Here is a 143838-nt window from a genome sequence, read left to right as displayed (position 1 = left end):
GTAAAACTATCAAGAGGATAACATGGAAAAATTTCTTTAAAGACACAAACTATCAAATCTCATGGAAGAAGAAACAGTTAACCTATTGAATAGCCCTAAATAATAAAATAATGGGAAGAAGGACTACTATGGAATAAAAGTGAGTTAAGATTTATAAAAATCAAATGCAATGTGTGGAACTTGCTTCAATCCTGATTTGGATAAATGAGCTGCCAAAGATCCTAGTATTTTTGAAGAATTGGGGAATCTGTGATTATAAACTGGCTGTCATATTAGACAATATTAAGAAATTATTATTAATTTCACTTGGTGTGTCAGTGTCAGTGCTTATGCTCATCAAATCCCCGAGTTTAGAGCTGCAAATCAGGGTCACACAGGGTCATTACATCACATGATGGGTGTTTTGGATTTGCTTTAAGAACCTAGCAGAGAGACAGAACTTAGAAGACAGAACCAAGAGACACAGAAACTAGACACAGAACCTACACAGAACCTAGAGACAGAAGAACCTCGCTAGAGACAGAACATGGCAAAAGATCCTGGACAGAAACTGGCCACAGAACCTGGAGACAGAACCTAGCGAGAGAACCTGGCTGAAGAACCTAGAGACAGAACCTGGCTACAGAACCTGGATAGAACATGGCAAGAGAACCTGACTAGAACCTGGTGACTGAACCTGGCTGGAGAACCTGGACAGAACCTGGCTGGAGAACCTAGCAAGGGAACATGGACACAGAACCTGGCTGGAGATCCTAACCAGAACTTTGCTGGAGATCCTGACCAGAACTTGGCTAGAGATCCTGGCTAGGCTGCTGATCAACTGAACGCTGTCTCCGTGTCATTCCTTCTTCGCCGACTCCGTCCACACCTTTGGGGACCCCTGGACCTGCTGGGGTTTGACCCCAGCATCTGGCACCCGAACAGGGACCCCTAGGTAAGCGCCCCGCACTCGGGACGGATAGGACTCCACCGTAGGAAGAGGGTGGATAGTCTTCGCCGACTCCGTCCACACCTTTGGCAATCCCTGGAACAGGATTCCCCTAGGTAAGCCCCCCCCAATTGAGAGCCCCACACTCGGGACGGATAGGACTCCACCAGGGTACTGCAGACCCCCCTATAGAGGATAAGTAGGGTAAGAAGGTGGATAGTACAGAACTTAGATTGAGAAGATGGGCCATACTGAGTCCAAAGAAAGAACACTCTGTATTGATCTTTAGATTAAGAAGATGTGCCATACTGAGTCTAAAGAAAAAAGACTCTGTATTGATCTTTTAACACATATGCTTGCTAGCAGAGGAATTAAGGTTACTCCCAGTCGGACAGAACGTTTTATACAAGAAGTATGTCCATGCTTTTCTGAGGAAGAAAAGGTGCCGGAAAGGTAAATGTAAAGGCATGGGAGGAGGTAGGCCCAAGGAGCCTTATCCTTAACCCCACTGCAGCCTTTCTACCCCGGGAAAGTGCAGGATTGGCAAGCTCTCCCTGGGGTGATAGATCAGGACTCAGGTAATAGCGGAAAGCGCCAATCCTACTCTTAAAATGGATACAAGAGAGCATTTGGGGTTTTTCTTTTTAATGCCTGCTTTTAAAAAATAAAAAAGGGGGATTTTTTTTTAATCCTTCCCCCCCCCCCCAAAAAAAGAGAACCTAGCAGAGTGGAAGGAAGATAAAGGAAGATGGGCTGATAGGCTTGGAGTCAGGAGACGAGTTCATGGCGGTTCATGTACATCCGGTCTATTCTTCATACGTTTATGGCTTTGAAAATTTCCTAAGGAAAAAAAGGGACAGTCCCACCTGGTCTGTTGCCATCCCTGTCCCCATGTGGCCCCGCCATCTGAACTGGCAGAGGCTGCAGGAGGGAGGGACGGGGCTTCCTCGGTGTGCGTGGGAATGCTCTGATCGTTTTATTCCATGTGTGTGCGTCTGTCGACACCTCTGCTCACGGCTGCAGCGCAATAACCTGGCTTCTTCCTCCCGACACTTGTTTGCAAAACAGAAAGGCATTTTCCCTGGCAAACACTCAGAGCTGCAACACGCAGACACTTAACGTCTGTTTCATCACACAAAGTGCTAACACAGTTCGGCTGTGTTCATGCAGAAACATCTGTCAAACTGCAGGCCCTGCCACCCCCCGCCCAGAGCAGCTGTCACGCGCTCTGCCATCGCAGCCTCTTTAACCCTCCACGGCCCCCGGCACAGCCACTGCGTGGGCCGTGTTTTACTCAGGGGCTCGGCAGACCAGCGGGTATCAGGTCGCTGAGCTGGGGAAAGCCCCGGGTGCCCTCAGGACCCGAATGCCTCCGATGGCTGATGGGCACCGCCCGCATGTAGAAACACGGAACAGGGGAGTCCAACCATTTCCAGGGGAATGTGTGACGAGTGGGTCACATCTCCCACCTGGGGTTCTGAAGCAGGGTTACCTTCTCCCAGGACCAGTCAGCCGCTCCCCCAGCCACCTGCCCGGGGGGGTCTGGCTGTCTGAGTGCAAGGAGGCCCGCTTCCACCCGCAGAGCTGCCTCCCTTCTCCTGGCCCCTCTGACTGCCTCTCTTGTGCTCCGGGTCTGCTGAGGGCTGACGGGGGAAACCGGAAAATGGCTGGCTAAGGAGGACCAGAGCCCTCCTGTGCGTCGCAGACCAGACTCCCAGCCTGCATGCAGGATGGTGGCGACAGAGTGCCCGGGTGCCTGTCCTTGAGCTGCTCACAGTGGAGGCACTGAGGACTGGCACTGAGCTGCCAGGATCTCTCGTGCCGGGGGACTGGACCTTGCTCCCCCTCCCCTCCTTCCCATCCATCCACATTTGCCTGACTCCTGTTTGACCATCCCATCCAGAGTGGCTGGGCATGGCTTTCTCCTCAGAGCTTCCCTTGACTACCTGACTCCAGCCCTCCTCAGCCCGGCGTGAGCTCAGGACGCGCTGGGCCTCCCACTAGGGCCTCTGCAGAGATGTGCTCGGGTGACCACGTGGTTTGATTAACTTAGTGGTCTCCACAGTGGGAAGTGTGTCCCCAGAGTACAGACCAATAGGAGGAGAATGGGAAGAAGCTATGGGAGCCCCTTTTAGCAGTCATTGAAAGGGATTTTGTTAGATAATATTTGCAACATAAAAAGATGACCTGTCACACGTATGTAAGTCATAATGCATGACAACAATCTAGACTGTGGGGGACCTCCACCCACCAGACAGTGCAGCGTCACCAGTTCCTCCGATTCCACCTGTGCCATCCTCCCTACTCACCCCACTCCCATCATTCCCACTACCTGGAATTTTAAAAATATTTTATCTCTTAGATTCTACGCTGCCTGATATGAAACTTCTAGAGGCCCAGTGCACTGATTTGTGCATCGGTGGGGTCCCTCAGCCTGGTCTGCTGAGATCAGGCCAGAACTGGCTCTCTGACATTCCCTGAGGGGTCCCAGATTGCGAGAGGGTGCAGGCCAGGCTGAGGGACCCCACCAGTGCACAATCGGGGCTGGGGAGGGGTGTGTCCGGCCCCCAGTCTCCAGCCAGATCCAAGCAGCAAGCTAACCTACCAGTTGGAGGGTCTGCCCCCTGATGGTCAGTGTGTGTCATTGCAACCGGTTGAATGGTTGGAGGGACAATTAGCATATTAGGCTTTTATATATATAGATATACAAGGCCATAGTAATCAAAACAGCACGGTACTGCATAAGAACAGACACATAGTTCAGTGGAGCAGAATAGAGAGCCCAGAAGTAAACCCATTCCTAGAGAGTCAATTAATATTTGACAAAGGGGGCAAGAACATACAGTGAGGTAAACACAGTCTATTCAATAAATAGTGTTGAGAATGTTGGCTAAATATATGCAAAAAAATGAAACTAGACAATTTTCATATATATAAATAAACTCAAAATGGATTGAAGACTTAAATATAAGATTTGAAACCATAAAACTCCTAGTAGAAAACATATGTAGCAAAATCTCTGACATTCTTCTATGTCTTTATTAATTTTAGAGAGAGAGGAAGGGGGAGAGAGAGATAAATGTTGTTGTGAGAGAGAAACATCAATTGATTGCCTCCTGTACACACACTGACCAGGGATCGAACCTGTGACTTACTATGTGCCCTGCCTGGGAATTGAACCCACAACCTTTTGGTGTATGGGATGATGTCCCAATCAACTGAGCCACCCAGCTAGAGCTCTGTTAGCAATATTTTTTCCTGATATGTCTCCTCCATAAAAGGAAATAAAATTAAAAATAAATGAGACTACATCAAACTGAAAAGTTCTTGCACAGCAAAGGAAACCATCAACAAACAAAAAGACAACCTACTGAATGGGAGAAGATACTCACCAATGATACATCTGGTAAGGCGTTAATATCCAACACTTACAAAGAACTCATATAACGCAACATAAAAAATACAAACAATCCAACTAAAAAATGGTCAGAGGACCTGAATAGACATTTCTCCAAAGGGGACATACCGATGGCCAATAGACGTATGAAAAGAGGCTCAACATCACCAGTCATCAGAGAGATGCAAATGAAAACCACAATGAGGTATCACCTCACACCTGTCAGAATGGCTACCATCAGTAAGTCAACAGACAACAAGTGCTGGCGAGGATGTGGAGACAAGGGAACCCTGGTGCCCTGCTGGTGGGAATGCAGACTGGAGCAGCCACTGTGGAAAACAGTATGGAGGTTCCTCTAAATGTTAAAAATTGAACTGCCTTATGACCCAGCAATTCTACTTCTGGGTATATATCCAAAGAAGCCCAAACACTAACTCAAAAGAATATATGCTCCCCTATGTTCAGTGAAGTGTTGTTTACAGTAGCCAAGGCATGGAAGCCAAGCAAGTGCACACCAACAGGCAGCAGTTTAAGAGGCTGCGGCACATACATACAACGGAATATTACTTGGCCAAAAAAAGAATGAAATCTTAGCATTTTGACAACATGGCAGACCTAGAGGGTATTGTGCTGAGTGAAATAAGTTAGTCAGAGAAAGACAATAACATATGATGTCACTTATATGTAGAATCTAAAGAGCAAAATAGATGAACAAACAAAATTAAAACAGACTCATAAATACAGAGGACTGATGGTGGCCAGAGAGGAGGGGAGTTGGGGGATTGCGTGAAAAAGGAGAAGGGATTAGAAGTATACATTGGATGCCCTGGCCAGCGTGGCTCAGTGATAGAGTGTCAGCCCATGCACTGAAAGGTCTTGGGCTCTATTCCTGGTCAAGGGCATATACCTAGGTTACAGGTTCAACTCCCAGACCCAGTCGGGGTGTGTGGGGGAGGCAATCAATTGATGTGCCTCTCTCACATCAGTTTTTCTCTCTCTCTCTCCACCTCCCTCCCTTCCACTCTTTCTAAAAAGAACCAGTGGAAGAAAATATTATTGGGTGAGAATCAACAACAAAAGAAGTACAAATTGTACAGTTACAAAGTAGTCTTGGAGATGTAAAGTATAGCATAGGGAATATAGTCAATAATATTGTAATAACTATGTCTGGTGCCAGCTGGGTATGGAAATACTGGGGGGCGCTTTGTAAAGTACATGATTATCTAATGACTATGCTGTACACCTGAAACCAATCTTCTATAATAATAAAAGGTAATATGCTAATTAGACCAGACGTCTTCTGGGCCTCATTCCAGACATCCTTCCTGATGAAGCTGGGGCTGGAGGGAAGCCATCCCAGTTCCTGAGTGCCTGTGGGCAGCCCGAGGGAAGCCATCCTGGGTCCCGGGTGCGGAGGGAAGCCGGTGCTGGAAGCCGGGGAAAGGAAGGCCTACTCTTGCATGAATTTTTGTGCATGGGGCCTCTAATACTAAATAATGTTGAACATATACTATAATTGAAAAGTATATGCATGCACTACACAAAATAAAGTTGCAAATAAGTGAAGAGTTACATGTTCTTTTAAAAGTTAAAATGCTACATGATCATTAAAAAAATAGGTAATTATATATGTATCCTTGGAATAGATGTTTAACCAGGGAAAATACTCATGTGACATACGGTAGACTATGTTTATGAAGCAAGTGAATGAAAAATTTTATATTTATGTTAAATTAAAATTCATATTAATTTTTAATTTTAAGTTCACTTAATGTTTATATATAAAATTTTAGTACTAAAAATATTTTATTGCAGCCCTAACCGGTTTGGCTCAGTGGATAGAGTTTTGGCCTGCAGACTGAAGGGTCCCAGGTTCGATTCCGGTCAAGGGCATGTACCTTGGTTGCGGGCACATCCCCAGTAGGGGGTGTGCAGGAGGCAGCTGATCGATGTTTCTCTCTCATCGATGTTTTTAACTCTCTATTCCTCTCCCTTCCTCTCTGTAAAAAATCAATAAAATATATTTTAAAATTTTTCTAAAAAAAATTTTATTGCAAAAATATGTATCTCTAAACAATACACTGTATAATTAGCTTGCTTTTAAGTTTTATAATCATGTTGTCGCCTAAATGAGGCATGTGGCCCGCCAGCTGTGAGTTTGACATGCTTGCCTGTGACTTGATTTTGCTCACCTAACATGTTTCTAAGAGTCTGCTGTCAGATGGTCCATCATGTGAGTGTCCCACAACTTCTTTTCCAGCCTCCGCCAATGGAACTAGGGCTGGTTCTAGTTGTTGCCACCAAGCGCAGGGTTCCAGGAGTGCGCGCGCACACACACACACACACACACAGTTCAGCAGGGACGTCGGGGACATAACTGCTCCATCGCAGGGGACGCAACAAGTATTAGACTAGACAAGATCATTCTCAGTTGTTTTGCTAATGGTCCGGTCGTGACCCATTATGGCATCCTGGCTAATTTGCATATTACCTCTTTTATAGATAGATAGATAGATAGATAGATAGATAGATAGATAGATACATAGATAGATAGATGGATAGATGGATGGATAGATAGATAGATAGATAGATAGATAGATAGATAGATCCCATCCTAAAGTCAGTGTCCATCCTTCTTCAGGGGGGAAGTACTAAGGCCTTTTTACTAAGGTCAGGAACAAGGTAAGACTGCCCATTATATTCAGTATTTACTATTGAATTAGAGGTATTTAGCCAATTTAATTAGATTAGAGAAATCAAGTAGATGCAGCAAAATCAGTAAAGAAGAAGTAAAACTGTTTCAAATTGCAGATGACAGAATAACTGAACTATAATGATAAAACTTAGTGAGATGGCTAAATATAATGACATACATACAAACAATGACCAGTTGCAAGATATAGTGGAAGCAAAAACAAATTTATATTATTAACAAATAAAGTAAAATACTCCTGAATAAGCTTAACAAGAAATGTGAGGAAAACTTCAAAATGCTCCTGAAAGTAGTCTTGAACACACAGAAGGACACTCCTTGTTTTTGGATAAGATGATTCAACTTCATACCGATGTCAATTACCCTGAACTCATCAATAAATTGAATATGATCCTAACAGGACACTGGCAAGATGCGGGAATCGCCGGAAACCCCTGAAACGAAGAGCAGGGGGAGGAGGATGCGTCCTACTGGTTATTCAAACACGGTGAAGCGAGTTGAGTTCAATCTGCCCTATTGCAATAGTTGTGGATAGTCTTCCTCGCCGTCCCTGTGCTCACAGCGATGTTCCCACAATTCCCACACGTGAAAAGACAGAGCTGCGAGACACACTCGAAAACCCAGCCACAGGTCTAATGGTGTTTGGATGTTTAGTGGATGATACAGGTGCGTTTATTTCCGTCACTGAAGAAGAGATGGCCTCTCCAATCAATGGTGATAGAGGGCTAGACATTTGGAAAAAGATTAAATTGGTTCCATAAATTAAGTACAAAACCAAACAAGTATTGGAAAACATGGTACATTCATTAAGGAAGCCCTTCTAACTAGGATTCAAAATCTAGATGTGATAAAAGAAAAGCATGATTAAACCAACTACATAAAAATAGAAAGCTTTCAATGGCAGAACCTACCATACATAAAGTTAAAAAAAAACTGGGAGAAATATTTGCAATGTAACAAAGATAAAATACTAATAAGATCGCTAATATGTAATTTAAGTAAACTTAAATGCAAGGGTAAAAAATACCCCAAACTCACCCTAGCCGGTTTGGCTCAGTGGATAGAGCATCGGCCTGCTGACCAAAGGGTCCCACGTTTTATTCTGGTCAAGGGTACAAGCCTGGGTTGCGGGCTCGATCCATCATGCAGGAGGCAGCCAATCAATGATTCCCTCTCATCACTAATGTTTCTATCTCTCTCTTTCTCTCCATTCTTCTCTGCAATAAATAAAAAAAATATTTTAAAAAAAACCCAAACTCCAATAGGAAATGGACAAAACATACGGACAGGAAACTCACAGAAAAAGATAACCAAATGACTCATAAACATCTTTAAAATGTGCAATTTCACTCATAATAATAGAAATTTAAATTAAAACGCACTGAAATACTCCTTCGTGGCTCTCAGATCAGCAAAGCTGTGAGGGAAACAGTCACACATTACTGGTGAGAGGGCCGAATTTGGGGAGAGGGGAGTTTGGGAATAGCTAAGAAAATAAATACATTTTTACTGGGGATTAAAGATACGCCTCCACAAATGTAAGCAACCTATGCACAAGGTTATCCATTACTTTATTATGTTTTAATAGCAAAGGCCTGGGAGAATCCAGATGTCCAACAGTTAAACAAGTCGGACACAGTTAAACAAGCATGCCAGCCCTCATGCTGTCCGAGGGAATGAGAAGAGGCTGTGGGCTGGTCAGAGATAGACTGACTTGAGGAAAGCAAGGCGCAAAGGAGATGTAGATGCTAACTGCTGTGACATCCAAACGTTAGCCCTATCGCAGGGTTTTCGAGTCTGTCTCGCAGCTGTCTTTTCACTGGTGTGGCTTGTTTTGCAAAGAAACCCAGGAAGGATAAACCAGATTTCAAACGGGAACAAGGAGGAAGACACAGAGCTGTTTATCCAACAAATAAAATTATCTTAAAAACTAAAAGGGGAAAAAATAAATTGTATGCAAACAGAAACAGACGAAGCTAACGGTATATGAAATCGATAACATACTCGACTAGTGCCGACTACCCAAAGAAATCCTGACCTTGACCTAGTATGCTTTGGTTGGCTGTGGTTTGGATGCAGTGATTCAGAAATTACTTGGGGTGCATGCTAGGATTAAGCAAATGATTAAATATATTGATGTTTTGGGGACCCAGGTTCTTACTGTTGGAGAAAGGAGATGGATATATTAAATTTTAGTTAGAAAAGATTTCTGGCCCCGTTCACTGAGAAGGCCCGAAGGCCATGGCGCCAAGGTAACAACAAGCCCATCTGAGGCCCAGATCCTGGCTGCCAATCCCACCCCCGCCTGAAAGGTGCCCAGGCCTCTTGGAGGGATGGCTGACTGTAGGCTTGGGTCAAAGCCCTGTGAGGGCTGGGACAAAGACTCATGGGAACAGAGACCAGCCGGAACAGCCGTCCCAAACACCCAGCATCCCATCTTTGCAAACTCTACAAAGGCACCTCTCCCCTGCTGGGCACAGGGAGGGCGGGGAGCCCTGTAATGCAGGGAGAGAGCAGGGCGGGAGCCCAAACCTGGCTCCCCTGTCCATCACAGCTGACCACGGGACCAGAAGACCCTGTCCTCCTTGCCCGCCAGGCCCTGCAGGCAGAGGAGGCCTCTGGATGGCCGTGGGCCCAGGGGGCGGACACACGCAGGGGCAGCCTGTGGATTCCTCCTTGAAAATCCCTGGCGGATGCCAGCAGCCTCTCCCCTGTTCTCCCCGCTCCCTCCTTTGCACCCAACTCGGGTATGTCAAAGCGAAAACATACTCAGGGGGTTCCTTTCAATTCTCAATGTGCCACCCTCTGTCGGCGCCCCCCTGCACCAGAGGAAACCCAACCCCACAGCTCCTCTGCTAGCTCTTCCCACCCCGCCACGGCCTCAGGGGCTCTGCGCTTCCACTGTCTCACAGCCGGGGCCACCCACTGCTCAGGGCCACTCTCTCTAATTAGGCAAAGGTGCTGCCCCCACCCGTCTCTCTCCACCCCAATTATCCTGTTTTATTGTCTCCCCAGCACTTACCCTCAGCCACACCTGCTGTGAGCACTCAGGGGCCCGAGCAGACGCCTCTGGGAGCTCAGTGCCTGCTGTGGGCAAGCGCAGGGACAGCTGCAGCCTGGCCTGTCGCTGGCACTGTGGCAGGCGTGTGGCTTTCGGAGCCCGTCCTGCCACGGCTGAAACCCCAGCTGTGCCCCTTCCTGGTCCTGAGACCTCCAACAAGTCCTGTCACCTCTCAGCCTCAGTTACTCCAACTGTGAGATGGGGACACCTCTTCCCAGGGCACGTCTGGCCCCTGGAGCCCAGCAGCACATCTGCCCTCCGCGCCCAGGAGGAGGAAGGGGGACGGTGGGCCCCTCCAGCGCCCAAACTGCCCGCCACACTGAGCAGGGCGCAGGTCGGGCGCCGCCCCCACCGCCTCCCCTCCAGGCCCCCTGCCCCCTGACCACAGGATGAGGGGACTGGGTCCCCTGGCCCTGCCCGCTCTCACCGGGGGACACCCCGAGCCCCGCTGACCCCCGCCCCACGGACAGGCCCTTCCCTTCCTCACCAGCACCGGCAGGGTCAGCCCGGCTCGTCCCATTTCAGAGACCGGGACACTGAGGCCCAGCGGGGCCGCGGGTGCAGGCTGGCTTTTCCGGCCGCCGGCCAGCGCGCCTCAAGAAGGGCCGGGCTCTCCGGGCCAGCGGTTCTCAACCTTCCTAATCCCGCGACCCTTTAACACAGCTCCTCATGCTGTGGTGACCCCCAGTTTCATTGTTACAAATTGAACATCATTAAAGCATAGTGATTCATCACAAAAACAATATGTCATTATATATGTGTTTTCTGATGGTCTTAGGCGACCAATCCCTGTGAAAGGGTCGTTCGACCCCCAAAGGGGTCGCGACCCACAGGTTGAGAACCGCTGCTCTGGGCGGCAGCGGGGGTCCACCGCCTCCTGCCCGCAGCCCCTCCCGCCGCCGCCACCCCGGCCCGCCCGCCGGCCGACCACAGGCGCACCTGTCAGGCCGCGCCTCCCCGCCCCGCACCTCCCCGGCCCGCAGCGCCCCCACTCCCCGGCTCCCGGCGCGCCCGGACCCGGGACCCAGCACTTGGCCTGCGCCCGCTGGCAACGACCCTGAGCCTCCCGGTGCCCGGCTCCCCGCCGCTCTATGGAGGGGCTGCGCGCAGTGCCCCCTGGCGACCGCACGGGGAGCGCGGGGCGCGCGGATCTGGCGGGGCTGCGGCGCCCTTCCCATGCCATCCGCCCGTCCAGTCCGTCCTGCCCGGGGCCTCTCAACCGGAGGCCCTGCCCGCCCATTTCTCCCCGGCTCCAGGCCTCAGGGTCAAGGGTGAGCGTCCGGTGTTTAGGGCCCTGGGCTGTGGCATTCTCCCACCCCCGTGCCCTGGCCATGGCTCCTTCCTGACTTTGCACCCGAATTAATCCCCGATGGACTCTCTTTCCTGGCAAACCCCTGGCACCCTGTTACCCGGTTCACCCCTTTCCTCAAGGCTGTGCCCTGGCTGCCCCTCTGGGCTCTCCTGACATGGGTACTGCACTGTGATTGCTCTGTTGTCTCTGAGTCTTGTGGGCACAAGGTGGGCATCTAGGGGGCAGGGTATACTCCACTCCACGCCCCCAGCCCAGCACCGTTGTTGGGGGGGGGGGGCGGGGGGGCAGGGCAGGCTCAGGAATTGGCCTTGACCTGGGCTCATTTACAAGACAGTTGCCCAAGACTCTGCCGAGACCTCAGACTCGGGGCTCTGGGTGGGTCCGGGAATCCGCCTCTGGCAGCCATGGTAACATTACAGGTCCCCGGGTTCACCCACCTTTGACTGCAGAAAAGGCATGGGGTGTGGCTTAGACACCCAGGTGTCTAAATGTGATGCCCGCCACCTTGGTAATGTAAAGTGAAGGTAGGTGGGAGCAGCGTGGTGTGGGGACTCAAGGAGGCAGACAGGTGCTCACAGCTGCGTCCTAGGAGGCCTATTCAGGTCGGGTGAAGGCTGGGCAGTAGCTGGACAAGAGCGGCAGCCAGGACACCCTTCGGCCATGGCACCACTGTCCCCGGGCAGGAGGACTGTTTGCAGGCAGGTGATGATGGCCGAGGGAGGAGGGACGGAGCTGAGTTACCTCTGGGGGATGAAGTCTGCAGGATTAGACCCTCCTTCACCCAGGCAACTTCCGGTCCTTAGTTGTCAACACAGCTGGACTAGTACTTAAACCTGCAACCATGGAGGGAGGTCTCCAGAGACAGGCACACGTGTCTCATTTATGACACAGGAGCATTCAGGGGCAGCTGAAAATGGGTGAAGAAATGGCATGCAGCTGGGTGAGGGCAAGAGGGAACCGAGGGGTCCTGACAGTGCGGGGGAGCATCACAGCCCAGCTGCGGGGGCTGCACAGGGCCCTCCTGGAAGGATGCGTGTGGATTTGTGCAGAGGTGGCAGCTGGCTGTTTCTAGAATGACTGGCAGGCCAACGGGACGCACACACTGAGCCTCATCTTAGCTGCCCGGCCCCACTCAGCAGGGCGCAGCCTCCACCCAGACCTCAGCGGATGAGCCCCTGTCCTCTCCTTGCATGAAGCCAACAACAAAAAGAGGTTATCTATGGAAATAGTTGTGCTGAGTCACCCTTGCATTTTGGAATAAACCATACAATGTTGGGTTCAGTTAGCATCCATCTCCACCTGTATTTGCTCAATTTTGGAATAAAAATGGTAGTAGCCTCCTAAACTGGGTTGGGTGGTTCGAAAACCTTGGGTAATATCAGGTTTGTCCATTTCTTACAAGTTGAGTGAAAACTGACCTGTAAGATGAATGTGCCCTGGGGAGTGTCTGGGGCGCCCTTCCTCTGATAGTCACGCTCCATTCAGGTTTGCTGGAGGCCATCGAGAACTTAGCAGCCAAGAGCTGGGACTGAGCACCAGCCTGAGGCCTCAGGCCTTGCCTCACACACATGGCCGTGGGAGCTCGTCTTCTCTTCCTGCCTCATCTCCCAGCGTCTCCATAAAGATGCTGCCGACCTCAAAGGAGCTGCTGAGAGGAGTAAAGTTCATATGCAGGCTGTGCTGAGTGTCACCATTGTTTCTGAGATCATTTCAGTGCTTGGTACAGACATCTATCTGCTTCTTGCAGATTGCCACATTAGAATTCTGTAAATTTTCTGTTTACAGTTCTTTGCTTTTCCACTTTGCATGTTACATGCATACTTTTTTTCCTTGATCAGTATTGCTAGAGGTTTATTGACCTTGTTAAGCCTTTGGTTTTGCTAATTTTTTCTCTCATTGTTATTTTCTATTTCCTTGTCCCTGCACTTTTCTCCCCCCCCGCCCCCCACTTTATGAACTTATTGAGGTGACACAGATTAACAGAATTATCCAGGTTTCAGGTGCACAATTCCACAGCACAGCATCTGTGCACTGTACTGTGTTCACCATCCCAAGTCAAGTCTCCATCTATCACCATTAGCCTCCCTTACCCTCTTCTACCTACCTCCACCACTTCCCCCAGCAATCTCCAAATTTTTGCCCCTATAATTGGTTTTCCTCTTTTTTCTCTTTGCCCAATTCCCCCCCCCCCCAGCCCCACCAAGCCCCCAACCCCTGTTTTTTGACATCTGTAAGCTTGCAGACTATCTGTGGGTCTGTCTCTGTTTTGCCTGTTAGTTCATTTTGTTCATTAGATTCCACATATGAGTGAAATCATATGGTACTTATCTTTCTCTGACTGGCTTATTTCATTTAACATAATGCTCTCCAGGTTCATCCATGTCGCAAAGGGTAAGAGTTCCTTCTTTTTTACTGCTGAGTAGTATTCCATGGTGTAAATGTACCACAGCTTTTTTATCCACTCATCTACTGATGGGCACTTGGGCTGCTTCCAGATCTTGGCTATCTACACTAATAAAAGAGAAAAATGGTAATTGGTGTACGACGATACCCTTTTCATTGGCTAATCAGGGCTATATGCAAATTAACTGCCAACAAGATGGCGGTTAATTTGCATATGTAGGCACAATGCAGGGAGGCATAAGGGAAAGCAGGAAGAAGCCCCCTGCCACTGACAGTGATCAGAAACCCAGGGGGGAGCTAAGAACTGGGGGGCAGGGCAAAGGCGGCCCTGGGGCCGCCTTTGCCCTGCCCCCCAGCCATGATCGGAGAATCAGGTGCCTTTTCCACCCTGGCCAGTGATAGCAGGAAGTAGGGGTGGAGCCAGCGATGGGAGCTGGGCACAGTCGAAGCTGGCAGTCCCAGGAGCTAGGGGCCCCTTGCCTGGGCCTAAAGCAGAGCCCACGATCGCGGGGCCGCTGCAGCTGCGGGTCCCCGCTGCCCAGGCAGAACGCCTCAGCCAGAGGCATCCTGCAGGGGCAGGGGCGGAGCCCGCGTGATCGCGGCGCCCCCCACTGCCACTGCAGGTCCCCGCTGCCCGGGCCAGACGCCTAGGCCAGAGGCATCAGGCCTGGGCTGGGGGCAGAACCAGTGATGGGGGGAAATGAGGGTCCCCTGCCCAGGCCTGACGCCGATCCTGCGATTGGAGGGTGATGGGGGTCAACACCTGAGGGCTCCCAGTATGTGAGAGGGGGCAGGCTGGGCTGAGGGACACTCCCCCTGCCCCACACCCAGTGCACGAATTTCGTGCACCGGGCCCTAGTTGTAAATAATGCTGCAATGAACATAGGAACTAGTGTTTCATGTTTGTTATCCTCACCTGAGGACATGTATATTGATTTGAGAGATAGAGGAAGAGAAGAAGGGAGGGGGGAGGAAGGGAAGGGAAGAGAGAGAGAGAGAGGGAGAGAGAGAGAGAGAGAGAGAGAGGACGCGCACCTGGACTGGGGATCGAAGCTGCAACCTTTCTGGTGTATGGGACGATGCCTCAACCAACTGAGCCACCCAGCCAGGGCAGTGTTACCGTTTTTTGTTTTTTGAAATAAGGCAGTTTCATTTTTAATTTTTTGAGGAAGCTCCATACTGCTTTCCACAGTGGCTGCACCAGTCTGCATTCCCACCAGCAGTGTGCTAGGGTTCCCTTTCTCCACATCCTCACCAACACTTGTTTGTTGATTTATTGATGACAGAGGCCCAATGCATGAAATTCGTGCAAGGGGCTCAGCCCTCACAGTTCTGCCTGCCTCAGCCAACCCTTGCAGCCCCGGCTTAGTCTGGAAGGTCGTCCAGAAGGATGTCCAGAAGGTTGTTCGGCTGTTCAGTCTAATTAGCATATTATGCTTTTATTATTATAGATAGCCATTCTGACAGGTGTGAGGTGATATCACACTGTGGATTTAATTTGCATTTCTCTGATGATTAGTGATGTTGAGCATCTTTCTATATGTCTACTAGAGGCCTGGTGCACAAATGCATGCACAGGTGGGGTCCCTCGGCCTGGCCGGGGTGTGTGTGTGGGGGGGGGGGGGGAGGAAGGACTGCGAGAAGTGGGCCGGCCATGGGAGGTTGGCCGTAGGAGTGCACTGACCACCAGGGGGCAGCTACTGCATTGAATATCTGCCCCCTGGTGGTCAGTGCATATCATAGTGACCGGTTGTTTGGTCATTTGGTCGCTTAGGCTTTTATATATATAGACTAGAGGCTTGGTGCATGAAATTTGTGCTCGGGGGGCGGTGTCCCTCAGCCCACAGGGATCGGGCCTAAACTGGCAGTTGGACATCCCTCTCACAATCTGGGACTGCTGGCTACTAACCGCTCACCTGCCTGCCTGCCTGACTGACCCTAACTGATTCTGCCTGCCAGCCTGATCGCCCCCTAACCGTTCCCCTGACGGCCTAATTGATGCCTAACTGCTCTCCCCTGCTGGCCCAATTTCCCCCAACTGCCCTTCCCTGCTGGCCTGGTGGCACCCAACTTCCCTCCCCTGCAGTCCTGGTTGCCCCCAACTGCCTCCCCACCCCCGCCAGCCTGGTCACCCCCAACTGCCCCCCTGCTGGCCTGGTCACCCCACGCAGCCTGGTCGTCTCTCACTAACACCCTGCCAGCCTGGTCGCCCCAAGCCGCCAGCTGTTTGGTCATTACTGTGACAGTGTCCCGGACAATTTGGACATTCCTCTATTATTAGTATAGATTAGCCACCTGTATGTCCTCTTTGGAGAAGTGTCTATTCAGATCCTTTGCCTGTTTTTTAATTGGACTGTTTGTTTGTTTGTTTGTTTGGTGTTGAGATTTTTAAAAAAATATTTTATTGATTTTTTACAGAGAGGAAGGGAGAGGGATAGAGAGTTAGAAACATCGATGAGAGAGAAACATCGATCAGCTGCCTCCTGCACACCTCCTACTGGGTATGTGCCCGCAACCAAGGTACATGCCCTTGACCGGAATCGAGCCTGTGACCCCTTAGTCTGCAGGCCGACGCTCTATCCGCTGAGCCAAACCGGTTAGGGCTGGTGTTGAGATTTTTAAAGTTCTTTATAAATTTTGGATATTAACATTTATCAGATGTATTAGCGAATATGTTCTCCCATTCAGTGGGTTGTCTTTTCATTATGTTGATGGTTTCCTTTGCTGTGCAAAACTTTTTAGTTTGATGTAGACCCATTTATTTACTTTTTCTTTTGTTTCCCTTGTCTGAGATCAGAAAAAATATTGCTCTGAGAAATGCCCAAAATTTCACTGCCTATGTTTTCTTCCAGGGTTTTTATGGTTTCGAGTCTAACATTTAGATCTTTAACCCATTTTGAGTTTATTCTTGTGTGTGGAGTAAGAAGATGGTCTAGTTTTATTTTTCTGCATTTATCTGTCCATTTTTCCCAACACCCTCAAATGAATAGACTATCTACTCCATTATATTTTTTTTCTCCTTTGCTTAATATTAATTGACTATGAAGGTGTGGGCTTATTTCTGGGCTCTCTATTCTGTTCCAATGATCTATAAGTCTGTTTTTATGCCAGGACCATGCTGTTTTGATTACTATGGCATTGTAGTATACTTTGATATCAGGTAGTGTGATTCCTTCAACTTTGTTCTTCCTTCTCAAAATTGCTGTGGCTATTCAGGTTCTTTGCGGTTCCATATAAATTTTTGGAATATATGGTCTAGTTCTGTGAAAAACACAGTTGGTATCTTGATAGGAAGTGCATTGAATCTGTAGATAGCTTTGGGTAGTATGGACATTTTAATGATGTCAATTCTTCCTATTTGTGAACATGGTATAATGCTTCCACTTATTTGTATCTTCTTCAAGTTCTTTATTCAGTGTCTTATAATGTTCTGATGTATTAGCAACATCAGAACATTATGAGTACAAGTCTTTTACAACTTTGGTTAAATTTATTCCTAGTCATTTTATTCTTTTTGAAGCATTTGTGAGTGGGATTGTTTTCTTAGTTTCCTTTTCTGGTAATCCATTATTGGTGTATAAAAATGCTATCAATTTCTAGATATTTATTTTGTATCCTGCTACTTTACTGAATTTATTTATCAGTTCTAGTAGTTTTTTGTGGGTTGTTTGTTTTTTGTGGATTCCTTAGGGTTCTCTGTATACAGTATTATGTTATCTGCAAAAAAATGACAATTTTACTTCTTCCTTTCCAATTTGGATGCCTTTTATTTCTTCTTGTCTGATTGCTGTGGCTAGGACTTCCAGTACTGTGTTGAATAAGAGTGGTGAAAGCGGACACCCCTGTCTTGTTCCCAGTCAGAAGGGAAACGCTTGTAGTTTTTTCCCATTGAGTATGATGTTAGCTGTGGGTTTGTCATATATGGCCTTTATTACATTGAGGTATGTTTCCTCTATTTCTACATTGCTGAGTTGTGTTGTGTGTGTTTTTTTATCACAAATGTGTGCTGGATTTTCTCAAATGCTTTTCTGCATCTATTGATATGATCATGTGAATTTTTTTTATCTTTCACTTTATGTGGTGTAGCACAATTACTGATTTGTGAATATTGTACCATATTGCTGGATGCGTTTGCTAATATTTTTGTTGAGGATTTTAGCATCTATGTTCATCAGGGATATTGGCCTATAATTTTCTTTTTTTGTGGTGTTTTTATCTTATTTTGGAATTAGGACAATGCTGGCCTCATAAAATGTGCTTGGGAGTGGTAAAATGGCCTTTTCCACTATACCATCAGCCTTCAATTTGACTTGAATTTATTGGAATAATTTGAGAAGGATAGGTGTTAGTTCTTTGAATGTTTGGTAAAATTCACCTGTGAAGTCATCTGGTCCAGGACCTTTGTTTGTTGGGAGAGATATATATATTTTTTTATTGCAGCTTCAATTTCACTAGTTGTAATCCGTCTAAATTGCTTACCTCCATCTCCTTTAGGTCTTTTTCTGGAGTCCTCCTTTTCTTCCTTTGGGGGTTGTTTTTTCTCTCTCCATTTAAGTCGTCTCTCTGTGTTGTGTATGTGTTACAGATATGCCTGCTATGATCCCAGTCTCTGCGGGGAGGCCTTTTGTAGGAAATGTCCCGTGGGCCCGAGTGGTGCAGTCTTCTTGAACTCCTGAGCTGGATGCTCTAGGAGTAATCCTTTTGTAGATGTTTGGGCTCTCCTGTTGTACTTTGGTCTTGACTATTATCCTGTTCATGTGTGGGATCTCCTCTCAGGCTGGCTGGCTGTGAGGCTCAGCCCGAACCATGTTGTGTGAGCTGTTGTACAGGTGCGAGTGACGCTCACCTTGGCAGATTGTGATGCCTGACAGGGTTTCCCTTTGCATCCTACTGTCACGTTGTCTGAGGCTGTTTTGTATGCTTATTTTGGGCCTCCCAGGAGGTACTGTTGTGCCAGCCAATGCCAGAAGCTGTCCAAGTTTGGCTCTCGACATCCTGTTTGAAGCTTTAAGCGACCCACAGCTGCGGCCGCTTTTACTGGGCTTGTCTGCCCATGGGAAGGGCCAAGCTGAGCTCCTGGGTCAGTGGTTCTCCACCTTGGCTGCACATTAGAATCACCTGGGAATCTTTTGAAAATCCTGATTTCTGGGCCTCATCCTCCGGAAGTTCTGTTTCTTTGTTATGGGGTGGGGCCACAACATTAGTAACAAAGAAACAGAATTTCCAGAGGATGAGGCCCAGAAATCAGGATTTTAAAAAGATTCCCAGGTGATTCTAATGTGCAGCCAAGGTGAACCACTGTCCTAGGTTGGCTTTTTAGCAGCACAGGGCCCTAAGTCAGGTGGAGGGTGTGTACCTGTACTATTTCCCTGTCCTCAGCCAGGTGGAGACCCTGGTTGGCAGGCTGTTTGGGTCTGCTGGAAGTCAGGAGTTTATATCAGCTCTCCTGTGTGAGGGAAGTGCCAGCCAGGCTCCCAGGCATGTGGAAGGACGATCTCTAACTCACAGCCAGCCAATGACTGGCTGCTCCGAGGCTGCTGCCTCTTCAGCTGGGTTAGTGGTACCAGGTGGGGCCAGCTGGATTCCAGAGTGTGGGATGAGCGGGATTCCTTAGGGTGGGATGAACGGTATTCCTGAGTGGGATTCCTTAGGGTGGGATGAACGGTATTCCTGAGTGGGATTCCTTAGGGTGGGATGAACGGTATTCCTGAGTGGGATTCCTTAGGGTGGGATGAACGGTATTCCTGAGTGGGATTCCTTAGGGTGGGATGAACGGTATTCCTGAGTGGGATTCCTTAGGGTGGGATGAACGGTATTCCTGAGTGGGATTCCTTAGGGTGGGATGAACGGTATTCCTGAGTGGGATTCCTTAGGGTGGGATGAACGGTATTCCTGAGTGGGATTCCTTAGGGTGGGATGAACGGTATTCCTGAGTGGGATTCCTTAGGGTGGGATGAACGGTATTCCTGAGTGGGATTCCTTAGGGTGGGATGAGCGGTATTCCTGAGTGGGATTCCTTAGGGTGGGATGAACGGTATTCCTGAGTGGGATTCCTTAGGGTGGGATGAACGGTATTCCTGAGTGGGATTCCTTAGGGTGGGATGAACGGTATTCCTGAGTGGGATTCCTTAGGGTGGGATGAACGGTATTCCTGAGTGGGATTCCTTAGGGTGGGATGAACGGTATTCCTGAGTGGGATTCCTTAGGGTGGGATGAACGGTATTCCTGAGTGGGATTCCTTAGGGTGGGATGAACGGTATTCCTGAGTGGGATTCCTTAGGGTGGGATGAACGGTATTCCTGAGTGGGATTCCTTAGGGTGGGATGAACGGTATTCCTGAGTGGGATTCCTTAGGGTGGGATGAACGGTATTCCTGAGTGGGATTCCTTAGGGTGGGATGAACGGTATTCCTGAGTGGGATTCCTTAGGGTGGGATGAACGGTATTCCTGAGTGGGATTCCTTAGGGTGGGATGAACGGTATTCCTGAGTGGGATTCCTTAGGGTGGGATGAACGGTATTCCTGAGTGGGATTCCTTAGGGTGGGATGAACGGTATTCCTGAGTGGGATTCCTTAGGGTGGGATGAACGGTATTCCTGAGTGGGATTCCTTAGGGTGGGATGAACGGTATTCCTGAGTGGGATTCCTTAGGGTGGGATGAGCGGTATTCCTGAGTGGGATTCCTTAGGGTGGGATGAACGGTATTCCTGAGTGGGATTCCTTAGGGTGGGATGAACGGTATTCCTGAGTGGGATTCCTTAGGGTGGGATGAACGGTATTCCTGAGTGGGATTCCTTAGGGTGGGATGAACGGTATTCCTGAGTGGGATTCCTTAGGGTGGGATGAACGGTATTCCTGAGTGGGATTCCTTAGGGTGGGATGAACGGTATTCCTGAGTGGGATTCCTTAGGGTGGGATGAACGGTATTCCTGAGTGGGATTCCTTAGGGTGGGATGAACGGTATTCCTGAGTGGGATTCCTTAGGGTGGGATGAACGGTATTCCTGAGTGGGATTCCTTAGGGTGGGATGAACGGTATTCCTGAGTGGGATTCCTTAGGGTGGGATGAACGGTATTCCTGAGTGGGATTCCTTAGGGTGGGATGAGCGGTATTCCTGAGTGGGATTCCTTAGGGTGGGATGAACGGTATTCCTGAGTGGGATTCCTTAGGGTGGGATGAACGGTATTCCTGAGTGGGATTCCTTAGGGTGGGATGAACGGTATTCCTGAGTGGGATTCCTTAGGGTGGGATGAACGGTATTCCTGAGTGGGATTCCTTAGGGTGGGATGAACGGTATTCCTGAGTGGGATTCCTTAGGGTGGGATGAACTCCATCCCGGGGGCGGGGCATTTGCCGGTCCCCAGGCTTCACCTGTTGGGAGGGCTTATGTCTCAGGAGAAATGGCCACGGGGATAGTGGGAGGATGACTCAGCACAGGTATCCTGGCAGCCATCCTCCCAGCACTCTCCCCAACTCCCTCCACCCCCGTCTCTCAGGCAATTCCAGTCCCCATGGCCCTTCCTCTGCAGAAACCGGGGTGACTGGGAACAAAAATTCTGTGCACCTGCCCTCAAAAATAGTGGCTTTGCCTCTGGGAAGCTCAGTTTTCTGGCTGTCCAGGTTGGGGTGCCCTGCCTGGGGGTCCCAGAGGCCCCTCTCAATCTAGGGGACCCTCCTCACCCTTGGTCTGTCGCTCCTGAGAGCTCGGCCAGCGCCTCTCACAACACTGCCCTTCCTACCAGTCTTGAGGTGGTTTCTGCCCTTCCTTGTTTAAACATCTCTTCAGCCAGTCCCCAGCTGGCATTTTGGAGTGAATATTCCCCAATTTAGTTCTAATTCTAGTTAGATTCGGGGGGGGGGGGGGGTGGCGGGGATCCACTTACTCCACTACCATCTTCCTCCTGGCCTACATTGTACCATGCCTTTTTTACCCACTTGGCTATTGATGGGCAACCCTAATGTCTTTTGACTGAAGTATTTAACCCATTTACATTTAAAGTAATTATTGATAGGTAGGTAGTTATTACCATTTTATGATTCATATTTTTATCTCTTCTTCCTCCTCCTCCTCCCCCTTCCTATCCTTCTTCTTCCTCTTCTTCTTTTTCACTAAGTTCCTTTAACATTTCCTGTAATGCTGTTTTGGTGGTAATGGAGTCCTTGAACTTTTTCTTGTCTAGGCACTAGACACGTTTTTTTAGATTACACAGAAGTGGACTCTAGGGCAGTGTTTCTCAACCTTCTGGCCCTTTAATACAGTTCCTCATGTTGTGACCCAACCATAAAATTATTTTCGTTGCTACTTCATAACTGTAATGTTGCTACTGTTATGAATCGTCATGTAAATATCTGATATGCAGGATGGTCTTAGGCGACCCCTGTGAAAGAACGTTCGACCGCCAAAGGGGTTGCGACCCACAGGTTGAGAACCACTGCTCTAGGGCTTTTTCATGAGAGGTTTGGAAGAACTCTGAGTTTAATCTAGAGACCAGAAGACTTGGAGCTTATCTTCCCAACTACCGTCTTAAAGCCTGTCTCACAAGATGGGTCCAATTCACTCTATTTCATACAAAGGAACTGTCTAGGACCCATGCGTGAAAGTTGTGGGAGCCAGATTTCAGTTCAATTTAAGAAAGAAATTTCTAACAGTCAAAACTACAGAAAACTCAGTAGGAAGGGCATTCCTGATTAAAATAATCTAAGCAGATGCTAGGTGAGCCCTCCAGATCGATTCCTGCTCTGAATGGAGGTGTGAACCAGAGGACTTCTCTACCTTTTCTCTCTCTCTATGACATCTAAGTATGTAAAAAAATTACTTTAAAGCACACTTATAAAAATTCTAAGAAAGTACAGTGAAGTTGTAGGAGGAGGAAATAAAATATTATTGGAGAATCAACTATTAAATTATGGACTTAAGTCAAGAGTTTTTCATAACTTGTACATAACGACTTCTATGTTTCCATGAATCTGTATCACAAGCCTCCAGCTCTCCTTTCATCAGGCACTGTGTTCATGTCACCGCAGCGAAGCCCCTATGCTCTCTTTTTGGCACTTAATAAGAATACTGACTGGTGCTGGGGATCAGAGTGAGGGTGTCCCGATATACACCCAAGATCTCTGTGCAAAAGCGTCAGAGGTAGGAAGAGCAGAAGAGCCCCCGAACCCTCCTGCAGGCTCTGCTTCCCGTTAAGAACGCAAAGCATCCAGCAGCTGCTTCTAGAAAGGAGCTCTTGCCACGGCATCCACCAGGATTCTCAGAAAACTTGGCAAAATCTGTGTGAGGAGAGAGTCCAAGTTCTCATCAACGTCTCAGAGGCGTTTGTGACTAAGCGTGAGGTCTATATTCAGGGCAGACCTGCACCCCTCCTCGGGGCTGCAGCCTGCTCACTGTTGTGCGGGGGAGGGGTTGGGAGTTAGAAAGCTGATTCTGAATGGTCTCCACGGCAGAGAAACCGTGGTTGCAAACGCCCTTGCTCACAGGCTCCTGGGCCCCAAAGCCTTGATCTTTCAAACTATGAAGGCGTGTGTGGCCTGGGCCTTGAGGGTACAGCGAATGACAAGTTCCCAATGGCTTGACAGGTGCATCCCTCTTAATCATGGCCATGTGAAGACTCAAGGGGACCTGACTGGCCACTCTGTCACTGTTATTACTAATTTAGTTACCAACTTTCCTGATTAAAAAGAAAACATAAAAACACTGCCTTAGTCAAAGATAACCTCATGTTCAAAGTCACACAAGGAGGCACAGAATGAATCTTCATGACGATATCGTTATTTTGAAATATTACCCCTTCCCTTACCCAAATCCCGCCCCCCCCCAACCATGTACCATTTGTCAATTAATAAAAAGAATTCCAGTACTGTCTACATTGAAAATGGGGAGGTGGTAAGATAGAGAAATGGAACCCAGACCAATATCAAGAGAAATGTCTTCCTTCTCCAGAGGCCGTTAAAAGTAAGACTCATCTATCTGAAATGGCTCTAGTCCTTTTAAGCAGAGAAAAGAAAGTGAGCCTGTGAGGGCCCTTCTACTCCTGTGGTCTTAAGTTGTGAACATCTAAAGTGACTCAAAACCCAAGTGCTCATCTCGTGCACAGACCACAAGCACATGGGTGCCCTAGGGACACGATGTGATACAAGGGCAGACCAATCGGTGGGGTCTCCTGGCCACACCTTGTGAGCAGACAATTACACCACGGCTCTGAATAATTTTGTCCTACATCGTTTTGAAAACAGATTCAGGAATTTGCAGAATATTTTCAGTAAGTGATCTAACAGAAATGTTTTCTCTTTCAATTTAAAAACATTTGCTAGTATTGATTGAAATGACGACACTTCAACATCCACCTGTGTTTCCGTTAAATCTGTAATCAGTGATGCTGATGTAGAAATATACAGTCAATTGTCACTTCAAAACACACAAAAATTGGACATGCTATACACTTCTCTTTTAAAATGTATCTGTATTATTTTCACCAATCAAAACACACATAATATATTTTATTACAAAACATTAGGCAATATTACTTTTGAGATATGCGATCTGAGAGGTCACACCTGTATTTACCGCCAGCATGAAACATCAGAGGCGTTACATTAGCGATCAAGCAGAAGACCTCGTAATCACCACCACGACTGACACAGCATCAAATCCGGATGAAACCAGCATCCCATTCAACCTTTCGACGAGGGGCTCTGGCTGCCGGCAAGGCCCTGCTGAAGGTTTCCTTTCAGCACCGTGGCTCTGAGTTTGCATCCCAAAGGTAAGAACAGAGCCACACTAGCATCTCCAGACCACAGCTGGTCAGCACTGAGCAGCATGTGCTTCTAGAATGCTCTCCTACTTGGACAGACTCTGCTCTCTGGAACCTGCACTTGAAATCAAGACCTGACAAAGGGGAGGCAGCCATTTCGGTTTTGAGTGAAAACAAACAAAACGAACCTAGATCAAATTCCAGGCTAATAACAAATGACCTGGTTTATAAAAATATGTGTCCAAAATAGTTACTTCCAGGGTTGTGTACAATATAAATTACAAAAATAAAATAGAGAAGATGAAAAATTGAGCACATTTTCAGTTCTTATCAGCATTCATCCACAGCGACCAGTGTGAAACCCTGCGCACTGCACCAGGACCTGCACACCCCCCTCGGGGGGGGCCCTGCAGGGGGGAGGTATTCCTGTGGAGCTCTGCTGTCTACAGCCTGTGGCCTGTCCTACGTGCACTCCCCGCCACCTGGTGGAAGGTGGGCGTGGCACGACGTGGGCTCCATCGTGAACACAAGCGAAGGAGCGAGCAGGGGCCCATCTGTGGGGTGCCCGGCTAGGCGGGACTGCCCTGCACCCTCAGCACCTGGTGCTGCATTTACATAAGGCCAGGGCAGAGAATACATTTTTAAAACTTTTCTCTTTCTTTGTTTTAATTTTAAAAGATAGATTCAGTAAAGCTTTTAAAAGAATGTAGATTAGAGAAAAGGCCATTTTAAGATGCTTTTACATGTATAGTGATAATGGTCTTCACTATACCATCAGCCTCCAAACACAAAAATCATCCCAAGCCCCACAAAAGGTGTTTTTGCCTCAGTCCAAGTTAGTATTTCCATCTTGTACTCGAGTGTGTCTAAATCTCACAATATAAAACTGATTTCAGTATTAAATTTGCTCATCAAAGGTTCTACTTTCCAGTAATAATACCAACCAATAAGATACAACTGGTGCAGAGAGAATAAAATATTGTAGCTAATATTTATAATAAACTGTCTTATCAAAGTTCCTCCTCAGAACAATTCTAGAGAATGTTGACCCAACAGCTTCCAAAATAATTAAACGTGAGACAGGAATCCGTACAGAATAAGCTCTAGGAAAAGCATTATGCGCACAGGTAGCTAAAATGTGACCATCGGTAGCTCCATTTCTGCAGTGACACTGCAATACCCAGCATCTCAGTGAATTCTGAATGATTTCCACATGCAAAAGTCTGAAAGCATCCATTTCAGGTGAGCAGTTTAAATCAGGCAAGATGCAATAGTGAACCACGACTCTCAGGGTCTCCTCCACGCCCTCTGAAGAGCTTTCCCGAACACGCACCAGGTCCCTGAGGAGAAGGTGCCAACACCACGTGGGAAGCCACGGGGGCGCGGGTCAGCCGGCTCCTCGCACAGACCACGGAGACGCCTGTGCTTCTCTCGGGAAAGCCAGCCCGGAGCCTGCTGCGTGGGAAAGGGGACCCGCCCTGCGCAGTCACGTTCACCCTAACGATGACGGAAGCAGGGACCCACTCGCTGTGGGCAGAGCGAGCCCTCAGGAAGTGCCTGTGACGGCCTTTAGTGGTCATTTTGCAAAACCCTACTCTAAAGGCAATAATGGATTCAAGGAGCTATGTGCCATCATATCACTGAGATGGATTGTTAGGGGGCTAATAAAGATGGTGAATTTTTAGGTAGCATTTTAAACTAATAGTAAGTTCATAAGACCAAGAAAAAAAGAGTTAGGGTCGACAAGATTTTAAAAGTATATATGTCTAAGCAGCACAAAACACAACTTGGAACTTTGTCATGCAGTGAAGCTGAATGTGCAGCCACCAGACTAAAGTGCATGTAAGTGTCTTGGTTTTAGCAGAGATAATTCTCAGCCCCAAACATGACAAATTTTTAAAAAGTTCTATTTTTTATTTATTAAATAGATGTAATTATATTCCTTCTGAAATACAAAAGATAGAATAAATCATACCATAAAAGAAGGTGAGATATGATAATATGATGGTGGCCAATTAATACACATAAATCTATTTTTTCTGGACAGACACCAAAGTACTTAAGATTAAGAGGTAATTCTAGAAACAGCACTACCTGGAAGACTATTTGGCATTTAAATATTGATTTCCAAAGTTCTAGATGGCAAGTTGGAGCAAGCACTGTGGTCACATGCATATAAGTCCCAACAATCATTGAGGATGAGAAATTGTCACTACCATTACCGTACAAGTAAAGAAACAAATTCATTCATTCTAATTGCTCACCTGAAATGACCTTGAACAAAATCTCTAAAAGTGTGGCTTGCACTTTGTTCTTCAGACATAACCTGCTTCACTATAATCTAGGCAGGCAATGCTATCAGGACTGAGCAGGGGCAAGGCATCATGTTTCTTACATGCAGAACATGGACTTTTTCTATTTGGTTCCATCAACTCCTGGGCATTTCAGGCCCATGGAAGCGAGAGTTCCTCACTGACAACAAGCTTGCTATTTCGAACTCATCATCGACAACCTTCAAGGGGTCCCGTGGAGGCATCGAGGCTGCTGTCTGTGTCTGAGGCCAGCGTCTGCTCGGTGGACATGGATGAAATGTCATTGATAGATGATGACTGAGAAGGAGTGGCGTTGCTACTTACTGCTGCATCTGTGCTAAGAAAACCAAGCATAATAAAACCTGAGGCACGACACTGCTGCACACCCGGCAGGGAGCCTCAGGGCGCTCCTCGCTTGTCCTCTGTGGTTTCCCGTCCTAACTATTAGTATGAATGAGAAGTTAGTTGACTGTATGTTTTGAGCTTTTCCTAGAGTCCTCTTTAGGCCCAGAATCCCAAATATTCCTGTCTTTCCCTGAAACATTCTCCTTTTCTTCCTAGTGGCTAAGCATCATATATGTATTCCTGTATAATCATGTTAACTACTTAAAAATGCCTGCTGGGTTAAAAAGGATATAAAGAAAATTGCTGAATGTATCCTAAAATTATCAGTATCTCAAAAGGCTTAAGCCCAAATAGGATTCAAATGCCACCAGACATTTCAGTTATAATCGCAAACACTCGATCCAAGGACAAAAGCATCAGCTTTGAAGAATGCTTTTGCAATAAAAATACCTACTAAAATAAGGGCTGTATACAAACAAACCAGCAAGAAAGGGGGGAAAATGTGGTGTCCTCCTGTTCATTTTATTTTTGTTTCAGAAATCTCCAAAATTGACATATTAAGGCAAATGAAATTATCCTACTTGCTACTATCCATATTTTGGTCTGGTCTGAGCAAAAATGAAACATTCAGGCTCTCAGAGGTTAGTGTCTGCAGTCTTAAATGTGGGCTTAATTAACAAAAAGCACCTAATCTCATGCTGAAGTTACACAACCTCTAGATGACTGACCCATTTGTCTTGCTGAATATGAAATTCCATAATAAGAAGCAGTGCACACAGGCCGTAGAAGCTGGGTGAGAAAATCTCTATAATGAAGAATTTCCGTGAGAAGAACAGGCAGCCTCCCACAGGCTTGGGAACAGACATGCTATGTCTCTAGTGATCACACAGTTGCCTCGCTGTCAGGCTTCTCCCATTAGGTGGGTCGAGGAGAAAACGGTGTAACTGTATGAATAATTTTCTCACAAGAAAACCAAACTCATCTTAATTAGATTCACATTCGTTTTCTTTTTAACTGGGTGTGGGCCAGGACAAAGTGGGTCAGGCACATCGAAAAGGCTTTACATTCCCTTTCCTCATCCAGAAATGGAGCTGACAGCAGCTGCCGCAAGCCTGGGACAGGAATGTTTACAATGAGGCTCGTTCACTGCTTGGCACCTCAGTGTAACGTCAGCGGCCACCCCCAGGACAAACCCAGACGGGAGACTAAGCACACATGGATTTTCAAACCCAGTGCTGGTCACGCTGGCACTCAACACACCACTGCCAGCTGAGAAAGCTGGCCAGGGAAAGAAGAATGCGATCACTATTAAAGCGACGACTAACCTGAAGGCTGATCTTTGACAACACCGTTCTTACTTCTTTCTTCCCAGTCCGTGACTTCTTTGTAAATTAGCTCTGCAAACAGAAGCGCAAGTGAAAAGGCTTCCTCAGTTTCTTGGCATCTCTCACCCTCTTCCAAGTCAACAGAACTACTCCAAGGGCCTGGGATGTGTTATTTTTAATTGTGATACACAGTTAATTCAGAAACACAGTCGACCTAGACCAAACTATCCATGTTTTGATAGATCACATCTTCTCCAGACTGCCCAGAAATTAATCCAAATACCTAACTTTTTTCTTGGCTTCAATTCAGTTTTCCTTGGTAAGAAAAACAATTAACTATTAAACAATTTATTAGGGGGTTCTAAAATTTTAGGATTCTTGAAATAAAATAAGCCTGCCTTTTGCCACAAAGTGTGGCTGTGTATAAGGCCCTGCTGTGTGTGTGTGTACGCAGATCACTGGCACTCCGGGCACCCTGGGAAGGGGCCCAGGTCACCTATTTTGACTTGTGCTGACCATGGTTCTCAATTACTAGTGACTCTAACTTTTAATGAAAAATCATTAGTTCAGTCTCTTTATTGCTGGTTTAGTTTGTTGTGAGTTGTTTGGTTAATCTCATAGTGGAATAAAAAATTTTTGCATATTTGTGATCTGCTATTTTGCCCAAATTCTATTTTAAACCACATATACAACCACATGATTTATGAATACAGCATACATTAAATGACCCGCTGAAGTCCCCAAGGTCTGCTTTACGGGTTTGTAAATTGGGGCGACCCAACATTTTGCAACATGTCATCAAGGTGTGATATAATTAGTACACTTAGTTGACAAACCAGGATTTGATAATGTAAGGTCATGTGAAAAAGCCCTTATTTTTCTCTTTTAAAGCCAATAATATACAATTCATACATGTCCCTTTTGAACTCTGTTACCTTTGAGTTCTTTTTCTCCTGGGAAGGGGGAGAGGGAGGGTAATGGCCTGCAGGGTTTCTTGTTCCTGCCCCCAAAGGCTATTAATGACAAGTGAGAAACTGCCCCTTCAAGGACTTCAAGAAATGTCGTAAGTATGGATCAAAATCAGCTCCCCGTTACCTTTCCATTCTTCAATCGCATGTTCTCTTTCTTCCAACTGGGCATCGTAAATTTGAGGTGGTGGCTAAAAATTAAGTTACACGTAAAGTCAATTAATTTACAAAATAATGAGGCATTAAGAAAAGGGTAGAATCACTTGGAGGACTTCTAATATATTTATGATATGGATGTAATTTCTTTCAAACATGGCTTATGAAAGATTTCTTCAAAAGTGTGATATTATATCAGTTTTAGAATCAAAATAATTAAGAAAAGATTAACCAATAAAATAGAGCTCTTATTGTCATCTTTATAATCACATGACCTCAAAACACTTTAAAGCTATCTGCTCAAATCTCTATATAAAAAAGCCTAATATGCAAGTATCCCCTTGGGAGTTCGATCACGTGCTATGACATGTGCTGACCACCAGGGGGCAGCGCAGAACGAAGGAAGGCCCTGGCCTGCAGCTGGAAGGCCCTGATTAGCCCTGATCACTGACGAGGCCTAGGGACCCTACCTGTGCACAAATTTTGTGCACTGGGCCTCCAGTGTAATTACAAAATGAGTCATCGCAGGCTGCTTCCTAGAGACCCTCCCTGGACAGGGCACTGTGCTAGCATACAGAAGGGGGAGAATGCAGTCCAGATTGACAGTTCTTCTCGTCAGAACTCCCAAACCCATCCACCTCCACCCATCAGTGCACTGATCCAAAAACTTGCTTAAAAATCACATGCTTATATATCAGATTCTTTTCATATAAAACAATATTTAAAATGGAGGTTTTAAAAAGAATAATAAAAAAATAAAAATAGGGGGATGAGGACACATTTGTAATACCTTAACTAATAATAAAAAAAATAAAAAATAAAAATAAAAATAAAATGGTGGTTAAATCCAGAGGCCAAGATGTAAAAATGAGTTCCACTGCTGGCACACAATCAGCATCCACTATGTGCTTCCTTCACTCACAGCTGAGGATCGCCCCCAGTGTGCTGTGGAAACATGCACATGAGCACCAGCTCAGAGTGGAGCGCCCCTAGCAGGTGTCCCTGGGAAGGATCAACAAACGTGATTTTCAGCAGGTTTCTTAGCCTGACTGGGTGCCTAAACAAGATGATGTAACCAAAGTCCAACACACAACACCAGGTACACATGGAGCTTACAAGTGGCGCTATGGTGACCACCCGCCAGCATCCGCATCCAAGACGAGTCTATGGCCGCAGCATAAGCACGTTCGCTTCCTAAGTACTGAGCTAGAGCCCCAGGAACAAGTGCTCCAAAAGGGGCTGTGACCCATCACATGGCCTCTTTGTGATCCTCTTCATGTAGGACTTGCTCCCCTCATGTAGACATTCTAGACCAGACAGAAGACCCTAGGAAATGTAAGTCCCTGAACATGTGTCTTTTCACAAGAGCTGCTTACCGCTTCTGCTTCAGCAGGGTCATACCACACAGTAATGTAAGGGTGACGCAAAGCCTCGTCCACAGAGATTCGCTTGTCAGGGTCTATCACTAACATTTTTGATAACAGATCTCTGGCTTGACTTGCTAGAGTAAAAACAAATATTAGATTAGTAACTAATGCTGTTTATCTGAAAACTGCACTATGAAGAACGAACTGTGACAGCACAAATAGAACAAAAATGGGTCTGGCTGGTGTGGCTCAGTTGGTTGAGTGCTGTCCCATGTACCTGGGGGAGGGCGGGGTGTGGGAGGCAGCCGATCGATGCTCATTCATGTTCCTACCTCTCTGTTCTTCTCCCTCTAACGTCAATAAAAAGATTTTTTGAAATATATGAACTTTGAAAATTGTTTGATAGGTTCAAGATCAAGAGCTTTTTTCTTTAAGACTATCAGCCTCTTTCACTAGAAATCGGGCTTTTGGATGTGGTTTCAGCCTCCAGGTCCGGAAGAGGAAGACAGAGTCCCAGGGAGCACCTCTGCCAGGGAGGGTGCAGAGCTGAGCGGGGACACTGCCGTCTGTGCAGACACGAAGCATGGGTGAGCATTTATTTCTGATGTCGTTCCAAAGTGCAACTAGAACAGACCTTATAAGCCACACAATCATCTCACACTGGCACAGGATGGGCACGTCCCAGGTGCCTCTGCTTTGCCTACCTGTATACAATGTTGTCAACATACACTTTAAAAAAATCTAGAGATTAGTAGTAGCTAAAAAAAAACCAACACCTCAGTAACTTAGTTAAATGCAAGGCTCACTGAGGTTTTGACAATTAAAGTTGACATATACAGGCAAAGGAGAGATGGGGCTTTTCTGATTGAGGGGCAATTTACCTTGATGCGGAGAGAAACAAATCTCTTTTCCCTTAAATCACATTTTAGTGATGGACACAGGAAAAGGGAGGAGCAGCTTCTTTTGAACTGAACTATCATTTGGTTTCTGACTTTTCAACGGGGCTAGATCCCTACACAAGCATCCTGTGAACCTGGAAACGTTGAAAACGTCAGCTGCTGGAACTAACGCAGGAGTCTTTCTGACTGGTGGGAATAGTTTTATTTGGCCAATTTCGTTAAGTCATTTTATTGAGGACAAAACTTCTAGGTCTTGAAGCTTTCTCTCCACAATGCCTTCAGTTTAGCCTGGAAATGGCTTTACTTGACGGTTTCAACTAGTTTGTTTCCCAATGTTCACAGGTTTTAGAACACAAACATGAAAAATGAACGTTTCACCCAGATTATGGAAACAAGGAAAGAGGCTAGCTTACTTTTAATTTTGTCTCGTTCCGATTCTGATGGGAATATCCAGTCTGGAAAGAGTTCTTCAAATTTGATTCCAGGATACTTTGGTCTGTTTTCTACATAATTCCTCACAGTTGGCTGAAGTTTCTTCATGAAATCTGCAGACGGTGTTCCTAGCTGCTCAATAACTTTATTCCACTGATCAATATCTAAGGAATCTCTTGAGGAAAATACAACTGAAATGCCTTATATTCCTATTACATGAAGTGGTATCATTCAAAGAAAAACGAATTATATTTATACCTGTCAACAAGTAATTAACTAGGCCACTCTACAGGGCCAGCAGAAGCATTTTGAAATAATATTCAAATAAGGTTTGAGTTTCCAAGTTTAGATCATTAAAAAACAAACAAACAAAAAAACTCTTATACTCTTTATAAACTATGATCACAGTTTATTAAATCAATACAATGAGTTCTATGTGCCTTCCCATTCTAGATCAAAATAAAGGTATCTTATAACTGAAGAATACCTATGACAGAAATGCTTATCTATGAAATTAGACAGTAATTACAAGGCAATCTGAAACCAGGTTTCACACTAGTGCTATGTTAGATCTAAAGCTCCCTAAACTGGAAGACCTATGGGGCTTCTCAGTTCACAGCTGAGGAACCAGAGCCCTGTGAGGCAGGGCCCACATCTGGCATTTGCCAACATTTTCACTTGAGAAAAAAATTGTCAATACTTGTTTCTGTAATTCCCAGCCTCTTGCTCTCTCTTAAGCATCCTCTTGTCAGGCTTTCCCCATCACTCCATGAAATCTAGCCCACCCAGGCTGCCAGTGACCATCCCTCACCCCAGTGGTCCTTCTCAACCCTGACCTTTTTAACAGCGTCACCCAGCTTCCCCCTCAGCAACTTCCGCCCTGGCTTCTAGAGCCTCTCCCTCCAGGAGGGGCCTGTCACCTTCACAGGCTTCTCTTTTCTCTGCCACCCGAGGGGCTTGGTCCTCCTCCTTTGTCCTCTCTCAGCACTCACTACCAGTATCCTGCCTTTACACAGCATGGCAGTCTGACCATCCATCTTTGTTTCTCCATCCCAAACCCCTTCCCAAGCTCAGCTCTTGCTATCTCCAGTGTCTGACATACGTCTCAGAACCCTATCAAGGCTCGCTGAAGGGCTGACCTTCAAAACAAATACAGCGTTTCAGCCGCCTCCCCCCACCATCCTGGTGGTTTCCTTGTGATAGCCCTTGACCTTGCAGGTCTTCCCTCAGGTCAGCAGTTGGCCATCCTTTTCCACTTTAGGTCAGCTGAGAGCCTAGGAAAGGGTAGGTGTTCAATAAATAGCTACCGGGGTTATGTCTATAGACGACAGAGGGATAGGCGACAGGAGGACAGTCCCAAAAGCCTGGCTGACATCCGGGGTGTGTGAAGGCACCACCGAGCTCTCATTATACCACAGAGGAACCAAGGCTCAGAAGGGCTCTGACTCCTCAAGGATGCAGACACCACGTGGGAGTCAGAACTGGGCCCAAGGTGGCCTGGCTAAAGCTTCCTCTCTTATGGACCATGCTGGGACAGGAGCTCCTTTTCTACCCCAGGCCACAAACCTAAAGCGAATCTATAAGAACTGCAGACTGCTTTCCAGAATCTAATGATTGAAAAACTGGCAAAACTATCTTTGAAAAATGATGTTAATCTCAGTGTGTGTTCTGAAAATGACACTAGGTAATCTTATATATACAAATATTAATTACAGACACTGTAAGATGTTAATATGTAAAGTAGGAATTTGAAATTACTTAATAATGCACCAAAAATACCCACATTTTTCATTTTTGTGTTTTCTGAAGAAAACATTTCTTAATACAAAAAGGAAAGGCATAAAATGAAGAAGAATTGAGACAAACTGAATGTTAGATACTTTTAAATGATTTAACTTTAGAATATGTCAATTTTTCCCTTTTTAATTGACTTTATTTGTAAAATAAAGGCCCCCTTCCTTACAGTTTGAAACAAGTGACTCTAAGGTAGATTATGGGAAACTACTGGAAAATTTACTAGAACAAAATTAAATGCTGCATTTAACCTCACATAACATCTGTGATGTGGTAAATAAAATGACAGGAATAAAACCTTTTCATTCCAAGTTTGTGTTGTGAATAATTTATAATACAAAAAAACTGCCCTCATAAAATTATAAAAAACTAAAATTAACAAAATACAAACACTGACTACACAGCTTGATTTCCTTTAAAAAACACAACACATCAATTTGCCAATGAACAGAGACACTTAAAGCTTTCATAACAAAAATCAAAATCAAAGACTAATGAAAATATTAAGTGGTTAGAACACAAATGAAAAAGGGCATATGTGAAGAACCATGTTGGTGTAAAAAACATTAGAGATGGAAGAAGATGAGGAATATGAGGAAAGAAAGCTATATTATCTATTTACTTTGTGCTATGTCATTAATATGATTTCCTGACCACAAGATAAGTTAATCTTTGGCATTTTATATATTTTTTAGACTTCCCAGTGTCTCACAAAATACCTTTAAGCAGGTTTTTAAAAAATTTCTACAAAATGTCAGCAGAGAAACAAGAAAATTTACCATATGTTGTTCCTCACCAACTTTCACTTTAATCTTTTTCACTTAGGTGTTATGTAGTGTGCTTCCATTCTTTGGGGGAAAGTATTTTAATGCATACTAATAGCTAACAAAATAGCATATTAATTAAATTATGCAGGAATACTTACTGGCCTACTAAATTTAGACAGCAACTTGCCTAGTTAAACTAACTGAGTGAACTAAATAACATTTTCATTTATATCAGAATATATTCATCAAATAATAAATAAATTTCTAATAAGCTATTTTTTATAAAATTAAGAGCTAATATAATTAGTTTAACTTAACAAGCCTCAATAAAATCATTAGAGGTAGTCAAGTAAAAAAGAAAAGGTAAAACTGAACCGTTGGTTTGTGACACTAGTTTAACAAACATAATAAAGCCCCTTACACCCGGTCTGGAACTATGGCGTTTTCCTTTTGAGCTCCGGCTGCTTGTAGTGCTTAAGGAAGCATGGCCGGGAAGGTCCCGGGAAGGATACGGTCAGTGCCTTGGAATATCACACAACCTTTCACCAGCTCGCCCATGATGCAACCCACTGACCAGATATCAACTGAAAATAAAATGAAATGATAAAATTATAAAGTGCCATGAACAAAACAAAGGTGAGGAAAAGGAATTCTAACAGTGTACTAAACACACAAATATGGAAGAACGAATTGCTAAGGGTGAGTTGAGCTTCACACAATGTGAATGGTGGCGGCCTCCAGTGTAGCCATCAGTGCACAGCAACCTGGGGCTTAAGTGGCAAAGATTCCAATACTTTATAGCTTAAAAAAGAAACAAAACCCCAGAAACAGAACTGCCTGTCCCCACACCAAGCTGTTTTAGCCGCGCCCCCCTACCCCCCGCCCACCCTGTGGCCACTGCAGGTCTCCCTGTGAAGGATACAGTCTCTTCCTGGGAACAGGACTTTATGGAGAACCATTTCTGCCATGATGCACCCGACAGACCAGATGTCCACTACCAAACACCAGGTGATTAAAACCAGCAGAAGACCCACACATCCTCCTCCAACTCCTCCCATAGAGACCAATGCAGCTGGTAACATGCGAACCCCACGCCTCCTGAGGGTCCTTTTCTAAACTGTCCCGTCAGCAGGGCCCACAGAGGCAGGCTGGCTCTTCTGAGCTCCAGGGGAGGCCCTGCCAGGTGCCCTGCCTTCCAGCGGCTCACCCTCTTCTGCGGGGCCAGCAGAACTCACGCCTCTGCCAGCCAGGCAGAGGGCTATCTAGTGCCCTTGCCAGAGAGGAGGCGGGGGGGGGGGGGGGGGGGGGAGAAGGTAAGCGGGAATCTAGGTTTCTCTCCCTTCCGCAGGAAACAACAGAGCCCAGAGCGGTGTCCCGGTGGGAGCACAGGTTACGGAGCAGCTAAGTAGATCTGAGGCAAAGCCCATTTCAGATGGCTAGGGCAAACTTTCAGACTTTTTTAAAACAAGTTAATGTGATGTCATTCTTTTTGGCAAATTTGTCAAAAGCTAAGTTTGAAAGAGCTTTGTTATTCTGTTATTGCGAGAATAAGTTTTGATGTTAAAAAAACACCAATATCAACTTTTCCATGCAAAAAAGAACATATATTATTCCATTTGTAGCACGTTCAAAAATAAGTAAAACCAATCAATGGTGCTGGAAATGAGGGTGGTAGCTTCCCTTGGGGACTAAGACCTGAAGGGCCCTGGAGAGGCCTGGGGTGGTGCTGGTTATGTGGGTGTGCTCCCATTAAGTGCACACTTGAGATTTATACTCTTTTCTATAAGTATGTTATACTTTGATAAACATTCAAAAATATTAACTTCAAAAGTGAATAATTTTAACTAATGGAAATATAAAAGTAATGATTTTTTATTTGTGGACTAGGATAATCTATGTGTAACACAGTCCCCACGTTAAAGTTTATATAACTCACAGGAAAGAGACAACACTGGTGATGACAAATGGCACTATTTTTAAACATCTCAGGCTCTCCGGTACCATCGGCACTCACCGTTCTCCTTGTAGCCCATACCCAGGATGACTTCCGGCGCCCGGTAATACCGTGTCACCACGTAGGGGGTCATCATGAAGTTGGTGCATGCTGTGCGGGCGAGGCCAAAGTCCAGGATCTTAAGCGTGCAGTCTGACTTTACTACGATGTTGCTAGGTTTCAAATCCTAGGACAGAAATGGTTTGAGTGAATAAAATGCACCAAAGCATGCTACTAGTAAATAAACCGCATGCTGGCAGGAAGCGGAGAGGTCAGTGACTGCTGAAGTACATGAGAGTGCTGGCGGGAGGAGGAAAGTTAGAGTGGAACCCTCGTATTTTGGAACAATTCTGGAAAATCCTATTCTCAAACTGAAACTAATACAAATAAGCCTAAAGAAGTCAGCTGGTTGCCCTCACCCCCATGTGGAAATGCTCATGACCTTTACTTCAAACCTTCCGAGGGGGGGAGCTGGCCGGGCTGAGGGTCAAGGGGCTGGTGCCCGGTGTGAGGGATGGGGCTGCCACCCGTGTAGGGTCCATGCTGCCCAGGGCCCGGCCTCCACACCCTGCACCGTACTGCGCAGGCCATGGCGGGCCACCGGCTCACCAGGAGGGCAGTGAGATGGGAACCTCCTCCAGGTTCAAGACCTTGATCAGCCCATTCTGTGGAAAGTGCAGCTTAAATGGGCAACAGCAGCAGGCCCAGCAACCAGTGCCAAAATCCCACTCAAGGGAAGCACCTCGTCACGGACAAACAAGGACTTGCTGGGGGGTGGCTGCTGGGACATCCACGCCCGCACCAAGCAGGACTGCAGCACCGAGGGCACTGCGCTTCCTGCTGCCGGCAGCCCTGCGCCTCCTCCTGCAGCGTCCGCAGCGGGCGGCTGTGCATTCCAGAACCTCTTCAGAGCAAAGATCATTGAACTGTTGGGCTAAATACAGGCCTTATCCCAGAGCTTGCAGCACAAGAACCCCTACAGGGATCTCACAGCAAAATAGTCCCACGGAGAAGCCCTCCTGGAAGACTTGTGCGCGCACACACACACACACACACACACACTCCCGCGGGAGCACCGGCAGCCGCCGCCGGGCCTCAGTGGTCACCAGTCCCTTGGAGAGAGGTGTCCTGGGGAACCTTGGCTTTGACCGCTTCTTGTGTTGTGCGCTTTGGCTTCACTCCGCCGGCTTTACCAGGTGGGACTGTTGTGTAACGCAGCTTGAAACACCAGCAAGTCACGTTTGAAAAAGAAGAGGCTGATGCTTTGGGCGCCTGCAACCTGGCAGGCCAAGAAACCCCAGGCCGGGCCGGGGCAGGAAGGCCGAGGAAGCGAGGGGCACCTGGCTGGAGCCCCTAAAGCCACTTAAGGTGAGGGCGAGTGGGGCCCAGCGCCTGTCTTAGAGAAAGGAAAGGGTCGGGCTGCGCTGGAAGTTCTTGCGTGCAGGGACTCAGGCACTCGGCGGCGCTCATCGGGGCCCTTCACTGTAGTTATTTATTGCATTTCTCTGTAGGGGGAAAATACCTTCCCTTGACACACTGAATATATCCAAGGAAATTCTTATTGTTTTCTCGAGTTTCATGAGTTAAGTCATCCCTTCACCCAGAGAAAATGTTGGGCCTCTTAGAATGTGCATGTTCTCTCCAGGTAGTTATTTTGGGTTTTGTTTTCACAGCATCTTCAGGAGAGGGCCATGAACACCTTATGCTGGCATCTAAGATTGCCTAAAAACTCAAAGATACTGTTCCAGTCTAACCGATGACGAGTTTCCAGCAGCATCATGTGCTGTCAGGCTGTTTTCTAGGGGTGTCTGGGATACTTGTATGCCTGTGTGCGAGCACCATTTTAAACAGAAATTCTGACTCATTGTCCTGGAAGATTTTGTTCTCATTTCCTCCGAAGTGACTGGTCTGCTCAGCCATGGTCCAGGGGAGCCTCCTCTCCTCCCATCATGCAACCCCACGTTAAGGGGATTCCTCACGGAGAGACGTGCATCTAACCATTGGCTGTAAGTGGTCATCCTCTATTACTTTCAGGTGTTACAGGTACAGAAATTGGGTTTCCCTGTGGTTTGCAAAGAAGAAGAAACCCCAAGTTTCTAGCAAGGAGTGAGAGACTTAAAATTAACATGTACCCTCAGTGGCACGAGGGAATGAACGCAGGGCATGCAGGTTGCTGGTCTACATGCTCCAGGCAGGCCCCATGTTTCCAGAACAAGCCCCAAAGCATTTGGTCCTCAGATCAGACATGCCCGAGTACCACTCTGCTCTTGGGAGCTGCACTGACACAGCTCTTCCTGGAGCCCCTCACTGACCTCGGGACTGGGCAAGGTCCTTTTCATGTTTTGGTTGTTCAAGTTGTTGGCCTTGGAGCCGGGCACTAGTTTTACAATCTGCTTTCACATTTTTTGCTTTCCAGTATGCTTCTGCAATAGGTGTGGTCATTTCCTTTCACTTCCTCCTATCACTTCTTACATTTATCTTCTCAAAGTAGTCTGTCCCCATAACTAAGTTTCCTCAGAGGGTAAATTGTGTGTCTGGTGATTATTTTTAAATTTAGATCCCAAGAAATGTATTGTTTGCAGTGGACTTTTGGATTCTCTGTGTAGTTCCTGGTGCTTAATCAAACTTTGTATATGAAAGAAATGTGCATGTTCAGATGTTTTACCATCTCATTATTTTCAGCAATTAGTAAAAAACCCCACAACCCTTCTGAGGGGTTCCCCTCCCTCCCTCCCTCCCTCCCTCTCTCCTTCCCTCCCTGCCTCTCTCCACGCCTGGTCATCCTTCAGTTCCTAAATCTCTGGCTCTTCCCTGCTCTCCAACAGATATAATTGACATTTTCTAGTAGCCATCTTAAAGAGAGTGAATAGAAACAGGTAAAACTAATTTTAACAATACATTTTACTTAATCCAATATATCCATAATATTGAGAAAAGACTGAAGGTAGAGAATATAAAAGGAATCACTTTAACCAAGCTGCTGAAATTATTAACATTATGAAGATGGAGGCATGAGGAAGGACTCTATTCTTGTTCTACTTAAGTAGTCTGGGAACTTAAACTTTTTCAACTTTCCAGTCCTGAGCTGATGCCTGGACATACATCTGGACAGACTCCAGACCGCCAGATAACCTCCGACTTCCCCCTCCAGGTAACCCTCTGATTACCCCCCAAAGGACCCACATATCCAGGTCACCTGACATCCTCCTGACATCTGTTATCCATCGATGTGACTAGCCCCCCTGGTGCCCATCCTCTAGAGCGCCTGGCACCCATCGTCCAGACAGCCTGCCCTCTGACTGGCACCGTCCTGGACCACTCCTCGGGTTAAGAATGCAGGGCTGCCTATTCTCAAGAACGCACTTTTTACTATAGGAACTTCTAACTTTTTTTTATTCTTCAGAACACTTCTGGGTTTTTGCCTAGCTGTATTTCCAGTGTGCAAACTCTAAGACCCTTGAATAAATCTATCATTTATTTCTAGCCAAAGCCTCCAAAATTTTTTTGAGTTTGACAGTATTACTTATCATTTCAAAATGTAACCAACATAAGAAGTATTACTGAGATATTTTACATTCTTTTTTTGGCACTGTCACATCCCATGATAGCCACACTCTGAGTGCTCAATAGCCTCAGGTGACTGGTGGCTGCCACCTGGGCAGCTCAGGACCAGGGTTTCCTTGCCCTGGCATCTTCCCATGGCTCCTCTTTTCTTTGGTAAGAATTCCATGATCACCGAGCCCCACTCCCCCAGCGCACAGCGTGTGCGCCTCACCTCTCCCTCACCTCCAAGTGCGGGCTCTGGGAGGGGAGGCCCCTGTGCTCTTTGCTCTGAGAACCAGAAATGTCCGTCAGAAACGTCTGCCGAGCGGACACATGCCCCTCCCGACTCTCAATGCTTCCACAGCTTCTGTCATTTCCCTCTTAGCTCTAGGGCCTTTCTTACTGCTGATCTCCCACACTCCAGCCCCTCCCTCAGGCCACAGGAATTTGACTTTTGCCTGGGGACGCCAGCCTGCAGACTCACCCTAAAAACTGTGACTTCTGAACAATCCACAACTGCTCTATTCACAAGAATTCTCCAACATGCAGCTGCAACATCAAACTGCCCAGCACACCACATGGAAGGGCCTGGGAGTGGGTAAGTGTGAAGCTCAGGTCCAGTACCTGACTTAGAACTTTCCAACTGATGTGCCGCACATGGGCACGTGACACTGAAGTGTTACTTATCATTTCAAAATGTAACCAACATAAGAATTATGAATGAGGTATTTTACAATCTTTTTTTGGCACTGTCACATCCAATTATAGCCACATAGTCAGAGTGGGGGAGTGGGACTCGGTGATCTTGGAATTCTTTTACCAAAGACAGAAAGAGCCATGGGAAGATGCCGGGGCAAGGGAATCCTGGTCCTGTGCTCTCCGGGTGGAAGCCACCAGTCACCTGAGCTATAGCATGTGGCTGTAAGTAGAGAACCCTTTAAAACTTACAACAGCTAAAGTTCCGTTTCATTACTGTTAAATACTCTCTAAACTTCCCGATTCAGGAAATCAGAAATTACAAACACACAATTTCTAAAAAATGCAGTGAAAATTCCCAACAAGCCCTATGCTGATGGCCCGGCCCCAGCTGTCCCAGAGCCTGCGTGTCCCCACGCGTGTCCTTGCCGCAGCCACTGTTCTGCACAAGGTAAAGCCGGGAAGACTCAGCCAACCCACCCAGCAGCTGTCCCTGTGAGCAGGCTCACACGGTGAAGCAGCTAAAACAACACAAACCAATTTGTTTCTAGTTTCCTCTTTCAAAAATCAAAGAATATGGCAAGAACAGGCATTTCAGAACACAAATCACTAAAATAAAATAATGCTCAACGTCACGAAACCAGTATTTTTGGAGCGTTCAGTGGCGAGGCAGCGCTCCGCCTCTCCGGTGGCAGTGAGGACAGGAGCGGCAGCAACACCCCCTCGTGGGTGGCCTTTCCGGACGCGGGGTGGTGGGAGAGGCAGGAGGTGCTTTCTTAGAAGGCTGATATTTTTTAAAAAATTGAATGTCTTTGTTTTACCATCCAGCAGCCCCTGCAATCCAACCTGGCCTTGAACTAAAGCAAGAGCCACATGAATGAATATGACCAGAACAGCTCCGCCGGCCTGCTCCGTGGACGTGAGTGAACTGGAAAACAGGGCCCCCTCCGACCCTTCCACCAGTCAGAACTTTGTCATCTGGTACTGGGTTTTTTTCCTTGGGGGGGGGTGTGTGTGTGTGTGAGAAACAACACACTTTACTGCCAACTGCTGGAGAATGATGATAAAATGAAGATGATGTGGATAGTTGGAAGGGTTTAAAGAGGCCCCAGGCCCTGGAGGGCTCCCCACATCCACAGCTACCCCCCTCCCATCAGCTCCACACACCACCAGGGGCAGCTTTCCAAGACAGACTGGACTTCAGTTTCAAAATAGCAGAATAAAGACAATTCTGCCTCTTTAAATCTTAAAAACCATCCAAAACAAGGAAAACCAGAAACATACGTCAAAATACAAATGACACCTAAACTTGGGGCCTGACCCCCAGAGTGTTGGGGTGTCTAGTGAAGCGTGGCCTCCCTGGCAGCCGCCAAGGGAGTATGAGTGGCCCACACGGGGACAATCTGGACCAACGCCCTGGAAGGACTCGGGAAGAGAGCGACAGGTCCTGGGGAGGCAGGGTGACGCAGGAAGCAAGACACTGGGAAGGGAAAAGGAGACTTCCCAGAGAGGCTCTGCTCCTTCCTCACGCCCACTGGCTCATTATCTAGAACAGTGATGGCGAACCTATGACACGCGTGTCAGAGGTGACACGCGAACTCATTTTTTTGGTTGATTTTTCTTTGTTAAATGGCATTTAAATATATAAAATAAATATCAAAAATATGTCTTTGTTTTACTATGGTTGCAAATATCAAAAAATTTCTATATGTGACACGGCACCAGAGTTAAGTTAGGGCTTTTCAAAATGCTGACACGCCGAGCTCAGAAGGTTCGCCATCACTAATCTAGAAAAACAGAAACAAACTCTCCAGACCGGGCTTCAGACTCAAGACCAACAGAACCGCTGGTGTGAGGCCCAGAGAGGGCATGGGTGAGAGGCCCAGCTTGTGAAAAGCACTGACAAGGTCGCAAGAACATAAAACACAATATGGACACAGATCCAAACCAAATTACATTATGAATACTGGGAGGTGGCAGAACAGGATAGGTGAGGGTTGTGGATGGTGAAAGAGCAAAGTCAGTACCTTAAGTCCCAAATCGAAAAAGGTCATCGAGCAGAGATCTAATCATATTTTATCTAATCATATGGAAATTAACACTAAAAGAACTGAGTTTGGCCCTGACTGGTTTGGCTCAGTGGATAGAGCGTCGGCCTGTGGACTCAGGGGTCCCAGGTTCGATTCTAGTCAAGGGCGTGTACTTTGGTTGCGGGCATATACCCAGTGGGGAGTGTGCAGGAGGCAGCTGATCGATGTTTCTAACTCTCTATCCCTCTCCCTTCCTCTCTGTAAAGAATCAATACAAAAAAACATATTTAAAGAATTGAGTTTGCTTCTGGGGAGAGAGAAATAAGACGGAGGAGTTGGGGATTCTGCTTTTTAAATAAATATCTGTAGAACTATTTGATCCCTGATTAAAATAAAAAACAAATCAACCAGCTCATTCAGCAAGGTGCAGGACAATTATGTACGAGAGGATCTTGTTTTGAAAAACATAAGTTTAAAAGGACATAAAAATAAACAGATACGCTGGAATCAGCTTAAGCAGAAAGTCTCTGTTCGTGTGAAGTGTAAAAGGAAACACTCCAGTTGCTCACCGGCCACCTCCAGGTGGCAGTGGAGGGCTGGGGGACTCTCATTTCTTTTAATTTTTTGAATTATATAAAGTAAAAAGTGGTGGGATTATGGGTATTTTATTTTTAAATAATTAACATTTTATGCATAGCATAAAACTATCTTAATGAGCAAATTGTACCTGTGTGCATGATGCTGTCCACAGGCAAAAGAATAGGAAGGGTTCACAACTCAAGACTCACACACTAAGTGTTGGCTGCAGCTCTTACCACGTCCCGGGAGAGGCATGCTTTCCTATGACTCTCCGGGCTTAAGAGGGAAGGAACAAACAAGGTAAACCATTTCCCTTTACAAAGTTAATAAAGCTTAACAGAATCTGGGCACTTACTAAAGCGCGAATGTAATATAAGATGTACTTGAGACATTAAAGGTGCCTTCGTTTATATAAAAGTCTGTGAAAATTTTAGAAAAAGAAATAGAACGGTATGTTGGGAAATCTTCCTTTTTAATTTTTAAAAAATTACGATTTTTAAAGCAAATTTGTCAACAGAATTTGTATTATTTTAACTGAACACTTGGTGGCAGCAAAGGCTGTAAAAGCTCACACTGGTCTGGAGCCCAGTGCTCATCAGCCAGCATGTCAGGCCAGGGAACCCTCCCGCCTCCTGGCCTCAGGCTGCAGACCTGAGGTTCATGATAGGGGCAAAGGCTGAGCCCTTTCTGGGTTGGTGGGCTCTGTTGCCATGGAGACCTCCATTCAGCAGCTGTGATGGAACCAACCTTTCCTGGCACCTGATGGATCTGCTACCCCACTGAAAATCTATTTTTCTGTTATCAATAGGCTGCATTGTTCTTGTCTCACTATCTTCCTCTCCCTACAGATTTATTTCCTAGAAAATAACTTATTGATGTTGAAACATAGTACCTAAAGATAGTCTGTGAACAAAATTAGTATGGTAATAATTCAGAGAATGCTATGAATGATTCCAATAAAATTACATTATTTCTGCCTCTAATCTCACTCAACATTTTAGTTGTTTCAAAAAATTCTATCACAATGTTCTGTTTATACAATAGTCCAAATTAAAAAAAACAGAAACTCATACAACTAGCTTAGAGAATTACACTGTATCTTCCCAATAGCACAGGAAACTGTCATTCAAATCCCAGTCCTAATCCAGTCCAGAGGCCTGTCACAGGCCATTCCAAAAGCTCTCACAAGTAGGGCCAGGATGCTGGAATGGCAGAATTTTCCAATAGAAGAAACAAATATTTAGGTTATAATTCATGCAAGATTTCTCAAACAACTAACTATATTATTTTCTACTTGGTCTCTAATTTCTCCCACCCCAAATCTAATCCCTTGATTCATTAAAAATGAGATTTCAAATATGGCAAAAATATCGACAACAGGTGAATATGGACAAATAGTATGAGGGAGCTCTTTGCCCTGTTCTTCTGCGGAATCCCACTGAGCACCTGGCTCTGGCCTGCATCCAGGGTGGCTCACACGGGCCCAGGCCAACCAGGCGTTCCACCGATGTCTTCTGATCTTAACAATGTTTGGAAACTCAACACAACCCTATAGTTTATTTGGATTTTCAACACTGACAAATTTTTAAAAAATTTAAGTACTTTTGTATCTGGAGGATTCTGGCAACAAAATTATTATGATTTTAAAAATAAAATTAATATGGCATCACTACTTACTCGATGAATGATACCGGCTGAATGAAGGTGTTTAATACCACAGAGCATCTGGTAAAGAAGATAGGACATTCTCTCATGGTCCAACTCCATATGAATAACCTGACATAAGTTAGCATCCATTAATTCCATAACTAAATACCTGAGGGGGAAAAAGATTAGCCATGTTCACATGAAAAGCATCAAAAATTCCTTTGTGGCTATTAAACCAGAATTTTTATGAAACAGTAATAACTTTCTATCTAACTCAATGTACTGGTTAAAGTAAAACACTAATTTGTTTTCTCTAAACATTTTATAAAGTATCTTGAAGCAAACATATAATGGACCTTTATAAAAGTTTTTTTCCAAAAAAACAAGATTAACAATGTTAACAATGTTAAAAATAAAACAATTTCTATATTATAGTAAATAGAATCTCAAACATCCAAATTCTCCTGTATCTTAAATTTTTTGCTACGGAATCATTCTTACCAGTCTAGAAGCCATGCTGTTATTTCTCTCATCTTAAGAAAACTTGATCCCCAAAGACGTAAAAGGAATATAGTCAATAAATAATATTGTAACAACTACATAGTGTGCCAGGTGGGTACTAGACTTACCAGGGTCATTCCTCATAAGGTATATAAATGTCTAATTCTATGTTATACACCTGAAACTAACATAATATTGTGTGTCATCTGTAACTGGGAATAATTTTTTAATAAAAATAATTTCACCCAACTTCCCCCAGCATCGACTGCCCCGATCTTTCTTCCCTTTGTAAGCAAACTCCCCAAAGGTGTCAATACCCACCATTTCCAATTCTTCTCCCGTTTTTTCTTATCCCACTTTGCTCAGGCTTTGGCCCTCATCTCTCTGCTGACACAGTCCTCCAGGCCCCACTGACTTCCCTGTTGCTAAGTCCCGGCTGCCAGTGCCCGCCTCCCCACCCCCAGCTTCTTACTTTTGGAGTGCTACTGCTCAGTCCTTGGCCTTCCTGTCTCTGCCACAGTCTTGGTGATCTTCTCTGCCCTCTGGTCTCAAGGTTTTTAAATACCATCTACAGACCATCAACTACAAATTCATACCTTCAACTCAGACCTCTATCCAGGCTCATTCACCCAACTTCCCACTTCACAGGTCCACTTGGGTGTCCAACAGACAACTCGAAGTCATGTCCCAAAATCAGCTCCTGATCCCACGCCACCTCTGACAGGTTCTCCCTGCAGCCATCCTCATCTCATGTGAGAGCACTTTCACCCTTCAGGTGATCAGGCAGAATGCCAGGTGTCACCCCCCACTCCCTTGCTCTCGCACCACACATCTTCTCTAAGAGCAAACACTGTGGTTCTACCTTCAGGACAGTTTCAGCCCCGATCTCACCCCATCCCCTCATCATTCCCCTCTGGTCTAAGTGAAGCACCATGATCTCTCACCTGACCTGGTACAATAACCTCCCAACTGGTCTTCTGGGTCCCCACACCTTATGGTGGATTCTCAACCCAGAAACCAGTTATTCTTTTAAAATGAAAGTCAGGTAAGCTCACTCCTCTGTTGAAAGTCTTACTGAACTGCCTTAGAATAAAAGGAAACCCTTACAATAGACTTCCTCTCTCCTCTGCTGTTTGAGCTCCAGCCACACTGGCCTCTTGCTGTTCTTGGACATACCATGCACACTCCCACTTCCACTCCTTTGTGCTGCCTGTTCCTTCCATTCAACTCAGTCTTCCCGCAGATACCTGCAAGTCTAACCTTCTCACCCCTTCAAGCCTTTCTTCAAACTTCACCAATCCAGGGAGGTCTTTCTCCAACCCCAACCACCCCACTGAAAACTGCAACCTGACTCCTAACCCCCAGCACTCCAGATCCCACACCCAGCTCCACTTCTTCCACAGCACTTGCCTGGTCCTAATGAATGACATCATCTCCTTATTTCTTACACTAGGGGCCCGGTGCACGAAATTCGTGCACTGGGTGTGTGTGTGTGTGGGGGGGGGGGAGTGTCCCTCAGCCCAGCCTGTCCCCTCTCACATACTGGGAGCCCTCAGGCGTTGACCCACATCACCCTCCAATCACAGGATCGGCCCCTTGCCCAGGCCTGACGCCTCTGACAGAGGTGTCAGGCCTGGGCAGGGGACCCTCATTTCCCCCCATCACTGGTTCTGCCCCCAGCCCAGGCCTGATGCCTCTGGCCCAGGCGTCAGGCCTGGGCAGGAGACCCCCAGACCCCTCCGATTGCTGGCTCTGCCCCTTGCCCAGGCCTGATGCCTCCGCCAGAGGCGTAGACCCCCATCACCCTCTGATCACCTGATCGGCCCCTTGCCCAGGCCTGTCGCCTCCACCAGAGGTGTCAGGCTTGGACAGGGGACCCCCATCTCCCCCCGATCACTGGCTCTGGCCCCCGCCCAGGCCTGAGGCCTCTGGCCCAGGAATCATGCCTGGGCAGGGGACCCCCATCTCCTTCTGATCGCTTGCTCCACCCCCCGCCCAAGCCTGACGCCTCTGACCCAGGCTTCAGGCCTGGGCAAGGGGACCATCATATCCCCCCAATCCCCGGCTCGGCCCCTTGACCAGGCCTGAGGCCTCCGGCAGAGGTGTCAGGCCTGGGCAGGGGACCCCCAGCTCCCCGCGGTTGCAGGCTCCGCCCCTGCCCAGGCCTAACGCCTCTGGCCTAGGCGTCCGGCCCAGGCAGCGGGGACCTGCAGCTGCAGTGGCCCGCGATCGTGGGCTCCGCTTTAGGCCCAGGCAAGGGACCCCTAGCTCCCGGGACTGCCATCTTCGACCGTGTCCAGCTCCTATCGCTGGCTCCACCCCTTCTTCCTGCTATCACTGGCCAGGGCAGCAAAGGCGCCTGATTCTCCGATCATGGCTGGGGGGCAGGGCAAAGGCGGCCCCAGGGACGCCTTTGCCCTGCCCCCCAGCTCTTAGCTCCCCCCTGGGTTTCCGATCACTGTCAGTGGCAGGGGGCTTCTTCCTGCTTTCCCTTTCGCCTCCCTGCATTGTGCCTACATATGCAAATTAACCGCCATCTTGTTGGCAGTTAACTGCCAATCTTAGTTGGCAGTTAACTGCCAATCATAGTTGGCAGTTAATTTGCATACAGCCCTGATTAGCCAATGAAAAGGGTATCGTCGTACGCCAATTACCATTTTTCTCTTTTATTAGTGTAGATTGATTATCTCTCTTCCCAGGCTTTCCTGCAAGCTCTAGGAAGGAGGATGCTCGCCAGCAATTCTTAAGTAATAGAAGGGATGTTTGTTTTGGTCACTAAGGTACGCCAAGTCCAAGAGAGTGCTGAGCACAGGGCTAGCCATCACGTATTTGTTGAATGAATGAATACAATACATTAAGGATAAAGTTGGATATTATATCTCAATAAATTGATAAATTAATATTTCATTTCATTGTTAGTAAGAGAATTCTATTTCAGATTTTGGGAACACACAATATCTAATGACTTAACCATTTCAAATAATAATTGTAAACACCTGAACCTTATAATCCTGGCTTTCAGGGGACTGTAGAAAATGTTTTCTATTTCAGTAAAGCAAATTACTGGCATTAATGATCACTGTCTGCTCTGAAGAATTATTTCCAGTCATTTCTTATCTGTTACAGAGATGATAATTATCTAAGTATAAAAATAGTTGAATATTATTATCCATTTTCTTAATATTTCTCTTCCACAGAGAAAAGTGGCTAAGATATCATTAAAAATGTATTGTCATCCTAAGTAAAAAAAAAAAAAAAAAAATAGCAGTTACTTTCCTAAGTAAAAAACAAAACAAAACAGTTACTTTCTTTTCTAAATATTCAGTCTTTGATGCATAGTACATTATTGAATAAAAATGATACTTACACATCTTGAAATTCTTCTAGAGTTTTTTGTGGTGTAAACACATTTAACAAACTAATTATCTGAAAAGAGAAAATTATTTGAACCTCAGAATTACAGATGACTCTAAAAATTAAGTTTAACATTAACATATCAAAAATGGGGGAAAAATCACAGCAGAGCTCAGTATTTATTATTGTTATTGTTTTTACCAAAAACATATTACATAGTATTTGAAAAAAGTTAAATGATTAGGATTCTTACCTTGAAAATAAGACATACTTTTCATAATGTCACTTTTGTGTGTTCCTCGTAATTTATTATTAAAGAATTCTAACATTTAATGTCTTTCTAACTCTGAACATAAAAAAGTAGAAATGGGGGAAAAGAAACCCACACTAAATAAAGCAATATGTTAACTCTGAAAACTTAAATTTTATGTAGAAATTTCTAAAAAAGTTTTAAAATATGAAGGCTAAGCTTGCATTTTTGGTATGATAAAGATGAAACGCCTCATAGGATTATCTATTTATTTAAAGAGAGTTCTAGAATGGACCCCACTGTAGGCTTTGGTCTTGCAGTCTAAGGCTGCTTGAGCATCAAACACACATCCTCAATCATTTCAAATGACTGAGGGAAAGAGAAATGATTCAGTATATAGACAGAACTGGGGTGGCTGGCTAGCCAAGGAAAAAATAAAACTGGATCAACACTTCAATCTTTATTTATATCAAGATAAACTTGGAATGGAACAAATATTTAAATCTAAAACATGAAACCATAAAACATTAAAATATGGATAAACATTTATATAATCCTGGTGTAGAAAAGCCTTTCTAAGCATGACAGAAAACCGAGGAGATTTTATTCCATTAAAACCAAACCCAAAATCAACCCAACAAAAATAAAACCAGTAGAAACAACCTAAATAAGGCCAAGGGGAAAAGAAGTGAGGTTGATAGCTCTAACACACAAAAGATCTTTTGTAAATGCATAAGGAAGAGACCAATAGTTCAAGAGAAAAATAGACCAAGGCCATAGAATACAAATTCTCAAGAAATAAAAATAAATGGCTAATAGAGATATGGAAAGAAATTCAACCTCATAAATAATATTTCATTTGTCATCTGTCAGACTGGTAAAGTAAAACACAGGCTCAACAGCAGGGGTCCTCAAACTACGGCCCGCGGGCCACATGCAAATGCAAATATTGTTATTTGTTCCCGTTTTGTTTTTTTACTTCAAAATAAGATATGTGCAGTGTGCATAGGAATTTGTTCATAGGTTTTTTTTAAACTATAGTCCGGCCCTCCAACGGTCTGAGGGACAGTGAACTGGTCCCCTGTTTAAAAAGTTTGAGGACCCCTGCTCAACAGTATGTAGTGCAGGGGAATTTTGAAACAGAGGCATTATCAGATACTCTTAATGAAAGCATAAAACTGACAGTCTTCCTTGAGGTCAATTTGTCAGAATGTATTAAAGCCAGAAGTGTGCAGACTCTTTGACCCAACAATCTTGGCCAAAAAATTCAGCTGGACAATGTGTACAGATGCATGTAGAAGGATGTTCACTGCAGTACTGTTTATAATAGGGAAAAACTGGAGACCACCTAAGTATTCAATAATAGGTGACTGGTCAATAAATTACTGTGCATCTGTACTATGCAGCTATTTTAAAAATGGATTATATCCATGTTCCTAATGTGTATGAAATCTAGCAACATTCCATGAGGGCAAAAGCAGGATGCATAACACAGCTGATCTTAAGTGTGTGTGTGTATGCTCACAAATGCATGAGGGTGCTCACCAAAATGTTAATGACAGTGATCTGTGGGTGGTGATCAAGGACTTTTGCTTTCTTGTTTACATTGTTTGAATTTTAAAAAATAATAACCATACTTTTATATAACCTGAAAACAATTTTTTAAAGTAAATAAGTAAAATAAAGCATGTATCGAAAAAATTAAAAACAAACTCAAAGCACAGACTCAGAAGAAACGCTATCTTAGCTGTGCATGCCAGAAAGACCCACCATACATGTTCAAGCAAAGGCAGCCATAGAGAGTTAAGTGTCACCTTAATCACCACCTCCTAGTCCTAACAAAAAGAGGTCACATGGGGGCAGCTCCAAGGCTCTTCCAGACTTAACATTTGATGGTTTTCTAATGTGGTAAGGTTATAAAAGAATGCTCAGACACCAGTAATGGAATATAAAGATTTTCTAGAGATACCTTTTCTCCTTAAAATTTACAGTGCTTTGATTTCTGTGGCGATGCCAAGCACAGCTATCATAAATATAACATCATCTAATAACATTTATTTAAAACTGAAATGTCTGTATTATAAGGTAAAAAGTTACTTATAGAATGAAGTTTTTCTTAAAAATATTTAGCTGTTTCTCAGTTTGCTGGGTGTGTACTGACACCACCTTACAGAGCAGGGTTAACTGACATTCCTATCCCTGCTGAATGACCGAAGTTCCTATGGACCATGATGCCTCTTGCTGATTTCAATTTCCCAAATGTCGAGAAGAATTTTATCAATAAAATATAACCATTTAAATAGTTATTTTAATCATTAGGTTACCCTAGGTCTGAACTCAGTGCAACCCACAAGATTATCATGTCACTGACAACGTTCAAATATACTGAGGAAACAGAGACATAACTCACATTTTTATGATTGACACATTTCAGGAGCACGAGTTCACGATAAGCTCTCTTTGCGTGGGTTTGATTTTGAAAAGGCCGGCTTAGTTTCTTGACTGCAACATTTATCCCAAGAACTGTATCAAAAGCAGCGCTAAAATTAGGAAATAGAATAAATGCTATAATAAGCAACCTATTAGAGTGATTTTGGGAAATATGCAATGCAGAATGTACAAAGTACAATCCTTTTAAATGAGTAACAAACAAGGGAAAACCTTCCTGCTTGTTTCCACCTGAGGTACTTGTACCCCTGCAGAGCCAGGGGAGCTGGCTGAGGTGCAGGATGGACGGACTCCTCTGCAGAGGTGCGGACACAGCCACTGCAGGTAGGATGGGGTTTAGCAATCCCGGACATGTTGACTTATTATATTAGTTGAGATTATTATATCCAGAACCAAGTAATTTAATATAGAGCATGTAACACAGGTGAAGAAATGAAATCTTCAGTTTAAATATGCCAGTAAGTTGGGGGAAAAGTCACTGGTTATCACAGGATAAAATGTAAGTATATTTTGGAGTAACACAGGGGAGGAAATAGTTGAGCTCATGGAAGAATATCATAAATCTAATTTTTGATTGAGTGTGTTTTTCCCAGACAAAAGAATCTAAAAAGAAAACAGAAGCCAAAATCTCAGCTCATGGTAAATCCCCAAGATACAAAACCCTAATGTAAACAATTACAATGTATAAAATTCCACTAGAAATATCACATCATACTAGGGAGTAAGAATAGAATCTTCCAGAGCCTGTGTTTCCAGCATCTCAAGTTCCTAGTTGAAATGTATGGTTCATTTTCTTCCAGAAAATAGACAGAAAAAACTGAGTAGCCTGGTTGCACATTCTGAACTAATTTCAAACAAGTACGAATAGTACCATTCATGTTATTATCCTTCGGCCTCCCATCAGGGGCTCATCGCTGCTAAAGACCACCTGGAAACCCAGGCACTGCTTAAAACACTGTTTCTGCTCCTTTATCCTATTCAGTTTATAACATGGCTTACACTCATTCACTCCTATGAATAATGTTTTCTGCCAAACAACCCTAACTTAATTCAACCTGTTTTTAAATTGAAGGCTGTTGATGACAGCATTTGATTAAGAATGATTAGAATCTTCATGTCACTTTGGAATTTAAATCTAATCCTGTTCACATTATGTGTACATGTTTACACATATGTAAATTCACGTGTTCATATGTAAATGCACCATTAATGTAAATTATAAAATGTTAAAGAGAAATCTATTTGTGAAATGAATCATTAGTTAATGTGCTACTATATACATGTGTATTTGTACCTATGTATATTTCTGTCTAGGAATGTGAAAAACAAACATCTTTTTTGGCCTCAACAATTTTTGTCCAAAATGAGCCAAATAGACCAATTCTGAGCATCTCAGCACACACATACTTCCCCCCTCATGGTTCCCACTCTAGGAGTGACTACCTTCCTGGTTTTACTTCTTGCAATTACTTTTCAACTCCAAAGAACATACTTTTATTACTATTTCCTCATTTATCAACTTTAGAAATTATCTATTCACTCCCCATTATAAAAGCTGAGAATTTTGCCCTGGCCAGCTTGCCTCAGCGGATAGAGTGTCAGCCTGCGGACTGAAGGGTCCCAGGTTCGATTCCGGCCAAGGGTGCGTGCCTGGGTTGCGGGCTCGATCCCCAGTGGGGGGGGGGGGGGGGGGGCGGGGAGTGCAGGAGGCAGCTGATCAATGATTCTCTCTCATCATTGATATTTCTATCTCTCTTTCTCCCTTCCTCTCTGAAATAAATAAATAAATATATTTAGAAAAAAACAAAAAACTGAGAATTTAGTCACTTATTGGAAACCTCAAATCCTCCCAGTTTTTTGCTCTCGTGTTAACTTTCCCTTGATTACCCATGTAACTTTAAATAACATGTCCACACTTCTGCTCCATCAACTTCCGAAGGCCCCTCTTCACTCCCTGGTAAGTAAAATGAGATTATTATATTCGTGTCCTTTTCCCTCCAGCTCTCTCCTCTCTTCCCTCCAAACGTCTGTCTTACGCGGCAAAGTCTGATAACACATCTCTATGATTTCTACAACTAAGTCTTCTGTGTTTCTTACTTGGGATGTGACTAGAAGTTGAAAATCAAGCCAGAGTATATGCATATAAGTATTACTGACTGCAGAGCTGGGATTACATTTCTTTTCTAAAGAGCACATGACTTGCTGCTCGTCATAAAAGCGTGAGATTGTTTCCAGCATCGAGGTCAAACGGATCTCTTTTCTTATATTCCATCAATTGCTCAAACATCATGTCCTTTTAAATGTGTTTTATACTTAGATCATGAACTTTTCTACTCTAAGTTTCTAATACATGTGTTTTTTCCTTATTAAGAAAGAAAAAACATACCTTTTATAGCCTATTACCAGTACTTCCTACCTTATTACTCACATTATCTGTTGTTTGGAATCTATTCCATTCTTTCTGAAGACATTTTCTTGGAGTTTCTTTCAAGGTCTGCTGCACAGCTATCCCCCTGGGACTTCTCCATGACCTCCACTGCTTCTTGTGTTACACGTGTGTTCTCTTTCTTAGAGAACATCCTCAAGAAATTTCCTCAGGAAACGTGTATGGGAGATAATCTTCCTCTGCCCTTATCCTTGATAGCTTGTCTTCTAAAACCAAAATCAATTTTCTCTGGGAACTCCCCTGATTTCCAACGTTAAATGCTGTTGGAGACAAGACTTATGCCTGTCTGTTATCATTCCTTTGCTTCCTTTTTTGTTCCTCAACTCAATGATTTATCACAAAGAGGATGTTTTGTCAGCATTCCTAAAGCGCCCCACACCTCCTACTAATCACTGTCCCTCCTGCCCCCCTAACTGCTTTGACTTTTATGATCATCACTTCTTGCTTTTACCAGTTCAACATGCATCTTTGAGCCCCACCCCATGGTTTATTTCTGCCTGGATTTTGAAATCATCTGTGTCTGACTTCTTTCACTCAACGTTGTATTTGTGAGATTCATCCACTGCTGCTTTGCACAGCTATAATTCATTGTGTCATTGCTGTATATCCCTTTACATGACTATATGACACACTGCTGCTGTTTTCAGTTTGCAAGGAATTACAAAAAAACAGTCATAAACATTCATACACGGCTCTGGGCCCCTATGCATACATTTCTGATGAGTAGACAGCTAACAGTGGGACTGCATATATTTTATTTTAGTAGATAACACCAAGCTATTTTTCAAAGTGGTTCGTTCTACCAGTGTCTAGGCATTTCATTATTATTTTTCTGTATATTGATCCTGTGTCCTACAATGGAGCTAATCCCAAGAGCTCTTTAGAAGCAGTTTGCTCTGGCTGGTGAGAAGAGGGTCGGAAAGATTTGACTCTTGAGAAGGACTAGATGTGACATTGCTACCTTTAAGATGGTCACGTGAGAAGGAATGTGGGGGTCTCTAGGAGCAGAGTGGCCCCTGGCTGACAGACAGCAAGGGAATGGGGGCCTTAGGCCTGCAGCTGCCACAAACTGGGTTCTGCCAATAACCTGAAAGTGCCTGGAAGCAGACCCTTCCCGAGAGCCTGCAGATTACAGCCCAGGCCAGCCGACATGTTGTTCAGCTGTGTAATGCTGAGCAGAGAACCTGGGCAAGCCCATACAGATTTCTGATCTATAGACTAATGAGATTATCAGTGGGTGTTGTTTTAAACCACAAGTTTGTGGTAATTTGTTATGTAGCAATAGCAAACTAATACATCTGCTCTTATGTACTTTTCTACCCTTTTCTCTCTCCAGGCTTTACTCTATTTTTTTCTCACCTACTTTCCAGACCACTAATTCTCTCTTCCGTTATGTCTAATATGCTGTTATGCCTAACCATTAACTTCATAATTCGATTACTATATCTTACAGTTCTAGAATTTCTATTAAGTTTTTTTAAGTTTTCAGTTTCCCACCAAAATTTTTTCATCTTACCTTTTACCATCCTGAACATAACATCATCCCCCCCCCGCCCCCCCCCCCCCCCCCCCCGTGGATCTGGTTCTTTTCTCTGTGCTGTTGTCTAATCTCCTTGTCTGACTAGTTGTCTTTGTGTGCTGAAGCTCGCACTTAGGAAACTGTTTGCTAGATATAATTTGATATGCAGTATGATGCCATCTTCCTCCAGAGAGAATTTACATTTACTTCCGCTGGGTACCTGAGGGCACTTAGCAATTGGAGGTCACCTCAAGTTCAAGTTCACAAGTGAGATGATCTGAAGCTGAGTGGGTATCCGCAAGTGCCTCTTTCTCTCTGGTTCATTCTTATTTCAAGGATGCAGCCCTTTACTGGTCCCAACTCAAAGCAAAGGAAGTTCACGGCACCCCTTTAGAGGACCCCACACTCAAATCCTGTCCCCACGCCACACAGACAGTCCAAAGCACTACTCAGTCTCTCAGCTGCCCACGGCCACATTTTCAAATGCCCTCAAGGGAAAGACAGCCCCAAATCCTGGCTCCCCTCTTTAGACTTCTGTCCTTCCACAAATCCTGGCCTCATCATTCTTCACTCACCTACACACTCTCTAGGGCAAATGCTGAACACTGGGGTTGGAGTGAGTATGTTGAGAGCCAACTGACACAACTGTTTCAGAGATGGACTTGTAATTAACACCCCTATTTCCAGCACCCCCTTCGTCTTCATTCTCTGTATCTGTCATCACTATACCCACAGTCTCTTTGGTGCTCTACTACAGACAGGTTCTCTTCCTTGTTGCAAATGTCCCACCCACTTATTCTCTCGTCCTCTGCTCTGTTTTATCTGCATCAAGTTTCCAATTACTTTTCATATTTCAGAAACTTGTTAAGGGCTTTCATCCACCGATTACTGTCCTCTTGTTCTCTTTGTTTAGGTGTGTAATCCACTATCTTAAATCAGAAGTTCCAAACCACTCATTTTAGGGGTGAAATTATTAAGGCCCCAAAGGACACATTATTGACCGAGGTCACCAAAAACTACCACTATGAGGATCAGACTAGATTTAGAGCTCAAGTCTCTTGAATCACAGCCTTTCTATGCCTTATACCATCCATCTTCTTTATCACAGAAATTCTATTATTGTTTTTATTTATATTAATTTATATTGTTTAAATTCTATTATAGACATCGTTTTTATTTATATTAATACAGAGAAAATAAAACAGGGTAATAAAAGGGCAACATTCCTGCTTGTACAGAACTAGAAGCAGCAAAAAAAAAAAAAAAAAAAAAAAAAGCTCTATCAACCACTCCATATTAACATTTTAAATGCTACCAGATCTAAGATTAAACACTTTTTTAAAAAGTTCAATACATCCAGCCAGTGTGGCTTAGTGGTTGAGTGTAGACCCATGAACCAAAAGGTTGCTGGTTTGATCCCCAATCAGGGCACGTGCCCGGGTTGACGGCTTGATCCCTGATAGGGGGTGTGCAGGAGGCAACCAATTGACGTTTCTCTCTCTTTGATGTTTCTATCTCTCTATTCTTCTCCCTTCTTCTCTAAAATCAATAAAAATGTATATAAAAAATGTTCAATACTTCACAGGATTATTTTCTAAAATAAATAATCTTTATTATTTTGGTTGAACAACTTGAGATTTTAGAAGACAAATGAAAAACTGAATATATATGAAAGAAATGTACACACATTTTCCCCACTAGAGCTACAAAGTCTTGAAATTACTTAATTTTAATTTTACTGTATAGCTTGCTGATATTTATGAGTACTTGAAAATGATAAACATTTTAAAACTTATTTTCTAGTTAATTTTACTAACATTTTAATGAACAACAGAAACAATAAGTCAAAGACAATTACAAAAACAATTCAAAATTAGGACTGAAATACTTTATTCTAATTCCAGCTCTTCCACTCAATCCTGTACTGGTATCTGTACTTTGGCTTACTTGAACACTGTCCCTAAGACTTTATAAAGCTTTGGTTTAAATAGATGATTAACAAGTTTTGTAAACAAGTATTATTGTTACTACTAGAGGCCTGGTGCATGAAGTTTGTGCACTGGAGGAGGGTGTCCCTCAGCCCAGCCTGCACCCTCTCCAATCTGGGACCCCTTGGAGGATGTCTGACTGCCGGTTGTGGGATCGGGCCTAAACCAGCAGTCGGATATCCCTCTCACAATCCGGGACTGCTGGCTCCCAACCGCTTGCCTGCCTCCCTTCCTGATTTCCCCTAACCACTTCTGCCTGCCAGCCTGATCACCCCCTAACCCAGGGGTGGGCAAACTTTTTGACTCGAGGGCCACAATGGGTTCTTAAACTGGACCGGAGGGCTGGAACAAAAGCATGGATGGAGTGTTTGTGTGAACTAATATAAATTCAAAGTAAACATCATTACATAAAAGGGTACAGTCTTTTTTTTCAATAGTTTTATTCATTTCAAACGGGTTGGATCTGGCCCGCGGGCCGTAGTTTGCCCACGGCTGCCCTAACCACTCCCTGACAGCCTGATTGATGCCTAACTGCTCCCCTGCTGGCCCAATTGCCCCCAACTGCCCTCCCCTGCTGACCTGGTCACCCCTAACTGCCCTCCCCTGCAGGCCTGGTCCCCCCCAACTGCCCTCCCCTGCTGGCCTGGTCCCCCCCAACTGCCCTCCCCTGCAGGTCTGGTCCCCCCCAACTGCCCTCCCCTGCTGGCCTGGTCGCCCCTAAATGCCCTCCTATGCAGGCCTGGTCGCCCCCAACTGCCCTCCCCTGCTGGCTTGGTCACCCCCAACTGCCCTCCCCTGTCAGCCATCTTTGACCACATGGGGCAGTCATCTTGTGCAAAGGTGTGACCGTCAATTTGCATATTACCTATTTATTATATAGGATATTCCTCAAAAATGTAAAAATACACTTGTCCCCTGTATTACTTTCCTATTGCTGCTGTAACAGATTACCACAAATGTATTGGTTTAAAACACACATTATCTTACAGCCCTGGAGTGTAAGTGTGTGCGTGTGTGTTGGGGGGTGGGGGGAGGTGCGCATGCATGTACACACCTCAGTCAAGCATTTGGTTCAATCCAAGAGGAAATTCTATTCCAAGTGTGAGCTGAGATCACCTGGGGGACATTTTATAGATGACATAAGTCTTGAAAGACCGGGGACAGTATCTCAATAGACCCAGGGGGTTCAGAGAAGAATCCACCAAGGAGACACAGTAGGACACAGGAAAAACCTGCCATATCTTCAGGGAAGGAATCACTAAAGAGAAAAGGTTATCTGAAAGTTAAGGCTTGATGACAGGGACACTCAGGCCTTTATGTCACTGATGGGGAAGAAAGGGGTTTGGCTGGCACCAGTGGAGTTTCTTACTCTATCCAAACAGCAGGATGAGGTAATATAGACCTTCTTGCACCATGTACAAAATACTTTTCTTACTGGAAACTTAGCACATAATGCTAATATCCAAGATGCTGTGCAAAACAGAGCCAGGACAAAATCCTCAGAAGACATGTGTGGGGAAGTATCATGGGAAGGGTTTCTCTCCTGTCAACCCAAGGACTACCAGTCCCAGCACTACCACTGCTGCAGCTCAGCAGGCCGACAAAGTCTCAAGCCCAGAAGGCAGACAAGGAGCAGTCACCCAGCTCCCCACAGCCAGCACAGGCTCTGGGAAAAAGGAGCAATAAAGTAATTAATCATGGAGACCAGGTCTCTAACCATCTACGACCAACTTCTGTGATGGCATTTCATCAAAAGACCAAAAGATGAAACATCCCAGGAGTCTAAGAATAGTTTTCATAATTGTACAAACATCTCTAAAAGGAAATATCAATAATCTGAATCAAGTGAACTAACTAGCCTCTTTTCCACGTATCCAGTAAAAATAAACCAAGCAAAAACATTTTAATTTGGTAATGAGTAACTGGCTTGGGTTACAAAGTTAACTACTGACATCAATGACTTAGCTGTGCGTGGGTTCATGAAGGACTATCCTAATCAATTCAAAGTAATAACTTCTTTCTTGAGCAGAAAAGAGCAAAACATACTTTTTGACCTTTCCTTAGAATCAAAACTCAGGCTATGAACATGCAGATTTCCAAAAGATGATATTTAGAATGGTATAAAAATTTTAATCTCTACATATTTCTTTCTTCCTACCTTTCTGAATGTGAAAGTTGCTCCTACAAATACTAAAAAATTGTCATAAAATCATTTAAATAAAAATATTAAGAGTTAAGTGAAATTACTATTAAGATTCTGTCAATGTCTATATAACAAGCTACAATAAGAAAATTACAACGTATTTTATGCATAATATAACAAAAATATCATTATATGTAATACAATAGTATTAGGAGTTAAGTATCCATTAAAATGACAAATATCCTTAGTTTAAGGCACCTTCCAGGTTACTTTTATTAAAAATAATTTTTAAGGAGCTAAGATTCACATAGACATAAAATTAAGCATTTTAAAGTACATTCACAATGTTGTCCAATCACCATGTCTATGTAATTTCAAAAGATGTTCATCGCCCCAAAAGAAAACCCCATGCCCATGAAGCAGTTGCTACCCATTCCTCCTTCCCCCTTGCCCGTTAACTACCAAACTGTGTCTGTCTCTATGGATTTACCTACTTTGGATATTTCACATAAATAGATTCAAATGCTACCTTTTGTGTCTGCTTCTTTCACTTAGCATGTTTTTTTAGGATCGCCCATTTGTAGCATGCACCAGTGCTTCATTCCTCTTTATAAATAACATTCCATGTATGTATATTACATAATTTCTGTATCCATTCATTCATTGGAGAACATTTGAGCTAGTTCCACCTTTTGGCTATTGCAAATAGTGCTGCTATAAACATTTGTGTACAAGTCTTCGTTTGAACATGTTTTTAGTTCTTTTGGGTATTTATCTAGGACCGTGGTCGGCAAACCGCGGCTCGCCGAGCCACATGCGGCTCTTTGGCCCCTTCAGTGTGGCCACGAAGTTTCAATCGCACTGTATGTGCGCGCCTGCACGTGGTATTTTGTGGAAGAGCCACACTCAAGGGGCCACAGTTTGCCGACCACTGATCTAGGAGTATCTGATGGGTCATATGGTAATCCTATGTTTAATCCACTGAAGAACCTCAAAACGTTTCCATAAGGGGCTGCACCATTTTACGTTCTCACCAGCAATGTACAGGGTGCCAATTTCTTCATGTCCTTGTCAACATTTATTACTTTTGGTTTTGATTATGGTCATCCCAGTGGGTGTGAGGTGGTATCTCATGTGGTTTTGATTTACATTTCCCAAATGACTAATGCTGAGCATCATTTCAGGTGCTTATTGATCATTTGTGTATCTTTTTTGGAGAAAGGTCTATTCAAATTCTTTGCCTATTTTTTTGAAATTGTATTTTTTGTTGTTGTTGAGTAGTAAAAGTTCTGTATGTATTCTGGATACTAGACTCTTATCAGATATATTACTTGCAAATAGTCTCCCATTTCATAGGTTGTTTTTTTCTTTCACTCTTCTGATAGTATCCTTTGATGCACAATTTGATGAAGGCAATTTTTTTTCACTTTATTGCCCATACTTTTGGTGTCATTTCTAAGGATTCAAAGACATGAAGTTTTCCCCATATGCTTTCTTCTAAGAACTTTATGGTTTTAGCTCTTATATTTAGGTCACTGACCCATTTTTTAAAAATACGTATTTTTTTTATTTATTTCAGAGAGGAAGGGAGAGGGAGAGAAAGAAACATCAACGATTACTCGGCCAGCATGGCTCAGTGATATATTTTTCTCTCTCTCTTCCCTCCCCCCCTTCTTCTCTAAAATAAATTTTAAAAATATATAAACTTTTAAAAAACACATCAATGATGAGAGAGAATCATTGATCGGCTGCCTTCTGCAGGCCCCACACGAGGATTAGGGTATTGAGCCTGCAACCCAGGCATGTGCCCTGACTGGAATCCTCCTGGCTCATAAGTTGACACTCACCTACTGAGCCATGCCAGCCGGGCATCACTGACCCATTCAGAGTTACCCTAACACAATGTGAGGTAAGAGACCAGCTTCATTCTTTTGCATGTGGATATTCAGTTGTGCCAACACTATTTCTTGAAGAGACTGTTCTTTCCCCAATGAATAATCTCAGGACCCTTTTTAAAAATTGGGTCATAGAAGTATGAGTTTATTTAAAATGTTTTTATAAATTCATTAACTTCCCATCCTATAATTCTATCACTGCTTTTACCAGAGAAGATTTAGTTTATAATGGCATATTAAAACTCTTGTTTCAAAACTAGAATTTTTAAATAAGAAATACATATCCATAATGAACATATATAATTTCATTATTAAACATTCTTTTAAAAATAAAAATGAGAAGCAGCATATGTAAACTGAAAATCAAAACCAATCTCTGCAAAATAGTATTTTGTAAAGTAGCATGTGATTTTGTTATTGAAGTCATATGTAATGAAATCATTAATTTTAACTGCCTACCCTTTATACAGCCTTCTGTTTTACAATTAATTACGAAGTTCTAGTCAGCCTCTTAATATAGGTATCACATTAAATGTCCTTGATATCAGTCTTGCGGAATTACCTGTGTCAAATTACGGTCCAATTCCAAATAAGACATGGATTTTATAACAAAAGAATGCTTTATTGCCTGGCCGGGGTGGCTCAGTGGTTGAGCTTTGACCCATAAACCAAGAGGTCATCAGTTCAATTCCTGGTCAGGGCACATGCCCGGGTTGTGGGCTTGATCCCCAATAGGAGGCATGCAGGAGGCAGCCAATCGTTTCTATCTCTATCCCTCTCTCTAAAAATCAATAAACACATATTCAAAAGAAAATAAGGTTTTATCGTCTAGAAATTTCTATTAACATCAAAGTGTCCAATAGGAGCCATCCATTGACTTTATAACTTCTCCTCACACACTGGATTTAAGTACCAGTATAGCGTGTTATCACCATTACTTTAGATACAAGTTGGGCATTCCTTCCAAACCGCCTCTTCTCCCACATCAGTTTGACCAGGAAGCTCTGAACTGCCTGCCATCTCCTCTTAGCTTGCAGGGCCTCCAGCCACCTGGTCCAAAGAAAAGAACTGACTTCCTTGATTATGTCTGTACAATAGAGAATTAGTTTCAAATACTGGTGAAGATTCTCTAAACCAGTGGTTCTCAACCTTCCTAATGCCGCGACCCTTTAATACAGTTCCTTATGTTGTGGCCCAACCATAAAATTATTTTTGTTGCTACTTCATAACTGTAATTTTGCTACTGTTATGAATCGTAATGTAAATATCTGATATGCAGGATGTATTTAGGCGACCCCTGTGAAAGGGTCGTTCGACCCCCAAAGGGGTCGCAACCCACAGGTTGAGAACCTCTGCTCTAAACCCTAAACTTCTAAGGAAAACAAACTCCCCTATCACAATATCAAAGAGTTCTCTTTCTCTTGAACCCCCTGATACCAGCAAACACTGGGAGCTTAGCTTCATCACAGTTTCTTTCAGATGCAAAGACAATTTTGTTTTTACTGACCAAAAAAAGAAAAAAAAAGTTTAGCCCAGGAAACTAAGGGATAAGAAGTTTGGGAAGTGCTGATAACGGTAATCTAGAAAACATGTGAAAAACTTTACCTTGAGCTGGCCAGTGATGTCGCAGCAGCTGACTGTCTTACCATGCAAGAGACTAAGGTTCAGGGTCAGACCAACGGTTCTGACGTCCTGGGCTGGACGCACAGTTGAAGTGAGACACCAAGGAAGAGATGGCCAGCCCAACCCCTCACACAGCATCCCTTCCTGGTTAATCCATGAGATGATAATGACACTGACTGGCCTCATCCTGCCAATGAAGGGCAAAGCACTGCAATGATGGCGCCTAGAAATGAATAGGAGTGAATGGGAATAAAAGGGGGAGGGGGAAAGGTGGCCAGGATGAAGAAATGAATAAAACTCCAAATTTCTGTTACAACTCACTGTCATACCTATTACTCTAATATCATAATGACAGGGGAATGGAAAAGAAAAAAAAAAAAGAAAGAGAAAAACCTGCTACCTATTTAACTTATGCAGCATTCTAAGAATTTGGGTTTTTTATCCTACAATCTGACTACATATAAATAGAGCAAGAGGGAAATTCAGTTTAGCTCATAAACCTATAGCAAAGAAAATAGTATTTTCATCATCAGCATTTCTAAAATCTGATGATTTAGTTTTATTTCATTTTTATTACAAAAACAACTCAATCCATTCTATTGAAATAGACTGTACTTACCAAACAATTCCTTGGGCTCCCGAGCCAATCGGTTTCAACTGCTGGTAACGCTTTAGGACGGTGAAAGTTGAGTCTGCCACTTGCACACTGTAAAACTGACTATCACATTTACTGTCACTCATGGTGTAGTGTCATGTAATATTCCAAAGGCTGTAGTCGTCAGATTCCTTAAAAGAAACACAATGAATATGCATTGTTACTGAAATTACATACATAGTGTTTCAAGTTTATCGGTATACAAGACAATGTGGCTGTATGCTCATAAACTCAATTTGAACAAGTTCTAAACTTAAGCAACACGTGAAATATGAAATGATATGAGACTATTATGAAAGGAAGACAATTTGAGGCCTGCATGACCACATTTTACATGCCTGGAGTAGAAAATAACCTCCTTTGGAGAAAAGAAATTGTGCATTTTTTTCTAGCCATGAACAGATTATGTCACTACATGATTCTCATTAGTTTGCTTCCTGTGGGACCAGCTTACAGAAAGCTGTCTCCCCCAGAGAACGCTGTATTTCAGATAATCACGTCCACAATTCCTGCAGAGAAACAAAAGGACCAGTCTTCCTTTAAGTCCACAAATGCAGGTTAAAGTGATGAGCCAGAAAGCAAGTCCTATGTCAAAGTGAGGGAAAAGCGGGGCGTTAAAGAACGGGCTGGCAGAGGCCTGGTGACGCGGGTGTGGTCCTGCCTGGTGCGCGTGGTCCTGGAGCCAGCCGTGTCCCTGCACCCATCACTGACGGGTAATCAATGACGTGGAAGCCATGATGCTCATTCATGAGGTCTGAGTATGAGCCGGCAGCGTGGAGCAGCCTCCCCAGCTCTGGGCGGAGGCTGAGGCGCCCACCTGCAGGAGCCCACATAACTGTACGGAAAACAAGCGCACAGAAAACCGCCAGGCGGCCACACTTAGCTACGCGGTTCCCTGGCTCTTGTTTGACGATGTTTACTGAACGTCAGCAAGATATTTAAGTTTGTCTTTAAAAAAAAAAATAAGTCAACTTTTAATCATAGAGGTATAAACATTTTATACTGTTTAAAAACACAGAATTTAAATTTAGTCTACACCACCAGCAAATTCCTGCCTGTTCGTTCTATATCTAATATTTAATGTCTATCCACTGAGTTTTTTGGAGTGATGATTTGTATTTCAACACAATGATGTCTAGGATTTCCATTAAACATGGAAATGTATTGATTACTAACAAACCTAAACAAAAAATTTAAATCAAATGAATAGTTTCTCCAACTGACCATTGCTTCATGTTTTGTACTGTTTCCAGGGCAGGGGCTGAGGCACACTGTCAGTACCACCAGCCATTGCGACTGGGAGCCATGTACCCCTCCAAGGTGTGCCTCGGGAGGCCAGCACTGCAAGACATGAACTATCACACTGCTCATGACGCCACGCAGGACGGCCAGCCCCGTGTTACACGGTGCTAAAGTGTACACGCTGCTGAGGAGGGTGCCCAATGCCGAGGCGAGGACAGGTCTGCCGTGCTCATCCTGGCATCCCACACTCACAGGACAGGAGGAGAGGGAGAGTCTGGCCCCTGGGAGAACGGAGTCATTCAATAGACTTTGTTGATCTAACCCTTAATACAGCATCTAATGATTTCCTCACAATGCTTCTCCATTTTACTAACATCTGAAAGAATATCCTTTTCTAAAGATTGATTTGTAGACAATTGTACTCAACATCTTTGGGGTGCCTTTTACAAGAAAGTGACAACAAATCATGTAGGAGATACAGCAGCAACTAGGAACCAGTCTTGAAGCAGCATGTGGTTCACAATTTGGGGAAGAAGTGTGAGGAATGTACCCATTATCTCTACTGTAATGCAAGTTACAATGAGGTAAGGGCCATAAGCAAAATGTAAACGAAGTCAAAAGAGATCCGACTCAGGAGCAGGAGTGTAGAAGACAAGGAAAGCTTCCTGGAGGAGGTGGCATCTGACCTGGACTGTTTTGCCAGAGACAGACAGTAGAGGCACAGAGCTCAAGCTGACTGCTCAAACATGGTGAACTGCTCAGCTGGGCGAGTGGGGTACAAATACAAGGATAAGAGTCAGACTTGGCAAAGAGATGGGTAGCCACTGCAACCTGCTGTTTCTTTGCCATATTGTAATACATTAGCTATGCTGGTCATTCATAAAGCATGTCCTGAGCACCACTGCGGGCAAGGTCCTGTGCCAGAGCAGCTGGTGTGAGAGCATATATGGTGGGCACACTCAGGAAGAGACCTGAGGCCAGGAAAGCCCTAAACCCAGAGAAGGTTTGGGGTGCAGAGAGCTGGAGGTGCCTCTGAGCATGACAAATCATTTGAGATTTAGTTTTGCTGGATAGTGGGGGAAAGACGCTGTAGAGAGAAAATGAGGCCAGATCACCACAGGCCCATTAGCCCCTGGGAGCCACCTGGGCCTGAGGGCTGTGGAGCCATCAAAGCGCGTGAGGCATGTCTCTGGCCTGCTTTTCAGAGAGCTCATTTGGGAAGCTGAGAAAGGGTGGATTTAAGTGGGCAGGACTGGAGACGAGGAGACCCGGCAGCAATGACCGAATCATGGCAGGTGGGAAAGAGGCACGGTTTGGAGGAAGACTGTACACACTCACGGCCTCAGAGGAGACGGGAGAAATGAGGTGAAGCGTCTGGAGACCCAGGCCGCGTCAGCGAGTTTAGCTTTGAGTCTGAAGTGCCTAAAGGACAAGCAGCATGATAGGCACGGGCTCCTAATGTACCCAGGACCCTCCTCCCTTCCTTGTTTTAGTAACAGAAGCCTTCCTGTTCTGGCTGCCCAACTACAGATGTCATCTGCCCACTCCCCTAGTAGCCAGGTGTGGCCAGATGACCAAGAACTTCTGGCTAATGAGATGTGAATGGAAGTAATACATGCTACCTCCAGTTTTTTGTGTTTTTTTTTTTTAAAGAAAGCTGCTTGCTGTCTAATCTACTTTTTTCCTTGTTGCTGACTGGGGTATTAGCTGACATAGACCCAGAGATGGAAGTCACATGCTAAAGCCCCCCACCAGCCAGCATCCTGAATGATCTGGTGGCATAGAGAGGCCCCCCAGTCTTGTCCCCCTGCTCACAATGAGACTGGCACAAATTAATCTCAACCTTGTTGAGCAAGTTGGGGACTCTCTCTGCTCCAGCAGCTGTAACCTATAGTTCAGCGGTTCTCAACCTGCGGGTTGCAACCATCAGGAAACACATATAGCACATCAGATATTTAGATTATGATTCATAACAGTAGCAAAATTACAGTAATGAAGTAGCAATGAAAATAATTTTATGGTTGGGGGTCCCCACAACATGAGGAACTGTATTAAAGGTCGCGGCGCCCTAACCGGTTTGGCTCAGTGGATAGAGCGTCGGCCTGTGGACTCAAGGGTCCCGGGTTCGATTCCGGTCAAGGGCATGTGCCTTGGTTGTGGGCACATCCCCAGTGGGGAGTGTGCAGGAGGCAGCTGATCGATGTTTCTCTCGCATCGATGTTTCTAACTCTCTATCCCTCTCCCTTCCTCTCTGTAAAAAATCAATAAAATATATTTTTAAAGGAAATTAATTAGCGGAAATATTTTTAAAAAATAATAAAAAATAAAAATAAAGGGTCGCGGCATTAGGAAGGTTGAGAACCACTGCATATGGTTTGACTGGTACAATATTAGGTTAGCTTCTGTGAATTTGAGGAATATATTATATCATTAGGTTTAATTATTAATATAATTTCATCTCAAAATTTAAAATAAGTCGTCCTGATTAGGCAGGAAAACAGCACCTAAGAGAAAACCTGTCAAAGCTACCTTCTCTGTCAAGCTTGGGCCTCGAGAACAGGAGGAAAAAACCCCAGGCAACCTGAGAAAACATGTAATTTAGTTATTCATGAAATCAACTCTACTGTGATTATATATCAACAAAATGGATCTCAGCTGGGTGTCAGGAAAGTTTACAAATTGGGGAGTACAGGCATCCTCATGAAACCACATCACAGCACACTGACGCTGCGGTCGCTGCCTTCGCGTCCCTCCTGGTGGGTGCTGGCTCCTCACCTTGCTCCCACAGTGAGACCTGGTGCCCACCAGGCTAGGAGCTCCTGCAAAGCAGGGAGGCCTGTCTTCCCTCTCCTACAGCACTGCCTGATAAACTTAAGGAAATGTCTAAAGCCCATCAGTGATCCACTGAAAAAGCTCCTGGGGACACACTGCTCCTGGGACTCCTCAGACCTGTGTGGTGAGTGGACGCCTAAAGGGAAGGAGTCAGCATGGGCTTTGCTAACCAAAGAGGTTAAATATCTGTAGTATCTATACCAGTGATGGCAAACCTTTTGAGCTCGGCGTGTCAGCATTTTGAAAAACCCTAACTTAACTCTGGTGCCGTGTCACATATAGAAATTTTTTGATATTTGCAATCATAGTAAAACAAAGATTTATATTTTTGATATTTATTTTATATATTTAAATGCCATTTAAAAAAGAAAAATCAACCAAAAGAATGAGTTCACGTGTCACCTCTGACACACATGTCATAGGTTCACCATCACTAATCCTATCTTATAAAAGAGAAACATGGTAATTAGCGTATGACCGCTACCCTTCCCATTGGTTAATCAAGGCGATATGCAAATTAACTACCAGCCAAGATGGTGGCTGGCAGCCAGGCAGCTTGAAACTAACATGAGGCTTGCTTGCTTCAGTGACGGAGGAAACCAACGTTCCCCGCCTGCCTTGCCGGCCTCTGAGCCTGCAGTTTGAAACATTGTAATAAATATAGAAGCTAAACAAAACCCCAGAAACCTGCTTTCAGCTGGCCTGGGATCTCAGAGCTGGAGTTGATACAGTGTTTCGATTATAAAACCCAAACAAACCAGATACCTGCTTTCAGCAGCAGAGGCCTCAGAGCTGGAGCCAGAGCTAAAGCTGGCCCAGAATAAAAAAAGAAAAGAAAAAAGGAGCAGTTGGGAGTTTCAGTCACCCGCCACCCTGAAAACAGCCCTCAGCCCCTCACCCAGACTGGCCAGGCACCCCAGTGGGGACCCCCACCCTGAAGGGGGTGTGACCAGCTGCAAACAGCCATCAGCCCGCCATCCAGGCTGGCCAGGCACCCCAGTGGGGACCTCCACCCTGGTCCAGGACACCCTTCAGGGCAAACCAGCCAGCCCCACCCATGCACCAGGCCTCTATCCTATATAGTAAAAGGATAATATGCCTCCCAGCACCAGGATCAGCGGAGCCGCGAGGCCTCCCGGCACCGGGATCAGTGTGACAGGGGGCAGCGCCCAAACCCCCTGATCGCCCTGCGGCTCTGTGTGTGACAGGGGGTGGGGCCACAACCTCCCTATCTGCCCTGCTCGGTTTGTGACAGGGGAAGGCGCCCCAACCTACTGATCAGCCCTGCTCTGTGCCTGATATGGGGGAGCTCCCCAACCCCCTGTGGCTCTGTGTGTGACAGGGTGCAGCGCCCCAACCCCCTGATCGGCCCTGCTCTGTGGGTGATAGAGGGCAGCGCCCCAACCTCCCCTCCCCCCACGGGCCCTGCTCTGTGTGTGATGGGGTAGAGCCATAACCTCCCCATCGGCCCTGCCCTGAGTGTGACAGTGGCGGCGCCCCAACCCCCTGATCCGCCCTGCTGTGTGTGTGACAGGGGGCGGTGCCCCAACTCCCTATCGGCCCTACTCTGTGAGTGACAGGGGGGAGCTCCTCAACCCCCTGATGGGCCCTGCTCTGTGCATGACAGGGAGGAGCTCCCCAACCCCCTGATCGACCCTGTTCTGTGCGTGACAGGGGGGAGCTCCCCAACCCCCCTGATGGGCCCTGCTCTGTGCATGACAGGGGGGAGCTCCCCAACCCCCTGATTGACCCTGCTTTGTGCGTGACAGGGTAAGGAGCCCCAACCCCCCTGATGGGCCCTGCTCTGTGCGTGACAGGGGGCAGCGCCCCAACCCCTGATTGGCCCTGCTCTGTGCGTGACAGGGGGTGGCACCGCAACCTCCCCATCGACCCTGCCTTGAGTGTGACAGGGGGCGGTGCCCCAACCCCCCAATCGGCCCTACCCTGAGCGTGACTGAGGGTGGCATCGCAACCTCCCAATCTGCCCTGCTCTGTGCATGACAGGGGGCGGCACCCCAACTCCCCAATCGGCCCTGCTCTGAGCCCGACCAGGGGCTGCACCTAGGGATTGGGCCTGCCCTCTGCCACCCGGGAGCAGGCCTAAGCCAGCAGGGCGTTATCTCCCGAGGGGTCCCAGACTGCGAGAGGGCACAGGCCAGGCTGAGGGACCCCCCCTACCCCCCCCAAGTGCACAAATTTTTGTGCACCGGGCCTCTAGTCTATACTAATAAAAGGGTAATATGCTAATTAGACCGGGAGACCTTCCAGACAAAGCCATGGTGGCGGGGCTGAGGCAGAGGTGGTTAGGGGTGATCAGGCCAGCAGGGGAGGGCAGTTGGGATCAAACAGGCCAGTGGAGGGCTGTTGGGGATGAGCAGGCCAGCAGGGGGGCTGTTGAGGGCAAGCAGGCCGGCAGGGGGGCCAGTTGGGGGCGAGCAAGCCAGCAGGGGGAAGGCAGTTGGGGGTGAGCAGGCTAGCTGCTGGGGAGGGCTGCTTGGGGCGAGCAGGCCAGTGGGGGGGTGGAGCAGTTGGGGGGCGAGCAGGCCAGCGGGGGGGGGGCAGTAGGGGTGAGCAGGCCAGTGGGAGGGGGCAGTTGGGGGCAATCAGGCTGCAGAGTGGTTAGGGGTGATCAGGCAGGCAGACAGGTGAGCGGTTAGGAGCCAGTGGTCCCGGATTGTGAGAGGGATGTCCGACTGCTGGTTTAGGCCCGATCCCTACAGGATCGGGCCTAAACCAGCAGTCGGACATCCCTCAAGGGGTCCCAGATTAGAGAGGGTGCAGGCCAGGCTGAGGGACACCCCCCACCCGCACAAATTTCGTGCACCGGGCCACTAGTTTATTATATTAATGAAAGAAATTAAAGAATACAAATAAATGAAAAGATAGTCCATTCTCATGTATTGGAAGACTCAGTATTAAGTAATGTCCATACTACCCAAAGCAATCTACAATCATGCAAATGGAATCCCTATAAAAATTCCCATGGCAATTTTCATAGAAATAGAACAAATAATCCTAAAATTTTCATGGAACCACAAAAGGTCCTGAATAGTCAAAGCAGTCTTGAGGAAGAACAGGAAGCTGGAGGCATCACATTCCCTGCTTTCAAAATATATTACAAAGCTAGAGTAATTGAAACAGTATGGTATTGGCATAAAAACAGACATATAGACCAATGGAACAGAATAGAGAGCCCAAAAATAAATCCACACATGTATGGTCAATTAATTTACAACAAAGGAGCCAAGAATATACATTGGGGAAAGGCTAGCCTCTTCAACAAATGCTGTTGAGAAAACTGGGAAGCCCCATGCAAAAGAATTATACTCAATCACTATCTTATACCATATATAAAAATTAACTCAAAATGGATCAGACTTGAACATAAGACCTGAAACCACAAAACTGCTATAAGAAAACATAGGCAGTAAGCTCCCTGACATAGGTCTTGGAGATGATTTTTGAATCTGACACCAAAAGAAAAAGCAGCAAAAGCAAAAATAAACAAGTAGCACTACCTCAAATTAAAAAGCTTCTACACAGCAAAGGAAACCATCAATAAAATGAAAAGGCAATCTACTGAGTGGGAGAAAATATTTGCAAATCAAGTGTCTGATAAGTGGCTGATATCCAAAATATATAAAGAACTCATAAAATGCAACAGTAAAAAATGCAACTGTTGTCTGGGCCTGGCTAGTGCAGATCAATGACTGAGCATCAGTCCGAGCAATGAACAGTTGCGGGTTCGATTCCTGGTCAAGTGCACATACCTGAGTTGCAGGTTTGCCAGAGGCCAGAGACAGCCAATCGATGTGTCTCTCTCACATCGTCTCTCTTTCTCTCTCCTTCTCTCTCTTTCTCTCTCAAAAACAATAGAAAAATATCCCTGGATGAGGATTAGCAAAAAAAAAAACACAAAAAAAAACACACACACACAAAAAACAACAGTCTGATTAAAAATGGGCAGAAGATCTGAATAGACATTTTCCCAAAGAAGATATAAAGATGACCAATAGGTACCTGAAAAGATACTCAACATCATTAATCATCAGAGAAATGCAAATCAAAACCACAATGAGACATCAGATCACACCTGTTAGAATGGCTAATATCAAAAAGACAAGAAATAACAAATGTTGGCAAGGATGTGGAGAAAAGAGAACACTTGTGCACTGATGGTGGAAATGCAAATTGATTCAGTCACTAAGGAAAAGAATATGGAGGGTCCTCAAAAATCTAAAATAAAACTACCATATAATCCAGTAATTCCACTTCTGGTTATAAAAACACACACCAAACAAACAATAATTTAAAAAGATACATGGCCTTCGCTGTTGGCTCAGTGGATAGAGTGTCGGCACATGCCTGGGTTGCGGGCTTGACCCCCAGTGGGGGGCATGCAGGAGGCAACAGATCAATGATTCTCTCTCGTCATTGATGTTTCTCTCTCTCTCTCTCTCTCTCCCTTCCTCTCTGAAATCAATAAAAATATATTAAAAAATAAAATAAAAAGATATATGTACCCCCATATTCACTGCAGCATTATTTACAATAGTCAAGATATGGAAACAACCTAAATATCCACTGATGGATGAATGGATAAAGAAATTGTGGTATGTACAGGGTAGGGCAAAAGTAGGTTTACAGTTGTGAGTATGTGAAACCCAGAGTTTATTCTTTTATTCTTTTAAAGTTTTTAAGTTGAATTTATTGGGGTGACAATGGTTATTACAATTATATAGGTTTAAATTGTACAGTTCTATAATACATCATCCGCACATTGTATTGTGTTCACCACCCAAAGTCAAGTTTCCTTCCATCACCAATTATCTTTCCTTTACCCTTTTTTACCTCCCTCCACACCACTTTCCCTCTTATTCTTGTATTATTATTTATTAATTATTGTATTATTTCCCATACGAACAACTGTAAACCTACTTTTGCCCCACTTTGTATACATAACAGAATATTATTCAGCCATAAAAAAAGAAGGAAGTCTTGCCATTTGTGACAACATGGACAGACTGCGAGGGTATTATGCTAAGTCAAATAAGTCAGGAACAGAAAGACAAATACCATATAACCAATATGTCTACATAAATACAAAAACAAATCAAATTAGCAAATTAAAAATATAAGCTTACAGAAACAGAAAACATTGGTGAGTCCCAGAGATGGGGGGGGGGGGGGGGCGGGCAGGAGGTAGGAGAAATAGATGAAGGGGGTCAAAAGGTAAAAAGAAAAAAATGTACTCCCCTCTTCTAAACTATAGCATGCAGACTTAAGACTTAGAGAGTGTATTTCTTACAACTGTCAAAATAGCTGTCTAGATTAGGGTTTATATATTTCCTATTTAAATTTTTAATTGTGGTACATAATACAATAAAAGATACCTAGATTAAAAACAAACAAGTTAGGACTCTGGAGTCGGAGGGTGGTGGGTCTGCCACTTGCCTGTGACCTTGTCAAGTGGTCACACTCATCTATAAAACGGGGATAACTGCAGAACCGACCTCGGGGGCAGCTAGCACAGGCCCAGCCCAGGTCAATGTCCCGGTGTCAGCTGACATTAGGACAGATATTACTGCCCCCATTACTTGTCCCCAGACAAATGTTTCAAATCTGAAAATGTGAACTCAAACCTGGGAAGTGCAAAAGCTGATGACCTGACGAATACTGGGTAAGCAACTCTGTGAAAGGCACAACAGACAGGAGGGCGTGCACAGGATTTACTGTTCATTCCAGGGTGTGGCAGGCATGAGGTTTCAGAAAATGTTTTGAAGACATCTGCTTCACAATACATAATAGTAACTTATGTTTCTGAGAGTACAGTTAAAAATTGGTGAAACAGATTTTGATTCCAGAACCAGAGCTAGTGGATTTATTACCTGAGCTGCGCCCTTATCTCTAGATATAAAAATCAAGCTAGTAGCAGCATCAGTTGAGATATACAATATTTAAATAGGCGAATAAATTAAATCACAGTTCTATAGAAATATATAAATACATATATATGTGTATGTATATACACACATACTTTTTAAGAAGTTATTTTAAAAGCAATTTCAGTCTATTTAACATTAAAAAGTTAGTATTAATGCCTCATTTTTAAGAAAAAATGACTCTCATTTGTAATCCATTTATCCTTAGAATCTATTTTTACTATTCCTGAAATGTTTTAGAGTATGTAGTCTTTGCTTAAGAAAGATACTATGGTAAAATTAGCTGTGGGGGGCCTGCTGATGGTGGTGGAATATTTTATAGGACCAAAAAACAAACAACAAACAAAAAAAACAAATGAATTAAATAACATAAAATTTTTGAATTTTACCTTCAAATGTTTAGTGAACTTCCTTAGCTCTAAGGAATTCCTATGTTAAAATGGTGACTACTCTCACTGAATATTTTTGTATCTACTAATTTATACCCCAACATTTTCCAAAGAGGATTTGAGGCATCAATGAAATAAAAACATTTTAAGTGTCAATTCAAAGGCCAATATAAAATTGGAGATCCACAGTTCTTTTTTTAAAAATGAGTTCTTATTCAGCGAAAGATATACAAACTTGCCTCCCAAATAATACATCCTCCTAATGACTCAATGGGTCTAGGATGCTAACATCTCAGGGAGCCAAGCAATGTTACCAGACAGGAGACCACACCTCACTTAGGAAAGCACCCTGAATCTGACTAAACCTCATCTAGATCCAATTATAGATCCAATTGTAAATTTTCAGGAAATATACAGAGAAACACATTAAATTACATTGTAGAGATGCAATCAGTAAAACCCAACTATGGAAATGCTATACAACAACCTAATCGCTTCAACAAATAAACTACAAAGAAAACAAATAAACAAAAACCTAGAGGGGGAATCTACAGGTTGAAAGCCACTTAAAAGACCTATCAACCAATCACAAAGTATGGACCTTATCTGGATTCTGATTTCAATAGACAAACAAAGAAACTATAAAATGCATGGGACAATGAGAAATTTGAATACTGATTGGTCATTCATTATATTAAGAAACTAGAGGCCCAGAGCACGAAATTCATGCATGGGTACAGTCCCTAGGCCTGGCCTGCAATCAGGGCCATCTTTCCCAGCTGCCTGCAGCCATCTCCGCTCCCCGCTGCCACCCACCCATGGTTCCCCATTCTCCATCGGGCCATCGGAGCCTGGCTTGGGGGGATGGGGGAGGGACCGAGAGGTGGTCAGTGTGCCTCATAGTGACTGGTCAAGTAGCCGTTCTGCTGTTAGGGTCAATTTGCATATTGCCCTTTTATTATATAAGACTAGAGGCCCAATGCACGAAATCTGTGCGAGGGCCTTGGCCCTGGCCCCTGCCCGCCGCTGCCAGGGCGTCTGCGGCCTCTGCCTTGGCCCCTTGCCTGCTGCAGCTTTGTCTGGCAGGAAGGACGTCTGGAAGGATGTCCAGTCTAATTAGCATATTATACTTTTATTATTATAGACTAGTGCCCTACCAGCATGGCTCTGTGGTTGAGCATCTACCTATGAACCAGGAGGTCACGGTTCAATTCCTGGTGAGTGCACAGGTCTGGGTTACAGGCTGGATCCCCAGTGGGGGGAGTGCAGGAGGCAGCCAGTCAATGATTCTCTCTCATTATTGATGTTTCTATCTCTCTCTAGCTCTCCCTTACATGCTGAAATCAATAAAAATACATTAAAAAAAGAAAAGAAAGTATTGGTTTTCCAAGTTTAAAGGAGTCATTATCTTTTAGAGACATATACTGAAAAATTCACGTATGAAATTACATACTTAGGATTTGCTTGAAAATAGTATGAGGGGGTGAGAGTATAAGTAATGAGGTTAGGGATAATACAAGATGGGCTAGGAGTTGATAACTGTTGAAGCTGGATACTATTCTGTTGTTTTTTAAATATATGTTTGAAGGTCCTCATAATAAACAGTTGATATAAAGACTGATATTGAAATTAGTTCACACAGTCACAAAAGGCTAAGCACAAATTTAATTATTCTCGAAGAAAATTATGTAAAAATGTCACCTTCTTAGCCAGGAGTTAACTATATATTTAGACCAAACATAGCTGCCCTACTGCTGGAACAATAGTATTAAGAAAAAAATGTGCTTTGTATTTTACCTTACACATCATGAAAATAAATGTTTTACTCACTATTACTTGCGTCATCTGGCACTTTTCTTTATCTAGAAAATTAAATTTACTTTAAATAGACAAATTGAAGTGTACCCTCTAACATCATTTGGGGGGGTGGCAAATAAACACACTCTAATCTGTCAACAAATTATTTAAAGTTCTGGCATCCTGAAAATTAAATCCTCAAAAAGAGTAAAATAAAATAAAAAATAAAAGCTCTCCAGAAAATAACACTGTGCCAAAATAGGATTATTTTTAACCCCGAAGGATCCTTGTGTCAGGGATAAAAGGTTAAATGAAGAAAAACCTTGCCTAGATCAAATATTGTTTCTCCAGAACAAGTTAAAAGCCAAGAGAACAGGTGGAGCTGAGGGACTCAGGAATGCACACTGACCAGGGGGAGACCTGGGTTCAAATTTCACCTCCCCACTGCTGGCCGTGCAGCAGGCCGCTGAGCCCTCACAGGCTCAGTGACAATGAAATGAGCACCTGGACCAACCAGCTCCCCTGGCCTCAGGCTACCTTTCCAGCTCTTTGCACCACTTCCCTCCTCAGCTGCCGGCCCTGGAGGTCTACTATCCTGCAACCAAGCTGAATCAGGTCTGTATTTTGCTTGGCTCACAACAGGGTTTACTGGTTTAATTAGCTACCGCCAACATTTAAAAATCCAGAGAGCGAAGTTAACATACATGGAGTTCAGACATCTTTTTAAAACCCCAGGTGAGGTCTGGTCCTCCCGGGTTCTCACCACCCGTCTCTTCCACCTGGCTCAGCAGGGTGATTCCGAACCCCACGCTGGCTAAGGTCTTGGCTTTACCCTGCCCTTTCCCACTTCTGTGCCTCTCCCTCCCGGGCAAACTTCTCACCGCCCTTCAAGGCCCAACTACAGCACCAACTGTCATCTTCTGGAGGCACGGCCCCTCCACTACAGCGCGCGTGGATCATCACCCTGCCCCAACGCTAACCGTGGGCGCGTCTGCCTTCACTGCGGGGCTCTCAGGCCCTCTGGAGGAAGGGACCCTGTTGCTATCATATTTCTGTCCCCCAGGCTAAGCAGAAAGCCTGACCTAAATAATGCAGAGTTCAGTAGATGTCTCCTGAATGTGTGGAAGGAAATTACAGCGAAAGCGTTACTAAAATGTAAGATTTTTATATCACAGCTTGTTCTGAGTGTTACCAAATAAAGGGGTCAAGGACATGAAGATGTTTCATAAAAGAACAAGCATCCACCTGCTTCCATGTTTCACAAGTTGCTCAGAAGCCACTCAATGAACAGATAAAGCAGAGACAACGGGCAGGCAGGGGCAGGCATCCTCCGAACTGGTGCTTTCTAAGCACCGGGGAGGAAGCAGACAACGACCTGCATCCCAGTACCGGAGGCAAAAATAAACAGGCAAATAAACAGCGTGAATGTTGGGGGGGGGGGGCGGGGGGGAGAAGGGGATTTAAACATAATTACTGAAAAACTAAGGGATGAACGAGGGTAGTCGAGGAAGGCCTGGTGTTAAAGGAGACCTCTGACCAGAGGAAGCACCACCAGGAGCCAGCGGTGCCAAAACCTGGAGACAGCAGGTGCCAAGGTGCAAGGTAAACAAGCGGCGGCAATCCATCAGGTGAGAAGATGGCATAACACACAGGCTGGTGCGCTTGGCCAGGGGTCAAGCCAGGGAGAGGACAGCAGAGCTCGGGGTGCGAGGAGGGGAGGAGGGGGGGGGCAGGGCCCGCCCTGGCTGGCGTGGGCCCAGAGCACGGAGCGAGCGATGACAAGGCACGAGAATGGGGGCGCCGAGCGATGGAGGGGGGTTCCAGCCCAGCTCCCCGCACGTGTGCCCCGGGCTCCGGCCCCGGCGCTTCCCCACACGCTCGCCTGGAACGGCCCCGTCCCGAAGGGCAGGCATTTCCCCACTTTCCCGAGAGCAACACCGCGCCGGCGCCACGGCCCACGTCGCGGGGTCCCAGGCCGCGACTCCCGAGCATCCCCGCGCCGTGGCCCCCGCAGAGCCCGCGGCAGGTCCCGCCGAGCCGGGCCGGGCCAGGGAGCGGGCCCGCAGCGCGGGGCTCTGACAGCCGGCGGGCGGGGCGACTGCGGCAGCCGGGAGCACAGGGGCGGCGGCCGCACCGCCGGCGCCCGCACAGCCCACGGCCCGCCGAGCCCGGCCCCGCGCCCGTCACCCCCGCGGACCCCGGTCGCGCGACCCCGGCCGCGAGGCCCTCCCGTCGCCCCTCCCTGGCGGGGCGGGGCAAGGCCCGAGCAGCCCCCACCGGGCCTAGATAGCGCCGGGCTCACCTCGCCTCCCGCGCTGCGCCGGGGACAGGGAGGGCGGGCGGACTGGCGGCGCTGGCGGCTCCTGCCCGGGCTCGGCCAGCCGCCCCGCCCGCTCGGCCCCGCCGCCGCCGCCGTGGGTGTGAGGGGCGCGGGGTGCTTCGACCCTTCCGGTCCGGCTCCCTTCGCCGCCGCCGCGGCGCCCGGCCTGAGCGACCCGCACGCCAACCAATCAGCGCGCAGGGACCCGGGCTGGCGCGGCCAATAGCACCAGGGGGCGGGCCGCGGGAGGGGGCGGGCGGAGCACGCGGGCTCGGGCGCTGGGTCCGCAGCCTCAGGTGCGGCGCGGGAGCCCGCTGCTCCCCCGGGGTCCCGCGGCGCGGCGGCCGGACGCGGAGCCGGCGGAGGGCGCACCGGCGGGACGGAGAGCGGGCCTCGAGGCTGCAGGTGCAAAGTGGGAGCGGCGGGGAGGTCTGAGGGGGACGGAGCCGGCCCGTTATGGGGAAGAGCGGGCCTCGGCGCCCCGGATTCCGGCGTGTGATGGCCTCCGGGAGGCGGGGCCTTGGGCTCCGCTGCTCGCTCTGAACCGGCTTCTGGGGGTGCGACCAGAAATCGGGCCTGGGAAAGGGGGTACCCTGGGGGTGGCCGAGTGCAAACTAGTGTTCCCTGTGGGTCGGTGGCGGAGGGGAACCGGAGAATAGGCTGGTGCGCTTGGCCAGCGGCCCAGCCAGCCTCGGAGAAGGGCCGGGTCCCAAATGGGGGAAGGAGAGCAAGGCCGAGGGCTCCCTAGGGCCTGGGGTCGGTTACACTGACCTTTGAGGCCTCTCTCGCAGCCCTCAGGCCCCTCGGATTCCAGCAGCCTGGGTCCTATGGAAAGGTGGGGGGAAGGCCGGGTACTGGGGTTGCCGCATCTTCTGGATAAACACCGGATGGAAGAGGGGCTCGGAGGCTGGGCACGTGGCGTGAGAAGGGGGACGAGGGTGGGGCGGAGAGGTCCTTTACTGGAGTGGGAGGACTGGGCAAGGAGCAGCCCTCACAGGACGCCCGGGCCTAGGTGGCCAAGGTGGGGGCCAACATGGGGGAAAGGAGCAGGATTCTGCCTGCGGGGAGGTCAGGGGGCAGGAGGATATGGAACGTGGTGGCAGAGTTTGGGGAGGACAGCAAGCCTGTGATCCAGAGCCAGGCTGGGGGGCACCAGAGCCTCAAAGGAGGGGTCGGGTAGAGGAGGGGATCCAGCGTGGTGTCCCTCTTAGGCCACCCCCCGCCGTGGCCACCAGAGGGAGTTTCCTGAAATGGAGCATGGCCCTAGGTCCTGCTTGAAATCGCAGCTCCTACTCCTCCCCTCAGCCTCACCAGCCACCTGCTCCAGGTGCACAGCAGAAAACAGGGAAGCACAGTTTCCACCGTCAATGTGGACTGATGGGAAATGAGTGAAGTCTGGCTGCCAGAACTGTCTGTGGTTTTGCCAGGAAGCTCTTGTGGGTGCTTCCTCTCAGAATAGGAAGGGACACCCATTCCCAAACACTGCAGCCCGAGTTTACAGCACTCACCCCCGTGAAAGTGGGTCCCAAAAACCATTGTACGCACACACACCTGTACCTATTTCATGTTGAGTTTTCTGAACGGATTCTGCCTTTTTTGTTTTGTTTATGAAATACAGTGAACAGAACTGAGGTGCCAAGTCGGGCACTGGTCCATGCTTGGAGGAGTGTACGGAATTTTGTTAGAGGCCAACAAATGAGAGGATCCTGCCGCAAGTGTGAGGAGAATTTGGGGAGGACACGTGAGCGAGGCTGACAGCTGATGTGGCCTGCCAGGTGGGGAGAAGCAGGCGAGGAAGGCCTCAGTCAGGAGGAAGCCCAGATGGAGCTGAAGACCCGCCGGAATGTGCCGGGCCAGTTTAGGTGGGAAGGGCTCTCAGAGCCAAAGGTTCCGAAGTGAGGACCTGCACGCTGTGCTCAGGGAACCACACATTACCTGCTCTTCCTGGAGACAGGAGAGTTATGAGGACCTTGAGAGGGGTGGGCAGCACTGAGCTGGCTTCAACTCACTGAAATGGCTTGATTAGCCCAGAGAGTTGTTTTTCTCTTTTTATTGCTTTCACTTGAAACATCTCAACTGTTGGTTTCACTTGCATAGTTGACGCTCTGGCAACATGGGGCCTGCATTCCCAGGGGCAGTGGTCAGCTGGAACTGAGCGGCAGCTGCCATGTAGGCAAAGCTCCCGGTTTACCACAGTGCCCACCACTCCCTGTTACCCACACCGGCTGCAGCTTCACTCATCCCTTACCTGCTGGCTCTGGGGGCGCTGCCTGAGGCAGTAAAGGACAGCTGTTGATGAGTGTTAAGAAAGGAAGTGAGTGATGTGAGTTATTTTGGAGATTACTAGGCCACATTAAGTTGCAGGGATGAGGGCTTAAGGCGACAAGACCAGTTAGGGAGCTATTGAAAGGCAAGACAGACAATGTCAAGTGGTGATGATGTGAAGCAATTGGAAGTCTCGTACACCATTGGTGGCAAAGCAAAATGGTATGTCCACTTTGGAAAACGGGGTGAGCGTTTCTGATAACATTAAGCATACACCAGTTATACCCCACAGCTATCCTATTCCTGGCTGTGTATCCGAGAGAAAACCATCCACACAAAGCACCCACAAGTGCTTCCTGGTAAAACCACAGACAGTTCTGGCAGGAGGAAAGGCAGACACAGTTGGGAAAGGCAGGAGTCTGGGATTACTTTCTGGTGATAGGAAATAGGGTGTCTGAGCCCCGGGCACAGCTGAGGGCCTTCGAGCTGTGAAACAGGGCTGTGGGGTGGCTCTGTAAGCAGATGCTGACTTCAGTAGCTCTCAGCCTTCCCCCTCCAGGCAGCTCATGGAGCACCAGCTCTGGACCCTTAAAGCCTAAAGGAAAGGCCTCTGCCCACCTCCACAAAAAAACAGCAAACCCCTAACTCCCTCCAATGGCTCAGCAGTGAGTCTCACCATCAATGGGCCCAACTGTGTGCTCAGAACTATCCCCCCACCTTGAATCTGCCCAGACCAAGATGACGTGGCAAAGAAAGCTAAGACAATTGGACAGAAAACTGCATCAGGAAAGAAACAGACTATATGGCGATGAAAATTCCCAAAGGAAAAAAACACATATCACTGCCGGCTCCAGAGAGAATGAAAAAGTAGTGTGTCCTTGAGAAGAGAACCAGTCGTTAAAAAATTAGCACACAAATGATGTCCTTGCCTTCTCAGCTAAGATGGCCCAGAAACAATGACATCCCAGTAGCAAAAGTGCACCTCAAGCCCAGGTCTTGTCTCCAATAAAGGGAACTGGGCTGATTCCAGGGTCAGGGCAGGGGATGTATTACAAGATGAGCCTGGAGCGTCTTGTAATGCAACAAAGTAAGGGTGTGATTATAAAGGACACACACAGGCAATATGGGGGCATGTCATAAGGGACACAAGAGCCCACTGAAAGAACTGGAACATTTTGAGCAACAAAATAACATAGTATTGGGTTATGACTCAGTATAAAATATCCATGAGTTCATAGTAACATAAATAAACGGTTTAATAAATAAATGGAGAAGAGCAAAACATCTGTACTGAATTCCAAATAATTGATAGCCTCTCCTTTTAAGGAGGTGAAGCACAGCTCTCTCCTCTGTACGTGGAGGATAAGCATAGTGACTTCCTTCCAAAGAGTTAAGCATGGAGGGGGGGGGGGCGTGGAGGGGGAATAGAATACCTGACAAACACTACCTCAGACAGGCAGCCACTTAACATAGCAGTGATAAGGCATGTTGATGGTATGTACCCTGATATAAAGTGATGAGAAGGGCACTCTATTTCGTAGTCTTCCTTCTAAAAAAAACATGACCCTAGTCTAACCTGAGAAAAGCATCAGACAGCCAGGCTGGTGTGGCTCAATGGTTGAGCATTGACCCATGCACCAGGAGGTTGCAGGTTCAATTCCCAGTCAGGGCACATGCTCAGGTTGCAGGCTTGAACCCAAGTATGGGGTGTGCAGGAGGCAGTTGATCAATGTTTCTCTCATTGGTGTTTTTATCTCTCTCCATTCCTGTCTCTTAAATCAATAAAATATATATATATATATATATATATATATATATATATATATATATATATATATATATATACACACACACACATATATATATTAAAAGCATCAGACAGCTTTCTTCCCCCGAGCTGCTGAGTAAGGTGTGCAGTCCTGTGAGGAAGCTAAGGCCGCTTTGGGGTACGGCCCTCACTTCATCCAGCAACTAGCACCATTCGCCCAGCACTCGCCCATACCATGGCCTCCATCTCGGAGCTCACCCTTACCTACTCAGGAGCTGCATCTACTCAGCCCTTATCCTGCACAACAATGAAGTGACAGTGATGGAGAATAAGATCATGCCCCTTTTAAAGCAGCTGGTGTAAATGTTGAACCTTTCTGGCCAGGCTTGTTTGCAAAGACTCTGGCCAATGTCAATATTGAGATGCTCATCTGCAATGTAGGGGCTGGTGGACCTGCCCCAGCAGCTGGTGCTGCACCAGGAGGTCCTGCCTCCTCCACTACTGCTGCCAGAGCTGAAGAGAAGAAAGCGGAAGCAAAGAAAGAAGAATCTGAGGAGTCTGATGATGACTTGGGCTTTGGTCGTTTTTGTAACAGTCTGCCAACAGTCTGCTAAATCTCTTTTGTAACAGTCAATAAAAAGCTGAACTCTTAAAAAAAAAAAAAAAAAGTAGCCCTAGCTGGTTTGACTCAGTGGATAGAGTGTTTGCCTGAGGACTGAAGGGTCTTGGGTTTGATTCCGGTCAAGGGCACATGCCCAGGTTGTGGGCTCAATCTCTAGTAGGGGGCATGCAGGAGGCCATGATTCTCTCTCATTGGTGTTTCTATCTCTACCTCTCCTCTCTGAAATAAAAACATATTAAAAATAAAAAGCATCAAACTTTGCACAGTGGCAGTATCGTAGCCAATGAGGTTTATCTGAGGTACGATTATTGCTAATAGAAAAAAAAATATCAAACCCAAATGTGGGGCAGTCTATAAAACAGCCAACAATAATCCTGAAAACTGTCAAGGTTATAAAAAGCAAAGCAAGTCTGAGGAACTGAAAGAGCCAAGAGAAATCCAAGGAGACATGTAATGTGGTGTTCTAGAACAGAAAAAGGGCATTTGATACAAACTAAGGAAATGTGCATAAAGTATGGACACAAATACATGTATTATAAAACATATCCTATATAATGAAAACCTAATGTGCAAATTGACCAAACAGAACAACTAGTTGCTATGATGTGCACTGACCACCAGGGGGCAGACACTCAATGCAGGAGCTGCCCCCAGCCTGCAGGCCCCAGGCCAGCCAAGTCAGGTGCCAGCAGAGGCCCCCTGATTGTCCCGCTGGTTGCCCCACATCTGCCCTGATGGCCAGCCAGACCTAGGGACCCTACCCATGCACGAATTTCGTGCACTGGGCCTCTGTGTGTGTGTGTGTGTGTGTGTGTGTGTGTGTGTGTACACACACACAGGGTGGGGCTTTGACTTACGAGTTTAATTCGTTCCGTGATGGAGCTCGTAACTCAAATTACTTGTATGTCAAATCAAAAAGTGAACGAGTGAGACACGTGATGCTGGGCTGATGTTGTGGCGTTCACTGTGACGTTTGCTGCACCAACTAGCGGTGAGGTATCTGAAGCTGGCTCGTAACCTGAATTTTAGCTCGCAACTCAAAGCAAAAAATCGGCCAAGAGACGGCTCGTATCTCGAAAAACTCGTTAGTCGGGACACTTGTAAGTCAAGGCCCCACTGTATATAGTGTAATATGCAAATTGACCGGACAGCAGAATGACCGGTTGCTATGATGTGCACTGACCACCAGGGGGCGGACAGTCAATGCAGGAGCTGCCCGCAGGCCCTGATTGCCCAATGGGGAATGGGGAACAGGGGTGGGTGGCAGCAGACACGCGCAGCGCCAGGTCAAGGCAGGTGTGAGCAAGCAGGTCCCTGATCGCCCCACCAGTCGCCCCCACACAGAGGGCACCTGGCGACGGGGGTGGGGCTGACTGCCAGCAGCCAGGGAAGGTGGCCCTGACTGCAGGCCAGGCCTAGGGACCCTACCCGTGCACAAATTTCATGTGTCAGGCCTCTAGTATTTATATATTTAGAGAATAAAAAAGGGCTCTTGGAAAGTAAATTATGGTGGCAAAAATGAAAAAAAAATATTTGTAGTGGAAAGCTTAGGAGAGAAAATTGAAGGAAGCAACCTCCTACTTGATAGCGTGAAAAGACAACAAGATGCACAATAGAAAATATAAGAAATTAAAAGGTCATTCCAGCAGTTTTGAAATCTGAAAAACAGTGACGCCAGAAAAACAGGAAAAGAAATCCACCAAAAAGTAATTCAGGGATTTCCCATCAAGATGGTGGCGTAGGTAAATGCTGAACTAAAATTCTTCCACAACCACATCAAAAGTACAACTAAACTACAGAACAACTACCATTCAGAACCGCCTGAAATCTAGCTGAAGTCCTACAACTACGGCTATAAAGAAGACACATTGAGACAAGTCCTACAACTAAGAACAAAGAAAAGGCCACATTGAAACTGGTAGGAGGGATGGAGAGGCAGAATGGGCTAGTCCCACACTCACTTGGGTCAGATAAAAATTGGGAGGGCTATCTCAGATGCAGAGGTCCCCCACGAGGAGCAAGGCGGGCCAGGGTTCCTGTGCCAGGAAGAGAAGTCCACATAACTTCTGGCTGTAAAAGCCAGCGTGGATTATGGCTGAGTGAGACAGAGGGCTACTGGAGTCCCAGGCCCTTTAAAGGGCCTGTGCGTGGACTTAGACTCACTGGCTCTGAAATCCAGTGTTGGGGCACCAGGGACATATGGGAAGGAACTAAGTTGTCTGGTATCGGGACGAAAGCTGTAGGGGAAGCTTTCTCTCAGAAGTGCTGGCAGAGACTACTGTTCCTTTTTTCAGCCCTTCTCCCCACAGAGTCAGCAGGTGGGCACCACATCTGAGTGTTCATCAACCTGCCTAACATTGTTTTGCCCTCCCCTGGTGATTCCCTGAGTCCCTCCCCCACCCAACTTGCTGGCCCAACCCAAGCCATTTCCAGTGGTTTTTCCATAAAAACAGCTTGTCTTGGGTCATGCTTCAGCTGTTCCTAGAATCTCTCAAACAAGCAGCAGCTGGCTTCAGCATGCTATGTACCTTTCACTAAGTGGCCCCAGGTCCAGCACTAGCAGCAGCTGACCTTGGTTTGCAGCTTGGCCTCTCCTGAGCACCTCCAAGCCCAAGACAAGAAGCAGCCATCTGCAAATTGCTTTGTAGCTCATGCCAGGTAGCCTGGGGCAGGGTACAGGTGGGTGGCTTTATCTTGGCCTTTGCCTTCTGGGAGGCCCCAGAGCCAGCACACCCTGTGGACAGCTTCAGACTGTGTTGAAGAACTGCTCAACATCCTCCACTAGAGACACACTCATGGGTCGGATTTAGGAGGCACCAGAGCCCCCCTGAAGTAAGTCCTGCTCCATGGGATCAGCCCTGGCATAGCTGATCCTCCACAGTGGTCGCAGCCAGTTCTTCCAGCCAACTGTCCTGGGGGGAAGGCCCTCCCATTGACGTTCCAACAGCAATCAAGGCTCACCTACAACAAGAGGATGCATACAGCCCACACGGGGTGGGGGGCAAACCTGGAGTACCCAGCTTGGGTGATTGGAGTGGGTGTGCCACTGGACCCTACAGGACACCTACTACATAAGACCACTCAACCAAGCCCAGGAGACGTAGCAGCTCTACCTAATACATAGAAACAAACACAGGGAGACAGCCAAAATGAGGAGACAAACATTCCAAATAGAATAAAACTCCAGAAAAAGAACTAAACAATATGGAGACAAGCAATCTATTGATGCACAGAAAGTTCAGACCACTGGCTTTAAGGATGCTCAATGAACTTAGGGATGACAATTTAATAAATTTTGTAATATCTAATCACTGGGTTGTACACCTAAAACTAATATAAAACTGTATGTCAACTGTAATTGAAAAATAAAAAATTATTTAAAGCAAAAAACAATTCAAGAAAAATTCCCATTGTCTAACCATATGCTGTACACCTGAAACTAATACAAAATAATATTGAATGTAAACTAATTTAAAAAATTTTTTTAAAGAAAAACTTTTTTAAAAGAAAATGTCCGAGGCCTGAAGACCAGGAGTTACCAAACTGAAACCATTACTCAGTGAAAAGAGACAAGACACCTCCTTGGGATAGTTCAGAACACAGGGAACAAAAGAAAATGAAAAGGTCACCTAAAAGGCACATCGGAGAGACTTTGCACCCCTCAACTGCAACACTGCAAACAAGAGAAGGGAGCATTACCTATAATTCTGAAGTAAAAAAAATTTTTCTGACCTTGAACTGTATATTTAGCTAAACCCTCAAGTGTGAGAAATAAAGTCATTTCCAGACATACAAGGTCTCAAAAACCTTACCTCTCAAGCACCATTATGTACTCCACCAAAACAGACAGTACAACTCAGAAGGAAGACACGAGAGACAGGAAGCGGAGACCAACATGAGAGATGACAAGGGATCCTTTAGCAGATGGTGAAAGGTGATCCCAACATGACAGCCCTGCAGACTGGAGGGCAACTGACCACACTGCAGCAGTGTCACCCAGAGATGGACTGTAACCGCCAAGAACCCCACTTCCATCGGGCTGTCTTCTTAACCTGAGGACCGATGCCCAGGAGAACCAGGCCCAGGTTCTCATCAGTAGTTAGCATACTGTGACCACATCCTGACGAGGGTCTCTCCTGACGAGGACTCACAGGAGTCCTCCGTGTTCCCTGATCGCTGGAGGTAGGCAAGATGGGCTCGGGAGCGGGGAGTGCTGAGCAGCCCACCCCCTCTAACCCCCTTCTGCAGCATGTCCAGTGCCTGGTCCACATGGCTGTCTTGCCAGGCATCCGACTGTGGAGAACCCTGTTTCCCACGACTCACTCGTAACCTTGCTCATGACGCCCCCGGAAGGGATCTCATCACCTCCCAGAGAAGCAGGAGTCAGACCATGCCCCCAAGACTGTTCCTCTGGCCTCTTCCCGGATCCTCTGTCCCGGAAGGGGTCTCATCACCTCCCAGAGAAGCAGGAGTCAGACCATGCCCCCAAGACTGTTCCTCTGGCCTCTTCCCGGATCCTCTGTCCCGGAAGGGGTCTCATCACCTCCCAGAGAAGCAGGAGTCAGACCATGACCCCAAGACTGTTCCTCTGGCCTCTTCCCGGATCCTCTGTCCAGCAGGCACAGTGCTGCCCTCTCCTTGCACTGCTGGTGTGCTCTTGCCCTCCACCTTCAAGACCAGGTGGCTTATTGCTTGGGGGTAGATTACACGAGGGTGGTAGGACAATAAATAAAAACTAATCCAAAAGTCAGATGGTCATCACCTCTCGGGCATAAGGATGAAATTCATTTTTCTGGTTCTTGTCCAATAAAAACATTCTGGCTTGTTGTAAAAAGTTTCCTAACACCACGAGTCATATTGGCTGTGGTTCGGTCAGGAAGACAGAAACCAGGGCAGCCATTTCCAGCAGGAATCACACCTGGTAAATTTGAGAGAAGAGCAGGGGAATGGAGGTCAGACAGGGCCACCACAACCCTGTGTCCCTACCAGCTCTTGAGAACTGGGATTTGGAGCTGCAGGAAACCTCTGCTGGTGGCCGCCGCTGCCTGGAGCACTGCGTGGCGGGTGAGTTGGGGGAGCACCACCGTAGTGGGACCTCCTGTCTGCTGAAGCCGTGCTTCTGTCTGCCTCTGCCAGAGGAGAAGCAAATGATTTCTCAATGAATAATTTCTAAACTACCTTCCAAATGTCCCAGGAGGGCCTCTCACTGGTGGAATTTAACCTGGAAATTTGGTTCCCAGGTTTACAATCCCTGTGATACAGAGGAGCACATAGAAGAAATGGGAAAGTTCCTCAATGGCTCACAGGGAATTGAGGACAAAGGTTGGATGAGGTACTAGAGCGCACATACTAGCTAGCTATCCTAAAGACACCATGCACGCCCCTGGGGGAAGCACTTTCATGGAGAGTCTAAATTTTGACCCTAAAAACCTTCAGAATTGTATCTTTGGCTTTCTACTTTCCTATCTGATTATAACAATAGAATCTGTGAGTAGAATATGGTTAGTGGGGGGAGGGGGAGGGAGTTCAAATTTGAGAGTTTCACCCCTGTCTGCTGCCTTCAGGCTCTGGGCAACCATCTCAAGCAGCATCACATGGTCCACCCCCTCCAATTGTTGAGTAGACTTTCAGGAGAGTCTCAAGTCTCCCACATTTTGTTACATCCCGTGAAACAGTCCTTGTCATGCTAGAAGCGTGCAGGTCAAGAGTATAGGTACCAGCAAACAGGCTGCTCCCACCGGAAACCGCCGAGTCCTGTTTTGAGGAGCCCTCAAAACCCAAGTACAAAGAATGAGATTAACAAATCCAAATGCACAAGACAAAAAAGTATACTGTCTTTATTGTCTTAAAATTGCATAGTTCTTTGATTGTGCACGCTTTTAAATAGGGGACCCACTTGAAAACTACTTTCTCGCAGGGGATATTTCAAGCTTTTTTACTACGGCAAGAGCAGGAACCAAAATGCTGCCTGGGCTTAAAAAGAACCATGATCAGATGAAAAAGGGAGTTGTAGAGTTAGCTGGATTTAGACAAGAAGTAACCATTGAAGGACGCTGATTCCATCCGACAGGACTTAGAGGAGGCCAGGGAAGCTGAGGGAAGAGTCACCCTGACATTGAGACTGGATTGAGGAGCAGCCGAGAGAGGGAGAGGAAGGAGGAAGGAGTCGAGAGGCAGTGCCTTGTGCTCAAATCTGAGATGAATGCCCCCTGACAGGAGACTGGGTGCTCTGTGTAGCCAGGGGCACAGTCGGCATGCCCCCGGCTACAGAAAGCCACATACTAGAAAAATAACTTAAAGCTATACAGTTGTCATTATAAATATTTTGTCTTTTAAAACTAGTGCTGGTTTAAAAAGGTTCACAGTTACTCGAAGAGAGCCGCATATTGCACGGGGGTGGAAAAGTCCGCTCTGGTCCCCGTGTGTAAACAATGAGTCCCTTCTCCTCTGGCGGCTTCAGGACACAGAGAAACAGGATCTGCTGTAAGCAAAGCGCTTGGGTACGAGGCACGTGGGAGCTGGCGGACTCTGCTGGGATTCCGCAGACGGGAATGGCGTCACTGGGTCTTGAACCAGATTGAACGTGGTGAGGGTCTCCTCGCCTTCTTCTCATTCCACAGTTACAGACTTGGCCAGGTTTCTGGGGAAGTCCACCTACAGTAACAGAAAGTAGCTGCTCAGGATCCCGCAGACCTCAGCAACACGCTGTGTCGGAAAACCTAGCATCGGAGAACTTGGGAAGGAGACCGGGTTCCTGGTCATGGGCTCCCTTGAGACTTGCATCCTGGAAGTGGTTCCTTACCCCAGACACTTCAACTAACTGTATAATGTTTAGTTGACTCAATAAACACTTGGAGTGCACCTGCTATGTTTCAAGCAGCAGCACTATTAAAAGGATGTGATTCATGCTATTAAAGACAGCCCAAATTGTATTGTGAAAGGATACCCACTCAACCCATGAGACTTGTTAGTGTGGGGTGGGGGTTGGGAAGGAAATGTGATGGGCTGGCGGATAAAGTAGCTTCAACTTTATCTGCGGTGTCTTATTTTGTTTATAATAATGTGTTGGGGTTTTTTAAAGAAATATGACAAAAGGTAGCACATGTCACTTCTGAATGACGTACACCATCGGGTGTTTCTTATGTGGTATTTTGTGTTATGTATTTTTTAAAGCTTCTCAAGATAAATTATAATCAAACTTCGATTCCTTTGCACAATAAATTGTGTTCTTACACTTGCTGGCGAGATCATAAATTGGTTCTTTTCTGGAACATAAGTAGACAATAGATGTTAAGGGTCCCAAAATGTTAACTCATATGCTAGACTGAGGACAAGTCTTAAATGTGGGATGAAAATGTATGTACAAAGATGTTCACTACAAGTGTTATTTATGCAAATGTTCTGAAAAATTAGAAACACTTTAAATAGAAGATTGGCTTGCCGAAACTGGTTTGGCTCAGTGGATAGAGCGTCGGCCTACGGACTGAAGGGTCCCAGGTTCGGTTCCGGTCAAGGGCATGTACCTGGGTTGCGGGCATATCCCCAGTAGGAGATGTGCAGGAGGCAGCTGATTGATGTTTCTCTCTCATCGATGTTTCTAACTCTCTATCTCTCTCCCTTCCTCTCTGTAAAAAATCAATAAAATATATTTAAAAAAAAAAAAAGATTGGCTTAGTAATTGTTAAAATCCATGTTATAAGATTGTGGTGGAAGATTATACAGGGACTAAATGTTGCTTGCAACAAGTTCGAAATGTGAGAAAATACAACATATCAAAAAGGAAGATATAAAATTTCACCTTGGATATAATCTTGAAAATGTTAAAAAAAAAAAAAAAAAAACCTCACATGCACAAGGCAGACTGGAATGAGATACTGAATTGCTTTAGCATTGCCTGATGATGAGCTTATGGTTAATGATATGGTCTTTACACAGCTTGCAGTTCCCAAGCTTCTTTTCAGGGGGTATAAGTTACTTTAAAAATCGTTGTTTTAAAAATGAGTATATTTGTCCTATCAATATTTATTCCTGATAAAGACGAACTGGAACTTTAAGAAAATGTATCAATTGGGAGGGTCTGTGGGAGGAGCTAGGGCCTATGGCAGTTCTTGCACTCTTACCTAATCATGAGAACCCTACACACAAGAACCCTACAGGGAGAACTCGGTGTTCACAATAAAACTATGGTTCTAGCTTCCCTTTCCCTTAATTTCTGTTTCCCCTTATATAAACACTCATCCACCTTGGCACACAGGCTAGAGATTGCCACGTCTGCATACACTGTGTGGCAACCATCCCCTCCCCCCCCCCCCCCCAAAATAAATCCTTGGTGATGAAACACCTAGTCGATATTATTTTTTTTAGTCGACATGCCAAATAAGTATTTAAAAACAAAAAGGAATGCTAGGGTTACATTCTGCCCTTCTGGGTCAGGCAGTGCCCAGACGTACGTCATATCCCCGGAGGACGGCCAGGTGGAAGGACAGGAGCTGCAGGGGGATCACGCTGAGGATGCCCTGCAGGCAGTCCACGGTGGCGGGCAGCTCGATCATCTTGTAGGCGAACTTGGAACTCTCGGTGTCGTCCTTGGAGCACAGTATAATCGGGCGACCCTGGAGCAGAGGAAGGGGGTCACGAAACGCAGCTCATCCCTGAAAGAAGCACCCCTCACAAGGCTGTTTCTGAGCTCAACATCACTGCCAGGAGGACAGTGACCCTTTGTTTCTGCTGGAATTCCGGGTGAGGTGCTATGTATGATTCATGCAAAGGAAACAGTGGTTTTGACGCTTTTTGGTGAGTTTCTTTCCCTTCCCGGGCAGGGGATAGCCCTCCTGCTTCCCTCAGTGCCCGTTTCTGTGTGGCTCCAATGTGCCTTGCAAAGGGCAGAGCACACCCACTCCTTGCTCTGATGGGGCTCACAGTTGAGTGGTGGGAAACAAAACCAGACCAGAAGCCAGTAAGTAACGATGAACTTCAGGAAGGTGCCACAAAGGCGATAAAACGGGGGTGCGCTTGGGGGAGGTTGGTGAAGCCTGGGGTGGCCTCTAGAAGGGGACATTGGGCTGAGACCTGGCTGACCAGAGCCAGCTCTGAGTGTGTGGGAAGAACATGTAGGGCAGAGGGAACCGCCAACACCAAGGCTCGGAGGCAGGAAGCAGCTGGCATGCGTGGGAAACAGGGCAGGGGCTGGATTATGCGGGCTCATGGTCACTATAGTTTTTTGGAAGCCACTGGAAGGTTTTAAGCAACGAGGCACAGTGATTGTGTCCTGTAACTTCCACCCACCATGCTGATCCGGGAGTGGCAGCAGCTGGCTCAAGTGCCCTGTCGGATGTTACCTCCCTGTAAGTTCTAGGCCTTCCAGCATGGATGTGGGGGAGTCCCACCCTCCCACCTCTGGACAGCTGCAGTGTAATAGACTTCGGCTGATCTTTGTCCCTGGCTCCTGGGAGGGGACCTCTAAACTCTTGGGCTTTCCTGAGTGATAGAAGTGTTTGTTTCCCATGGTGGGTGTATGGGAGTTTATGCTAATGAGGTGACTCATGGTGGGCCCAAGGATAGTTTGAGGATGGGGGATGACCATGCCGGGAAGACAGACAGAGAATTGGGGCTTTGAGCCAAGTGATACCAGTCTGAGCTCCTGACCTCCAGGAACAGAAGAGGTGCTGGAAATTGACTTCAGTCACGCGGCCAATGATGCAATCTACTGTGCCTACATAATGAAACCCCAATAAAAACTGGGCCCTGGAGCTAGAAGCTCAGGCAGGCTCCCTGGCTGCAATGCTCACTGCTGTGTGGGAGGGGGAAAGCCCTTGCCCTGTGAGTCTCCTTCCTTTGCTGACCCTGATTTGTATCCTGCAAAATAAAACTGCAATAGTTACATAATGTTTTCCTGAGTTTTATGAGTCATTCTAGAGAATTAGTGACCCGAGCGGCTATCAGGAAATTCAGAAGTGGGGGTGATCTGAGAACCCCTGAACTTGCAGCTGGTGTCTGGAGAGAAGGCAGCCTGGTGAGGACAGTGCCCTCCACCTGTGACATATGACCTAACTGCAGGGGGGCAGTGCCAGGACTGCCCTCGGGACTCCCCACCAGGACTACCTCCTCTGGTCTCTGGGCCTGGGACCCAGCACAGCTCCGGGTGCTCTGGGTCACTGGACCTCACTCAGGAGCCGGTGTGGGCATGGTCGAAAGCTGGCCAGGCCCTTTCTGAATGTGTGCGCCACTCATGAGGGGACTGAGGAGAGACTCGGTGGTCATCCCTGCTCACTGGCAGGACCCAGGCATAGCTGGAATGACGGTGGCTGAGGTGGGCATGTCTGGGAGAGAGAAGGAGCAGGTGGCCCAGCCCCGCGGAGAGCCCTCACCTGGCGAGCCGTGATCTGCTGCAGGGCGTTCTGGCATTTGGCAAAGCAAGGGTCCTTCATGATGACCATGATGATGGGCATCTGCTTGTCGATCAGTGCCAGGGGCCCGTGCTTCAGTTCACCAGCCAGGATGCCTTCTGAGTGCATGTAGGTTATCTCTTTAATTTTCTGGGGAAAATGAGGTGGAATCAGTCACACTGGGCAGGCATGGGGCTAGAACACATCAACCAGAGGGAGAATCAGCTGGGAGGCAGGGCGTTGAGGGCCACAAGGCAGATGGACACACGGAGCGTCAACAGCACAGAGGGCAACTGGCAAGGCCGGGTCCAAGGGAGGTGGCCGGCAGTGATCCAGAGCATATAAAAGCCCAGCCTGCAGCTTGTGTTCCCAGACCAGCCCCTGGGCAGCCACCCGGCTCGGATGGACAAGTCAGGGTCACTCTAGCTTTCCCCAGGCCCCGTGCCCTTCCACAGTTAGGGTTTGTATTCTGTCTAGATACGCCTCCATCCAATTATCTGATTAATAATCATTTCCCCAGTCCTAGACCATTAATAAACTGCAAAGGGTTGCTCCAACTGTCCAGCAAAGTCACACCCCCTGGGGCTGTTACTGGCATTTTCCTGTGTGGGGAAGACCCGTTCTATTCCCCTACACTACGCCCGTCACCGGACTGCGAAGAGTGATGAAGGACACCTTTCTCACCCACTCATTCGGGTCGGGAAACGCTGTTGGAAGACTGGCTCCCTCCTGAATGCCATGGACGTCTGGAATGCCAGCCCCCATAGAGGGGACCATAGAGGGGCCATGACCGGGCCAGCAGCAGCGTGAACGCTCCTTTCCCCTCAAAGACTACGCTGGCGATGCAGCTGAATGCGCACCTTCCACCAGCACACTCGGGCGCTGCAGCCGAGCCCCCGACGGTAGAGGCATGGAGGCAGATCGAAGCACCCCCTCCCCAGGCCTCGCCTTCCTGCCCCTGAGCAGCAGCCTCCCTGCCTTTGGCAAGGGCGGGACCCTCCAGTGGAAGGTGTGGGAGTCGAGCACACGGGGTCAGGCTCCTTATAGCTTGCACCCCCGCCCCCCCTTCCCCAATAGTCTCTGAATGTTTCTTGTGAACCTACTGGGAGTCGCATTGTCTTTAAAACGGGGGGAAGAGGTGGTAGGAAAGAAGCAGCCGCTTGCTCCCCTGGGAAGAGGAGGGGAACCAGCTGGTCACGGGTGATGCCCTTGTCTGGGTACCAAGTGCTGCCTTAGCTGTGACTGTCTCCCGTTTAGCTCGGTTGAACATGAACAGCAAGCAGACGGTGAGTCAAGGGCAAGCACGGGGCCCAGGCCCCTGGACAGCCATGCCCACCCTCTCCATAGCCCCGTGTCCGTGCCCTGCCCCTGACCCACCCCATCAGCTCTCTTACACCAGCCAGTATGGATCTTTACTGCCGCAGGAGGCGAAACAGCCAGGCACTGGTTTAAACCGTGCAGGGCCTGTCAGGCTCATTCCCGCAAGATCTGCAGCCCCTCTCAGTTTGAGCGGTAACAGGGACACTCTGCAGAGGCCCCACCCCGCAATTCTGGTCTGCCCAAACCCCCCTCGCAGGCTGCTTGTGGTAGTGAGGGAAGAGCAAAGTCCACGTGCACCTGAGTTCGAATCTCAGGCTGGCCACTTCTGCTGTGTCATTTTTAGCAAGATGAATCTTTTGGAGGCTGTTTCCTCCTGGGTACAACGTAGACAATAACTGTCCCTATCTCAGAAGATGCTAGTGAGGTACAAATGGGCTAATCTAGATGGAGCCTGGCACAGGCTGACGCCTCTGGGGCTCACCCAAGGGTGTCCTACACGTGTATCCCGGGAGAATAAAGACTGGGAGCCCCTAGCTCTATGTCCCCAGGGCTAGAACACCCGGTAGTGGGCTGGTGCTCAATGGACACAGTGGACAACAGGCCCCAGCGCCTCTACCCTCGCTCAATGCCCTGTCCTCCTTGCTGGTTCCTCTGCAGGGGGTGGTGGTGTCAGGGTTGGGCAGAGGGTGCTCACCAGGGCTCCTTCCAGGCACGTGGCGTAGTTGTAGCCCCGCCCCATGACCAGGAGCGACCTCTGCGTGTAGAGCTCCAGGGCCAGGTCATGGATCTTCTGGTCCAGCGACAATACTTCCTTGATCAGCTCTATGTCGTGCACACAGCAGAAGGGGAGAGCCAGTTATACCGACTTTAGAACAAGATTCACAGTCCGAAAATGAAGCGCGTAAGACAAGGTTTAGGAACTCACATCACCTAGTACATTTGGCTTCTTTGCCTTAATTAATAAAAACATTATATATATTTAAATCAGTGAGAATAGTGGCATTGTTTTTTGCAAGTCTTAATATTTGACTTTGAAATGAAAAACAGGTTCTCATATCTCCTTCCTCAATCTGTTGTGATAATCTTTTGGTTAAAGTATAGGAAAAGAATGCAATCTCACAGAACTTTGCAGTTGGACAAGGGAGGAATGTTTAAGTAGCTTTTTCAAATCATTGTGAATGTTCTTTGATATTATACTACACGCAAGAAGCAACAATTTCCTAAAAGAGTACTTGCAGGTGTGGAATCTGAAGTCCTATCACCAAACTTTCCCTCCCTTGTTATATTAAAACATGCATTTCGCTAAATGGATCTTTTACACATGCATAATTCTGTACCATCCTGCATTGGTACAAGTGCTGGGAATGTGGTCAGGCTATCCGTTTTTCCAGAATCTTAAGTACGGTTGAAAGCTGGAAGTTTATCATTGGTAACAAATGCAGTCAGTGTTCTCAGCGTGTTGGGCTAACTTTGTTCGCTTTTGAGAAAATGCCTGCCACAAACCCAAGTCAGCTCGCTACTCCAACAACCACGTGTCTCTGAAACGACCCTCGTGCTTCAGGGTCCAGCAGAAGGACCTAGCGCGCCCTTCCCATCTGGTCACACAGCACGTTAAGAAGCACTGCACTTGCCGAAACCGGTTTGGCTCAGTGGATGGAGCGTCGGCCTGCGGACGGAAGGGTCCCGGGTTCGATTCCGGTCAAGGGCATGTGCCTGGGTTGCGGGCGCATCCCCGGTGGGGGATGTGCAGGAGGCGGCTGGTCGATGTTTCTCTCTCATCGATGTTTCTGACTCTCTATCTCTCTCCCTTCCTCTCTGTAAAAAATCAATAAAATATATTTAAAAAAAAAAAAAAAAAAAGAAGCACTGCACTTCATAAGACCAGTGCGGCCTCCTGTGTCATCACGGGCGTGCCTACGTGAGGTGGGTGTGCGGCGCTGAGAGCATGGTGCCTCGGCTGGGAGGTGTGCTGAGGTGCCCGGGGTGGCCACCGCTGCCTTTCAAATGTCCACACGGCGGAAAGCCAAACATGTCTTATTTATGAGAAAGAAGGCATCGCTATGAGTATAGTTTTGCAAAGCCCATCTTAGGAACTGCGGACTCAGACATCAGGGTAACGTCCCGCTTTGCCAGGGCTACTACTGCTTGAAGTGAAGAATGCCTTTCTTGGCAAGAAATTTCCAGCATGTTGTGTTGGGCAGGTTCAGACCCCGAGGCTTCGTATGGCCCGATGGTGGCTTTCCCTCCCTGCCTCTCTGGGATTGGCCCCTGGCTCCCAGGGAGGGCCCAGGACTGCCCCATCTCTTCAAGGGGCTGCCCAGCCTCGTGGCATCATGGGGTGAGATCTTTCCATTTTCTATTCTGGGGCCTGCACACAGCAAACCTAAGAGGTCTTTCCTTCCCTGGCGTGTAAGTGGCTGAGGGAAAGGAGCTCTGTGCACCCTGGCAGCCCCAGGATGGCCTCGGGCAAGGCGGCTGGTGCGGGGTACACGGAGTGCAGTGAGGGAGTGAGCGACTGAAACCAAAGAGCTTGCAATTTTGTGCGACAGACACCGTATCTCACCGACAGCGAAAGATGGAACCTAGCAAAGGAGGAGTTTGGTGAGACTCTAAAGGAGCTGGGGCAGGAAGAGACGCGGGCCATGTGCTCTCTCGGGTATTTCCTGCACACCTACTGTGTGCTGGCACCTGGCTTCCAGCAGTGACTGTGACAAGGGTGACTGTGTGCTCACTGAGCTGACATGCTAGTTGGGGAGACAAGCCAGTACATAGGCGAACAGTGAATTTTGGTCACAGCACGTGCCAGACAGAAAGGAACCTGGCTGGCCTGGCTGGCGTGGCTCAGATGGTTGAGCATCGTCCTATGCACCGAAGGGCTGCCAGTTCGATTCATGGTTGGGACACATACCTGGGTTGCAGGTTCAATCCCCAGTCAAGGTGCATACGGAAGGCAACGGATCAATGTTCCTCTCTCACACTGATGTTTCTCTCATTCTCTCTCTCTCTCCTCCTGCACTCCTCTTCTTCTCTCTAAGTATGTTCTCAGGGGAGGATTAAAAAAAAAAAGAAAACCCCTTGCCTCTCGGCGCCCCCAAAAAGAAAGAAAAAACAAAAAAAGAAATGAAACCGCTAACATTTCATAGAGAGCTGGGGCAGGAGGTGGAACCCAGGGTGGCCAGGGAGAGCCCCAAGAAGTGACACGTGAGCTGAGACTTGTGATGAGAAGCCATTGGCTGCTTAGGGAGATGGAGGAAGAGGGTTTCTAAAGGAAAGAGTGCAAAGGCCCTGGGGTGGAAAGAGCTGTTCACTGCTGAGGACCAGAGGTCCCGAAAGAAGGGGCTGGAGAAGGGCATTCTATGGGGTCAGAGGCGGCAGGGCCCAGCATGCAGGGCTCCGAGATGGGTGAGGAGCATGGACTTCGCTCTTGGCCCTGTGGGAGCTGCAGCAGGCCTGCAGTGGTGAGGGGAAGGGCGGGCGTGACTAACAGCATCACTAACAGCATCGAGAGGCAGGAAGAAAGCATCAGGAACAGCCCGCGGATTTGAACGTTGAGGGAAGTGTCATTTTGGAACATACCAGGCAACGACTGCAGGCCGCGGATGATCTCCCGCCGGCGATCTTGCAGTGAAACGCGGTCTTCTGACATCATCAGGCCAAACATCACCAGGGAGATGAACTGACTGGTGTAAGCCTGCGGACCAGCGGCAGTGCTGACCGAGGGGGCGGATGTGCCGGTGGCCACCACGTGAGGGGGGCAGATCACCGGGCCCCTCTAGGCCTCCGCCCGCCCGCCAGCCCGGCCCAGGCCCTCCCACAGGGCGCACTCGGCTTCTCACCTTGGTGCTGGCCACCCCGACCTCCGGGCCCGCATTGATGTGGACGCCGCAGTCGGTCTCCCGAGAGATGGAGCTGCCCACGGTGTTGGTGACGCCCACGGTCAGGGCCCCGCGGTCCTTACAGTAACGCAGCGCCAGGAGGGTGTCTGCGGTCTCGCCTGCCACACAGACCCTCCTTTCAGCGCGTGTTCACGGGGGCACGGCTCTGCCCCACCCACTGGCTCCCCGCTCTTACACAAAACTCAGTGCCCAGACACAGCCCACTGCACCCAGAAAGGAAAATGCATGCTCAACCGTTTTGCTGGTTGGTTCTTAGACTCAAGGTTCCACTGCTGTTTATGCAGCAAGCACCTTCTCGCCCACTGCCCGCCGCCGCTCCTGGCAGTCCTGTGAGGCTACTGTCCTCACTTCCCGTGGAGGATGGGGACTCAGCAGAGGAAACCAAAGCCTGCCACTCAAGGCCAGGAGTCAGCACCAACCTGGGTGGGCCTGGGCCCAGTGCCCTTTCTATAGCTCTGAGCTGTCTTGTTCAGAATGCGCCCAGATTTAACATTTAAAAAGCAAGAATGCCCCCAAATGGCATTTCTCAAATAAACCTTGTTATAAAGAGAAGCGCTTCTTGCAGCCTTGCAGTGTGGACAAAAATTATTTTTACAATAAAACTACGTAAATAGATCCACACATAAGCCAGCACCAACTCCCTAAGTTTGCAAATCCTAAAGAACTCAAACTAAATTCAGCACAACCCAGGCCATACAACCAAACCCATTCGCTGTGCGCTCAACCCCTGCTCCTGGCTGCGCCCTCCCCAGCAGCTCTTCCGCAGTGCAGGCTGCAAGTCCCACCCTTTCCTCCCTTTTCCCTCCAACTCGCATCCAGCACTCTGGGTGTCACCCAGCCCTTCCTCAGTGCCAGCGGGGGAGGGGAGAGCAGGATGCCTCCATCTCCATCAGCCCTGCTCCCCAGTGTCTGGTACAGCACTTTTTAACTTAATGGACAGGGCTAAACAACATGAAACTTTAAAACCCTTCGGTGAAGATACTCAGGAGCTGTCCCTACATTATTTTCACATTAAATCCACCTCTGTTCTTTGGTGAGTGGCTCCCAGCAATTCATGAAACATTTTTAGATTTTGATGGGACCATAAGCCAGCAATGCTGGCAGCTGAAGTCACAGGGCAGCCCCTGGGTGCCTGGTGCTCAGCTGGAGGTGGGTGTGTCTGTGTGAGTGTTTGTCATTGAAATAGGAGTAGGATTAGGATTCCAAAATGGAAGCCCTGATATCTATAGGAACTTTCAATACTGCTTCCATTTTCTGGTTAGTTTTCCCCCCTTTTATCCAAAAGAGATACATTCTGAAGTCCTTACGGATGAAATAGCACAACGTCTGAGACTGGCTTCCAAATAACCTGTTACTCGCATGCCTCCCTCCCTTGTGAAAGGGCCAGGTGTGTAAACAGACCCCAGGTCTGCTGAGCTGATCACTGCTATGGTGAGGCAATGCCTCATGACAATCTCTACTCTGATAAAGGCCTGGGAATTTCCCATAATTAAAACGTTTTTAAAACCCTCCTGGAGCTCACAGGCACTCCCAGCCTATGGCCACGGTTCACCTCTCCAACCATATGCCCAGCCCGACGGGAGCAAATATCCAAGCTTAGTGTTGGGATGGCACCCGGCGGGGTTTGCTGAGCTAGCCCTACCCTGGAGCAGTCTCTCCAGGCCTCCCCTGCTGGCGGTGTGGGCACTGCCCAGCAACCACACAGCCTCTGAACCAGCGGAATTTTGAAGAACTTGCTCATGAAACCCAGCACACATTCATGGCGCCCTGATGGGTGGTCCCATACACCTGGAGGAGGAAGCAGCCCTGGCTGCATGGCCCTCCCCATGGGGACGGTCACCAAAGGTGCTGAGGGTGCCATGAGCAGATGCGGGAGAGCAGCGTGCGGCTGGTGCATGAGAACTTCGGGGCGTGAAGATGAGGGGACAGAGCGAGGTGAGCGAACACAGCCCGATCCCTTACCTGACTGGCTTATGAAGAAGCAAACGTCATCCCTGAACACGGGCGTGTTCCTGTCCAGAAAATCGCTAGCAAGTTCCACCATCACGGGGAGTTCGGTAAGCTCCTCCAAAACTTGTCGCGTCTGAAGCCAACAAGAATGGGGACTCAAGTCAGTCATGACGCTACAGGGACACCAGAGACAACTACTGGGCTTCTAGAGACAACTTGCGACATGGAGCCTTCGTATCAGGTGGGGAGGGACCTTCAGGCACCCAGGGCAGAACCGCAGGAGAAAGGTGGTGCCCGCTCTCGAGCTGGCTCACAGGAGCCAAATCTAGACGGCCAGACGCCTGGCAGCACGTAGGGTGCCTCTTGTCCTAGGCCGCCACCACCTCCCTGGCCACCCAGGCCCACGCACTGCACTTACAGCCACAGCGGCATGGTAGCTGGTTCCACAGCCAATCACGATGAGCCGTCGGCACCGTCGGATCTCCTTCAAGTGGGCCTTCAGGCCGCCCAGGAGCACTGCGGGGTGCGCGGGGGATGTCAGCCCGAGCCCTCACACAGGCACTGCGCAGGGCCTGGGCAAGGTCCGGGGAGGGATTACCTGTGCTGGTCTCAAAGTTCACCCGCCCTCTCATAGTGTTGAAAACGGATTCCGGCTGTTCGAAGATCTCCTTCTGCATGAACGCACTGAAGTTACCTGCCCGATCAACAGCGACAAGACAGGTCCCTTCCATTTAGTTTCATTTCCAGGCTTAACTTTTCATCAAGACAAAGTTGTTATGCAGTTAGTCAGCACAACACAGGTAAAGACCCTGCAGGTTAGTCGCCAGGTGTTGTTCGCCTGATGCTCACGGGGACAAGTGAGAGGGCAGCAGGATTCCTACCTCAGCTTACACACCTGGCCCTTTCACAAGGGAGGGAGGCATGCCAGTAACAAATCTGGGCTGGTCGTATGGGGTCACACGCCTCTTTGCAAGGCCAGAAGAAAGTAAAAGCGCGCCTACGTAGGGAAGCACAAAGTAAGCCGGGCCCAGAGAAATAGACCACTTCCTTTTAAACAAATAGCCTCCGAGTTCTGTATTAAAGAAAAACCTTTCCAGTCACACATGCATTTTCAGGGCTCTGATTTGAATGGGGTTGGACGAGGTCAAAGTGACCATATGGCTGCAGTACGTTAGGGCCCAGACAGGTGCTGTGTTGATGATCGGAGGCGTCTAGACAGGTGGGGCTGTTCTCGGGGATGCACAGACATGCCATGGCAGTGTCCCTGCCTGCTACCTTCAGCAGAGGACTTGTACAAAAGGTGCCACAAAGCACCTAAGACAGGTGAGGAGCGTGGGCCACTGCACACACGGGGTCAGGGGGCTCTCTGAGGGGCTGACATTTCCAGGACATGATCAAAAGAACTGTCCTGTGAGAGGAACAGTAAATGCAATCACCTCCCTGCAGTGGGCAAGCCCAGGGCCTGAGTAACAGGGCGGCCAAGGGTGGGCAGGGCGTAGTGGGAAGGCTAGAGTGAGGTGGGGCCAGGCTGCATGTGTGTGAGGGGGTGCATTTTACTTTCAGAACAGGAAGCCATTGGAGGGCATTAAGCAGCAGGACAAAGGTTCTGATGTTCTTAAAGTTTGCCCAGGCTGCCCTGCGGAGAAGAGGGTGCAGGGGGACAGGTGCGGGTGCAGGGAGACGGGTGCAGGTGCAGGGGGACGGGTGCGGGTGCAGGGAGACGGGTGCGGGTGCAGGGAGACGGGTGCAGGTGCAGGGAGACGGGTGCGGGTGCAGGGGGACAGGTGCGGGTGCAGGGAGACAGATGCGGGAGCAGGGAGACAGGTGCGGGTGCAGGGGGACGGGTGCGGGTGCAGGGAGACGGGTGCGGGTGCAGGGGGACAGGTGCGGGTGCAGGGAGACAGATGCGGGAGCAGGGAGACAGGTGCGGGTGCAGGGGGACGGGTGCGGGTGCAGGGAGACGGGTGCGGGAGCAGGGAGGCGGGTGCAGGGAGACGGGTGTGGGTGCAGGGAGATGGGTGCGGGTGCAGGGAGACAGGTGCGGGTGCAGGGAGACGGGTGCGGGTGCAGGGAGACGGGTGCGGGAGCAGGGAGGCGGGTGCAGGGAGACGGGTGTGGGTGCAGGGAGATGGGTGCGGGTGCAGGGAGACAGGTGCGGGTGCAGGGAGACAGAGAGGCTCTCCTCAAAAGGAGAAAGGGGTCCATAGTTTCCCCATTATCCAAGGCTTCCGCCCAGAGAAGAAATGGTGCCTGGGGCATAGACACGTGTCCCAGAGGCAGTGAAGGGAGGCGGTGGGTGGACGGTCAGGCGGAGCAGGGGACCGGCGCTGGATATACTCAGAGGCTTCCTCGCAGGAGCCAGGCAGGCTCCCCACACCCTGAGATCACCTGAGCCCCTTCGTGGAGGCCCCACCGGGCAAGGGAGAGAGGCTCAGGAGCGTCCCCAAGGAGCACCTGCCCCGTGGCTGCTGCCCGGACTCTCAGGACACCTGCCTTTCATGATCTGCTGCAATTCCATCTGCAAGGTCTGGATGGCGCGAGAAGGGTCATCACTGGCCGAACGCTTGACCCGGTGAATGGAGAGTTTCCCAGCGGCCGCGGCGGCGATGTCATCGTCCTCGAGGAAGATGACGCGGTTGGTGTGTTCTATGATGGCGCTGGGGCAAGGCAAGCACGGGCGTCACGGGGGGGACTGTGCTCGACGGCTGCGAGACGGCCATCATGCCCGGCCGCCCCAGCCAAGGCCACATCAGGGCACTGACTGGCATTTTAGGAGGGAAGGGGCATCACACACTGGTTTGCTGCCGGAGGAAGGCCACCAAGAACTGACACCTGCCAGCACCCTGCCCCTGCTGAGCTACGAGAAAACAGCTCATGTGGGCGGTGAACCAGAAACGGCGGTGCAGCCCGACATTCTCGATTACACAGTCCCGGACGGGAAGGGGACGAGGCTCGGCTACCTGGCGTCGGAGGCGAAGAAGAACTCCACGGCTTTGTTGCCCACGGCCTGCAGGCAGGTCGAGCTGTCCAGCCTCTGCACCCTCGGTTTCCGGATGTTATTCACGGTCTCAATGTTGCCTGGTAAATGCAGAGAGGATCGCACGTCCTGTTAACCGCTTTTGTTTGAATAACATGCAGCATGGAGCCCATTTCCATCGGAATGTGTGTGCGAGAAATGTGCAATTTTTAGCTTTGGCTGTGTCAGCCAAAGAGCGTGAAGGATCCCCAAATAGCAAGAGCATTTAAACGGCCGCAAAGAGAACACGCCAAATCACCGCTGGAATCCGGGCAGGCTGCCTGCGTGTACCGGAGCGGCACGCCATCCCCCGGGCTTGGGATAATGGTGTAAAGTATCCAGAGTAAAAAAGCTTTTGGACAAACGGAGCCCAGGCTCAGCTGCCTGAGAACCTTCTGGATCTGGTGCCACCTGTGGGCCACCCAGACACGGTGAGGGCACCACGCCTCCAGGGGCAGGGCTGCGGGACTTACACGTCATGTACAGGACGGGGACCTGTTCTGTGGAGAGCTTGTATTCGCTCCGCACTCCGATGAGCAGGGGGCTGCCTCTCCTGCAGGGACGAAGGGGGTCGGGTTAGCCGTCACCTTGACACCTGGGACGGGGCTGGAGGTCCTCTGAGCACTGAGGACAGTCCCCACATCTCGCCTGCCCCCCGTGGCAGAGTCCTGTTGAGGTCCCACACGACGGACGCCGGCCACAGGAAGATGCTGCTCCAAGGCTCGGGGCAGACCCCAGCAGGCCAGCGTGAGCACCCCAGCTCGCTCCTGAGGTGCCACCCACCTGCCCAGTGAGACCCCACACGGTGCTGGCGTCCGAAGCCGAGTCCCTGTCAGGCCCTGGCAGCAGCAGGTGCGCCGGGGTCTCCGCCCGCCTCTGCTCCCCGCCCATCTCTAAACAGGGAGCCCAGGATCTGCACGAAGACTCTCTTTGCCCCCTTTCATCCGGCTGAGGTGTCCTCCAGCCTCGGGAGCATTCAGCGGACGGGCTTTGGGTGCGCTCAACCTTGTGGGCGACTTAGAGCGCTTTCTAGGGCCGTTTTGTTTCTGCCTAACGAACACCTCGGTGGAGTTTGGAATCTCCAACCTGCACAAGGCAGACTTCTCACAAAGAGGACGGCGATGGGCAATTCCTGCAGCTGCGCTGAGTGAGGGCCCCCAACTCAAGTCCCCTGTACCCCCACCCCAGCTCGGCCACTAGCACCAGAAGGCAGTCTTCAGCAAAGTGCTCGTGGCATTCCTTTCTGGCTCACAGCTTCTGCAGGTACTGTGTTTATCAGGCATTGTTCTGTGAGTTGAACGGCATCCTGCCTCCAAGACCTAATGGTTTGCTCATTCTTACACATGACAGCATGCAAGTCAAATTCCCAGTGGGTGTGCTGGGCAACACCAGTTCGCTTCCGCAACTCAGGAACTCCAGGCCGTCCAAGAACACGTGCCTTTCCTCCCCTGCATGCTAGCTGGTTAACAGGAAGGAAGCACTGGGAATGTGCTAATAAGGCAATTAGAGAGCGCTGTCTCCAACACATTCGTTAGAAGACAATGGGGCAATATTTTACATCAACCAGTTTCATGCTAACTTAGATCAATGTACTCATGAACGACTTGAGTCAGCCTGAGTCCACCCCACATATATCCACTTGGCCTGCTAACCTGACTCAATACAGGCCCTAAATACTTCTTCATTAGTAATAGATCTTATTTTTCAGTACTGTTGCCTGTTTGGACCTCACTCTGATTTCTCCACGTAGGGGGACAAAGTCTGTGTCTTTGCAGAAGGTGTTGTGAGTGCCTTGAATATTTTGGACAATCTTTTAGCTTATATAATAAAAGCCTAATATGCAAATTGACCAAATGGCGGAACCACCGGTGGAATGACCAGTCGCTATGACATGCACTGACCACCAGGGGGCAGACACTCAACACAGGAGCTGCCCCCAGGTCACACGCCCCGGGTCAGCCAAGGCAGGTGCCAGTGGGGTCCCCCCCACCCCACCCCCATTACCCTGCCGATAGGCCCTGATCGACGGCCAGGCCTAGGGACCCTACCCATGCATGAATTTCGTGCACTGGGCCTCTAGTTATATATAAAGCACATCAGAGACAAAGTTCTTTCTGGGTCCAATGGGAAATTAGCTTACACATTCTTTATAATAATGACAGTTAGAAAGTACCCTAGTTATCTATATTTCTTGTTAAATGTCTCCCCAAAATGTTTTTTATGGGTTGAGCTCTATAGCTTCTCCAGTCTTTGTGCCATATAATGCTCCCAACACATCTCAAAGATTCTGCAGGTTATAGAGACAATTTAGAAAAATAAAACTTTACTGCTTCTTCACACTGTCTTCTACATTCACTTAAAATAGTAATGTTATGATAATAGATTTTAAAAGGGGTTTCTAAATTTGATAAGGACCAACTGGTATTACAAAGTTCTATAATTTGAAGGAATAAAATTCCACAGGATAAATTAATTCCTGTCTTAGAAAGAATAAAATCATAATGCATTTCCTGCCTAGACAGTTTGACAGTCTGCAAGGGAGAGCCCCACCCTCTCTGGCCCAGTCTCCCAGGGCCTGAGGGCATTTTTTACGGCTCCTCAGTGCCTTCAGAAGGAAGCCTGCAGCCCTCAGGGCATCTGAGGCTCTGCAGAGCTGGACCTCTGCACGCGATCCCACTCCCCGTCAGTCTCGAGTGTCCCCATCACCTTGCTCACTGCTGTCCCCCATGTGTGGCATACAGCAGGCATCAATAAGCACACACTGAAACTGGAAGAGCCTCGAGTCGCACCAGTACTCCCTCCCTACATCCTGGCCTAACGGGAGGTCCCAGCAGTGCCATGCTTGCTCTGGGCTCCTTGCCTTTACTCACACTGGTCCCTCCGCCTGCCTCTCGCGGGCAGACACCTGCTCTCCCCAAGACCTCTAGAGTATTGCCTCATACCCCAAGCCCCCACCACAAAGTATCACCGTCTCTTCCCTGCTCTGTCCTCCTGCACAAATGTCCTGTCCTTAAGGGCAGGACCAGCTCTGATGTCACCAGGTCCCCAGGACCCAGCACATAGTAAATGCTCAAAAAATATTAGTTGGATGGATGGACGAGTGGACACGTGGATGGATGGATGGATGGATGGATGGATGGATGGATGGATGGATGGATGGGTGGGTGGACAGATAGACGTATGGATAAATGGATGGATGGACGGATGAATGGATGGACAGATGGATGGATGGATAGATGGATGGACAAATAGACTTATGGACAAATGGATGGGTGGGTGGACAGATGGATGGATGGGTGGATGGATGGGTGGACGGATGGATGGACAGATGGATGAACAGATAGATGGATGGACAAATGGAAGGGTGGGATGGACAGACGAATGGATGGACAGATAGATGGATGGCGGATAAACAAAAGGATGGATGGATGGACAGATGGACAATCAACCTTCTGAATATAAAACAACAGGATGGCATTCATACACCTGCTTGTGTACATCCGCAGTGCTGGGACCCTGTGGGGCTCTAACAGAGGGGCACCCAGGCTGAAGCTGGTCCTCTCAGCGGATTCCTGGGACACCCCTGCCACGAAGGTGATGAAGTTGGGCCTGCGAAGCCCCCTCTTTACTGGATTCAAATCATGTTCATTTTTGTTCCTAGTTTCACATTCATGAATTTGCATGCATTTTCTAAAGGGAGTCTCTGAAACTGTATAGGCTTTAAGCCCCATGAAAGCTGGATGTGCCTTTATACAATTTTATTTTAAATTTGAATTTTGTTGTCAACTTCTAAAAGTATGGAGATTTCAAATAAAAATCCAACTCTGTTTTTTCTGTGAAAATGGCAGACGCTCTGGCCAAAGAGCTGGTGGGGTGCATTCTCTGTGGCTGAGCCACGGCTGTCCTTTAGACAGAGCAAGCGCCTTCCAGTGTCCAGGGCGCAGGCCCCGTGCCTCAAGCTGAGTGGCTGTGTTTTAGTTATTTGCTCCTGAAATAGTCATGTGTTTGCCTTACCTCAGCGGTTCTCAACCTGTGGGTCGCGACCCCTTTGGTGGTCGAACGACCCTTTCACAGGGGTCGCCTAAGACCATCCTGCATATCAGATATTTACATGACGATTCATAACAGTAGCAACATGACAATTATGAAGTAGCAACGAAAATAATTTTATGGTTGGGTCACAACATGAGGAGCTGTATTTAAAGGGCCAGAGGTTGAGAACCACTGCCTTACCTTGTGGCAACGGCTTCTCCCGGGTAGTGGATGCTCTTGAAAACCAACGCGAATGCTCCTTCCTGAAAGCACAGGAAAGAGAAGTGAGGAACAGCTCGCTCTGCCAAGCCAGGCGGCGGCAGCCTGACCCCCGGCGGGTCTCCCCGGGCCCCTCTCCCCTGTGAGCGGTCTTGGGACATGCCGGGGTGCTCACTCAGGGCAGCAGGGTGACATCAGGAGAAAGTGACGTAGACGGAGCCACGCTAATTACAAAGACCAGACCTTGTAACCAACAGCAACCACACCCGCTGAGGCCCTGGCAGAACAAATCCCAGCTCTGTGATCAACTGGGTGACCTGGTGCATCAGAACCAGGGACCAGGTGAGAACCAGGGACCAGGTTTGAACCAGGGCCAGGGCTCCTGGCCTGGGACAGCATCTACTCAGGGGACACCTGTGAGGGTTAAAGGGGCCAATGCTCCATGACCTGTGCTGAGCTCACTCACACCACCCTGCAGCTGGGCAGTACTCCAGCCTTCTTCGTGCCGCACTTTCCTCGTGGTGAATGAAAATAAGACCCGGTATGGCTTCTGTGAGCCAATGCCAGGAAGGATGCCGGGCCATTCTCCCCTGGGACAATTCTAAGTCGACATCAACGAGATGCATCTAGGTTATGTTACTAACGGCACAAACGTCTCACATGAAAAGCCGGCCATGTGAACCCCCACCACCAAGGTCCTGTGTGCGACCTGCGATGGGAAGCACCCACGGTTCCGAGGCCAATCACAACTTCAGAGGCGTTAAAACGCGGCAAGGCACTTCCATTCGGTGTTTACCACCCAGACCTCAGGACTTTTCCAAATGTTACAAGGACGTGATAGCGTAACGCCAGAAGCTGTAGGCGAGCCAGCTTGACTTCTCAGGAAGTTTGCCTGCATGTGCCTAACGCTTATGAAAGATGACGGGTGAGTTAGCAGGTGTGACTCACCAACTGCTGAATGACTCTCTCGACCAGTGTTGAAAATGTGATGTCCTCGATCTCTCTGTTGTCGAACACGTATTTGATCAGCTTGGCGATAGTCTCCGTGTCTGTCTCTGACTCAAACTCATAGCCTTTGCTTTCCTGGAATATTTGGTTGGACACAGAGAGTCAGATAACGGTCATTGCGAAACGCTGGCCGGGCCAGCTCCCTCTCCTCCCTGATGACTTGCCCTCGGAGTGACTTAAGGAACTGTCGGAGCGACACGGAAAATGTGAAAGGGATGAGAAATGTTTGCCAGAATCACACAGCATAACACAGCTGAGTCATTCCGGACGCCCCGAGACTGCCCCACCTCCAAAGCTGGTCCCTGCCATGAACCTGAACATTGCAAAATAACGGCAGTCAGAGTAATCAAATGAGCTGAGTCAACTCCACCCACATCCCAGCCAACACCACAACCTTTTCATCCTTTAGACACTGGCCATCTGCCTCTCCGCCCCACATTCCCTTCGGTGTATGAGTCGACAATTGAGTGCAAACACTTTAATAAAAGGAAATTCGTGTTCTTTTGATTCTGCGACTCTGCAGCGGCCCCTGTGCATCTACTCGAGCAAGATCTGAGGAGCCGGCTGAGCTGCGGCTGAGGTTTGTGTCCAAGGTGGTGACGTGGCCGAGAGTGGCCCTCGCTCCGCTCCTGCTTTTGTTTCCGGAGGGAAATGAGCTGGTTGGAAAGTTTCTGGGGGAGGACCAAAGGCACTTGACTTAGATGTGACCCAGGGGAAGGAGCTTACCAGAAATTTCCTCAGGTCTTTGTAATTTGTGATGATCCCATTGTGAATGACAACGAATTCTGGAAGAAAAGTTTCAGGACAGAAATGTTATGCAGACGTGAGGATCAAGTCAGATGTGAAGGGAAACAATCTGGCAGCTTGAAACTACAAGCCTTGCTCCTAGAGCAGTGGCTCTCAACCTTCCTAACGCCGCGACCCTTTAATACACTTCCTCATGTTGTGGTGACCCCCAATTTCATTGTTACAAATTGAACATAATTAAAGCATAGTGATTAATCACAAAAACAATCTACACTAATAAAAGAGAAACGTGGTCATTGGCATACACGACCGCTACCCTTTTCATTGGCTAATCAGCGAGGTATGCAAATTAACTGTCAGCCAAGATGGCGGCCAGCAGCCAGGCAGCTTGAAACTAACATGAGGCTTGCTTGCCTCAGTGACGGAGGAAACCAACGTTCCCCGCCTGCGGCTGCAGGCCTCTGAGCCTGCAATTTCAAACATTGTAACAAATACCTCCGGACTTCAGCCAGCAGATTCACAACATTGTATGCAAAGGCCAGAAACCTACTTTCAGCAGTGGGAGGCCTAAGAGCTGGAGCCAAGCCTCAAAGCTAAAGCTGGCCCAGAATAAAAAAAATAAAAAAAAGGAAAAAAGGAGCGTTTGGGAGTTCAGTCACCCCCAGCCTGAAAACAGCCCTCAGCCCCTCACCCAGAATGGCCAGGCACCCCAGTGGGGACCCCCACCCTGATCCAGGACACCCTTCAGGGCAAACGAGCTGGCCCCACCCATGCACCAGGCCTCAATCCTATATAGTAAAAGGGTAATATGCCTCCCAGCACCGGGATCAGCGTGACAGGGGGCAGCGCCCAAACACCCTGATCGGCCCTGCTCTGTGTGTGACAGGGTGCGGCACCCCAACCCCCGCCCCCCCCACGCGCCACGGGCCCTGCTCTGTGTGTGACGGGGTAGAGCCATAACCTCCCCATCGGCCCTGCCCTGAGTGTGAGAGTGGCAGCGCCCCAACCCCCTGATCGGCCCTGCTCTGTGGGTGATAGAGGGTGGCGCCCCAACCCCCCCCCCCCCACGGGCCCTGCTCTGTGTGTGACGGGGTAGAGCCATAACCTCCCCATCAGCCCTGCCCTGAGTGTGACAGTGACGGCGCCCCAATCCCCTGATTGGCCCTGCTCTGTGGGTGATAGAGGGCGGCGCCCCAACCCACTGATCCGCCCTGCTCTGTGTGTGACAGGGGACAGTGCCCCAACTCCCCTATCGGACCTACTCTGTGAGTGACAGGGGGGAGCTCCTCAACCCCCTGATGGGCCCTGCTCTGTGCGTGACAGGGTACGGAACCCCAACCCCCCTGATGGGCCCTGCTCTGTGCGTGACAGGGGGCAGTGCCCCAACCCCCAGATTGGCCCTGCTCTGTGCGTGACAGGGGGTCGCGCCGCAACCTCCCCATCGACCCTGCCTTGAGTGTGACAGGGGGTGGTGCCCCAACCCCCCAATCGGCCCTGCTCTGAGCCCGACCAGAGGCTGCACCTAGGGATTGGGCCTGCCCTCTGCCACCCGGGAGCAGGCCTAAGCCAGCAGGTTGTTATCTCCTGAGGGGTCCCAGACTGCAAGAGGGCACAGGCCGGGCTGAGGGACCCCCCTTCCCCCGAGTGCACAAATTTTTGTGCACCGGGACTCTAGTATGTAATTATATATGTGTTTTCCGATGGTCTTAGGCGACCCAAAGGGGTCGCGACCCACAGGTTGAGAACCGCTGTCCTATAGGGTGTCTGTTAAGCACATGTCATTTACCGTCACAGAACCGAGGCCGGCTATGACTACAATTTCAACCTGAGGGAACACATCCACTGATCTGACCAGGGACAGAGCTCTACTTGTGGTCTACAGGGTCACCAATTAAGTGTTGCTATTTATGTCCATGGGGTTGATTAACCCTTCATTGCCCAGAAACAATTCCAGGAATTCCCAACCGGCTCAGAGAAGTCCCACGCTGGCGGTCCACACCCGGGCTTGTGTGTGACTACACTGAATTGTAACAAGATCTGAGCTGAACACCTCTGAGGGTTCACTTCAAAGTCCCGGTATTCTTCTAGGAAAACCCCACAGGTTCAGGCATCCCTGGGCTCCCCGCACTCCGGTGTGGCCACGAGCATGTCTCTTTTTCAGGGTCTGCCTGCTGTTTCCACCTCCCGCGACCCAGCAGCAACCCGCTCCCCTGGGCTGCGCCCTGTGCAGGGGAGCCAGCGGGAGGGGCGGGCAGTCCTGCGTTCCACTGCACATCCAATAAGTAGCTGAGAAACGGTCAAGGCCAACCTGAAAGTTTTCCTGGGCAAGTAGCCCTCTTCCCCCTGCAGCCTAGATAACGAAAAGACTTTATTATCCTTGAGACGCAGTACTCCCAGGAGGCCGTGTCTACATTTTGGGCGTTTGTCATAAATATTAACTACTAGGGGCCCGGTGCACGAAATTCGTGCACTGGGTGTGGGGGGGGGGGAGTGTCCCTCAGCCCAGCCTGCCCCCTCTCACATACTGGGAGCCCTCAGGCGTTGACCCCCATCACCCTCCGATCGCCTGATCGGCCCCTTGCCCAGGCCTGACGCCTCCGCCAGAGGTGTCAGGCTTGGACAGGGGACCCCCATCTCCCCCTGATCACTGGCTCTGGCCCCCGCCCAGGCCTGAGGCCTCTGGCCCAGGAATCATGCCTGGGCAGGGGACCCCCATCTCCCTCTGATCGCTTGGTCCACCCCCTGCCCAAGCCTGACGCCTCTGACCCAGGCTTCAGGCCTGGGCAAGGGGACCATCATATCCCCCCAATCCCTGGCTCCGCCCCCCACCCAGGCCTGATGCCTCGGCCAGAGGAGTTGACCCTCATCACCCTCCGATCACCAATCACCGGATCGGCCCCTTGACCAGGCCTGACGCCTCTGGCCTAGGCATCCGGCCCAGGCAGCGGGGACCCGCAGCTGCAGCAGCCCCGTGATCGTGGGCTCCGCTTTAGGCCCAGGCAAGGGACCCCTAGCTCCTGGGACTGCCAGCTTCGACCGTGCCCAACTCCCATGGCTGGCTCCACCCCTACTTCCTGCTATCACTGGCCAGGGCAGAAAAGGCGCCTGATTCTCCGATCATGGCTGGGGGGCAGGGCAAAGGCAGCCCCAGGGCCGCCTTTGCCCTGCCCCCCAGCTCTTAGCTCCCCCCTGGGTTTCCGATCACTGTCAGTGGCAGGGGGCTTCTTCCTGCTTTCCCTTTCGCCTCCCTGCATTGTGCCTACATATGCAAATTAACCGCCATCTTGTTGGCAGTTAACTGCCAATCTTAGTTGGCAGTTAACTGCCAATCTTAGTTGGCAGTTAACTGCCAATCTTAGTTGGCAGTTAATTTGCATATAGCCCTGATTAGCCAATGAAAAGGGTATCGTCGTACGCCAATTACCATTTTTCTCTTTTATTAGATAGGATTATTCAGTGAACATCTGGATCTCCAACTCAAGTTTTTTTCAGTACAGGACAGGTTTTTTTCCTGTTACATCTTTTAAAACCTTTTCCATTTTTACCATAGTTTCTTCTCTATATTTTTTACAACATATTGTATACTTTTGTGTGGTCACACAGAAAAATGAGATGTCTCGAATAAAAAAAGCCATTTTCAGCCCGACCGGTGTGGCTCGCTGGTTGAACGTCACAATTCGATTCCTGGTCAGGGCACATGCCTGGGTTGTGAGCTTGATCTCCAGCAGGGGACATGCAAGAGGAAGCCGATGGATGATTCTCTCTCATCACTGATGTTTCTCTCTCTCTCTCATCACTGATGTTTCTCTCTCTCTTCCTCCCTCAATCTCTCTGAAATCAATAAAACATACTTTTAAAAAGCCACTTCAGCAGGTGTGCTAGCCCAGCGCACCTGGGTTACGTGCCTTTACTACTCCATTTGTCCAGGTCCCTCTTGGGGACACCAGCTGGACTGTTGGTCATCTCCTGTACCAGCTGCCTCCATAACCTTCCCCTTCTCCAACTGCTTTCATGTCTACTGTGACACTGTTTCTTACACTATTTTCTTTCACCTCATTCTACTGTCTTCTCAGCATTAATTTGCTTCCTAGAATCTGTGTTTTCTTTGTGAAAACTCCTTTGTGTGATTTTCTTCTGCAATGTCATTGCTGGGTGTAAGCCTTCCTCTTAAAAGTATGCTCTCCAGCTCTCACAGCTAATTTGCTAAAGAAATGTTACGAATCTTCTCTTATTTCCCATGTTGTTTTGTTTTTAATTACTCATCCTGAGTCAGGGCAGGCATTGCTCAGTTTGGGTGTGGGGTCCTCTCCTGGGAGCCTCCCCGCTCTGGGGACACAGAATCATCATCGGCACTGAACTAGGGGTTCACATATCGCCTGGGGAGGCAGGGGACTGTGGCTGGGTACATCTCCAGGCACATGGGCCTGGGGCCATGTTCCCTCAGCCAACACTGCTGCTCCCACGACCACGCCTGTGTCTGGCTTGGGGTTTGGCTGGATGTCCGTTCTAGGTCCACAGTACTGTGGGGTCTGCTGTCTCCCACCCGGGTGTAGGGTGCCAGCCGCAGTAGTGGGACGCCCTGCGGTCCAGTGCATGGACCAGATCCAGGGAAAAGCCCTCAGCAAAACCCTTGCTACCCTCGCCTCTGACCACGTGGGCGCATGTGCAGCCTGGCCCCTGTGTTACCTCCACTGCTCTGATGAGAGGGGTGCCTGGGATGCTCCTGTTCCAAATCAGGCAGGGGGGCTGCCTCAGGAAACTGCAGTGCCCATGGGGCAAAGGACAGGGCGCAGGGAGGTGCCGCTCTCTTCTGCAGCCCGACTTCCAGGAGGAGGAGCTGCAGTGAGGCTGAATGCTTAGCTCAGCGCCTGCTACCAAGCACCCCAAGCCCCCCTGATGTGCCTGATCCTTACTTTGACGTGGGGCCTGCACTGTGCCCGATGTCTCGGAGCGGGGTTCTGGCTGACTCCAAAGATCCTTCTCTCTACTGGACACCCTTGCCCATCATGCCCAGGTGTGAGTCTTCGGGGCTCCTGACCTGACCAGGCTCAACCCTGAGTGGGGACCCACACGAGGGCCCAGATGATGTCTCAGGCCCCTGTTCGGAGCCCTGGGAGGAACCAAGGGCCATGCCTCTCCCCATCTCACATGCCTACTGTGTCTGATGACCCTGGGGCTGACCACAGAGCCCCCAAGAGCTCCCACTGGGAGCCCCAGACCTAGCAGTTCACCCCCATGAAAGGGGGCGGGGTATGATTCAGGAGAACTGTCCTGGGGGTCCATGTGAGTGATGAGGCCCCATGAGCTGGGGCTGGCACACGGGGGTTTTTGGGAGAACTGGGGAGCCTGCAGCCCACCAAACAGGGCCTGGTGCCCATGGGACCGCCGTGGGCAGTGGCTGTGCCCCTGCTCTCTGACCCTGACCTGCTGTCTGTCAGTCCACTTTGTCCAGGGATGCCAGATGCTGGACTTTTCCACACCATCGTTCTCGTTGTTTACAAAAGCAAAGGAGCTCAGTGGAGGGCTCTCCTGCTGGGAGGAGCTGTTGGGCTGCCAGCTGCTGAGGCCTCCTGCAGGGGCACCTCAGACGGGGACCAAGGTCGGCCCTGCTCCCCTGGCCTTGCCCAGGACCACTCTCCTCAGGGGCAGGGTGGGCTTGGAGATGAGGAAGGAATGCCATCCTTCCCTCAAGTGCCTGGCCTGCAGAGCACTTCAGCCCTTCACCCCTCACGCTGCCGGGTCCCCTCAGGCTGGTCCGCGCAGGAAGTGCCTCGTGTGCCTGCGGACGCCTGCGGGTCAGCACCGCCCCGGAGCAGGCGGATCTGCCTCCTGTCGGGGCCGGCACCGCCAGCTTGGATGCCCAGGGGAGACAGGCTGGCTGGGAAACCCCCGGGGGTGGGTGCGGATCAGCCTGCACAGTCAGGCCGGGCAGAACCCCGAGACGAGACGGGGAGCAAGGCCCCGGTACCTACCGTTGCCTCTGTCTGATCGCTGCGGGTGGCTGTTGACCGCGCTCGGAGCCCCATGGGTGGCCCAGCGCGTGTGCGCGATGCCAAAGTGGGTTTCAAACTCCACCTCTAAGTCCATGCTGTCTTGCTCTAGAGGAAAGAAAAGTGCAGTTGCCACACTGACAAAGCCAGCATTGACCCGGCTCTGCTATGCGAGGCGGCGTCTGCAGGGAGACAGGTCAGCACATCCCGCCGGACCGGGCACTGGCGCCTCCTCCGGCGTTGCTGCCAGACCCCTGCTGCTGGTTACTCAGTGCTTACCAGTCCTAACCCACGTAACTTTCACTTTAAAAAGAAGATTCTGTGTCACCACTACACGTGGAAAAGCAATAGCGCTTGCCAGGAAAATTAAAATACATACATAAGTACCAAATATTTAAAAATACATTTCTTTATGTCCCCTCCACAGAAAAGTCAGCATTTTTAGTTTCAAATACCCTTGAAAGAAAAGATTTCCAAGGACCCACGCTGCACTCACTGGCCGGACTGGCCTGTTTCCACTTACTGTAAAGTTCTTCGTCAAGAGCCTTGACTTTTCCCCTTTTCTTGACCAGTCGGATATGCCTTTCTTTGTCTTCGTTATTGTTCCCATCGATTGCCACACCTGCAGGTGAACACGGTTTTCTGTGTTGGACTTAAGGCGGGTCTCTCACACTGTGTTACAGGGCACCACGCGGGAGTGGGGGGGAAATAGGGGAGAGGGCGCGGGGGGGGGGGGGGTGCTGCATGATTTATTAGTTCTCGCTCCCCTGGTGTGTCGCCTGATTGACTTGGAAAGAGGGGGCTGTGCCTGTGGCAACACCTAACAGCCTGCAGGGCGTGAGTGCCTGGACCACACGGCCACGGAGGGCGCTTCGCATCCGGCTGCTTTCAATGGTCCCTCTACTCAGAGCCCCTCCATCTTCCCCACGAGCCCTCTGCTCAGCACAGACAGGGATGTAAACGGACCTGGCTCTCCCTTCCTCCGGCCGCGGCTGAGGTAAGAATGGGAACAGACGAGTGTCCACCAGGCAGGCCGGGGAGGGGGAAGCTCTGAGACGCCCACCTTGAGGAGGGCTGTGCAGCGCTTAGGCCGTTAGGAGGGATTGGGATGATGAAGGGAAAAACATATAAAAGTACAAACTGCTGTCATCATGAGTAGGTGGGACCACAAATGTCTACGCGCCCCTTCCCCCCAGGCCCCCAGCGTGACTGGAGGAGGACACAGGGATACCAAGGGGCACTGTGGATGCAGACTGCTGTTACCCTCGTTTCCTCTTTCGCCTTCTCTAGTTTTCGAATGTGATAAACAGCGTCCGGTTCTGCGGCCGAAGCCTGCAGGCCTACCTGCCGAGTCGTAGCCTCTGTACTCCAGCCGCTGCAGGCCCTTGACGAGGGTCTCAAAAATCTCCTTCCTGGTGCGGGGCACCCTGTAGTTCATGTAGGCAAAGATTCCTGGGGAAGAGCGGACGCTGCACGTTACGAAACACGCCGCTCGTGCTTAGACACGGGCCGGCCCTGGCTGGTGTGCTCAGTGGATAGAGCATCAGCCTGCAGACCGAAGGGGCCCGGGTTCGATTCCGTTCAAGGGCGCATGCCCGGGTTGCAGGCTGGATCCCCAGTCTGGGGCGTGCAGGAGGCAGCCGATCCATGATTCTCTCTCATCATGGATGTTTCTCTCTCTCCCCCACTTCCTCTCCCTTCCTCTCTGAAATCAATACAAATATATTAAAAAAACAACAACAACACGGTCTGGGCATGCGGACAGACCGCACCGCGGAGGCGTCCAGCCTGCGCAGGGGAAGAGCCGCGCCGCCCCCCTGCTTCTCCGTAGACATCCCGTCCCCCGTGACAAGACGCAGGCAGCAGGAGAACACTCTCACACCTCTGGCCTTGGAGAAGTTGTCCAGGGACGTACTTGCAGGAGATGAGGCGTTCACTGCAGCAACGCCTGTAACAGCCAAGATCAGCAAACCACCCTACCAGCCACGGGCATCTGGGAGCCCCCCAACGTGGACTCCATGACGGGCACAGAAGGCACCTGGGAAGTCACACGGAGGCCACAGCAGCCCTGCAGCAGGTGAGAACGGGCACTGTGGCCTCCGCCCACTTCCCACTCAGCTCTGCTGCCTGGATCGATAAGCACCATTTTACAACAACAAGAGAATCCTTATCTCGAAGGAAGGCCAGGAAGATTTTGTTTGGCTTTATTTTCTGTATTCATATTGCAAAGTAATATTTTCCCAACGAGGGAATAACAGTTGTCATACTGGTTCTTTCCAAACCCTCCACTCCCCTGCTTGAGACTACAGACTCTTGGTCTGTCTCTGTCTTGCCCTGTGAGTGCTCCATCCAGTCATCCTTCTGCGCTTGCATCCTCCCTGCTCTCCTCACAGCTCAGCTCCAACCCCTCCTCCCAGAGCAGGCTTGTCAAGGTCCCAGCTCTTCCGCCCACAGGGCCACCACAGCGCTCTTAGATCCTGGGGCAACTATGTCCCCTGACAGGGACACAGGCTGCTACTCCCACCTTTATATTATCGCTGTATCTCAGCGACAGTCCTTGTTCAATAAATGTGGAACAGAGCAACCCTGAATTTGTACTAATCAGGGGAGCAATGGTATGGATCCTGAAAATATTCAGGCATATGCATAGCAGCTCATCTTACTGAGAACTCACCATGGGTCAGGCACTGGCCAAGCATTCCCACACAGATGCCCATCAAAGCTCACAGCAGCCTTAGAGCTCAGACCTGCTGTCACCCAGAAGCCCGGGAGGCTGTGACCGGGCAAGAGTCAGGAGCAGAGACAAGGAGACCTGACTTCAGGGCATAAATGCTCCCAGCGCTGGGCAGCGCTGCCTCGGGGATACCTGGACTTAAAAGGTTTATTTTCCCAATTTTAATCTGGGGAAAGAAGATGCCTACCGAGAGGGCTTCTGGTGGCTAACTGGGATCAAAGTAAAAATAAATAAAACAGCCTAGCAGCCATTTCCAAACAGGGGCCTCTCACCCAAGCCGCACTTCAGAGAGAAGCTTGCCCTGAACCACTGCCTGGCTGCACTGTGATCCTGGGAGCATGTCACCCAATAGGACTGAAACTCCCCCTCCACCCCCCGACAATCAAAGCTGTGCAGCCACATCCCCATCAGCATCTCCAACAACAATCAGAGCAGCTCCATTCTGACCCGTCAGGACGGTGCTTTTTGAGTCAATCCAACAGCAAGGCTCTGGAGTCCTCATTTGCACGAGGATAAACCAATCAGGAACCAGGACGGGGACTTCGGTCCACGTAAGCCAGTTCCCTGCTGGCTCCGAGGGCCCACTGTCCCTTTCCACTGGAGACTGCGTTTCCCTGGCTGAAGCTTTCAGACTGGAGGGGAGCAGAGCAGGCAGAGCAGAGCTGCCTAGCCCGAGAGGGGCCTTTCCCCAGGGCAGCCATGTTTCATTATAGAGCTGCCACCATCCAGCCGCTCCACAGCTGTGCTGTATCACAGTTGAGCTGTATGCACTGAGTGAAGTTTCCTTCCCCCCTGCACCCCAAATTGGGGATTCCTGTTGGCACTGAATTGGTGACAGCGACTACTGGTTGACAATTGTCTATTTTATTATTATTTTTTTCTAACGTTCTTCTGGATGGCAGGAAAGTCTGACCACGATTGAAGACCTGCCGTGTATCTGCACCCATATTATAGCGTTTACAATAGCCAAGGCTTAAGTGTCCACTGACGAATGAGTGGATAAAGAAAACGAGGTACACACAGACAAGGGAATATTATTCAGCCACGAACGGGGGGAGTCCTGCCAACTGCGACAACATGGGTGGGCCTAGAGCAGCGGTTCTCAACCTGTGGGTCGCGACCCCTTTGGGGGTGGAACGACCCTTTCACAGGGGTCGCCTAAGACCATTGGAAAACACATATATAATTATACATTGTTCTTGTGATTAATCACTATGCTTTAATTATGTTCAATTTGTAACAATGAAATTGAGGGTCACCACAACATGAGGAACTGTATTAAAGGGTCACGGCATTAGGAAGGTTGAGAACCACTGGCCTAGAGAGTTATGCTAAATGAAACAAGTCATTCAGAGAAAGACAAACACTATTATTTCACTTATATGTGGAATCTAATAAAAACCAAACTCCAGATACAGAGATCAGATTGGTGGTTGCCTGGGGTGGGGTGGGAGATGGGGAATTAGGTACATGTGGTCAAAAGGTACAAACTTCCAGTTATAAGACAAATAAGTTCTGGGGATGTAACGTACAGCATGGTAACTGTAGTTAATACTTCATTATCCATTTCCAAGTTGCTCAAAGAGTAGGTCTTAAAAGTTCTCACAATAAGGAAAAACTCTTACCTATGTGAGGTGATGAATGTTAAGTAGTCCTATTGTGTCATCATCTATATCTATATCCATAAATCGTTATGCTGTACACCTTAGCCTTATACCATGTTCTATCACTAATCTATAATAATAAAAGGGTAATATGCTAATTAGACCGGATGTCCTTCTGGGCGTCATTCCGGACGTCCTTCTGGATGAAGCCAGGACCGGAGGGAAGCAGCCCGTGTCTCAGGTGCCTGCTGGCAGCTGGAGGAGGGAAGCCCGGGTCCTGGGTGTCAGAGGGAAGCCAGTGCCAGCAGCCGGGGGAAGGAAGGCCTACTCTTGCACGAATTTTCATGCATTGGGCCTCTAGTCTCTCAATAAAACCAGAAAGTTTTCCCAGACATGAACCTCGGAAGGGATAAGCTGCCTGAGGATATCTGAGAGCTGAGCACGATTATACACAAAACCACCCGTAATACCCCCTGTTGTTACGTTGGTTTAATTCAATATGGTATATCTGAATGAATGATTAAATTTCAACTAAATGTGGGGTCCAATCACATGAACATTGAACTTGCTAAAATCCCATCTAGACACACTCAGTCAGAAACAGGTTACAAAATTAAACAGCACCACACTGTCTTGCCTTCTTATGCACTGTACGGTACTGTACCTGGGCTACATTTTCACACACGTCTTAAGGTACAGAGTTTATATCTAACAGCCTGCACCCTGTGCTTTCTGCGCAGTGGCAGACGCTTTCTGTTTAAAATGGCCGAGGGTAATGTTGACAGTCGCTATTTTTGCCTCCCTGGCCGCCTGGAGTCGGTGAGAGGTGCTGAATGGAAGGGCTGTGTGTGCATCTCAGAGCCCACCCGCCTCCCTCCGCTCCAACCTGAGGGCGGCTGGGCGTGGGATGCACTGTCACCTCACGCATAAAAAATGATAATTACCTTTCAATGCAAACATTTAAAAAATGCTAACAGCTTTACGGGGATATAGGACCCGTGGCCTACGGGTTTCTTATTTAAAGTCCAAAAGGCTATGGTGTTTGGTGCCTTTACAGTGTTGTACAGCTATCAGCACAATCTATGTTTAGGTGAAACTTTTCATAACATTAATTTTTCTTCAAAAATTCAGGAAGTTTGCTGTGGGGACACGATCAAATCCCAGTCACGTGGAAAGCCCACCCAGCTCTGGGGGGCGGTCACATGAACTGGGGGGCAACTCGGATCGTTTCTGAAGGGTTTTAAGCTAAGAGTCTTCGCTGGCTCCTGGGAGTTGTTCCCGAGTCACACTTGCACCTCCCGAAGAGAAGTGGACCGCTGCAGGCCACAAAGGCCACCCCAAGCCTGGGGAGTTCAACCTGACATGCCCTGACCAGGTGCTCCGGGCAGCGCCCTCCTCCGCCCAACGCTGCTCTGAACTCAGGAACGGAGCAGCCTCCTTGGTGGGTGGGGAGGGGCTGCCGCCCTGCCCCCACCATGGGCTGGGACAGTTACAGCTTCCTTGTTGGCAGGGTCACCAGCTGGGTCCACCCCCAGCCAGGAGGCTCTGCAGCCAGGAGGGTTTGGGAGATTACCGTGGTGAGGGGCTGCCGAGGACTGGTTTTCAAGGTCTTTGCACACGGAGGCATAAGTCTGATTTCCAACATCTAGTCAGTAAGTCCTTTAAGCACAGCCTCTCTCCCTTGCAGCTCAGCCTCCTGGCTGCCCCTGCACGCGACTGAGACGAAGTGAATCAGCCAGCATTTACATCATGCTTTCGCTGTTTTTAAAAATAATGAAATAAAGAAGTTGCCTCCCCAGGAATTTCTCGGTGCTATTCACAGCAGAATTCCCGGCCGGAGTCCCTTCCCTCCATGAAAAGAGCGAGATGAGAAACATGTTTTACCTGTGAGATCCCTAAAGATCGGCTGGACAGTAAATGAGGGTGAATTCGTGCACCCTCCTAGGAAGGCAATTTGCAAGCTCTCCGAGTTAAAAGGTGTGCATCTGCCGACCCGAGCTCTTGTACTCCCAGGACTGTCTCCACAGAGACCTCGGCGGAGACCCCAGCTGCTCGGTGCTGGCCGTGGGCAGCCTGAGGCCCGGCGGGGGCCAGGTTAAGTGACCGTGCGCCACACGCAGGGCCCCCATGGAGCACGCGCCGGCAGCCCGCCACAGGGCTAGTGGCTGCCTCCAAGGAGGGCACTGGATGAAGGCAGGAGCGTCCTCCCCCTGCGTGTGTGCTCTTTGTACACACGTGCCTGTGTACACTGGTTTAGCCTATGCCGCTCGGAATTAGTGCTGGCTATAGGATGGCCATCCAGCCCGATCCGACTTCACTGACTTCACTGGCTCCCCAGCCCCACCCCCCGGAGGAGGACAGCCACACCCCAGGAGACAGCACAGTCTGAGTGCACCTTCCCAGTGCATGAAAGGACAAGTGTGTGAAAGGAGGTCCCCACCTGGGAGCCTCCTCTCTCAGGCTTCTTGCTCTCACCAGTCTGGGACAGCAAGAAGCCAGAGGGTAGCGACAGACACCTGCAGCCTGCGCCAAGTACCGTTTCCAGACGCCAGCTCGCCCCGCTTCCTGTGTGGCCTGCAGCAAGTCACTGAGCACCCTTAGAGCCTTTGCAGTTGGTGCTGCCACACAGTAGGCGTCCTGGGAAGGCGCAGGCTAGGAGCTTCCCTCCTGGAGTGTGAGGCGCACCTGCAGGCCTGTGGGGGCCTCCTGGTCACCCCTGCAGAAATGACCAGACACTGAAACCCGGGAGAAGAGAATCGTTTGCCAGTATTTCTCCTTGGCCTTCTACTTGGGGAAATGATGGTTAAACCAAATGGGTGATTCAGGCTGCAACTCGGTCAAGATTTAATTCAACCTCAAAACCTTTCTCTGGCCCATGGAGGCCTCATCACTGTGCTGGGAGTTCTGAGGTGGAGGGGGCCTGGCAGGTGGGTGGAGAGAGGACATGATGCTTCGGAACCTCTTTTCCCCTCCAGAGATTTGCAGGCGAAGGGGCTGGGGCAGAGGGGCAGGGCTCCTGGGTGGGCTCTGTGCACAGGTGGCCCCAACTCCTTCTGCAGGTGACAGCTGACTGGTCACCCACCCACTGGGTCCAATGCAAGCCTTCCCCGCTCCCCCTTTTTAAACAGCCACGTGGCCCTGTTTAATAATTGCCTACATAGCACTTGCCTCCTTGTCTGTTGTCTGACTTCCCACGGGACTGTAACCTTCATAGGACGGAACACATCTGTCTGTTTATCTGTCTTATTCATCGCTGTATCCCTGTCCCCTGGCCCAGAGCCGGGCACATTTTAGGTGCTCTATAACTATATGTTGAAGAAATGAATGGATGGATGGATGGATGGATGTAGGGTGATTAGAGAAAGTGGCCTTTGAGTTGGGCCTGAGACAGCCACGTTCAACCGGGCACAGCAGACTCCTGGTAGGGTTCAGGCCTCGATGACAGATCCTCCCCTGGCCCTTAGGAGACACCCCCCCGCCCCACTCACCAGCACGGGACACTTCTGCTTCTGACTCCACCTTTCTCTTCCCATCCAGCCCCCCCGGCCCCCCCCCACACACACATGCCGGGCCAGCAACCACAGTAAGGCTGGCTGCCACGACACCCCAGAACTGTAACCCCTGGTGCCCCAAAGGACAGATAACGACAATGACCACATGAGAAGGACCCCTGGCCAGAGCCAGAAGTGCTGAACGCCTGGATTCTTCTCTACAAACCCTGGAGTGCTCAAGATGCTGCAGGGGGAGGGGTCGGGGGGGAGGGGGGGACAGATTATTTGAGGCCTGGAGGGTGAGGGAAGAGGTCAAGTTCACCATGGGCTGGCTGGGGTCCGCATCCTCATTCTGCGGCTGTAGTTTTGAAGAAACTCTCCATCCCTCTGAGCATCAGCTATTAATAAAGCACTGCCCCACTGTGCATGAGAGTGGACAGTCCCAGGCGGAGGGCCAGCCGGTACCACACACAGAACAGGGGTTCCGCTGTGGGAGGCACGTCACCGCCCAGCAAGGCGGGCACCTCCCCAGGCAAAGGCCGCACTTTCCACCACCATCCATGAGCCAAGTCATTTAGATAATGTTCTAAGTCCCAAACTGGATTAGTCGTTGCCCGGACAGAGGACATGGCCAGAAATCCCTGAGCAGACATCTGTGTGTGTGAGTGTGAGTGTGAGAGTGTGTATATGTGTGTGGCATGTGGGGGGGGGGGGCGCTGTCTACGCTTCAGTGTGAGGCCCCCAGGAAGGGGCGGTCACTGGGCCAATGGCAAGGGCGGAGAGGAGGCTGTCGGCTCCGGATGTCCAGGCCTCACTCACATAGACAGGGGCGGCCACCTTCTTCACGAAGCGGGAGAGCAAAGGTCCCACGGGGGGGGGGGGGGGGGTGTCTCGCACACTGGCTCAGGGTCAGGAGGGGGTTGGTCCCTCTGGGGACAGCCTTGCACCGCCTCGTGCCCCCTTGGGACTGCAGGGGTTCCTGCTGCGCCCCCACCGGAGCCCCCGAGAGAACAGGGACTGCTTCCCGCGTGAGCAAGGGCAAGGCATTTCTGTTTTTAATAAAAAGCCCTTGGTGTCCTTGTCAAGTTAGGATTTCACCAGCACCAAAGGGCAAGCAACATACACTCTCCACTGTAAAGAGAAAATAGAAGTCCTGTTTCAACTGCCAACATTCAGTTATTTAAAAAAACCAGGCTTTATTTTCAGGGAGAGAAATACGTCTGTTGAAAATGAGAAAGAGGCAGATGATCAAATTGCTTAACTGTTTCTGCCCTGAATTAATCTTCAGAATTTCCTCCAATAGTGTTTATAATCTCAAGTTAATCTCCTTTTAGAAGTGAATTTTACTACATATAAAAATAATCCCTTAATTTAAAAGCGCTGTTTACTAATGCTACATCACAAAATGTCCAGAAGGTTTCTCAGAACTTGGGGAACCCCTGACAAATAAGGCTGAGCAGTGGAGGAATGGCGATGAGGGGTGAGGAGAGGGCGGCCGCCAGGCTGAGCCCCTGCCCCCGGAGTGCCCACGTGAGTCCCATCTCCGCGGTGGCACGAGGGAGCTGCCAGAACTGCTCCCCAGAACCGACTGTGCACCTCTCTTCCCAACTGCGCCCCCAGGAGCCTCACTGATGACCTGAAATTAGCCATGGTGACAGTATTTTCCCCATAGAAACTGGCAAACCGGAGAGCCGGTTGTTAAGCATTTAAATATTTTTTTATTGATTTCAGAAAGGGAGGGAGAGGGAGAAACAGAAACATCAATGAGAGAATCATCAATCGGCTGCCTCCTGCACGCCCCCTACTGGGGATCAAGCCCACAACCCGGGCATGTGCCCTTGACTGGAATCCAACCCGGGACCCTTCAGTCCGCAGGCCCACTATCCGCTGAGCCAAACCAGCTAGGGACGGCTGTTAAGCATTTAGCTGCCATCACTGGGCTCCTATGGCTTCAGAGGTAACAAGCCACTCGACCTGACTCCAGTGTCTGTGCCCCATCAACTCCAGCCCCGTCCTCCGGAGACATCTGTCCACAGACTGAACTGTTACACGGAGGAAAGGAGTGTCAAATACGACAGGGCCCTGGGAGCTGGAAGACGTTTGGGACAAACGGGTGAGCTCTCCCCTGAGTCACATCATCTCCCCGGACGGCTGCTTCCTCAGCTGAGCCCAGAAGTGCAAGCTCCCCTGAAGACCGCCATGCAAGCGAGCAGACCGTGCGTGCGTGTCCTGGCCCCTGTGGCACCCAGACAATAGAACCTGCCTGCTTCCTGCAGGGAAGGGATGAGTGGGAAGGGTATGTACCTGTGAGAAGGGCACGATGCAGTGAGAGCCATGTTTTTATGACACGGGGACTGAACACTATTTGGTCAAACGGCAAGTTGCACCATCCAGTGAAGGGTGGGGGGGTTAACGGATGCCTGGGTCCACTTTCTGACTGTGGTCCCGTCTGAGTGCTGGGCCAGGGGACTTGGGTGTGTGGGGTGGGGTGGGATGGGGAGGGATGAGGGCAATATCCTTGTGACCATAGCGTGGGCATCTGGGGTTGGCAGCGCTGGGCTGTTCTTGGGGGAGGCACCTGAAAGCAAGCACCCAACTGTCTCAGGAGGATTAATGGCCTCAGACATCAGTCCTCACTGCTGGAATTTCTCTACGGAATCTTCATATTAAAAAAGGGATTTAGGCCACCATCTTGGGACACTGAGGAGGACAAGAGAATCTCAGGGAGATTAAAAATGGCAGCAGAGTAAGTAGATGCTGCTCGGATAAGCTCCCAGGAAAAAACTGGAATTACAACTAAAATACAAAAAAACTTCCTGAATCTCAACGGAAAACTCCAGGAGAGAACCCTGATACCCAAGGACCAAAGGTGGAGACCGCATGGAGACTGGTAGGAGGGGCGGAGGTGCCCACAGACAGCAACTGAAGTCCCGGAGAGATATCTCAGCGGTGGGGAGGGGAGGACACGGGGGGGGGGGGTGCCACTGAGAGCTCTGGGATCTAATCCCCAAGCTGGGCTCTCCAGCAGAGAGCACCAGAACTGAGGAGGGTGCCACATAACATCTGACTGTGAAAAGCAGTGGGGTGCTGTCTGCCAGGGAGTAACAACTGAAAGTTCAGGCACCCTCTTAAAGAGCCAATGCACTAAACTCCCTGTGGAGCCACCCACCTTGTGCTCCGGCAGACGGAGGGTGAAGCGGACTGGAGCTGTGAGAGCAGAAGCCAGGACTGGGGACTCGGGCTCGAGCTCAGAAGGCAGACACCCCAAGTTTCCTGGGCTGAGTAAATGCCTCTCACAGCAGAGGACATCTTTCTCACATAGACATCTGCCTTGCAGAAGACAATTGATGCACCCTATTGGAAAACACCTTGCTCTGAGGCCACTTAGATTAAAAGTAACAATTAGCCTCCAGGCAGAAGCAACTGGCCCACCCTGTTGAAAACTCTCCCCACACCTGAGGACGACTGCCTGGGGCAACTCAAGTAGGAGGAAAAAGTCCCACAAGTGCAGGAGGCACACAGATCCCCAAACAAGAAGAACCCAAACCGGCCCTCGCCCAGGCACATAATTAAAATGCCAAAAATTAAAGACAAAGAGAGAATCTTAAAGGCAGCAAGAGAAAGGAAAACTGTTGCCTACAAAGGAGTTCCCATAAGGATGACACCTGATTTCTCATCAAAAAAGGTATTTAGTCCAACTGGTGTGAGTCAGTGGTTGAGTGTTGACCTATGAACCAGGAAGTCACAGTTAAATTCCCGGTCAAGGCACATGCCCTGGTTGCAGGCTTGATCCCCAGTGTGGGGCATGCAGGAGGCAGCCGGATCAGTGATTCTCTCTCATCGTTGACGTTTCTCTTTCTCCCCCTGTCTCCCTTCCTCTCTGAAATCAATAAAAAGATTTTTTTAACAAATAGTAAATAAGGTATTTATGTGATTAAGTTAAGTATCTTGAGATGGAAGATTACCTAAATGCAGTCATCAGTATCCTTCTAAGAGGGAGACTTGCCTGGAAGAGGAGGAGGTGATGTGACCACAAAGGCAGAGAATGGAGTGAGTAACCACAAGGCAAGGAAAGCTGGCAGCCACCAGAGCCGGAAGAGATGAGGAACAGAGTCTCCCCTGAGGCCTCCAGAGGAGGTGGGGCCCTTTGGAGAGCTTGACTTTGGCCCAGGAAAACTGATTTCTGAACTTCTAGTCTCCAGATCTATGAGAGAATAAATGTATGTTGTTTGAAACCAGCAAGTCTGTGGTAATTTGTTACAGCAGTCAGAGGAAACGAATACATTCTCTCTAAACAAGTCTTCCCCCCACCCCTCCCCGCAACCCCCCAGCAGTGAAGGAGCGGCGAGATTTAAGAATTCATGGACAGGAAGTGCAATCCTTGCAGTAAGATCCCATGCATACATGCTGTCATGTCCTTGCATATGCGATGCCCTCAGCCTGGCATACCTCTCACCCCCTTCTCTCTGCAGAGCTCATACTTGAGGCCAGGACCTTGTGGCACTTTCCCAGGTACCCCCTCTCTTCCTGGGCCATCAGTACTCCCTGCCTCCACTGTGCTAGGGCCCGAAGCTCAGACTACATGGGCACCAACAGCTGGGTGGGGGCTGGGGAAACTGGGGAGCTTTCACCCCTCATCCTAGGGGCCACTATGCACTATTCAGAAACATGGACTCGGGGTTACTCATCTCTGAATTTTTTCAAGAAAAGTCAAAAATTTCACCTACTTATGTGCAATCTCCCCAATTTTTTAATTTGGTAACTAATTTAAAGAATAAAGTTTAAATCCTATGCACCAAACAGAGAGGTCTGCCTGCTGGTTTGGCCTGAGGCTGCCCAGCTGAACTTGTGCCCAAGGCCTGTCCTCTGTGATGGCATTTACCTCAGGAGTGATCGGGTCCCTGGCCCCTGGTCAGGAATCTGCCTCTGCACTGCCCAACTACGGACCCTTATCCAAGGGGAGGGTCATGCCCACATGGCCCCAGGACCGGGTAAACACGGGTCTCAGCCATCGTGGCTGCGTGAAGAAGGAAGGACAGAGGGAAAGGAAGGAAGAAGGGAGAGACTATAGTAGCCTACCCATTGGCAGGAAGTAAGCAAAATGTCAGCAGCTCTCAGCTGTCAGTAAAACCACCCATGGGTACCGACGTGCCACCTAGCTAAGGCTTAGGGTGCACTGCAACTCTGAGCATCCGCTTACGGTGCGTGGGGTCCAGCAGTACTGGGCCCAGCTTTCTGTGCGAGAAGCAGGGCCAGTCTGAGCAAGGTCATCAGCACCTAACGAAGAGAGGCCAGCGGAGGGTCATTGCTGACCCCCGATGGCAGAGCTCAGCAGGCCGCAGCCAGCCCAGAGAAGACTTCAAACAACTCCTGCTCAGACACTGGTGTGCACAGACCGTTCCAGGCCTCAATTTCCCCAAATGTGAAATGAAGAGGGTCCGTAGTTCATTCCAGGTGCGTCTTGGCAATTGCTGCCATATCCTTGTACCAAATGCACAAACATTTCTTTCATGTTTTTCTGTAAAATTGACTATCTTTTTGAAAACTTAAAACGAATTCATTACAAAACCGTAAGAGGAAAACCTGTATCATTTGCCTTACATACGCAGACCATAATGCAAAGAAACCAGACCAGTATATTCAATTCTAGCCAGATGCCGCTGTGGCTGAGCAGGGGGCGTCTGTGCTTGGCAGGTGTCAGAGAGATGGACGACACCTGAGCACAGCGAGGCTTTCTCCTGGCTTCCGGAAAGGGAAATAACGTCCCCACGCGGGAATTCCACGGAGCTCCCTGACCTCCCTGGGGGCTGCAGGGTGGGGTGTGGCAAAGGCAGTGAGGTCACAGGTAGTCTGGACTGTCCGCTCATCCTTTCTCCAGGAGACAAAACCCGTAGCCCTTTTATAAAGCAGAACCAAACGCGTGGTTTTGAGAGCTGGAGAAGGCAGAGGACGCCCCCCAGCCCAGTCTCAGAAAGCAAGCCTGGAGAAAGGCGGGTGTGATATGCACTAGGACGGAAGGCTAAGATGGCATGGGGGTGGGAGGGCATTGGAGGGAGGGTAGCCTCTGGCGGACCCTCCTAGTGCCTGGGTGTCCGTGCACTAGTTTGGCTCGAAGGCCACCAGCTGGCCATGGGCCTTGAATGCCACACTGACGGGTGTAGAACCCAACAGCTTCTGGCAAAACCGCCACCTTTGCCTCATCTCCCGCCTCAGAACTGCCTGCAGGCAGCCTACAGATTACAAGTCATGCCGGGAATCCGAAGTTTTCGCTGCTGAGGATTCAGGAATTGAAATGATGCCTGCTTGGCCTGGGGAAGGCTGCACCCCAAGGCCAGCTGCCTGCCCTGGTTGGTTGCTCCCTTTTCACTTTTTTCAGGGGAGCCTGGCCTCAGAAACAAGGTCTGTACAGACTTTGGCCCAGGGCTCAGCGCTGGCACACCCCGCCCGCAGCCCTCTGCGAAGTCAGACAGAGGCCTTTCATGGCTTCAGAAGTTCCACCAGGTCCTCCAGCCGCAGGAGGCTGGAGTGGGTAACTGAATCCGACTCAAGGAAAAGAAGGCACAGTGACCTTTTGTCCCAGCAGAAGTTCCCGGCTCTCGGCTCTCCCCCGAGTCGGCGAGTCGGCGGAGGCGGCCGCGCCAGGGGGGCGAGGAGTTGCAGATGTGCCCGCGGGCCGCGGCTGCCCTCCCCAAGGCAGGGCTACCTCGCCCGACAGCGGGTCGCCGCGGTAGCCAGGAAGCCTGAAGCCCGACCCCACTCCCGGTCTGGGACCCCCCTCACTGCTGCCTCTTCCTTGCGCCTCGCCCCAGGGCTGGATCTAGCAAAGAGGCGGCCACACGGAATCAACACTCCTGGGGACCAGAGGTTCATGACGGGATGCGAGGTGGGTGCGCAGGCCTGGGGAGGGCGCACCCTGAGCCACTCGTGACACTGCCGTGGATGGGGGTGGGGGGCGCAGGTGGGGTCGCGTCTCCTTGGTGAGAGCCGGTGCCGGGGACGCGCGTGGCCGCCTTTGTGGGAGACTTGGGGCAAGAAGAGAAAAGCGCCCTCACTGGACGGGGGTGCGGACCCCACTGTGGTGCAAGCCAGGAGCGCACGCAGCCCATGCCCTCCCCTCGGTGTGGACCCGGCTGGGTCGCCCTCACCCCGCACAAGACCGGGATTGGCACTGCCCTCCCCCACCAGCCCTGGGGGGCCCAAGCCCATCGGCGCGCCCCTCCCGGGCGCTTCCCGGTCCGGCCGCCGCCGGCGGAGGGGCCGCACTCACCGCACATGGTGGCCGCTCTCGCGCCCCCGGGGCTCTGGGCTCGCGCTCTGCAGACACTCGCACTCCCGCGCCCGGCGATCTCACCCGCCGCTCCGCCGTCCGGCCTTTATAGCCCGGAGCCCTCCGCCAGGGGCGGGCCTGGGGCGGGCCTGGGGCGGGGCCGAGGTGGGGCCGGGGCGGAGTCGCCTCCCCTTCCTGCTCCCCATTGGCTTTCGGTTGTCGAGACAACGGCGGGACGGGGTCCCCAGGAATCGAGGAAGGGGGCGAGGGGCCGCTTCAGGCGCCAGTCCCGTCTGGAAAGCGGGTGGTGGGCATCGGGTCCTGGAGAGGGGCTGGGGGCTGGGGAGGGGGCTGGGAGCTGGGGGGCTGGAGGCTGGGGAGGGAGGGGGCTGGGGGGCTGGGGGCCTAGGGGGGGCTGTGGGGCTCGGGGTCTGGCGGCTGGAGGCTGGGGGCTGGGGAGGGGTTAGGGAAGGGTATGGGGGAGGAGTCTGGGGGTATGGGGGCGGGCCTCGGGTCTGGGCGGGGCTGGAGGGCTGGAGGGCTGGAGAGCTAGGGGGCTGGGGGGCTGGGGGGCTGGGGGGCTGGGGGGGGCGGGGCAGGAGCGCGGGGCTCGGGCAGGTGCCTGTTTCCCAGCCTGAAAACCGGTGGCGATGGACCCACTCCGGGGCGCGGGGAGGAGTAGGACCGCGTGTGAAAGGCACAGGGCACGTCGGGCGTGACGCGGGCCAGGCTCCTCGCTGCACCTGAGACGCAGCTCCGGTGGCCCGCAACCTGTCCCGCCTTCCGAGGAGAGAACCCGGCCCGGCTGGCAGAGGAGGAAACCGAGGCCCGGGGGCTGGAGAGCGACTTTGACAAGACGGGGCCGCCGAGCCCTGGCCGGGGAGCAGGTGGTGGGGGCAGTTCTTCCTGCACCGAAAGGACGCGGTTCCATCTCTCTTCCTCTAAAATTCAATAAAAACATATCCTCGGCTGAGGATTACATTTAAAACAAAAAACAAGCAAACAAAACAATTAGGCAGTGGCGGCGGTGGCCGAATTCCCGCCTGGTCTCCGCTGCGCAGCTGGAGCTCGGAGGCCGGGACGTCCCAGGTCCAGAGCCAAGCGGGGCCGCCCGGGGAGCCGCCCTCCCAGCGGGCCGGCCGGGCTGTGCGCGCAGCCGCCCCGCGCGCCGGGGGCTCCTCGCCGCAGCCAAGAGCCCCAATCCCGCCCCGTGACTCACAGGCCGGTGCTCCCCGCCCTGGTTCCCGGCTGTCCCCTCCCCTCCCTAGTGCGCTCCTGCCTCGGTCTCCTGTGGGAGGTCACGAGGACTGGCCCAACATTTGCGTGCTCTGAAGCCATCTGGTGTTTTTTACTTAAAAAAAAAAATCCTGAAACTCTTAACAGATCCTCCCGGTCACGGTGGAGAACAAAACGAAACTTTTTACATCATAGCGTGTCCTGATGTAATCTCTCATTAACTCACGTTGGCTGTGCAGGCCCTGAGGGGAGGGGGTGTCTGCTGTACACATTTACCCAACGAGGAAACTGGGGCGCAGTGACGGGAAGGGGAGTTTGGCTGGAATCGTCCTGATGGGGTGTAGCGCAGCCTCTGCATTCGCCCCTCAGCCTCCACTTGCAGGGTCACCCTCATTCCCGGGCAGCTGCCTCATGCCTGTCCTGGTGCGAGGGGTTCAATACGGAGTGGAAATAGGTCCAGCCTGGCCCTCCTGCGCTTTCAAAGTGGTGGGAGGCAGACACTTGTCCAGTGTCCCACGGAGCCAGACAACTCCAGGGGGGATACCAGCCGGTGCCAGGCTGTGCCAGGACTGGGCTGGGGTTGGGACTGGTGCCGGTCCCTGGAGAGCCAGGGTGGTTACCAAGGGAACAGATTCCAGGAGGGAGGCAGGAACAGGCATGTGCAAAGGTCCCAGCTGGGGACTAGAGCTCCAGTCTGCAGGCCAGGCTGTTCTGCCCCAGACCAGCCTCCGCCCTCTGTGACTGAGGCAAGGATGGGTGATGTCAGCAGGCCCTCTGATGGTAGGGGGCCCCCGGCTTCTAGCAGGGTTCAGATCTGTCCCCCATCCTTCTCTGGGATTCACAGCTCTCCATCGTGGAGCGCATGAAGGCTAGGCCCCCTGTGGAGGCATCTGCAGCTGCTGCTCGCCCAGCATCCCGGCTGCTGGGGAGACCAGCCCCTGAGAGTTCTTTGGGAGGACAGTGGCCTGGGCTGGGCCACACAGCATCCTGATGGGGAACCAGCAGGAAAGATGAGCTTATCCCCTTCGTGGTGGTGCAGCTGGCGGCAGGGTAGACTGGTGATGCTGGGACCCTCTTGTCATTTTTGGAGGCCCTCGATTCAGCCTGTTCTGAAGCCAGGGTCTACCCCTGAACTTCTCAGTAAGTTCCTGTTTGCTTGAGGCATTCTGAAGCGACTTCTTCCATTTGCAGCCAAGTCAAGTCCTAATTCCTTCAACCTGGAACTGCAAGCGGAGGTCCAAGGAAGCGGTCAGGCAGCTGGTGGCCCCAGCCCCTAAGGTCCCGCAGGCTGAAGCCTCCTCCTGCCCAGGTACAGCCCCAGTCCCCGGTTTGGGGAGATTGAGCAATCTGCCCAAAGTCACACAGCTGGGAAGCAGGGGGCTGGTCTGGACAGGAGGCCGCTTGGCCCTGTCGGGGAAGGAGGATGGGGGACCCGGTGTAAATGCCTCCCTAGCTTAGCCTTCTGTGAGGGTGAGCCTGAGCAGCTGGAGACAGGGGCACACAGGACCTGCTGGTGAAACAGGAATTTAGGGGAACATAGGCAGGTTTAGGGAAATTTTAGAATTGTGGTCCATGGGGAAAAAAAACACAGGGCTACAGAGGGGGAGAAGGTACATTTCCATAACACAAGGAAGCCAGGTGCAGTGACATTTCCATAAGACAGGGGAGCAGCAACAGGTATATTTCCATATGACAAGGGAACTGAAAGTAGCCCAAAAAAAGGTCTATATTTACAAAATAAAGAAGTAAGAAAGCCCAGAAGGAGTAAGAGGACAATGAGGGAGGAGGGTCTCAGGAGTCACTATAGTAACCAATTCGAAAAGGAATATTGACCAATCAGAGGGGATATCAGGACACAGGAACTACAGCCTTTATAAACCATGAAAACAGGAAGTCAGTAGGACCCTTTCCCGCTGCCCACATGGGAGTCTATTCTGTGGGGGTCTTTCCCTCTCCCCATGTGGGAGTCTGTACTTGTTCTTCAATAAATCTCCACCTTTGCTATACTACCCTCTGTCCGTGGATTCATTCTTCGACTCCGGTGGACAGAGAATCCGGGTTCCATTCCAAAAGTTCCATATCACTGGGGTGGGGCCAGTGGGATGTGGTGTCCAGCGCCAAGGCTGATCTCCACAACTGGTTCAGCCCCACTGTCCAGACATGACCTTGACCCCTCTAGCTAGGAGGATGGGACCGTGCACTGAGAATTGCAAACAGCAGCCACAGACATGTCTTTTTCACCTGTAGTTTTTGGGGGTTTTTTTCAAACCTCAAGTAAACTTTTATGTAGTTGGGAGATTTGCTCACTGATCTGGCTTCTCCCAAACAACCCAGAGATCTGCTCCCCAGTCTCTACCCCAGTCTGGCTGATCCCATGGCCGGTCTTGTAGACGGGAATACGCCTCTAGACACCTGTCACAGGCTCTGTTCAGGTGCTTTTTCTTGTGACATTTCCACGGGGGCCTGGGGAGGGTTGGGGTCCATGGTATGGTGAGGGCTGCCCTCTAACTCCTGCGGGAGTCCCGCCTGGCCTTTCACTAGCTCCCATGTTGTCATTGGCATCCTCACCACCGGTCTCCAACTGCCCCAGCTGGGCACGGCCTCTGGGCCATCAGGGGCGGTCATCTGTTCCTCCCCATCTCCTGGTACTTCTCTGAAAGCAGAAATGCCAGGCAGACCTGAATGGCTGCTCCTTGAGCCCAGGGCCATGGAGCACAGGGCTTCCCAGGCTTTGGTGGAGGCCTGGGGAGATGGGGACTGTTATAATAATCATTATGGTACTTAATGTTTGGACCTTAGAATGTAAGACTTAAAGCATGTGACCCTGTGTGGACTGTTATAGTAATGTTGGACTGTTACAGGAATGCTGTGTGGGACCCAGGAATGCACCCTCGTAGCTCTGCTTAGTACTGGTAAACAACCTATCTGATGGGAACGCTCAAAGCCGGTACACACCCATAGATTAACAGACCCCGGATGGATCCACATATGGCAGCCACTGATAACACACACACCAGCGAAGACCACGTCTACAGAGGGGTATATAATCAGTCAGTCTGATCGACCCAACAGCGCATAGCTCTCCTGTCACCAGAGCGTGAGGGCCTGTGTGTGCTCACGCCTTGGTTCCCAGCACGAAACTCTGCCCAACTAACTGTTGATCGATGAAGGATCCAGCAGCCAAAGGCGCCGTCTACCCCTGTGTGTGTGTCAGCGAGCATCGCCGGGTGGATCCTTCCCAGTGCCTGAGACCCGTCAGGAACTGGTAAATAAACCCCCTGTGTGCTTGCATCTAACCTGTTTGTCTGTGTGTAATTTCTCCGGCTCGGCTCAGATCTCGGTGCTGTCTCTGTGAAAGTGTCTGACCAGAAGGTATTGGCGCAAGCCTCAAGCGGATGGTCCAGACCACCTGTGCATGTCCCACTTAGGAGCAGCACCTTTATGGAACCCCCCCCGCACCTCGACATAGGTGACGGGCCTTAAGTATATAAGAAATAGAAGCAATTTGGGACAGGGACACAACATGTTGAGGCCTGCGGCTGGGAGCCCTGCATTGAATCAGTTCATCTGGGTTAGGTCAGAGATTCTAGGTGGTCCTTGAATGGTGTTGTTAGAAATAAGGCGAGCCCCCAAATTCAGGGGGCCTGGTAGAACACAAAACACACTCGGGAGCCAGGCAGCCAGGCAAATGTCTTTACTTCTGCCTAGGAGGGTGCACACACATGGTCTGGAAGCAGGCGCACACAGCAGGTGGCCTGCTCGGCTTTATAATCCCTGACGCATTTGACCGGTCTCTCACTCTTGATTGGAGCTCAGGCGCACAGTCTTTCCCGATTGGCTAATTCAAAGGGAGGGGTTGGCCTTCACCGTGAAGATAGTGGCCCCCAGGGGAGCTGCAAGCCATGCTGCCCACATGGCAGATGCCAAGTTACGCAGTCCAAAATGGCGGCTGTTTAAACTGCTTTTTGACAGAAAAGATGACTTGTTTCTTCTCACAATTCCCCCCTTTTCTTTATTTAAACTCTTTTCTTCAAACTCGGCTGACATTCATTGACTTTCATGTTCTACAGTGTCTAGGAGAAGACTAATTTGCTGTTTGGTCAATGCAGTTTCAATTAACCCTTGGATAAGACTCCCATACATGGGATTATGTGACATCTCGTCACTGTAAATCCTAATCAAAGGGGTGAATGTGGACACCATTGCTCCTTCCACTTTCCAAACCATTGCTCTAGTGCATCAGAGAAAGGACCCTAGGTCCCAGGTTCCAGCTCACTCATCACTAAAGCTGCCAGTGCCTAGGGCCTCAGTGATGGTCCGTCTGCTGTGTTGTCAGGGATGAATGTGCAGCAATGGCCCCCAACATTACACATGTTCCTCCTTTTTCTGCCAAATCTTATCCAAGGCCAACCTGTTCTCCCAGGTCATCCTCCTGCTGGCGTCTAGCTGTTCAGCTGTACCTTCAGCTGCATCTTGAGTGTAGTTAACAAGCCTTTGCTGGTTCTATAAAATCATTAATCCAGCCACATTCTTGTTCACAGTGAGCCACCAGCACAGGACAGACTCACACCCTGTGGCCATCTGACTTCTAGCCTTAAACTCCTTGGCGCCCCTCCCGGAACCCAAATGGGATCTGTGTGTATATGGGGGCTATACTCTCTCTCCTCTTCCTAGTCCAGTGATGGCGAACCTATGACACGCATGTCAGAGGTGACATGCGAACTCATTTTTTTGGTTGATTTTTCTTTGTTAAATGGCATTTAACTATATAAAATAAATATCAAAAATACAAGTCTTTGTTTTACTATGGTTGCAAATATCAAAAAATTTCTATATGTGACACGGCTCCAGAGTTAAGTTAGGGCTTTTCAAAATGCTGACACGCCGAGCTCAAAAGGTTCGCCATCACTGGCCTAGACCTCTGTCTGGCTGTGTGGACAGTGACTCACTGTGGGCCGCGGTCCTGAGGGTAAAGGCCACAGCCACTGAGAGGCCTTCACGGGGAGAGAGTCCATCCCAGGCAGGAGGGACTTAGCCGTTAAGGCAGGCGGAGGCCATCTGGGGATTCGGAGCTCAGTCTCATTTGTCTCCAGGCCCCCCTCGCCCATGTGTAACTGACGCCTGCAGACTTGAGCATTTAATTGTCACTGCAACTCAGGAACCCTCACAGTCAGGCCCTGCGCACGGTCTTCCGCCTCTGGACCCTCCCTCTGAGTTCTCAGATGGACATCTCAGCTCTGGACTTCTCCTTGCCCTTGGCCACCCTCTGCGCGGGGTGCTTCTCAACTGTCTGTGGGAGGGGTCATTTAAAATTTTCCAATCCAGTGCACACTGACAGTTACATAAAACACAATGGCAATGCTTTATAAAAACATGTAAAAACAAGCCATGCAAAATACAAGACCTACAAAACATCAAACCACTTCTCAATAAACATAAATAGAACAAACATAGCACAGGAAAAATTATTAAAATCACAAAAATTATACATTTCACCAAAAGTTTACCTGTAGGTGATTACTAGGTGTACCGGTTAATAATGTGGATTCTTTTTACTAGATGGAGTTACACATATGTTGATATAAATGCGATTTGATATGTATGCTATTTTGTTGTATTGACAACAAGCTTCAAAACTTCATATGTCAAATTTGTTGGTGTTGATATCATAGATATTTTTACACTTAAAAATGCCGAATTTCATGCCCCCTCCCCCAAAAAAAGCATTTGCAGGAAGTTTTAATTCATTACTTTATTTTGAAGAAAAGTGCTGCTGAATACTTTGGGAAGCTTATGGTGAACATGCTCCATCTCAAGATACCTGTGAACACTGGTTTAAATGCTTTAAAAGTGATTATTTCGATGTGAAAGACAAAGAACGTCCAGGTCAACCAAAAAAATTTGAAGACCAACAACTACAAGCATTATTGGATGAAGATGTGTGTCAAACTCAAAAACAATTTGCAGAAAGATTAAAAGTTGCTCAGCGAACAATTTCCGAATATTTACAAGCACTGGGAAAGATTTATAGGCAGGGAAATGGGTGCCACATCAACTGAAGGAAAGACAAATGGAAAACTGAAAAGTCATCAGTAAAATGATGCTTTAACGGCACGAAAGAAAGTCTTTTTTGCATCGAATTGTGGCTGACGATGAAAAGTGGATTTATTCTGAGAATCCCAAATGCACAAAATCATGGGTTGATCCAGGTCAACCATCAACATCAACTGCAAGGCCAAATCGCTTTGGAAAGAAGACAATGCTCAGCGTTTGGTGGGATCAGGAAGGTTTGGTGTATTATGAGTTTCTAAAACCAGGTGAAACCGTTAATACTGATAGCTACTGGCAACAAATAATCAATTTGAACCACGCTTTGATTGTGAAATGACCAAAATGTGCCAGAAGACACGGCAAAGTAATTTTGCTTCATGATGACGCACCATCACACACTTCAAAACCAGTTAAAGACACGTTAAAAGATCTTGCCTGGGAAGTATTAACCCACCCGCTGTATTCACCAGACCTTGCTCCTTCAGATGGCCACTTGTTCTGATCAATGGCACACACACTTTCTAAGCAGCACTTCAAAACATACAAAGAAGTGGAAAATTGGGTCTCTGAATGGTTTGCCTCAAAACAAGAAAAGTTCTATTTGGGACGGTCTCCACAAATTACCTGAAAGATAGGGGAAATGTGTAGCTAGTAATGGACACATTGCTTTGAATAAAGCACTTTTGATGTTTCTCTTGAAATTATCATGTTTTCTTTGATTACAAAATCCACCATTATTAACTGATACACCTAGTAATATAAATGATTGTAATTAATCAATAACTTTTGTCATTCTGCAACTGTAAATAAACAAAAAAAGTCCAATGATGTTTGCATTTTTAAAGATTTATCTTTGGTCCCATCAAGGTAATCAAAGTAATGGAAGAGGGAGAGAAGACAGATTTCAAAATAAAGACTGAACTGTGCTTCAGCAGCAGTTAAGAAAACACTATCTGACTAAGCTACTGAAGAGCAGACAAATACCCAAAGGACTGCACATTCTCTAAAGATTATTGTGCTCACAGTTCTTGCTTCCCTCAAGATTCTATATGAGATCACATCATAAAATCAGATGCGTTATTTTAAAAATGGATAGACAGGTTTGGTTTATCTATTGGCTCTGTGGTGTTTTCTCCATAAATATATATTCTCCTTTTTCCCCTCTCCTGTCTTTTTTTCTCTCTCTTAGATATCATTTGTGCTCTCTTTTCTCTCCCCTAATTATCTTTTCTCAGGGGGTTGCTTATATTGGGGCTATCGGTGTCGTGAGTACATTCATGCTTTGTTCCCTTTGGGTCATGTCTTGTTAAGGTGAATATTTTGGGATTAGTGTTCTACAGTCTATTTTCATCTTTCCTTTAGCATCCTTTTACTCTACCTCAACTTGACCTTTATGCCAAAACTCTCTTCCTCACTTTTCCCCTTTTGTTGTTCTGTTTCTCTTACCCTATCCCTGCTTTAGATTTTCCCTATTCCTTATTTTTACCCCCTGTTAAAATTTCACCCTACATATATATCTAATTACCAATCTCCTGCTCTAAACCCATATACACCTCTCTCTTCTCTTTCTTCACTATCCAAAGATTTTTCTCTCTCTGTTTTGTTGTTGTTTGCTTGATTGATGGATGTATTGGGGTTTTTATATGCTTGCATGTGAGATTGTTTTTCTTTTTCTTTTTTTTTCTGTTGTTTTTTCCCAGTTATTTTTTGCTTCTGTTTTCCCTCGCCTCGCTTGATATTAGTTGTTGTTTGTAGTTCATATCCAGGGATCTGTTGCTGGAATTTGTTGGGATTAGTGGCTATTCTATTGCAGTTTTCTCCCCATATAAATAGTTTCTTCCCCTCTTCTATTTCATTCTCTTTCTTTTCTCTCTTACTTTTTTTTCCTTTCCCCAATTTCATTTTTGCACTCCTTTTTTTTCTTTTTCTCTTTTTTCTCTCTTCTTTCTTCTTTATCCCCTAATTCTCTTTGATCTGGTCGTCATCTTTATTTGGGGTTATTAGTATCGTGAATATATTTGTGTTCAGTGCCTTGTGCATTGTGCCTTGTTGTGTTGTATTTTGTGCCTTTAAATCAACGCAGCAGAGAGAGAACTACATAACCAAACACCTGAAGAAGAGAGATTATGGGGAGACAAAGAAACAGCCCACATATGAAAGAAAAACAGCCATCACCAGAAAAGGAAATAAACGAAATGGAGGCAATGGAGGCAAGCAACCTGTCAGAGAAAGAATTCAGAGAAATGGTGATAAGGTGAATGAAAAGAATGGAAGACAAATTCAACAATATGTGTAAGAACCAAGAGGAAATGAAGAAGAACCAAGAAGAAATGAAAAATGACATCACTGCTATAAAGAACTCAATAGAAAGCATCAACAGTAGACTAGAAGAAGCAGAGGACTGCATCAGTGAGCTAGAAGACAAGGTAGGAAAAAATACCCAAGCAGAGCAGCTTCTAGAAAAAAAAAAAAAAAGCAGGAGGAGAGCCTAAGAGAACTTTGGGACAACACAAAGCGAAACAACATCCGCATAATAGGGGTTCCAGAAGGAGAGGAAACTGAGCAAGGAATAGAAAACCTGTTTGAACAAATAATGACAGAAAACTTCCCTGATATTGGGAAGAAAAGACACACAAATCCAAGAAGCTCACAGATTCCCAAACAAAATGAACCCCAAAAGACCGACGCCAAGGCACATTATAATTAAATTGGAAAACACCAACGACAAAGCAAGAATCTTAAAAGCGGCCAGAAAGAGACAGAAAGTTACTTTCAAAGGATCCCCCATCAGACTAGTGACGGATTTCTCAACAGAAAGACATCAGGCAAGAAGGGAATGGAATGAAATATGCAAAGTCATGCAAAGGAAGGGTCTGAATCCAAGAATACTGTACCCAGCGAGGCTATCAATCAAAATTGAGGGTGAAATCAAGAGTTTCACAGACAAAAAAGGACTATTGGAGTTTATTACCTCCAAATCAGCAATGCAAGAAATGCTAAAAGGTCTGTTGTAAAAAAAAAAAAGAAAGAAAGAAAGAAAGAAAGAAAGAAACAAAGAAGGAACACAGGGGTAAAGAATAAAAATGGCAACAAACAAGTATCTATCAATAATAACTTTAAATGTAAATGGATTAATTGCCCCAATCAAAAGACATCAGGTAACTGAGTGGTTAAGAAAACATGACCCATATATCTGCTGTCTACAGGAAACCCACCTCAGAAAAAAAGACGCACACAGACTGATGGTGAAAGGATGGAAAAAGGTTTTTCAGGCGAATGGAAATGAAAAAAAAGCTGGGGTAGCAATACTTATATCTGAAAAATTAGATCTCAAAGTGAAGGACATAAAAAGAGGTAAGTAAGGCCACTTCATAATACTAAAGGGAGCAATCCAACAAGAAGAAATAACTCTGGTAAACATAGACACACCCAATATAGGAGCACCCAAATACATAAGAAAACTTCTGGAGGAGATCAAGGGAGAGATTGACAGCAATACAATCATAGTAGGGGACTTTAACACCCCACTATCACCATTGGACAAATCCTCTAAACAAAAAAATCAGCAAAGAAACATCAATCCTAAATGACTCACTAGATCAGATGGAATTAATTAATATCTTCAGAACATTTCACCCCAAAGCCACAGAATATACATTCTTCTCAAGTGCACATGGGTCATTTTCAAAGATAGACCATATATTGAGTCACAGACAAAGTCTCTTCAAATTCAAGAAGATAGAAATCATATCAAGCATCTTCTCAGATCACAATGGCATAAAACTGGAAATCAACTACAATAAAAACAATCTAAAAAAAATCAAACACATGGAGACTAAATAGCATGCTATTAAACAATGACTGGATTACCAGAAGAAATAAAAAACATCATGGCAACAAACGACAATGAAAACACAACAATCCAAAACCTATGGGACACAGTGAAAGCAGCCTTGAGAGGGAAGTTCATAGCTCTACAAGCCTACTGCAAAAAAACAGGAAACAATGATAATAAATTACCTAACCCTACAACTCAAAGAGTTGGAAAGACAGCAACAAGAAAAGCCCAGTGTAAGCAGAAGGAAGGAAATTATAAAGATCAGAGCGGAGATAAATGACATAGAGACCAAAAAGACAATACAAAAGATCAACAAAACCAAGAGCTGGTTTTCTGAAAGGATAAACAAGATTGATGAACCTCTAGCCAGGCTCACTAAGAAACAAAGAGAAAGGACCCAAATAAACAAAATCAGAAATGAAAGAGGAGAAATAATGACAGACCCCACAGAAATTCAAAGGATTGTTAAAAAAATACTATGAACAACTCTACTCCAACAAACTAGACAACCTGGAGGAAATGGACATATTCCTAGAAAAATACAAACTTCCAAAACTTAATCAGGAAGAATCTAAAAATCTCAATAGGCCAATAACTATGGAAGAAACTGAAGCAGTCATCAAAAAGCTTCCAGCAAACAAAAGCCCAGGACTAGACGGCTTCACAGGGGAGTTTTACCAAACATTCAAGGAAGAACTAAAACCTATCCTCCTCAGACTATTCCAAAAAATTCAAGAGGAAGGAACACTTCCAAGCTCATTCTATGAAGCCAGCATCACCCTCATACCAAAACCAGATAAAGACAACACAATGAAAGAGAATTACAGGCCAATATCCCTCATGAACATAGATGCCAAAATCCTCAACAAAATCTTAGCAAATCGGATCCAGCAGTACATCAGAAAGATCATACACCATGACCAAGTAGGATTTATCCCAGGGATGCAAGGATGGTACAATATCCGCAAATCAATAAACGTGATACATCACATAAACAAATTGAAAGAAAAAAACCACATGGTCATATCAATTGATGCAGAAAAAGCATTTGACAAAATCCAATGCCCTTTCTTGATAAAAACTCTCAATAAGGTAGGAATAGAAGGATCATACCTCAACATAATAAAAGCCATATATGACAAACCCACAGCCAACATCATAATCAATGAGCAAAAACTAAAAACATTTCCCCTAAGAACAGGAACAAGACAAGGATGCCCCCTATCACCACTCCTGTTCAACATAGTACTGGAAGTACTAGCCGTTGCGATCAGACAAGAAGAAGAAATAAAAGGCATCCAAATTGGAAAAGAGGAAGTAAAACTGTCCTTATTTGCAGATGACATGATACTGTACATAGAGAACCCTAAAGACTCCATCAAAAAATTATTAGGTTTAATAAATGAATTCAGCAATGTAGCAGGATACAAAATTAATGCCAAGAAATCTATGGCATTTCTTTACACCAATAGTGAACTTTCAGAAAGTGAGACTAAAAAACCAATCCCATTTACCATCACACCAAAAAAGTAAAGATACCTAGGAATAAACTTAACTAAGGAGGTAAAAGACTTATATGCGAAAAACTACAGGACACTGAAAAAAAGAGATAGAGGAAGACATAAATAGATGGAA

The 143838-nt window shown here is 48.3% G+C and overlaps 2 protein-coding genes and 1 non-coding gene across 11 annotated transcripts; 1 reads left to right on the top strand and 2 right to left on the bottom strand.

Annotated features, from left to right (window-relative positions):
- Nucleotides 1-24109: 24109 nt before the first annotated feature.
- On the bottom strand, nucleotides 24110-78905 carry MAPK9 (mitogen-activated protein kinase 9). 9 transcript variants are annotated; one of them, XM_059695671.1, is made up of 12 exons: nucleotides 78747-78905; nucleotides 64207-64373; nucleotides 51936-52065; nucleotides 49289-49347; nucleotides 45451-45589; nucleotides 36947-37112; nucleotides 35855-35926; nucleotides 32353-32535; nucleotides 31050-31174; nucleotides 29645-29708; nucleotides 28550-28621; nucleotides 24110-27211 (listed from the first exon to the last, which is right to left on the bottom strand). In XM_059695671.1, exons 2-12 carry the CDS (start codon nucleotides 64326-64328, stop codon nucleotides 27069-27071), a joined length of 1275 nt encoding a protein of 424 aa, XP_059551654.1. In that variant the 5' UTR covers nucleotides 64329-64373; nucleotides 78747-78905; the 3' UTR covers nucleotides 24110-27068. The 9 variants fall into 9 exon arrangements, with proteins under 9 accessions (XP_059551654.1, XP_059551658.1, XP_059551659.1 ...); XM_059695675.1 differs by lacking the exon at nucleotides 35855-35926 and adding an exon at nucleotides 35445-35516 and having other exon boundaries at nucleotides 24110-27134; XM_059695676.1 differs by lacking the exon at nucleotides 35855-35926 and adding an exon at nucleotides 35445-35516 and having other exon boundaries at nucleotides 24110-27216; nucleotides 78747-78904.
- Nucleotides 78906-83673: 4768 nt separating this feature from the next.
- On the top strand, nucleotides 83674-83819 carry LOC132236187 (U4 spliceosomal RNA). The gene has a single exon (XR_009453156.1). It is a non-coding gene; the product is annotated as a U4 spliceosomal RNA (small nuclear RNA).
- A 5410-nt stretch (nucleotides 83820-89229) lies between these two features.
- On the bottom strand, nucleotides 89230-131231 carry GFPT2 (glutamine-fructose-6-phosphate transaminase 2). Its single transcript, XM_059695651.1, has 19 exons — nucleotides 131079-131231; nucleotides 117327-117434; nucleotides 116506-116604; nucleotides 115965-116090; nucleotides 109972-110030; nucleotides 109186-109320; nucleotides 108220-108281; nucleotides 104460-104539; nucleotides 103931-104048; nucleotides 103464-103627; nucleotides 101569-101664; nucleotides 101389-101486; nucleotides 100983-101103; nucleotides 98961-99118; nucleotides 98701-98815; nucleotides 95819-95946; nucleotides 93787-93954; nucleotides 91870-92031; nucleotides 89230-90073 (listed from the first exon to the last, which is right to left on the bottom strand). The coding sequence occupies exons 1-19, from the start codon at nucleotides 131083-131085 to the stop codon at nucleotides 90029-90031; spliced, it is 2049 nt and encodes a 682-aa protein (XP_059551634.1). The 5' UTR covers nucleotides 131086-131231; the 3' UTR covers nucleotides 89230-90028.
- Between the last annotated feature and the right edge of the window lie 12607 nt (nucleotides 131232-143838).

Source organism: Myotis daubentonii, chromosome 5 (genome assembly GCF_963259705.1).
Source record: "Myotis daubentonii chromosome 5, mMyoDau2.1, whole genome shotgun sequence".
Lineage (NCBI taxonomy): Eukaryota > Metazoa > Chordata > Mammalia > Chiroptera > Vespertilionidae > Myotis > Myotis daubentonii.
The sequence above is the reverse complement of the archived record's forward strand: the minus strand, read 5'-3'. Positions and strand labels throughout refer to the sequence as shown.

Bases quoted from the DNA above. Each gene is read 5' to 3' on its own strand.
- MAPK9 (XM_059695671.1), bottom strand. From the start codon at position 64,328: ATGAGTGACAGTAAATGTGATAGTCAGTTTTACAGTGTGCAAGTGGCA. The intron at 31,175-32,352 runs GTAAGCTAGCCT...TTTTTACTCTAG, and splicing joins GGAACGAGACAAAATTAAAA to CAAGTCAAGCCAGAGATCTG. The intron at 28,622-29,644 runs GTAACGGGGAGC...TTCTGTTTGCAG, and splicing joins TGCGATTGAAGAATGGAAAG to AGCTAATTTACAAAGAAGTC.
- GFPT2 (XM_059695651.1), bottom strand. The intron at 104,049-104,459 runs GTAAGTCCCGCA...TGCATTTACCAG, and splicing joins CCCCGTCCTGTACATGACGT to GCAACATTGAGACCGTGAAT. The intron at 92,032-93,786 runs GTGAGGGCTCTC...CCTCTGCTCCAG, and splicing joins AGCAGATCACGGCTCGCCAG to GGTCGCCCGATTATACTGTG.